The sequence below is a fragment of the Rattus rattus genome, chromosome 5 (genome assembly GCF_011064425.1).
Source record: "Rattus rattus isolate New Zealand chromosome 5, Rrattus_CSIRO_v1, whole genome shotgun sequence".
Classification (NCBI taxonomy): Eukaryota; Metazoa; Chordata; class Mammalia; order Rodentia; family Muridae; genus Rattus; species Rattus rattus.
This window is the reverse complement of record NC_046158.1, coordinates 140,232,477-140,376,655: the sequence shown is the minus strand read 5'-3', so window position 1 is coordinate 140,376,655 and position 144,179 is coordinate 140,232,477. Positions and strand designations below refer to the sequence as shown.

At 43.0% G+C, this 144,179-nt stretch overlaps 1 protein-coding gene and 1 non-coding gene across 4 annotated transcripts; one reads left to right on the top strand and one right to left on the bottom strand.

The window, feature by feature from the left end:
* The first annotated feature begins 28,062 nt into the window (after window positions 1-28,062).
* Window positions 28,063-141,722, top strand: Chd6 (chromodomain helicase DNA binding protein 6). 3 transcript variants are annotated; one of them, XM_032904672.1, is made up of 36 exons: window positions 28,063-28,562; window positions 37,953-38,452; window positions 47,462-47,609; window positions 49,861-50,010; window positions 60,225-60,287; window positions 61,018-61,076; window positions 61,671-61,788; window positions 64,847-64,933; window positions 65,073-65,204; window positions 68,808-68,929; window positions 70,584-70,827; window positions 72,102-72,278; window positions 72,924-73,067; window positions 75,857-76,112; window positions 77,253-77,463; window positions 82,436-82,631; window positions 95,773-95,937; window positions 97,614-97,793; window positions 100,003-100,113; window positions 103,736-103,938; window positions 104,508-104,707; window positions 105,171-105,330; window positions 105,662-105,751; window positions 106,737-106,840; window positions 108,693-108,822; window positions 110,619-110,679; window positions 118,627-118,687; window positions 119,275-119,491; window positions 120,997-121,205; window positions 122,258-123,829; window positions 126,779-126,930; window positions 127,307-127,513; window positions 128,558-129,010; window positions 131,255-131,446; window positions 132,268-132,387; window positions 138,574-141,722. In XM_032904672.1, the coding sequence occupies exons 1-36, from the start codon at window positions 28,458-28,460 to the stop codon at window positions 139,459-139,461; spliced, it is 8,187 nt and encodes a 2,728-aa protein (XP_032760563.1). In that variant the 5' UTR covers window positions 28,063-28,457; the 3' UTR covers window positions 139,462-141,722. The 3 variants fall into 3 exon arrangements, with proteins under 3 accessions (XP_032760563.1, XP_032760561.1, XP_032760564.1); XM_032904670.1 differs by having other exon boundaries at window positions 65,073-65,207; XM_032904673.1 differs by lacking the exon at window positions 28,063-28,562 and adding an exon at window positions 29,220-29,389 and having other exon boundaries at window positions 65,073-65,207.
* On the bottom strand, window positions 93,158-93,288 carry LOC116902599. Its single transcript, XR_004388188.1, has one exon. It is a non-coding gene; the product is annotated as a small nucleolar RNA SNORA17 (small nucleolar RNA).
* Window positions 141,723-144,179: the final 2,457 nt, after the last annotated feature.

Below are 144,179 nucleotides of genomic sequence, written 5' to 3'. Positions count from 1 at the left end.
CTTTCTGGTGGAAATTCTTGCTTGGTTTAGGCGCCCCCCCCCACCACCACCATTTTAATTAGAATTTTTTTGTGTTAGTTTTTATTTTGTTTGTTTTTTTTCCATTGATAATGTACAGCTCATATCCTGTATTTTCAGGGGAGAAAGATAGATGAGGGCCTTATACATTGTCATATCAGGAAGTAGGAGTTAGTTTAGGGAGTCTTAATCACTGCAGTGTAGTTTCAGTCTTTTGGTTGCAAGGAACAGGGATTAAACCTGGCTAGCTTTGAGGAGTGGTATGGGATGATACAGTCGATCAAATTCTATTCTTACACACTTTTGGAGTAGTTTCCTACATTATGCTCTGTCGCTTGATTTTAGGCTTGTACATTTGACTTACTGTGATCCAGTGCTGCTGTGTGGGATAGGCTAAGCAGAGGTCTGTGTGTACTTCTCCAGTAGGTTTGTTCTTGAGTCAGTGCTGTGGCAGCTAGCATGAAAGACAGCGGTTACCGTCCCATCAGCCTGGGCCTCGTGGTGAGACACAGAGCTCAGACTTTATGGCAGACAGCGTTCAGCAGCACCAACCTGACCTAGGTGAGTGAACCTAAGTGAATGTCAAGTTTTTATTTGTATGCGACTGAAATTTTGTGGTCTGATTTTTTTTTTTTTTTTTTTTTTAGTATTATTTTAGCAATAGATGATTAATACCATCATCCTGGGGTGGGAGCAACTCCACGGGAGTTAGTAAGCAGATATTTTTATGGTTTCTAGCATTTTGACATTTACAAGGATTCCTGTGATTTGGCTCTACTCTCCTTTTCTTACTCATTGACTACCTCATCCCATTGGTCTTCTCTGTATGTTCGTTCAACTTTTCTTGTCCATGCCATACTCAAGGCTTGCATAGCTTCTCCAGGCTTAAAGCAGCATTAAACTTCTCTCCTTCCCACTCACAGTACTTCAGCGTTTAGTTCCCTTGGTACATTCTGTTTCAAATGTAAGAGAACGTTTTGCCCAACAGGTACCTTTCTCTCTAGCAATGTCGTGTTCTTGTTGGTTAGTGTGCTTAGTCTTTGGCTGCTGTGATTGACCTATTTTGTTTAAGTAGATAGAGCAGGAGATGTATTGGAAGAAAAGAAATGTCTTTGATGTTTTGAGTGCCTCAAGTGGCTGCCTCAATAATACAAGGGTTCTTTTGCCAGCAGAATTGTAGCATGTGCCAAGAGAAAATGCAAAAGGCTTGTTATAGTCTTTTCTGTATTAAGTGCATAGTGTGCACTACATGCTCGGCATTAACCCTTGTCACAGTCCATGCTGGGCAGTCTCTTCCTTTCAGCATTGGGGGGGGGGCACAATCCATTGTTGTTTTCTACTTCCAAGAGTCCAGCCTTATGGTAAGAGGTCTCAGAATCAGCCCCTCCATAGGAAAGTCTGAGAAGAGACGTCTAGAAAAAAAGAAAACTTCACTCATCCTTAACATTCTGTATTTGTCCCCAAACGAAGAATTGGGGAGAAACAAGTCAGCGTATTGTGATGGTTTATAGAGGAACATGGGCAGCTTAACATTTATTTATAGCAATTTTAAGGCTATGATTGGAATTATTTAAGTATTTATTTAGTTATGTTTTGGGTATAGTAAAAAATGGTACTTTAAAAACATTTACTGAGTCTTTCTTGCTAATAGGTATATATAGTAAGTTGCTAATGGTTTCATTTTTTATTTTCTTCTTCTAACTTCTCGTGGTAATGATGGTAACATTGTTCTGTTATAGAAGGCACATGGTCATGTTATAATGTGGACTCTGCAGCCATACTGCCTATATTTACATCCTACTTTAGCTACTGAATTCGTCAGGATTCTCTAAAGGAACAGAAATAAATCAGTTTATTAGAATGGCTTGTAGGCTGTGGTCCTGACAGAAAGGCCAAGGAGCCTGCAGCTGTACTGACGGTGTGGCTCAGCAGTCCCAGTCTGACGGTGGAATCCTTGACGTAACGTCAGTGAAGGAGTGCCTCAGCATCGGGAGAATAAACTTGCCAGTGCACGTACGTGTGCGTGTGCGTGTGCATGTGCATGTGTGTGTTGCTTTTAACTCCTGAGTGCTAGGATCATTGGAATTACAGATATGCGTCACCTTTCAGCCTTGCTTTGGTTGGGGAGAGATGAGGTACTTGATCTTCCCTTCCAGTCCTTCTGTGGTCTGGCTCTCATTGAGCTCGCGATAGTTCCTACCTCTGTGAGATTATTATGTGCAGTAAAGTTTGCTGCCTTCTGGCATCTTAATTGTTAATAGTGAGTGTTAGGCAACTCTAACCTCAGATTCTTAGAAGCCAAGTTCTTTAAGTAGAAGGGCTTTTAATAAGTGAACACAATCAAAATCTTAGTGTGGATAAATATAGCTACTTCAGTAATAATTAAGGAAGTAACACCTTTGCCTGGAATATTAAAGGCAGAAAGGGAACTGAGCTAATTAATTCTACCTCGCTGGTGGTAATGTTCTTTTTTCTGTTTCCTGGGATAGAATAATCTGTCCTTTTTCCAAAAGATTAAGATCTCAAACAACAACAAACAACAAACAGGTCCCCAGGAGAAACTGATCCCCAGATGACTTTCTCTACAATCAAGTGTATTAGTGTATAGTTTCTTTCCTGTTATATGTTATGTAGTCATTCTTTAGGCATCGTGTGTTGGAGGTGGACTCTTCAGGTTACCTCTCCCCAGTGTTGGGCATTTTGGTTAAGGTCACCCCATTGAATTTTGAGAGTCTCTCATCTTCCAGGTGTCTGGTACTTTCTAGAGTCCCCCTCCCCCCATGTCTCACCCCCAGAGGCTGCATATTTCCATTCATTCTCCTGGTCCTCTGGGCTTCTCTCCTGCCCCCACCCCCATACCAGATCCTGTACCCTTTTCCCTCCCCCTCCCCTCTCCCACCCAGGTCCCTCTTTCTCTGTGCCTCCTGTGATTGTTTTCTTCCCCCTTCTAAGTGGGATTGAAGCATCCTCCCTTAGACCTTCTTGCTTGTTAAACTTCTTATAGTCTGTGGTATATGTGTATCCTAGGTATTCTGTACTTTTTGGCTAATACCACTTATCAGTGAGTACATACCATGCATGTCCTTTTGGGTCTGGGTTACCTCACTCAGGATGATATTTCCTGTTCCATCCATTTGCCTGCAAAACTCATGATATCCTTGTTTTTAATAGTGGAGTAGTATTCTATTGTATAAATAAACTATATTTTTTGTATCCATTCTTCAGTTGAAGGACATCTGGGTTGTTTCCAGCTTCTGGCTATTACAAATAAGGCTGCTATGAACCTAGTGGAGCACATGTCCTTGTTATATGTTGGAGCATCTTTTGGGTATATACCCAGGAGTGGTATAGCTCAGTCTTGATGTAGAACTATTTCCAATTTCCTTAGGAACCCCCAGACTGATTTCCCAGTAAGTTGTACCAACTTGCAATCCCACCAGCAATGGAGGAGTGTTCCTCTTTCTCCACATCCTTGCCAACATGTGCTGTCACCTAAGTTTTTGATCTTAGCCATTCTGACTGGTGTGAGGTAGAATCTCAGGGTCATTTTGATTGGCATTTCCCTGATAAAAATAAGGATGTTGAACATTTCTTTAAGTGCTTCTCAGCCATTCGAGATTCCTCTGTTGAGAATGCTGTTTAGCTCTGAACCCTGTTATTCAATTGGATGATTTGTTTTTTTGTTTTTTGCTTCTTTTTTTGAGATTTAACTTCTTGAGTTCTTTATATATTTTAGATATTAGTCCTCTATTGGATATAGGGTTAGTAAAGACTTTTTTTCCCCAATCTGTAGGTTGCCGATTTGTCCTATTGACTGTGTCTTTTGCCTTACAGAAGCTTCTCAGTTTCATGAGGTCCCATTTATCAGTTGTAGATCTTAGAGCCTGAGCCATTGATGTTCAGGAAATTCCCTCTGTGCCAATGAGTTCGAGGCTCTTTCCCACTTTCTCTTCTGTTTGATTCAGTGTATCTGGTTTTATGTTGAGGCCCTTGATCCACTTGGACTTGAGCTTTGTGCAAAGTGATAAATATAGATCTATTTTCATTCTTCTACATACAGACCACCAATTTAGACCAGCGCCATTTATTGAAGATGCTTTCTTTTTTCCATTGTATCATTTTGGCTTCTTTGTCAAAGATCAAGTGTCCATAGGTGTGTGAGTTTATTTCTGGGTCTTCAGTTTTATTACATTAATCGACCTTTCTGTCTCTGTACCAATACCATGTGGTCTTTATTACTCTTGCTTTGTAGTACAGCTTGATGTCAGGGATGGTGGTGATTCCCCCAGAAGATCTTTTATTGTTGAGCATTGTTTTGCCTATCCTGTTTTTGGTTTTCCATATGAAATTGAAAATTACTCTTTCTATATCTGTGAAAAATTGTATTGGAATTTTGGTGGGGATTGCATTGAATCTATAGATTGCTTTTGGTAAAATGGCCATTTCACTATGTCAGTCCTATCTAAATCCATGAGCATGGGAGATCTTTCCATCTTCTGAGATCTTCATATTCTTTCTTCAGGGATTTGAAGTTCTTGTCATACAGGTCTTTCATTTGCTTGATAAGAGTTACACCAAGATATTTTATACTATTTGTAGCTATTGTGAAGTGTATTGTTTCCCTAATTTCTTTCGCAGCCTGTTTATCATTTGTATAAAGGAAGGCTACTGATTTGTTTGAGTTAATTTTATGTCCCACCACTTTGCTTAAGTTGTTTGTCAGCTGAAGGAGTTCCCTAGTGGAATTTTGGGGGTCGCTTATGTATGCCATCATATCATCTGCAAATAGTGATACTTTGACTTCTTCCTTTCCAATTTGTACCCCCTTGATCTCCTTTTGTCTAATTGCTAGCTAGGACTTCAAGTACTATATTGAATAGATAGGGAAAGAGTGGGAAGCCTTGTCCCTGATTTTAGTGGGATTGTTTCTAGTTTCTCTCCATTAAATTCTCTCCATTTCATTGATTTTTTTTTTTAATTCTTCAGTTTCTGTTGCTGTGTCTCCCTTTTCATTTTTTATTTTGTTAATTAGGATACTGTCTCTGTGCCCTTTAGTTAATTTTTTGACACAGACTCTTTGTGTGTAGGTAGCTACAGCAGTCTGAAACTCAATTATGTAGCCAGTGTTGCCTCAGTTTCCTAAGTGCTGGGATTATACATATGTGCTATCATCTTGAACTGTCTGTAGCTAGTATGTTAATAGGTGTAGCTATAGCACATGCATATGTAGGCATATGTGTCATGATGTGTGCATGAGGTAAGGGCTCTGTGGGGGTCTGTTTCCATCTATCCTGTGGGTCCCAGGGATCTACCTTAAGTCAGTACACTTGGCAGAAATCTCCCTTACCCACTGTGATATCTTACTGGTCCTGACTTAGATGTTGTTTAACTGGTTTTATCTGTGTGTAGTGTTGCTGTTGAAGTAATGTTCCAATGACAGACTTAAATAATCCATTTCCTTTCTCTTGTTAGATGCGATTCTGTTTTTACTTTATTGCTATGAAATGTTAATTCAGGTATAAATAGTGAATAAATTGTGTAGGTGTATTTCATTATAGAAAAGTCACTGCCTTTTCAAGCTCTGTGAATTGTTTGAATTATGTTTGCTTTGTATTAATTTGACAAAAGGTTAAGCCGTATGGATAAGAAAATTATTAGATTGCCAAAAATTCTCAACTGTCATGTTAATCTGTTGATTTGAACAGATGGTAGTTATTGATAGGTATACTAACTATGGAAAAAGACAAGGAAGCCTCCTTGGATCTGATGGTGAAGGAGATTGCTTATGCAGTGTTCCTCACAGTGTGTGTGCATGTAAAATTTAACAAGAAAGGACTTGTGAGATTGATTTTTGTAGATATACTGGATGGGGATGGGCTTAAAATATATTTCTTAATTTTACTTAGACTGATTTTTGGTAATAATTGTTTTAATTAATTTTTTCTCAATAGGAAGAATGTCTTTTAAGTACTTGAATGTTTTTGCTAAAAATGTTTTTACTTCTGACAGAAGTGGATTTCCTGAGTCATCCTCCCACTTCTGTGCAGTCTTCCCTTCTTAGTAAATCTCAGTTGGGCAAAAACTGTCTATCTGACTACCTCTCTACCCATCAGTCAGTTAATTGATCAGTCAGTGAAAGATTTCTTACCCAAAGAGAACACTTAGTTACATAGGGAATGTGTCCTTGTCTCTGTGGAGGATTTATTTACAGATGTGTTTTTTTCTATATACATTTTAAGGACTGAGATCATAGAATTATAGGGCCTTAGAAGAGTGTGGAATCTTCAGGAAAAGAACCTGAGGAAAATTTAAACCTTCATCTCCCAAGTGAAGAAGCAGAGTTGTTTGGTGTTTTGCCATCTCCTTGTGTTGATTCAGTGTTGTTTCGGGCATTTTAGACAACATAAAGGAAGATATGAGACTGCAAATTGGAAAGCATTGGGAGGTCAGTAAAATCATGTAGTTAGCTTGCAACATAGTTTCACATCTGAAATTCTCACATTTGGGAGGCTGAGGCAGGAAGTCAGTCTGAGCTACATAATAAGAGCCACATCTTAAAAAGACAGAAAATGTTTATGTGTGTCTATGCAGAGTAAAAACTATGAAAAATGACTAGCTTTTCTTTATATACATCCATTTGTTCTCATCACACATATCCAATGAGACCAGTCCTCCACTGGCTATGCCTGCCTAAGAGACCATTTTCAAGGCACAGGCCTCACTTGAGAGTCAGCCTTACTATTGCAGGATGATTTGACATTTCAGTGGATCTGATCCCATTGTGCAAAAGGTGCACATGAGTATAGCTCGTGTGTAATCTTGTTTTGGGAAACACCTGGAAATGAGCTAATATATGCCCTACATGCTATCCACTTGAATTTCTGTTACATTGAATTTAACCTTTTCTCGAACTGCCTGCTCTCGTCTTAGGACTTCTATCTCTGAAGAGCTAGACAATGTCCAGTCTTTAGAGAACCTAAATGGTTGCTGAGAGATCTTTAGTTTCAGACTCACAATATTTAGGTTCAGGCCTAAATTCTGTCATTAATTGAAGTTGGGTTAGTTCAGAAAATTAATCTCTGAACAGAATAACTATGCAGTTCACATGGAAAAGATATAACCCATGGGGTAGCAGAGTTCTCTGGGTTTCCTGGGGTAGAGGTAGCCTACAATTACTGGGCAAGCAAGACACAGCTCCCTGGGATCAGGCAGACGGAGGCTAGAACACCATCATAAAGAGAGAGTACAAAGTGCGGTGCACACTGTACACACCAGTGAGACCTTGGAAACATCCTTCAGGGTCCAGCCGAACTGGTGGGTGGAAATGTTGTAGGAGTTGGTGCGCCACTGAAGCCACAGTGTCAGGAGAAAATAAATACGGGGATCCTGGTCGCAACAAAACAACTCTGGGATATAAGCACACAGAAAGAGTCAAGAGACTGCTGTATGATACCTGGGTGCCTGAAATCCTGTGTCTACAGGACTATAGAGAAATGGTTATAAGATCAGGGCTCCAGCAGCCCAGTCCTCCCCTCTTCCCCAATATATTAAGTTCAGAAGTGTTTGTAGTTTTCCTACCACAAGTGACTGTGGTTTCTGCATGCGGCTGGAACAGAACACACCACCACATGTCTCCATTATACTCTACCGGTGACTGGTGACTTTGAGCATAATGTGCAAAACTACAGCACCAGAACCAAAAGGAGAAGCTCCCTTCTTCCTGCAGTGCCCTTCAGCTCTCTTCAGTGACCAGTTAACATCAGAGTCTGCTTCATTGCTACAGAGCTATGCTCTGAAGGATGCTTGGGGCTGAAGGGCAGTAAGGTAATAACCAGTACTAATGCCAGCCACACGAATACCTACTATCCAATCTCCCATCCACTAGGCAGAACCAACCTACATGACAGCCAGGCTAGTGGTTACTTGTGGGGAAAGAATGACCAGGAGTGTGGGTGTTGTTTTCACAGTGATGTTTAGTTTCTGAAGAGCTGCATTCATGTATATTATACTTTAGTAAAAGTTCAAATATGGAACAATTGGATTTAAAAAGTAGAAATGTGGAAACAGTGGAATCCAGTGTAGTATAGATGAAATAAAAATCCAGGCTGTCTCAACCTCTAGGACTTGGGGGAGGTGGTGGAGGCAATGATGCACATATACATGTGTGATGTGGGGTGTGTGTGTGTGTGTGTGTGTGTGTGTGTATTGTATATGTTGGTAGTTGTTCATGCTCGTGGATGTGTATAGAGGCCACAGTGTCTTCCTTCATTACTCCATCTTACTTTTTGAGACAGGTCTCTCTCTGAGCTTGGAGCACACCAATTTGGCTACACTAGCCACCCAAGGAGCTCCAGGAATCCTCCTGTTCCATCCTGCCCTGTGCTAAGTTACAGGTATGCACGGGGCCTAGCTTTTTTGTAGGTCCTGGGATCCGAACTCAGATCCTCATGCTTTGCTGCAGACAGTTTACTGACAGATCCCTCTCCCAGGTTTGTCATTGTCTGCATTTTTGAAGGGCCATTTGAGAGTTTTCTCATTTATATTACCTTTCTGTTAGAATTAAAATTTTAAATTCTGACAACAGTTTATAATTTTTCTGCTATCATACTGTGTGTACGTATGTGAACAGCACATGTATATTTGTACCTGTGAGCTGAGGCATATAAATACTATGTGGTGCTAGCGGAGGTCAGAGGACAAGCTTCTACCTTGTTTGAGACAGTTTCTTAACGTTGGCTGCTTCATATGCTAGACAAGCAGACCTGTGAGCTCCGTGGGATTCTCAGATCTTCACCTCCCACCTTCTCATAGGAATGTGCTTCTGCACCTAGGTTACTTGGTTTCTGGGGATTTGAATTCAGAGCCTCACTCTTGAGCCTTTTTTTTTTTTTTTTTTTTTTTTTTTTTTTTTTGTAGCCACCCAATTATCATTGTTACATTTTGAATCTGATGTCCTAGACCCACTCATGTTTTCAATGTTTGGTTCTTAGTTCTTGGTGCTGTTTGGGGAGTCAGTGAAATCTAGCTAGCAAAAGTAAGTTACTAGGGACAAGCATTTGAATGTTTGCATGGCTTCACCCTCTCTCCACTTCCTGTTCTGTGAGGTGAAAGCTTGTCACACCATCCACCTCTCTGGACTGTTGCTCTACTGTGCCTTCCCTGGCATGCAGCCTTCAGGGAACTTTCAGAGATATACCAGGACCCAAGATAATTGTTCTTTAAGTTGTTTCTGTCAAGTGCTGTGATTACATGGATACAAAGTGACTGACTGGAAAGCTGGTATGGAAAAGTGGAATGGTCACTGACCAAACTGACATGAGCTTTAGCCTGCAGAACTGAGTTTTGAGAGGAATTTTTAAAAGTTTGGAAATGCAAACTAGAAAAGCTGTAGAATTTTATCAGAGCTTTATGGGGGAATTCCGGTGGGAGTTAAGAGAGTCTGAACAATGAAGGCCTAGCTTACAAGGATTCTGTTGGGAATTGGACTCAAGGATTCTGTTGGGAATTGGACTAGGGTTCATTCTTGCTAAATTTTATTATATATGGCTTTGCCGCTGCCCTGAAATTTCGAGTGAAGATGAGTTCAAGGATAATGGACTATAATAATTGGGAAGCAGAGATTTCAGAGTAGCATGGCACTATTGTGGTTGTTACTCGCTGCATTCAGCAACGTTTATAGTGAGAAGTGGGGGAAAACTGAAGCAGAAAGATGTAAAAATGCACAGTTGGCCAGAAAAGCAACACCTTTAAAGTAAACTGACAAAAAGTAGTTATTACAGAGATTAGTGGCTTTAAAGAGAAGCCCTGTGTACCACAGAAAGAGTGCTTTGAGGGACCTTCAAGAATAAGGTATGGCCTCTAACACACCCTAGGATGGAAACCTGCAATTTCATTTGAAAGACTTTGCTTTAAGAAGTGAGTGTTCCTGGGGTGCCCTACTCTTCCCAGATTCTGCTGTTTTAGGCAGTCAGGCTTTGCAGCCATGATCCAAAGGGGCTGAACTTTGCTCAAACAAATGTCAGGACTTGGGGTCATCTATGTGGTGGCCAGGTTGTAGGCATGTAGAATGAAGGAGTTGCTAAGAGGCTTGCACCAAGATTATTAAGGAAAGTCTAAGAGGCCAAGCAGTGTGTAGCAGGGTCAGATTCCCATGAGGAGCCGCAGACGAGACGTGAGGCTGTGAAAGTGAAACCTTAATTGCAGTGGGGTGTCACGGGATGTTGGAGCTGCCAGAAGTGTGGATAATAGAACTGTAGTTCTGTTTTTACTTTTAAATTCTCTTCTGATTTGAGAGTCTACCAGGAATGTAACTGGTGTTTTCTTTGTGACTCTCTTGGCATGAATTCTATTGTTCTCTAGACTAGTTGTCCTAAAAGATGGCACTTTTTATCAGTCTGAACCTTATCGATTGTTACATCTAAGTAAGTATTAGGTGTTGCAAGTCAGTAGTTTGAATAGAAGTTTGTTTATATGTATACTATGAATTTAAAATGAGTGACTAACCATACTAATATGTCTTGTTATGTATATGTATAGTATGCATATTAAGTGATTTACATATAATGGGGATGGAATTAGGAGATGTTAGTGGGTTGGCTTAGGTATACTTAAAGAGGCATTATCTTCTAAAGTTTTGTCAAATTGCCTATAGTTTCTGATTTCAGATGTGGAGAAGCAAATGTTTTGTCTTTAAACTTCCTACTAGGGAGGAGAGTCCTGTTTAGCTGCCCTCTCACCTTCCTCCCAAAGCTGTCTTATTCGCTCCTGGTGGAACTTCATTTTGGGTGAGGTGCAGGACTCACTGTATAGTCCAAACTGTCCTGGAGTCAGTCCATGGCACCCCCATCTGCTCTTTCTAGGGTCACAGGCGTGCACCACCCTGCTTGGCTCTGTAAGAGCCTCACATCATGGAGCTTATATTGTTTGCCTCTTGACCCAGAGCTTATTATAGGTTTCGGGAAAGGAGGAATTGGAAATGAGAGAGGATTGAGAACTGTTCTCGTCATCTGCAATGGCACTTCTGAGCCCCCAAGGCCCAAGGTTAAACAGCTTACAGGAGACTGAAATGTCTGGAATCCATCAGGTAAAAGATGTAAAAGTGTGCAGGTATCAGGATTTTACCTTTGAAGTTGAGGAAATTTGTGTCCGATTCAGAATCTATATTCTCTAAACAAAGACACATTGGGAAAACATTGAGTTTTTAGAAATTGTACTTTAATAGTTGTAGAAATAAGGGCAAAAACAGTCTCTGGCTGAAAAGTCCCCAGATTGGTGGTTATGATTACTGCAAACTCACTTGTGTGTTTCCCTGTTGTCTTGGATCACTTCCAGTTAGATTTTCTTACCAGAAATTGCTCAATAACAATGGTTGAAAAATTCAAAATTATAATGGAAGTCTTTATGAGTTTAAGTGAACAGAATTATAGTTGTATCCCTCAAGTCTTTATCCATGCCTAGCTATCATATGAATTTGTATAAATACTCTTTTGTGTAATGGTATTGGCCAGAGCCATCCAGATTGTCTGAGGTATGTGCTAATGTCTTCCAGTACCATAGTTATTTCAAGCCATCCTAATTGCTTTCTGTTTCCTCTGGGGTTTCCAGGGTGAAACATCCTCTGCCACAGTGCTTTTGGCCACACATCCTAATATTATTTTATTTTCTATTTCTCTCATATATTACATCCCAACCATTCCTCCCCCCAGTCTCCCCAGTTCACTTCCCCTCTCCCCTAAATTCCCCTCTACCTCTCCTCAGATAAGAATAGGCCTCCAACAGACATCAACCAAATACGGCATAGCAAGCAACACAAGGCCAGGCACACACCATCGCATCAGGACTGGACAAGGCAACCCAGTAGGAGGAGAAGGATCCCACAAGTAGGCAAAAAAGTCAGGGACAGCTCCAGATCCCACTCTTAGGATTCCCATATGACACCAAGCTACTCACTCATCCATAACATACACACAGAGGACCTAGGTCAGGCACCCTGATCTCTATGAATCCCAGTTAGTCCTGGTGTGTCCCTGACCCTCTGGCTTCTCTAATCATTCCCTGACGCCTCTGTAAGCCTCTGCGAGCTCTGCCTAGTGTTTGACTGTGGTACTCTACATCTGCTCCCTCAGTTGCTGGATTAAGTCTCTGGTCTCATTGATGACTATTTTGCTAGTCTTCAGTCTCAGGACCCTCTGCAGGCAAGACAAACTGTAGGTTCGAAGATTTTGTGGCTGCGTTAGTGTCCCAGTCCCTCCACTTAAGTAAGACCTTGGCTGGTCACAGAAGATAGCCAATTCAGACCTTATGTCCTCCAGTACTAGGAGTCTTTGCTAGTGTTGTTCCATGGCGTTTCCTAGTCCTCCCTTCCCAAGGAGATCCTTATATTTCCCCTTGTTATCTGGGTCTGTGGACTCTACAGGATTGTCTTGCTTTATAGCTAATATTCACTTATAAGTATGTATATGCCCTGTTTGTCTTTCTGGGTCTGGGTTATCTCACTCAGGACGATTTATGTTCTACTCCCATACATTTGCCTGCAAATTTCATGATGTCATTGTTTTTAACAGCTGAGAAATACTCCATTGTGTAAATGTACTACATTTTCTTTATCCATTCTTCGGTTGGGGACATCTAGGTAGTTTCTATTTTTTAGCTTTTATGAATAAAGCTGCTGTGAACATTGCTGAACAAGTGTCCTTGTGATAGGGTATGTCATCCTTTGGGTATATGTCCAGGAGTGGTATAGCTGGGTCTTGAGATAGATGGATTTCCAGTTTTCTGAAAAACCACCATATTGACTTCCAAAGTGTCTGTACAAGTTTGCACTCCCACCAACAATGGAGGAGTGTTCCCCCTTTCTCACAAACTTGCCTCACGAGCATGCACTGTCATTTGTGGTTTTGATCTTAGCCATTTTGATGGATGTAAAATGGAATCTTAGAGTCATTTCTATTTGTATTTCCCTAATGGCTAAAGATGTTGAATATTTCTTTAAGTGTTTCTCAGTCATTTGAGATTCCACTGTTGAGAATTCTGTTTGATTCTATACCCCATTTTTAAATTGTATTATTTAGTTTGTTGATGTCTAGTTTCTTGATATTAGTCCTCTGTCAGATGGGAAGTTGGTTGACGATCTTTTTGCATTCTGTGGCTGCCGTTTTACCATTGACAGTGTCCTTTGCTTTACAGAAGCTTTTCAGTTTATAAAGTCCCATTTATTATTTGTTGATCTTTAGTGACTGTGCTATTGGTGTTCTATTTAGGAAGTTGTCTCCTGTGACAATGTATTCAAGATTATTCCTCACTTTCTTTTTATCAGGTTTAGTGTTTCTGGTTTTATGCTGAGGTCTTTGACCCACTTGGACTTGAGTTTTGTGCAGGGTGATAGATACGCCATCTATTTGCATTCTTCTTCATGCAGACGATCCAGTTAGACCAGCACTGAAGATGCTTTCTTTTTTCTGTTGTATATTTCTGGCTTCTTTATTAAAAAGTAGGTTTCATAGGTATATGGATTTACGTTTGGGTCTTCAATTTGATTTCATTGGTCAACAGGTCTGTTTTTAATGCCAATACCGTGCACTTTTTTATTACGATAGCTCTGTGGCTGTCGCTTCTGAGATCAGTGATACCTCTGAAAGTTCTTTTATGGCACAGGGTTCTAGCTCTCCTGGGTTTTTTGGTTTTCCATATGAAGTTGAGTGTTGTTCTTTCAAGGTCTATAAGGAACTGTATTGGAATTTTGATGAGGATTGTGTTGAATCTGTAGATTGCTTTTGATAGGATGGCCATTTTTACTATGTTAATACTATTGATCTATCAGCACGGGAGATCTTATTATCTTCTAATACCTTCAATTTCCTTCAAAGAACTTGAACTTTTTATCATATAGGTCTTTATTTCATTTGCTTGATTAGAGTTACCCAAGATACTTTGTATTATTTGTGGCTACTGTAAATCTGGTGGTGTTTTCCTGATGAGTTTCCTCCTGCCTCTGCCTCCTTCAGCAAATCCTACCGGCGTGCGCCACCACAACTGGCTCCTGATGAGTTTCCTGTTTGAGTTTGTAAATAGGAGGTCTGTTGATTTCTTTTTTTTTTGTTGTTTTTTTTTTTTGGTTTTTTTTTTTTTTTTGTTTTTTTTTGATACTTTGACTTTTTCCATTCCTCTTTGCGTCCCCTTGATTTCTGTCAGTTGTCTTAATGCTCTAGCTAGAATTTGAAGGACTAGTTGAATAGGTATGGAGAGAATGGGCAGCCTTGTCTTGTCCCTGATTTTAGTGGAAGAAGCCTACTTGATCATGGAAAGTGATCTTTTTTATGTGTTCTCTGATTTTGTTTTTGAGTATTTTATTTAGTATTTTGCATCAATGTTTATATTTTTATGCAAGAAGAAATACCCTAAATCACTTTACGTTATTTTGTGTAGGTGTAATAGAATAATTTTAAAAATCTATATCGTCATCTGATACCATTTTTTATACAAATTCTATAATTGAAACAGAACCAGGAAGACTTGGTGAGTAGCCCAATTTATGTAGCATCCATATTCAGAACTTAGGTAACGTCACTCCCAAGTCTGTAGATGTTACTGTTCTGCTGATGGCATAAAGAGTTAGGAGACAGGATATAGCACTCTTACTGCTGGGTCCTTCTGAAGCTTGAAGCTGACTGTGTTTGTAAAACCCTTTGTCTTGCCATATGGGATTATCACCTGGATTTTCAGAACTGTGAATATTGAGTGGGCTTAACTATCAGTGGACTGTTTTCCTCAGCTCTGTGTACAAACATGTTCATTCCTGGTTGTTACTGGTTGACCTTATAGTATAGGGTATAAGAACGTGTTCATTCCTGGTTGTTACTGGTTGACCTTATAGTATAGGGAATAAGAACATGTTCATTCCTGGTTGTTACTGGTTGACCTTATAGTATAGGGTATGAGAACAGGAAGGAAGCAAAGGCCCCGAAGGGACCTGGGTAGCTCAGGAAAGGCCTAGTCATTTTTGCTGCTGCCTATAGAAGTGATGTCTGGGGTGTCTGTAACTCCAGCTCCAAGGGATCTGAACCGCTCCGCTGGCCTCTGGGCACTTGCATTCACACGCACTTATCCATACACATAATAAAAAAATAAAAATGAAAACATTTGACCACGTGCACACAGGTATGCTGCATTCAGTTCTGATTATATGAATGTGACATTACTGAAATGTTTCTATGTACTTGTGTTTGACATTTCTGAAAATTTTCTATATACTTGTGTCACATCAAGATTATAAAAAAGAATTCTAGCAACAGAAGACATTGGATAAAGTCAGTAGTGATTAAAAAGCCTGAGGACATTGATCTAATTAGAAAAACCTTGTAATCACAGTCGGTCTACAGCAAACCTCTTATCTGGTACATTAATCCAGTGACAAGCGTTTCCAGGTAACCTGGGTCAGTTCCTGCTTCTGTCTTTACTGCTGCTGATTTTTCCCCATGGACAAGGATTAAAGTCACGACTCTTTGTGCTTATATTACCTACCTGCAGGAGTTATTCTAAACACGGAATGCTTTGAACACTTTTCTTTTGAAGAGTAGTTTTTCAAGATTTATTTTAGTTATTTGTATGTATGCGTGTCTATGGGTGTGTGCACATGAGTGCAGGTACCTGCAGAGATTTCCCTGGAGTTGGAGTTGAAGGCCATTTCAGTCACCCAGGGAGGGTGCTTGGGAACTGAACTTGCATCCTCTCTAAGAGTAACGAGTACTTTTACCTGCTCAGCCTTCTCTCCGGCCCCTAAAGTGGACTTTTAAGTTAATGTCGGTGATAATCATACATTTGGGATGTCCCTCAGTGGTAGATTGTTTGCACAACATGTACAAGACGCTTAACCCTAGCATAGCACATTCACAGGTTGTGTCTAAGCCCTTCAATATATTTGGAATTGGGCTACCTTTAATACAAAATATGACTTCTCACCCATAGATCAAGTACAAGGAAACCTTCAAAGCAGAAAAGCCTTTCTTCACATCACTTTGGATATATTATAGTTGTACAAAAACATGTTCACTAGCTCGTGTGGTTATCTTTGAAGGAAAAGTGTGACCTCTCGTCATCTGAACACCTTTCCTTCCACTGTTGTTGAGCTAGCACAAGCTTAGACGATAATAAAAACAGAACACAAAATATATTATTGAATGTTTAAAAATTAGCTGTTTAAAACAAAGAATTGTAAAATTGAAGAAATTTCACAGAAATAAAGCAAGGGATAGAGCAGGATGAAGGCAGAGAACTATAAGAATGAACATAGTAATAGAATATAAATGAGAACAAATTAGAAGTGTGCCTTGGAATTGGAAGACCCACTATTCATATACAGAGCAGGCATTTATTAGAAAAGTAGGGAGGGAGTTAGGAAGAAATAATACAAGATCTTTCTGGTGGAAAGGACTTAGATTGTAAAAGAATGTGCCAACATTGTAGGAAAAATAGTTTCAAGGCCTATTATTGTGAAGAAAAAAGTGCTTGTGAAGGCTTTCAGAAGGGAAGAAATGCCACCTGCAAATGACCAGGACAGTGCCCTCCAGCTCATGGTTTCCTAGCCAATGAGACATGAAGAGAAGCACTTTTTGACATGAACATCTTAGATACATACCACTCATTCAGATGTTTCCCAGGGGTGAGGGGTTACTGAGCAAATGATGGGATTTGAGGCAGGCAGAGAACATTACCCAGAACCAAGTTCTGAAGGCTCAGATGCCATATACGGAAGGGCGTTGGAAGAATTTTCCAGGCAGAGAAAGCCTGAGCAGGAACCTGAGTGGCCAGGTCCTGTTTAGTATTATTGGATTTAGGATGGAAAATGATGCCAAACCAATAGATATGGACTAGGGTACATGTTGCTTATGCAGGACTCTGCTCTACATTTAAGGGTAAAGGCTATGTTTATGTCCATGGTCTGAAACTTGGAACTTTTTCAAACCTTATCTTTTTCCTGGTCCCTGGCAATCATCTTTATTATGTGGTTGATTGAGGTGATGTATTCTCTCTGGTCAGGGAACACACTCAAAAGCTTGGCAACTGCTATCATCTATGCAGATTTTATCAGGTATTAAGAAGTAATTTAGGACCATTATAAACCTGATTCTTTTTTTTTTTTTCTTTTTCTTTTTCTTTTTTTCGGAGCTGGGGACCGAACCCAGGGCCTTGCACTTGCTAGGCAAGCACTCTACCACTGAGCTAAATCCCCAACCCATAAACCTTATTCTTAATGATGGTCCTCAAATGCTTTAATCTTCCTTGTAGCCCACCATCTACCAGAGGTAGTGGAAAAGAAAGGATTCTGGGGAAGTGGACCTGCTTAGACAGTTTCTTTGATTCAGCTCCCATCTGTGCTGTCTGGTTAACAGGTTAGCAGTGACAGCTTGATCTACTTCCAAACACTTCATGGCTACACCATCAGTCTAGTCGGTAGAGTTGGGATAGCAAACATGAATCAGCAGTAGTGACACAACCTAGCAGAGACAGCTGGGCCTCACCCTCAGCTCGAGTCAGTCAGCATGAGGGATGCCAGACGTTCTCTGCTGTGCCTCTCTCAGGGAAGCAAAGATCCACGAAGACTCCAGATCCGCAAGCATTGCACAGCCAGCTCTACCTGCAAGCCAAGCTCAGCCTCCCTCACTGTCCGTCCAGTCCTATTTATAGCCTCCAAACACCACGTATGCCCCATGGGTCTTGCATTTGTCTCAGCTGTCATCACTCTGCCAATCAGCCCAAGTTCACAGAATTGGCAAGAAACTGAAGCATACCACCAGAAGTTCTCTCTCTCTCTCTCTTTCTCTCTCTCTCTCTCTCTCTCTCTCTCACTCACTCACTCTCGCTCTCGCTCTCGCTCTCTGTGTGTGTGTGTGTGTGTGTGTGTGTGTGTGTGTGTGTGTGTGTGTGTGTGTGTTTCTCTCTATGGAGTCCTGACAAATGCAACTAAACTAAACAATGTAGGGCGGACCAATATATGTATGTTTATAGCAAAGAATCCTTCATCACATGTGCTTTCACATGCTTGCTTTAGTAGAGCATCCTCTCTCCTGTGTCTGCTTCAGTGAAACATTCCTTCTTGAGTCTGCCTTAACCTTTCACTTGTGTCCACTTCAGCTAAACATTCCTTCATGTGTTTGCCCCAGAAAAGAACATCTAATCAACTTTCTAAAGAACCTTAAGTTTCCACTTCAATGGTCCATGTTACCACTAAGGGCCATCTTGGTGTCCTTGATCCTGCTTTGAGGCAGGGGGCCATGTGAATGTCTGTGTCCTGTGTTACCACCAAAGGCCATGTGGATGTTTGTAGTCTGTGTTGCCACCAGGGGCCATGTTGGTGTCCATGGCCCAGCACAGCCTGGGGTCAAGTTGATGTCTGTGGTCCATGCCATAGCCAGAAACTATGTGGAAGTCCACAGCTGCTGACTGTACAAGGCAAGCAAGCTTCTTCCTCGGTGATATCGATGGCTACAGACTCCCAGTTGAGAATGAGAGACATAGAAGACTTCTGTGACAACCTCACTCCCCTTACACCCCCACCCCCAAAGAAATGGCCTAGACAGGAAGCCACTGAATAGAACTTTAAAGACTGTGGCAGGGATGCTGAAGTGTAGCTCTTCACAGTTGGCAGCCTCTGACGGAGGTGTGAGTGGGGAGGACTCCGTCTTCTTTAAGGGCTGGCCACTGGGAATTTGCCTCATGTTGAGTAATGAGCAACATAAACTGGCCGTGGCATCTTTTTCTTCTTTCTCTTTTTCTACGGGATATCACAAGGGTGAGGTAGACCTGGGAGTACTGGGAAGAGAGTATGATAAGGGCACATTGTGTGAAGTTTCCAAATAACGAATAAAAATATTATGTTAAAACAAAACACAAAACCAACGGTACCTACTAAAGCCCTATCATCTGATTTTGTTAGCACAGTGGTACTCAACCTGTGGGTCAGGATCCCTTTGGGGGCTGTCAAACGACTCTTTTGCAAGGATCCCATGCCAGATATCCTGCATATTGGATATTTATATTACAATTCATAACAGTAGCAAAATTACAGTTATGAAGTAGCAATACAAATAATTTTATTGTTGGGGGTCATTACAACATGAGGAACTGTATTAAAGGGTATTAGGAAGATTGAGAACAACTGTGTTAGCATCTCAGGAAAAATATTCTTGGTAGCAGTAAAATGGTAGAGTGAGGGCAATAGACAGACAACACTGAGTGTAGGAGGCCCTTAGGAGGCTATTGCAGACAGGAAGTGATGCCCAAGGCCTTGAGAATAAACCAAAGTGTGTTGGGGAAGAACCACAGGTTCAGGAATTACAAAAAAGTTAGAAGAAAGAGAGACCAAAAAGAGTTTGGGGCTGGGAGGCAGGTTGCAGAACGCCACTCTACAACAGGAACATGGGCATGCAAATAGTGCTTTTGAGGTTAATTTTCAAGACTTGTAGAGGGGATGCCTGTGTGATCCCTAACTAGGACTGGCTGGGATTAGGTTGGGTACAAACAAGACTTGGATTTATAAGTTCACAGTAGTCATTATGTAGTAGAAAAGCTTGGGAGTTTTAATAGAATTTGCAAGAATCTTCGTGGTTTGAGTGGATTAAGTCCTGGAAGTAGTGACATTTGAGAGGAGGGGCCTATAAAGGGAAGCTGAGCTTAATCAGGAAAAAATTTTCAAGAAGCCAGTGGTTAGGAGCACCACTCCTAAGAAGCTGTTTGCAGCTGCCAGCTTCTAGGAGAGAGCTGGAGAGATGGCTCAGCGGTTAAGAGCACTGACTGCTCTTCCAGAGGTCCTGAGTTCAGTTCCCAGCAACCACATGGTGGCTCACAACCATCTGTCATGGGGATTCAGTGCCCTCTTCTGGTGTGTCTGAAGACAGCTACAGTGTACTCACATGAAGTAAAATAAATAAATCTTACAAAAAAAAAAAAACAACAAACCAAAACTCTACATATTATTTTAAAAAAAAAGTCCACTTTCTCCAGTGGAGTGACTGGTTACCTCAACCACACTCCAGACCTCATGTCCACAAGTAGTTGGCCAACACAAAACAGGGCTCGCTCGCTCTCCCTCTCTCTCCCTCTCTCTCCCTCTCTCTCCCCATCTCCTTCTCCCTCTCCCCCTCCTTCTCCCTCCCCCCCTCTTTCTTTTTGAGATAGAAAATATGAAGTTGGAGAGCAAAGAATATGATCAAAGTATACTGTGTGAAATTTTAAAAACATTTGTAATATTTTTAAAGTAGTTTTTTTATGTACAAACACCCCTTCTCTTATCCCACAGAGTTTCTCTGTTAGCACCTTGCATTAATTTGATTGTTTCAAATGATGAGTGAATGTTCCTATGTTAAGTCCAAAGTTTAGAGTATGCACTCTTTGTATCAGACAGTCTCTCCCACACACCGGGGCATAGAGGACAGCAGCGTTAGGGAAGCGCATGACAGAAGGAAGACTTGATGGTGTGTAGAGGGTTTGTTACAGTTGCTACTATTTTGAATTGAACATGTTTCTTTGTTGAAAGAAGAAAGTGGGAAATTAGTGATTTTCACTTAAACTAGGGGAAATGAACCTCTCATTCAACAAATGTTCTTTGAGCATCTCACTACAAGCCCATGAGACTCTAGATCCTAGAAATATAGCATGAGTAAAATGGCTAACTTTCCTGTGCTGTGTATAGAAGACACATGTAGTAACTCATAGCCCAAAAGCAAAATGCCAGAGAGAAACAAGCCTCAAGAAACAGGATTACAGTGAGATGAGAAGTTGAGGAGGGGAGGTACTGTTACTGTTAGACAAGAAAAGACACCTCTGAAGAAGCAGCGAGACTCTGGCATAAAAGGAAGTTAGCTGAGGGATAAGAATTGGACTCTGGCCTTTTGCAAAGTAATACATGTACTAAGCTTGAATTTAATATTCATCTAACAGAAATGCCCCCATCCAATAGGTCTCACCATTCATATTTATTACACACCTAAAGGGTGTAAATTTGTGCTAAAAAATTAGTTTCTTCATTTTAAAATCTTACAACTACCAAAGTTCACCCCCCACCATGGTCATTATACTTTGGTCCTACTTCAAACTGCCTTCCTCCTGGAGACTCTTTGTCAGGGCTGGACTTCCAGGGACTCCTCAGGAGTGCTGCCACCTTACCTGACTTAAGGCTCGTCAGCACTGTAGCTGCCATGTAGTTTGTGTCCACCGTGTAACGGATGCCATAGCTTGCTGTCCTCCTAATCCCTCTGGGTAGATGTCACCATCTGTCAGTCTGTGAAACCTCTGGAAGGGATCTTCATGCCTAATCACTCTCAGACATTGGATTTAAACTCTGATTTTTGACACTTCAAATTTTTGATATTTAATAACACCTGTAATTTGCTTCACACCCAGTGAGGCAGAAGTACCTTTGTCTAGTTTGTTTGTGTCATGAGGGTAAATATGTGATGTCTTCGTTCTTTTTTATTCTGACAGACAGTTCAGTGTACATCATGCCAAGGAGAGGAAAGCAGCAGGGGCACGAAGGCTAGTGATAACACAGCCTCGGCAAATCAGGAGACAGAAGGATGGACACAAGCTAGTGCTTACTTTCTCTATGTTCTGCAGTCAGGATCCCTGCCTAAGGAATGATGCCACCCACAGTTAAGATGGCTCTTCCCACATCAGTTAATGGAATAACAGGCAGGCCCAGAGGCCCATCTTCCAGGTGATCTGAATTCTGCCAACAGTTGACAGCACTAATGACCACAGGTGGAAGGGGAAGCTGAGGGGTCTTAACCACTGGGTCCTCGTTGTGACCAAAATCTAGGTTCTTAAACTGTGTGTGAAGCGGGGGAGGTGCTAAAATATTTGTAGCAGTAAAAACTTTCTGGTGGTTGGGAACCGTGGTTAAGAACACGAACTGTTCCTGCAGAAGATTTGAATTTAGTTCCAAGCACCCAGGTGAGGTAGCTCATAACTGCTTGGGACTCTAGCTCCAGGAAGTCCAACACCTCTGCCTTCTGCGGGAACTACATTCACATGCATCTCACGTACGACGAAGAAAAGTTAATTCAGAATCAAATATATAATGAACCCAGGGTGCTTCTGGCAGTACTCACCCATCTGCAGACCAGCCTCACTGCAGCCTTGGTTTCGAACACAACACACTCATTGTCCCTTGTGCACATCAGCACTTAACACAGTGCCCTTAAACACTACCCCAAACACCTTGGCTAAGACTGAAGACGTTGTAATGCTGTGCTTAAGTGAGGCTTCCTGTACCAGAAGTATAGTGCTTTAACTAAAGAAAACAAAGACTTAACATTTCCCTTTCATCCTTAGCATGTAGAAGAGCTTTGAAGAATTTGAAAAAAATTCACTACTGAAAAGAATTCTTGAGTTAGAGAGAATAATAAAAAAAAATTTTATTGGAACCTGGCACTCATTTTTTCTTAGTGGAAAGAAGGGAACTTTTATGTTGTTTGCTTTTTATGTTATTAGCGATATACCTTTTTGGAGAAGATATTACATGCAGCACTTACGAATTGGGATACAGTGAGGAGAGTCTGAGACTCCTACCAGTTTTCTTGTGATTCAGCAGTTAGTTTTTCCCCAAGACAGATTTCCTGGTTTACATACTGTGAGCTCTTTGAAATGTATAAATTATGTTGTTAATTAAGTGTTGAGATTCTAAAATTACTACTTGATTTGTTCTTTACTGAGTCACGATCTAATCACAACTTCTGAGTGATGGTGACACAGCAGCAGAGACCAAAAACCTTTTCTAATATGTGCAGAAGCACAAGCCATTCCTGGTTCAACTTCGCAGAAAGAGGAGTTCTAGGGTTTTTGTGTGTTTGTTTTGCGTTTTAATGTATGTTATCAGAAAGCCTTTAAAAAAGTAGAGGTAGCATCAAAGAGGATGTTTGTAGATTGTACGGTGCTTAGGAACCACACAGTGTTTTGAAGTGTCTATGATGTTACTAACTACTGTTACTTTATGGGGTGGTAGCATACAGGTTTGTGGCAACCTATAGGGCATCTAGAAATGAACTAACAGTAATGATTTTAAGGGTTCTTTTCAGTGAACTGGAACAGTTAATCCTTGTATTAGTCAGGGTTCTTTAACACAACCTATAGAATGAATCTCATTTATATTTGTATCTGGGATTTTTATATATTTGTGTACAGAAGGTCTGAGAATCCAGTAATTGTTCAGTTCATGAGGCTGGATGTCTCAACTTGTCTTCAGTATACACTGGAATACTGGAAGGGAGGCTCCAAGAGTGAGAGAGTGAGAGAATAAATGAGAGGGAGGGAGGGAGGGAGGGAGGGGGGGGGAGAGAGAGAGAGAGAGAGAGAGAGAGAGAGAGAGAGAGAGAGAGAGAGAGAGAGAGAGAGCAGCAGACAGAGTGAAAGCTTCCTTCTTCCATGTTCTTTATGTAGATTACCAGCAGGTGTGGCCCAGATTAAAGGTGGATCTTCCCACCTCAAAGATTCAGATTAGAAGTGAGTCTTCCTACTTAAAATTAGTTAATTAAGAAAAAAAATCGCCCCACAGGTGTGCCCGGCCATTTGGCTTTTAGTTAATTTTATTAGAGACAAGTTGACAACCAAGAATAATCATCGCACCTGTAGAGTCACATGACCTGCACTGCCTAGTTCAGAGTATAGGCGAGGGAAACACTCGTGCCTCTTCCCAGCCTTCTGACAGAAGCCCAAGACCCTCTGCAGCAGGAGGTGTCTTCCCGCACCCCACCCCTCATCCCTGAGTCATCCTTTACTGCTCAGGCACATCCTTCCCTGCTCCTTTCTTTGTGATTCATTCCTTAAAGTGGGACTGGTGAGTGAAAAGGGTTAGGAGAGTTTAGAGATTTAGGGGCACCTTGCCTGATAGAAAGCTTAAAAAGAAAGTACCATTTAGCCATTAGTGTGGTGAATAGGGCCCTGATAATGCTGGGAATTTGCTTATCTGACCTTGTTTGTGACACCAAATGAAAATTAAGGGATATTTTGTGATCGTATTTGGTTTGGTTTGGTCTCTCTCTTTTTTTTTTTTTTTTCCCTTGGATCAGTTTTTTATATGTTAAATGTAATTTATTGGTGCTGATAGAACTTCTGTATATTTTTAATGATTTCATTTTATTGGGCAGAAATTTTGGTATATATGTCTAGGTTGATAATACCTTTCTTATTAGGGGAAATTAAAAGTTAATTTTAGAATTTGTGGTAACAGATAGAGGCCTTATATCCAAAATATACAAAGAACTCAAAAAAGTTAGACCGAGGGAGACAAATAACCCTATTAAAAATGGGGTTCAGAGCTAAACAAAGAATTCACAGCTGAGGAATGCCGAATGGCTGAGAAACACCTAAAGAAATGTTCAACATCTTTAGTCATCAGGGAAATGCAAATCAAAACAACCCTGAGATTTCACCTCACACCAGTGAGAATGGCTAAGATCAAAAACTCAGGTGACAGCAAATGCTGGCGAGGATGTGGAGAAAGAGGAACACTCCTCCATTGTTGGTGGGATTGCAGACTGGTACAACCATTCTGGAAATCAGTCTGGAGGTTCCTCAGAAAATTGGACATTAAACTGCCTGAGGATCCAGCTATCCCTCTCTTGGGCATATACCCAAAAGATGCCCCAACATATAAAAAAGACACGTGCTCCACTATGTTCATCACAGCCTTATTTATAATAGCCAGAAGCTGGAAAGAACCCAGATGCCCTTCAACAGAGGAATGGATACAGAAAATGTGGTATATCTACACAATGGAATATTACTCAGCTATCAAAAACAACGAGTTTATGAAATTTGTAGGCAAATGGTTGGAACTGGAAAATATCATCCTGAGTGAGCTAACCCAATCACAGAAAGACATACATGGTATGCACTCATTGATAAGTGGCTATTAGCCCAAATGCCTGAATTACCCTAGATATCTAGAACAAATGAAACTCAAGACGGATGATCAAAATGTGAATGCTTCACTCCTTCTTTAAAAGGGGAACAAGAATACCCTTGGCAGGGAAGAGAGAGGCAAAGATTAAAACAGAGACTGAAGGAACATCCATTCAGAGCCTGCCCCACATGTGGCCCATATATATACAGCCACCCAATTAGACAAGATGGATGAAGCAAAGAAGTGCAGAAGTGTAGATCGCTCCTGAGAGACACAGCCAGAATACAGCAAATACAGAGGCGAATGTCAGCAGCAAACCTCTGAACTGAGAATAGGACCCCCGTTGAAGGAATCAGAGAAAGAACTGGAAGAGCTTGAAGGGGCTCGAGACCCTATATGTACAACAATGCCAAGCCACCAGAGCTTCCAGTGACTAAGCCACTACCTAAAGACTATACATGGACTGACCCTGGACTCTGACCTCATAGGTAGCAATGAATATCCTAGTAAGAGCACCAGTGGGGAAGCCCTGGGTCCTGCTAATACTGAACCCCAGTGAACTAGACTGTTATGGGAGGGCGGCAATGGGGAGGGTCGGGAGGGAACACCCATAAGGAAGGAGGGGGGGGGGATGTTTGCCCGGAAACCGGGAAAGGGAATAATACTCGAAATGTATATAAGAAATATTCAAGTTAAAAAAAAAAAAAAAAAAAAAAAGAATTTGTGGTAGTTTGTGAGATAAGTTGAGAATATAGTTTTCTGGAATGCTCAAGAAATACATGGTAGTTAGTGGCTGAGAATTATGATTTTTCTGAGTTTGATAATTTGAAGTTGTATTAAAAGGAAAAAGTGTTAGCATAACTTACCCAGAACTATAATGAAGCTTGCAGAAGAATATTCTTTTTAGGTTTTACCTGCTGTGATTGAGGGTGGTTTCTCTTTCTCTGGGACTGATGGTTGCTTTGGGATGAGTCACTGTGAACCGTCAGCACTGACTCTGACTGACTTGCAAAGCATCATCCGCTAGTGATGAGCCAGTGGTCTGCCTCCCTGCACTGCCTGGCACATAAGCCATTAGCAGATTTCTTTTTTTTTTTTTTGTTCTTTTTTTTCGGAGCTGGGGACCGAACCCAGGGCCTTGCGCTTCCTAGGTAAGCGCTCTACCGCTGAGCTAAATCCCCAGCCCCCATTAGCAGATTTCTTAAATTTTATCTACTCGTGACTCCAGAATACATGTATATAAAATAGGTACATAAGGCAAATTTTACTGATAGTAAATCATAAGGAATTCACTTTAAAGCAGCTTTTGTTATATATACTTTACCTTCTGTAAAGATAAAAAAGCAAATCTGTGTACCAATGAGAAGAATGTATTCATGTATTTTACATAAAGAATTAAATTCTGGCTCAGTATCTAAAAGACACAGAGCATCTTAGGTGTTTTACAAAGGTGGGGTTTTTTGTCTGTATATCTGTGTTTGTGTGTGTGTGTCTGTGTGTGTGTGTGTCTGTGTGTATGTCTATGTATGTCTGTGTGTGTGTGTCTATGTATGTCTGTGTGTGTGTCTGTGTGTGTGTCTATGTATGTCTGTGTGTGTGTGTCTATGTGTGTCTGTGTGTGTGTGTCTGTGTGTGTGTGTGTGTGCACGCGCGCGCACCTATGCAGTGTCTCTGGTTTTTGTTTGTTACTAAGCTTCAGTCTCCAGGCTAACTGCCCACAAGCTTCTGAGGATTCTCCTTTCTCTGCCTCTCATATGCCCAGCTTTCACAGGTCTGGGGATTCAGACTCAGATCATACTGTTTGCGCAGCAAGCGCTTCATCCATTAAGCCATCACCCTAGCCTTTGACCAGTGTTTTGATTTTATAACAGTCATTGCTGAGAATGCTGCTTCACATAAATGCATAGTACAACATGACAGAAACACCTGTGCCCTTATCCCAAGCCAAAATTTACCGAATCACTCTTTTATGAAACTCAAGTTAGCAACTCAAGCAGCAATTTTAAAAATCAAATTCTAAAGTAAAACAGTCCAAAGAGACACTAATGTGATATTTATATGCTGGGAAATAGTAATAGGAAAATACTAGAGTTTTAGTTTTCTATACTGAAGCCGTTGTGCTTCGATAGAAGAAGACGACAACTCTGCATGGCAGTGAGAGCCCCGCAGCATCATAGTTGTGCTGCCTGGGGCCAGAGGTCGTTAGTCGTGCGAGATGAGTGCAGTGCAGAGAACAAATGTGTGCTCCAAACCAAGGTGCGGGAAGTCGTGGGACACAAACAGGCAGACTCTGCCAGGAAACCTGGCTTCATCATACATTTGATTCTAATTTTTGGTAGTTGCCATTCAGAAACCTTTTAATGTTGCCACTTTTTTACCTCCTCATTCATTTACATAACCCTGTATGTCATCATGGTCCACAGCTTAAGAAAATGTACTTCAAAGAAAACTTTTAATTTTAAAAAATAATTGTTGTAGATTGACCAACTGTGGTTATATATATATTTATGAGCTATAAAGTTATGTTAGGATTTATGAATATAAATATAAGTAAATCGAGCCAAGGAACACATACCCAGCATCTCAGATACTTTTTTCTCTTTAAAGGTCTATTAATCCCCACACTTCACATTCATACAGATGTGATTAGTGCTGATGTGATATATGCCTCTGGTAATGTGTTAGGCAATCTCTAACTCTATCCTAGAGCCAGAAGCCAAGAGTCTGTGATCCTCCACTTCCTGTGTGTGCGGATATAGGATCTGCAGGTAGTACTTGTCCCTAGTGATGCACTCAGTCCCCGAGACAGGGCTCTCTGGGCCAGGTTCAGTTGCCAGACTCTTGAGGTTCTCATAAGCCATACTGAGGAAACCTGTATCAGAAAGGCCACTGTGCACCAGATGATGGCGTAAGACCTGAGGAGAATAAATCAGTCTTTACACAAATTCTGAACTATTGCACTATAACTTACCACGTAATGTATTTACATGGGTTTTTTTTTGTTTGTTTTTTTTTGGGGGGGGGTTCTTTTTTTTTGGAGCTGGGGACCAAACCCAGGGCCTTGCGCTTCCTAGGTAAGCGCTCTACCACTGAGCTAAATCCCCAGCCCCTATTTACATGGTTTTAACAACAGAAACAGAAGGAAATGGAAAAGTGTGCTTCCCTACCAGTGTCAACCCGAGACCCACTCTTAGGCAAGATTACTCTAAACCATTGAGCTATCTTTTTATTTCCTGTATTTCTATTATTTTAATTGATTTGTCTGTGGTAAACTTATCCCCCCCCCAAAAAAAAAGAATGAAGGTTAACTGTTTATACTTTCTCCTCATTTCCATCGATAAAGTTATACCGTTTATTTTTATTTCTGGTTTTAGTTACCTGGTAGCTTTGATATTCCAGCATCTTTTATAAATTACCTGATCTCTAAAGACTGTATGTCTTTTTTACTTCACCTCATTCTGAACAATACATTGGGTCTGGTGAGAGCTATGTGTGGACTTAGATGTCTGGGCATAGTTAAACAGTTAATCTGGAGAGAATGTAAATGTTTTATGTGGGATTTATCATAATCTTTGCCTTTTTATGTTTCATAGAAATAAATACTTTCCCTAAGTTGATGAAAATGAAAATACAGAAGAAAGAGAAGCAGGTGAGTGGTCCCATTTCTTTTACACGTTGTGTCTGTTGCTGAAGAGGATAGGCTGTGGCCGCATTTTGACCTCTGATGGTTGCCAGTTTCTTCTGTTCTTTATTCTCCACAGAATTACAGAGCTCTCAGTGACTAGTGCTTGGAAGTTTCCCTTTCGCTTCAGTGATGTCCGTATAGGAGCAGTGTAATTAGACTGAATCAGAACACTAAAAATTAGCCTGGTAGAAACGCTTTCAGAACAGCTCTTCATATTTTTCAGAGTGATGTCACCAATTCTCGATAGTTTACATTTAGTCATTCTTGGATATTTAGTTTGCTAAAAGCATTTTCCCTCTGTGTGTGTGTGTGTGTGTGTGTGTGTGTGTGTGTGTGTGTGTGTGTGTGTGTGTGTGTGTGTGTACATGTACACCTGATGTTTACATGTAGGCGAGTGTGGACTAGCTTATGTATAGTGGTCAGAGGACAAGTTTATGAAGTCACTTCTCTCCTTCCACCTTTCTGGGGAGCTCCTGGGTGTCAAACTTAGACTCAGGTTGTCAGGCAGATTCAACAATCACCTTTACTCGCTGGCCCTAGACGTATTCTTTTAACTATAAACTATTTGTAGCCCGCGTGACTCACTAGTAGTTTATAGAGTTGGTACTGCTGTCTCAGAATACCAGGCAGTACGGCTTTGAGATGGGAGATGTAGAAATGTGCCTCTGCCTCTCACACAGTCTGTCTCTAATACATGGCCTTTCTTTTTATAGAGTTGGATGATAATCTAGAAACTAGGATGGGGGGATTCGGGGGATATGAATTCGGTCTTGCGTTGGGACCCATGCAAGGTAAGCGTTGGGTGGGACTGGCCACTCTTCTCCAGTCTCCTCCTTTGGAATCCTACATAGGGAGAGGTGGGTATCAGAAGGGCTGCCCTCTAGGTGGCCCTTGTTGGGGAGCTTGAGCTGGAGAAATTATTCTCATCTGTGTCGGTTACTCATGGGAAAAGCAATACTTCTGCCTAAACGTTGGATTTCTCTCAGTTGATAGTAAACACCACAGAAAAGTTTTACCTGCCAGGAATTTATCCTAAGATAGACTCTGACAGATGGCCGAATCTGTGTACAAGATCTCCTATTACTCTGTTATGATCAGGAAGATGGGAAAGAACCACACATCTGTAGAGGGTGGTTCTAATGCATTGATTTTTTTTTTCCTTTTATTGGATTTTTACATTTCAAATCTTATCCCCTTTCCCAGTTTCCCCTCCAGAAACCTGCTACCCCCCCCCACCTGCTTCTGTGAGGGTGCTCCTTCACCTCCCCACCTACTCCCTCCAACCTCCCCACCCTGGCATTCCCCTTCACTGGGGCATCGAGCCTTCACAGGACCAAGGGCCTCTCCTCCCATTGATGCCTGACAAGGCTACCCTCTGGTACATATGTGGATGGAGCCGTCCTGTGTTCTCTCAGGGTGGGATTTAGTCTCCGAGGGTCGAGTTGGTTGGTATTGTGTTCTTTCTATGGGGTTGCAAACCCCTTCAGCTACTTCAGTCCTTTCTCTTAACTCCTCCATTGGGTACCCCATTCTCAGTTCAGTTGTTGGCTGCAAGCATCCACCTCTGTATTTTTCAGGCTCTGGCAGAGCCTCTCAGGAGACAGCTATATCAGGCTCCTGTCAGCATGCACTTCTTAGCATCAGCAATATTGTCTGGATTTGGTGTCTGTATATGGGATGGATCCCTAAGTGGGGCAGTCTCTGGATGGCCTTTCCTTCAGTCTCTGCTCACACTTGTCTCCATATTTCTTCCTGTGAGTATTTTTGTTCCCCCTTCTAAGGAGGTCTGAAACATCCACACTTTGGTCTTCCTACTTTTTGAGCTTCATTTGGTTTTGTGACTTGTATCTTGGGTATTCCGAGCTTTTGGGCTAATATCCACTTATTGGTGAGTGTTTACCATGTTACTTCACTCAGAATGATATTTTCTAGTTCATCCATTTGCCTAAGAGTTTCATGAGGTCATTGTTTTTGATAGCTGAGTAGTACTCCATTGTGTAGATGTACCACATTTTCTGTATCCATTCCTCTGTTAAAGGGCATCTGGGTTCTTTCCAGCTTCTGGCTACTATAAAGAAGGCTGCTATGAACATAGTAGAGCACGTGTCCTTGTTATATGTTGGATCTGATGCATTGATTTAATCAGGAATCTGTGTTTACTGACACTCAAGGTCCTTACCCTCAATTAGTTTTTGATCTATCAATAAAGTTGCCAGGAGCCAATGGCTGGGACACTGAGAGTCGCATGGGTAGGACACAGGGAGAATCAGGAGAACTGGAGAGGAAAGGGGGACCAGTCTTGGAGAAAATAAAGCCAACCTCCACTGGCCACTTTTCTGACTGGGCCTGGGGTAGCAGGGGAAGATTTAGGAGTGCCCAGTCACTGAGTTAGCCAAGGCACTTTAAGAATAACTCTGTGTGTGTGTGTGTGTGTGTGTGTGTGTGTGTTCTATTCGAGGATCTGAGTTAGCTCCTGGGCAGGTACTAGAGTTTAACTGGCCAGGAGCACAAAGCAGGCAGCCAAAGCTCTTGCAACGTATATCCATCAGAAAGGAACCATTAACTGCATCGTAGAATATACCCCAAACCCACAAAATTGTTATTTTTAATATGCAGGCAGTCTTAGAGTTCTTAAGGTAATTGTCATGTTTAATTTTTAAGTATTTTGTAAGGTAAGCTATTATGTAGCTTTAGTCAGTTATTTTAAGCTTCTGTGTAGTAACAATGAGCAGAGTGGGATTTTTGTTGTTGTTTGAGAGAGTTCTGTTTGGTGTCTGTCTGCATTCTAGTCTTGATAAATAAGTGCAGGTTTGCTTTGTAGTCTAGGCTGGTGTCGAACTTGAGATTAGAGACTGTCAGCCTCCTGAGTGCTGAGACTATAGAGTTACCCTGCTGTACTTTGCTGCAGATTGGGAATTTTATTTGAAAATTACTGTTAGCTGTATCCGGGTCAAGTTACATAAATAGGAGGAACTGATCCTGTTCCTTTTGTCAGTATTTGGCATTGGGTCACATGGACTATTGACCTACAAGAAATTGCAGGGCATGAAATGAAAAGTGAATGCTGGAGCCAAAACACTCTAATCATACAGTTTAGGGATGGCTAGAAAGGGTTTGGTCTTCATAGAATGAGATTGAAATTCCTACTGGACCACTTAGGATCTCAGAGCAAGTTCAGCCTCATTTTTCACAGTGTAGAAAAGGATTAAATGAGATAGTTAAATACTTAGTATTTGGTATATGAAAGCAAGAAAATCTTTACTTTTACCATGATTCTGAAATGTTAGAAGCAACACAAAATAGTAGGCTTGGGTTATAGCTCAGAGGTGGATGGAGATTTGCTTGGCTTGGATAATCTCCAGCATTGGAGAAAGAAGCAAGGGGAAGGTAAAACCTGTTTTAAAAATAACATCCATTCTTTAAAAAAAAAAAAAAAAACTTCATTCCATTGAAGAAAAATGCACATAAATGCATTCTGATCTTTAAATTTTCTCATTTCCTTGTTCAGAATTTTATCAAGGAAAATTAAAATGAGATGACAGATTTTTTTTACAATTTAATCAAAATTTAGCTATAAATAATCATGCTTCTTATTAACCAGAAGGGACTTAACAGGTGGCATGCCAATAATAAAGGCTTTAAAAATTGACTTTGTGTTGCCAAAGGAAATGTTGCAACAACAACAACAACAAAAAAGACTGTGAAAAAGGAATCCCTTACAATCTTTTTATCCGTGTTGATGAAAATGACCAGACTGCCTCTAAGAAGCGTGTGGAGTTTAATTACTAAGATTACCAAACAGTAGTAGGCAGACAAAAGTTAGCTAGCAAAATAAGGTGTGAATTGTAACTATTAGAGCCCAGCTTTTTAGAGTTGAATTAACTTCTTAAGGGGACACAGCCTCATCTCACTGAAAACAGACCTGTGCTGATACTTCTTTTAGTCTCCTTGTTTGATACTAGGAAGTATAAAGTATGACAAACATGAGACTTGGTATACAAATAGTAAGGGTTAAAAGCGTACTTTAGTAATCTTGATCAATAATCCAGTTTAAAAGCGTAATACTGAAACTTGGAGCTATAACCAGGAGATAATATAAACCTGGTAACTTCGGGAGGACCTTGCTTCTGTGAACAGATACTGAGCAGGCATAGCTGCCATTTTCCGTCCTTGAGAAAGCACGAGCTGACGGATTGGAAAGAGTGATTCAGAGAGTGGTGGGAAGTGCAGACCTTGAGACCATTAGACCAGGTTTCTCCCTTGGATGAATGTAGACATGACTTATTCAGTAAACAAATATTGCTGAATTTTCCACATTCCTGCAAGAAATATTTAAGTTCTACTTCAGGCCAGATGCAGCAGTGACTGAAATGTTCTTCTAAAGAAGTGTCTAGTCTGACTACAGAGAGGCAGTGGAGAATGGCACCTGAGTCAGGAGAACCAGGAGTTTACAATGTGGATGGCAGGGTAGTGGTCTAGTATTGAAATGTAGAAACATAGGTAATATCAGCCCCACCAAAGAACTTAAGAGTATTTTAGAAAGAACAGAGCCTCTGGGGTCAGCCAAGTTGCGTCCAAGAACTGGACAAGCAAAGGCAGGTTCAGGAAGTACCTAGGAGTGAGGGACAAAAGGAAGGCCTAGAGTGGAGTGCTCAGTTTCTGTGGTGGCACAAGGTGGACTAGAGGTGAATATAATGAATTTAGATGGCTGCTGTGTTGCTAGCCCAGCTTGTCTGTGTCCTCTTGGAGGGAAAAAGGTGAGCTCAGATCTCTAGGAAAGTGTTTACCACCAGAACTGAATGCTGAATCATAAACCTTGGTTGAAAATAGTGAGTAAGGAAGACTACAGCGTTGATAATGTGGGTTAGTAAACAGTTGATGGTGAGACTTTTCAGCATCATCTGGCAGAGAGCAGGGGTGACGCCAGGCAGAACTTCGTTGGTTTGCAGGAAGACCCTTTTTAGCATTTCAGTTTAGCAGTTTAAAACATTGTCTTCATGAGTCAAAAGGACTTAAAATGGACTTTCTCTAATTCCTTCCTCTAAGCACCAAATTCTGCCTTTGGGTCATAATACCCACCCCCACACCCCAACATACACACATGCACAACACAATCATTCTATTGGTTTTGTATTTGAAATATACACTTGAGGCCAGAGTAAAGGCCTGACTAATCAAAGAAGGCTGACTCATTGCCTCTCAGGTACATGAATGAGGCAGGACACTCTAGCACCAGAGTGAAGACTTCTGGGCCTCTTGAGAGGGAGGTAGAGTGTGTCTGTTGAGGGACTCACTGACAAGAGTGGACCAAGTTGGCCCTCTTCAGCTGCTTGGCTCTCCTGATCTCTTTGGCTTGGCTTCTCTGTCCTCACTACTCTTATTCCCTCTTGCTGCCTGGGCCAGTTTTCTGTAGATCTTCTTCACTCCAGTACCTCTACCTCCACTATCCTCCATCCCATATGGACACCAGTTTCCTAGGGAAAAGGTTATCTATCAGCTTCCTCTTTATTAGTATATACACATGTATACATACATACATCATGTGTAAATTTTTCTTTTAACCTAGGCTTTTTCCTGTGATAATGGGCTAAATGGACTTCTCTTAATTTGAGAACCATTGCCTTGGACCATAATCTTTTCATTTATATTTAAACCTTTTTAATTACAATAAATGCAGTTCTTGTAGATATAACTATTTTTCAAGGAGTGCTGTGGGTTAATGAGCTTAGATCAAAGGAACGCCACTTGTTCGTTTGTTTGTTTGATTGTTTGTTTGTTTTGGTTTTAACAGCCCCTTTCCTTTCTGTTTATACTCTGTTCCTAGACTCTTACCCCTATTTAAGTTGCTGGGATGAAGCAAATTATTGTTGGTCCCTTATGGTCTACGGTCTCTAGAGCTGTTCCTGTTAGAGCCGTGTCACAGTGGAGATACTGACATAGGATTCAAGTTCCCAACAAAAAAAATGCTTCCATGTATTACCAACCCCAAAATTTAAATTTAAATTTAATTTAATTTTAATAATACTTGCCTCTTCCCCTTTCAACATCAAATAATTGTGCTCTTTCCCTTTAGAAAGCACCAGCTCTGTCACTTAAGGTGTTTAGCCTTGGCAACTTGTTTTCTCTCTTACCTGTACATTGGTGTGTGTAGGGGTGGGTCGGGGGGTTGTTCCTGCATAACCATCTATGATTCCTGGTAGTGGGACTTTTTTTTTTTTTTTTTGGTTCTTTTTTTTGGAGCTGGGGACCGAACCCAGGGCCTTGTGCTTCCTAGGTAAGCGCTCTACCACTGAGCTAAATCCCCAGCCCCGGTAGTGGGACTTTGTAGATAGCAGGTAGGTGTATATTTAGTTTAGTAAAGACTACCTGACCTTTCCCAAAGTAGTGTATATACTCATATTTAACATGTTTAATCAAGTCTCATCTGGATGGCCTGGTGACCTAATAACCTGGTCTGGCTCCCTGGGAGGTCATGAAAATACATATTAGTGTTTGTCAGATTTCAAATCCACAGTCCTCCACTTACTAGCTGTATGGTCAGGGCACATTCCTTACAATCACCAATTCTCCACAGCGCCCTCTGCAGACTGGGCATCTTCATAGTGACCTTGTTAGATGGTTGTAGAGGTTAGAGGTCAGTCCCTGTGCCTTATGTCATCTTAGTATCTCTGTATGACCTTATGTGCTGAATGTCAGCAGCTGCTGTAGATATTTTCTATGGATTTAATTCTCTTTGCTACTGCCCGCTTCCGTCTTTGGAAAGCCTTCTGCATGAACACAGAGACCTAGTCATGACGGTCTCACTGACCTAGAACAAGCTATTTTGATGAAATTCGGTCTTTTAGGCTTTGAAAGTCTTTAATAAGCAAATTACTTTTCAATTTATGCCCCTTAAAATGTATTTTATTTTCATACATACATAATGGTTATTGATCAAAGTCTCCTCCATTATTCTCTCTTATCCCTTCCCCATCCCATCAAATCTAAAGTCCTCCTCCTATATCAAGTATGTCTTTTTTTTCCTCTTTTAAGTTAGGATTGCCTGAGTGAGTATGGATATGAGTTCATTTACTTGAGGCTCCCCATCCCTCCAGCAGCCATTAACTGTTTTGTCTACAGCTCCTGGGGAGAGAGTGGGACTTCTCCAGGCAGGGAGCTACCACTGCTGTGAATTCATGGGTACAGCCACTGTGTCATGTCCAGAAGATTGTTGTTTTGTGTTATTCTTCTCCATCCTCCAACTCTTAAATTGTTTCTACTCCCTTTTCTGAGCTCTTTCGCGAGCCTCACAGGAGGTGATATGTTCTGTTAGGACTGAATACTTAACAGTCCTAGTTTACCCATTGTTGCACACTAAGGAAACTTGATCTCTAAAGGCCAGGTGTCTATGGCATGGAATTCATTAATACTCCCAGGACGAGTACATAGCGTCTTCCATTCCTTTCTTAAAACTCTGAGTCTTGTAAGAACAGCTGTTGTCCCCCAGGAGTTAGGATAGTTTATTAGCAGGACTTCGCTTATTGTAAAGATCCAAAAGAAAAACCTTTCTTTGCTGTTTTTCTCCAGTGATCTCAATATAGGTAGGTGTCATGCTGTGAGCCTCAGACTGGGAGAGGGCACTAGAAAAAGCAGACAGGGTAACATGAGGCCAAGTTTACAATGTTTTTATTCCCAGTGTAGGCCAGGAAGTGTGGGTACAGCTTGGGGAAGCAACACACTAGAGGGAAACCACACAACCTGGGCAAGTGTTTGTGGTTTATAACTTGCCAGGCCTTTTAATAGGAGAGTAAGCATTCACAAATGGTCCTGTTTCTAAACTATTACCACAGTGCAATTTTACCATCTTCCTAGAAAGCTGACTCATCTGGGCTCCCCTAGGTCATTCTTTGTTCTAAATTAAGGAATGAGTGCTGCCCCTGGAGCTAGTACCCACATTATTATCAGACCATTGCCAACTTACTGGTTATAAAATGGCAAGTACTTTTTGAAATACCAGACTGAAAGTATGAGATGAAACTTCTACCTCCAAAGAATTATTTCCCTAAAATTGTTCTCTGAGAGACTGCATACATTTGATTGTACTCAGAAATGGTTACCTTAGCTCCTGTGACATATTTCTTCTGGTATTTGTCACAGCAAAGTTTCCTCCTATGTGGGTAGTTTGATTTTTTAAGTGGTCAAAGGTATTTGGGATTGCATCAAGAAGCATTCAATGACTTGTATAACAGGCCTAGTTTTACTTACTGTTAAAAGTAAAACTGTGGGCCAGCAAGATGGCTCAGCAGATAAAGGCACTTGACACCAATGCTGACAATCTGAGTTCAGTCCCCAGGACCTACATTCCCACAAGTTGCACTCTGACCTGTGTGCCTGTGTACAGGGATACACAAAAGAGTAAACGTTTTAAAAAGATAAAACTTGGAGTGATCATACTTGTTCAGTCAGACCTCCACAGTGCTGATGCTTCTGGGTGACTGATGAGAATGGGTTTTGAGAGGTGAAGTGGTGCAAGCATCTGTCTTCTCGCCCCAGGAACTTACCTTGGTTCACAGTCAGGAGGTCTCATCACACTTGCATCAGCAGCAGTGTGTGAGCATGGTAAATCCCAACGCAGAGCTCCGCAGTGTGTGAGCATGGTAAATCAGCAGAGCTGCAGTGTGAGCATGGTAAATCCCAACGCAGAGCTCCGCAGTGTGTGAGCATGGTAAATCCCAACGCAGAGCTCCGCAGTGTGTGAGCATGGTAAATCCCGACGCAGAGCTCCGCAGTATGCCTAGGATTTGATGGCATCTGGAGGGTTGTTTTTTCGTTTTGTTGTTGTTGTTGTTTGATTTGTTTTTGTAGAGAACTATCGTAGACATACCTGTTTTAGGTAGAATACTAAAAACAATCTCAGATTTCCTCAGAGAGAAAAAGCCTTCAGGTTTTATATACTAATTATGTACTAAAATAAGAATTTGTGTGTGCGATATGTTTGTGTAGGTGTGCATGCCATGGTGCTTGTATGAAAGTTGCAGGTCAGTTGGTTTTCACCTTTTACAGAGTCTTCTCAACTTTACAAGAGCTCTGGGGTTGAACATGGCTCCTAGGTTAAACACAGACATCTTTGCCTGTAAGCTGTCTCACCGGCTCACATGCTGACTTGTGACATGTTATCAGCACCATGCTACTGACGCATAGGTCACAGCTGGCTGTGTCCTGCTTGCTACTGTGTCCCAGGGCCTAGTATACTAGAACTAACACTTAGTAGTAACTCAAGTAATCACTTCTCACTGACTAAATCTGTCTTCACACCTAATAGTACACTTTGTGTGCAGCAGTGAGAGAGTAATGTGCTTGCTTTCTCTTTCACAGTTGTCCAAGTTAAGAGCTTTGAATCACTCCCCAATGTCGGATGCCTCCGTTAACTTTGACTACAAATCACCATCACCATTCGATTGCAGTCCTGATCAGGGAGAGAACATTGAAGAAGCTGCCAATCATTGTCTGCCCCAGAAGGACTTCTATACTACTGAAGAGGAAGCTGACACCCTTTTTTCTAGGAAGTTGATGTCCCATAATGGGATGGAGGATAATGGAGGCAGAGGTACTGGAGTAAAGAAGAAACGGAAGAAAAAGGAGCCAGGGGAGCAAGAGGGGACAAAGGGTAGCAAGGACAGGGAGCCTAAGCCAAAGAGGAAACGAGAACCTAAAGAGCCAAAAGAACCCAGAAGGGCCAAGGAGCCCAAGGAGGCCAAGCAGAAAGACGGCGTGAAGAAGCCCCGGAAGCCCCGGGAGGCCTCCGGTACCAAGGAGGGTAAAGAGAAGAGGAGCTGCACTGACTATGGATCCAGGACAAAGTCCAAGAAGGCCAGGTGTGTACTCTGCTCCTTGCCCTTTTCTTTCCTTCACGGCGCTGCTCTCCTCTCCTGTTAGCCCAACCCCTAGGCCTGACCTGACTGTGCTTCTGCTGGCCCAAGCTGTGTGCTGTATTTCCATAACCTCTGCCATTAATGGCAGGTGGTGTGCTCTAATTTCTAACTGTTTTCTAATTCTAATTTCCAAAGTCAAACTTCAAAAAACACTTTGCTTTTAGGGAATTCTAAGAATTGCTAACCTTCTTCAGATTCCAATAGTCCTTTTTAGTCTGTGTTCCTAATACTTAGCATTCTTCCTATGGTGACTGGTATCCTACCTCAGGTCTAGGTGTACTTTTTGCATGCCTTGTGCTTATGTTCTTTATGACCTGTTAGTGGTCAACCAGAAATGAAGCCTGTCTCACCTCCTGGTCATAAAATTTCTTCGTGTTCAGTTTGTTTCTAAAAGAATTTAAGCCAGGCAGTAGTGACACATGCCTTGAGTCCCAGCACTTAGTAAATGAATCTGTTGAGTCTGAGGCCAGCCTAGTTACAGAGTGAGTTCTAGGATAGCCAGGGCCACACAGAGAAACCCTGTCTCCAAAAAACAAATGAAATAAACTACAACAGCAACAAAGTTTAAATGTTAACTTGTCTACAATATACTACATAGGACATCCTAGATCTGATAGCAAGGATACTTAGACAGCAGTGGTATAGACATAGCTTCAGGAGTCAGTGGTATGGTAGTCTGGCAGGGCCATAGGCAGACAGAACTCTATGTACAAGAGAACTAACTTTCCTCCCAGACTCTACACTCTGTCGCAAGGCCATTTCTGATCTAATTTTCTAGTTCAGTGTCTGGCACAGTCCCTGACCCACCCTTCCGTAGCTGCTGGAGCAATGCTGAATAAATGAGGCCAGAGGAGAACATGATGACTTGTGTAGGTCAGAGGCCTAGGTGCAGACTCACCATATAGTGGGTGGGCAACAGGAGAGAACATGTAGCAGCTGCACTCCTCACACAGAGAAGTTAATATTTGCTCTATACAGCTGTGATATCTTTTTCAGGTTATTTCTGCATAGCATCACATTTAGACTTTCTGAACAAATATAAACAAAAGAATGCATATGCCTTAACTCAAAGAACTTAAGTTTCTGAAGTCTAATTCAGAGGCAAGCTGTCTGTCTCTCTTTGCTGTCAGACCATGAAGTCTTAGAGGTTGATGTGAGTGTTGAGAACATAGCATACTGTTGTTTGTATTATGCTCCTATGTGATAGGTTACCACATACCTCTCCGTCTTGGGTCAGAACACGGAGGTGTTTTATAAAGTATTTGAAGTGCAATTTCAAGTTTGCTTTGTGACTAGTTTCCTTTTCAGAAGGAGAGTTTATCAGGACCAGATGGATAATTCTTAATCCAAATGTAAATGTTCTTCATAATGTTCACTCCCACAGGGATTTCATTTTTATCTGTCCAGAAGACTTAAGTGTAGAATGGTCCCAGGGATGCAGCTGGCAGAGTAGTTATAAAATACTGTCCACCTTAGAAGACCAAGAAGGGCAGGCGAAGTCAGTGTTCAGACCAGTGAAAATCTTAGAGGCTTTATTTCTCATTTAGCGTTGGAAGGATACTCTGATCTCCAATATGTGGTTAGGGTGGCATAGTAATTTTTGCTTCTGCCAATCATTTCCCTTGTATATTGTTTTGGGGAACTTACTTTTTTTTTTTTTTAAAGGTAAAGGGGATATTTGAAAAAGGAAAATCAGATTAGTAGAGTTACTTATTTTAGTCTTATAGAGAACTGCAGTGAATCATGAGTTCTTGAGAATTGGGGTAACTAGAGAAGCTGTCCTCTGGCTTGGAGGACAGTACAGAACGTATCTGAACTCACCCACATTCTGGTGGTCTCTGATGTTCACATTTTATTGACTTCTCCTTAAAGTTCACACTGATACTATATATGATATAAAACAAGTTCTTGATATGTAAACATTGTAATAAATTCTACTTTAGGAAAATAGGTAGTTGTTTCATGAAACAAAATCGAATATCAACTGTAGAGGCAAAGTCAAGATTCTGACCAGTGAAGACCTTCCAGCATTAAGGAGTGTGGAGGAGTATGGTTTTGATGTAATTAAGTGAATAAGTGACTTTGTTAGAGATGTTCTTATCCTTTTGCAGGCTGTTAACATGGAGGACAGTGAACGCTTGAGCTTTAGAAATCCAAGAGATGTTCCTTGGGAGGAGAATGGCAGGTAGTAAGGGTGGCCATCTCTTTAGAAATATGGACCTAGGCTTGGTCTGTCTGTACTTCAGGACTGTATGCCACTAACTTGTAGTTATATTCTTCTGTGTAGCTCAGATAGGGCTTTCAACTATTGAACCTTTGATTTCTTTTGTATCTTTGTAAAATTATTTCAGTTCCCTTAATTAATGATTCCAGTCAACCAGTTTTTAGTTATGATGCCATATTGATGTGGGTGAATTTCTGTGAATTTGAGGCTAGCCTGGTCTACAGGGTGAGTTCCAGAGCAGCCAGAGCTACACAGAGAAACCCTGTCTCAAACAAACAAACAAACAAACAAACAAACAGAAGTTAGTAATTAAGGTGTATGTGTGGAGGGGTGGTGGTTAATTTTGGAAATTGGCTCAAGTACTTGTTTTTATTTAAGCAGTTATTGATTTTAACCCTGGGTAATAAAATGACTCACTGGTTACCTGGATTACTGCAGGAGTCTGGCCACTGATTTATAGACTTTTAGCCTCTTCTCCTTCAGTCCTTACTACTACAACCAGCCACTCTTTCTGAAGCATTGCTCTTGCCTCATCAACGTCAGTAATATTAGTGTTAAATCAAACCCCTTCTCCTCTGTCTGGATTCTAAGTCAGCTGAGGAATAGCCAACAAAGATGGAGATGCAGTGATTAGCTTTATTATTGATTAACTGGGTCAAAGAACTCACATTGCTTTGTGACTGGAATCAGGCAGGACCAAGGGCTCCCCCTTCCACTGGTGCCCTTACTAGGCTATTCATTGCTACCTATGAGGTTGGAGCCCAGGGTCAGTCCATGTATAGTCTTTGGGTAGTGGCTTAGTCCCTGGAAGCTCTGGTTGCTTGGCATTGTTGTTCATATGGGGTCTCAAGCCCCTTCAAGCTTTTCCAGTCCTTTCTCTGATTCCTTCAATGGGGGTCCCATTCTCAGTTCAGTGGTTTGCTGCTGGCATTCGCCTATGTATTTGCTGTACTCTGGCTGTGTCTCTCAGGAGAGATCTACATCCGGTTCCTGTCAGCCTGCACTTCTTTGCTTCATCCATCTTATCTAATTTGGTGGCTGTATATGTATGGGCTACATGTGGGGCAGGCTCTGAATGGGTGTTCCTTTTGCCTCTCTTCTAAACTTTGCCTCCCAATTCCCTCCCAAGTGGAGATATCTTAAATACCACTGTCATGTGACTTATGAATAAGAAACTTTCAGAAAACAATTTATGAAAATTTAAAGCATCATCACCTGAATCTAGGCATTATGGCTTATGCCTGTAACTCTAGGACTTGGGAAACCGAGGCAGGAAGCTTACCAGGCAAGCCTGCTTTACATAGTAAGACATGGCACTTTAAAAAAGTGCCCAAATTAAAAATTAAGCAATAGTCCCCAGCTCCGAAAAAAAGAAAAAAAAATTAAGCAATAACAACAAAATACATTGAGTGCAAAGAGGTATAAGAGAGTTATGTGAAGATCTGAATTTACTGATTTTGTGGCCAAGATTTTAGTAGCGTTGCTTAAACAGTCAAAAGTGACTGTGAGGGTCTGAGTTAGGTTGTTGTCAGGAGGAGGATGGGGCATAGAACTGCCTTCACTGAACGTTTGAAACCCTTCTATAAACTAAGTGTCTGTTTTCAGCTGCTTTTGGTTGGTAAGGACTGTGTCTTCATCTTAGAAGTTTGTGACTCCTTCCAGTTTTATTGTATTGTCGCCAGCTTATGCTGGTCTTTGTTTCCGTGGTGCAGATTTAACAGTTAGAGCCTCCAAGGCAGCACAGAGCTGGCTCCATTTTGTCTACAGCAGATTGCATCTGTACCAAAACAAGTGCCTTTTAACCAGTGTCCTTATTTTCTGTGCCAAATCCATTCTCTATTTATAGATGAATTAAATGTGGGTACTATGGAAGTTGAATGAAATGTGCAAACGAGCCTTTTCAGGGTAGTATCTGTATTTTGGCAACATACTTCTGGGAGTATCAAAGCCTGAGGGGATGCTGGGTTGAGCCTCTTCTCTTAGGAGCTGTTTCTCCAGTGGAATAATGGTCCTGTGCTGGAGTCCTCAGCTTCTGACGTCAGTGGATGCTGTGAGCAGAGGCTGGGGCTGTCCTTGGTGTCATGATTGTAACCCATTCTTGTCTGTTATGGCTGTAGTTGCCACTGCACCATCACTGCATGGTGGGTTTGAGTTCTTTTAAATGGGATGAACAACTTCTTTGAAATAATGTGCTTTGATTGGTAATCTCTTTCAGTACCTCAAATGGATGGACACAGTGTGATGTAAGACCTGAATCGTGTGGCCCTGACACATCATGTGTCCTCTCATCCACTAACCCTTAACACATGCTTCTCAAAACACCTAGGAGCCGAGGTTAGGGGAGCTATATAAGAAATCCTGTCTATCCAGTACTTATTTTGTGTCTGTTTGGAAAGCCATTTAATAAAAACTACAGAAACTAAAGATTCCCCAAAAATCTTAGTTCATGAAGCCATGTAGAACACAAGAGAGATAGGTTTAGAATTTGGTATAGTTTGTGTGTTGGTAGTTCCTTGTATATTATAAATGCCTAGTGGGTGTTTTCTTATAGTAGATAGATATTTTATTATGAAATCAAGTTTCCTTTTCTTGCCAAGATTGGTTATTCATATTCTCTCTCTCTCTCTCTCTCTCTCTCTCTCTCTCTCTCTCTCTCTCTTCTCCCCTCCCCCCCTCTCTCTAACACATGCACACATGCACGCACACACACACCTTGTCTTCCCTTTTCCTTCCTTGTCCTACAAGTTAATTTTTTCTAGGTAGAAGCTAAAAAGGGTAGGATTATAGAAGATTGCTTTGCTCAGTCTCCAGTGCTGTTAAACAGGGAATGGTAGGACCTTGTATTATTCAGAACTCTTGGTTGCAAGCCATGCAGATCCTATTTAAATTAGCTTAAATTAAAAACTGATAATTGGGGATATTCTGACTTTCAGAATCACAATTGAGAGTTCCAAGGCTTTTGTCTCCAGTTACTCTCTATACATCCCTGATTAGAATCATGACTGCCACAACTTCATGATGTAGATAAAGACATTAACATTGTTGCCCACACCTCTCCAAAATTATTTTATTGTGTATGTGGGGTTTGGGGAGTGTAGGTACAGGTGCCCACCATCCCAAATTATTTCTTTTTCAAGGAAGAACTCCCAAGCTATCCTGTCATCTCCAGACCAGTCAGTTATAAAAGGAATAGAGTATCATCACCCAGCCTTAGCTATAGCCTTTCTTCCTATCCAATATCCAATCCCCCAACCCCTACACACAAAAAAGAAGAAACATAGTATCAATTTTAGCAATGCAATAGGTATCTATTTTAAGTTATTTGGAGCCTGGGAAGATAGCTTAGCACTTAAAGGTATCTGCTGCCAAGCTTGATAACATGAGTTAGTTCCCTGGCCCACAGAGTAGAAGAAGAGACCCAACTCCCAGAAGTTGTTCTCTGAGTTCTATACTCAAACCTTGGCAGATGTACGCGCACACACACACACACACACACACACACACACACACACACACACACACACACACACTGCTAGATTTTTAAAAGTTACTTTGGGGTAGGGAAGCTGTCACAGTGGATAAGAATACTCACTGTGCAGGCATGAAGACCTGAGTTCAAATGCCAACTTACATGTGAAAACTGGGTAGCATGGGGCTCCGTGTGATTGCCATCTGCTGGGAGGGGGTGAAACTGATGAGGGTTAAAGTTGTACTCATGTGTGGATATAGGGATAGGTATTTAGAAGGCAGGGTCTCCCTTGAGGCCTATGAACTCAACAGCCTTGCTTCTTGGCCAGATTCACAGTAACAGGTATGAGTGTCCTCTTGGAAAGCAGGTCTTAACTCCAGTTAGAAAGCCATTGGCTATCTCCGTAACACCCATACCACTGTTGCACCACTGGGCATATCTTGGCAAGCCGGTCATTATTGTATATATCACAAAAACAGGGGTCTCTGAGCTCCCTCTTGATGAACTACAGGAAGGGGTGGGGCCTTTTCCATAGCTGGCACTGAACTTTTTGTTTAATAACTATTACTTATCTTATTAGGGTACCCTGTCAGTTAAACTCTTATTTTTAAAACACACACACACACATCCAGAGTAAGTTGTTATATGACATCTTTAATATTACTCATTCATCCCCCCTCCCCTCTGTCCTTGTCCCCAGCTTAGCCTACTCATCCTTTCCACGCACACACGTTGCGGTGTGTGTGTGATGTTTGTCTTTCTGGACCTAAATAACTTCAGTCTCCATTCCGGTTTCCATTCTTAGTGGAGGGACAGCTTTGCTGCTGCCACTTCTTAGTTATTGTGAATGCAGCAACAGTAAACATGGACGGATAAGTATCTCTGTAGTACAATAAAGAATTTACGGGACATGCCCGAAACGGTATAGCTGGATCTTTTTCTAGATTTTTAAAATATAGAATGCTATACTAATTTGTGCACCCTCCTTGCCTGGGGACTGTGCTAATTTCTGCTATTCCAATTTTATATACATCCTACAGAAGCAAACACTGTGTATAATTCTATGAGCTGTTACCAGTTACTGGCTTTGAGGATCCTTATAGTGAGTAAACAAGTATTCATGGCCCAAATCTATCTAGAAATAATAGAAACTCAGAAGTTATTAATAAAATGTTTTGATGATAAACCCCAAGCCTTGGGTTTTTAAAACTTATTACAAAGGAGAAAAATGCATTTTATCTAGAATCATCCTGGAAGATGAATTCAGGGAATATATTCTTGATGTCCTGTTTAAAAATCCCATTTTCGGGGTTACAAAAGACCTCTTCCTCATATTTGTCTATAGGAAGAGCTCCTGGAAGAATTTTTACAATTTAAAATTGATTCTCTTGCCAAGTTTTAATAAATTCTTTATTAAAGTCTATTATCCTCTAAAAGGATTGTGTTTCATTCACATCCTTGGTTTGGATTGGACTAGTTTTTGTTGTAAACTTTTCCAAGGGGTAAACAGAACAGTCTTCAGCATTGGGACTTCAAAAGTGGACTGACTTTGCGCTGACTTAGTTACAGAGTCTCCGAGTAGTAAAGGATATTCAAGACTGATGTACTGTCCAGCATTCTGAGTCTGCCCTCTGTAAACAGGCACCCAGTCCTACCCTGTACTCTCTCCAAACCCCTTGCCCTTACCTCTCCCAGCATCAGCTAATTCTCCTAACTAGAATGCCCACACTGTTAACTCCTTCCTTGACCTCCACATTCTGTCATTTGCACAGGCTTACTGTTGATTTCTTCTGGGTCTCTCAACTCAGTCTTAGCCTTGAGTCCTCATTGGCTGTATCTAGCATGAGCCTTCCAAAGCTAGCCTGTACTTTAGGAAGCTGTTCTTCCAGCTTTTTCATGCAGTGTTCCTGTGTATTACTAGCCACCCAGCTGTTGTTACCAAAGAATGCCACACTTGACTCTCCAAGAATAGACAAAATCTACCTGGCTTCAAACTGTCTTCACTGCCTTCTAGCCCTGAAATTCTGGACATTTCATTTAGTCTCTCTACTTCATATTCTTCACAATAAAATGAGAATAAACGGTTGCCTGCGGGTATAGAGCTCTGCTTTCAGTACTGTATGTATATACAGATGTATGTCTGCAGTCATTGCCAGTTTCTGTGTTTCTCTCTAATGTTTCTCAGAATTCTATGTATGCCTTTGTTCAAGTAAACATTCCAAGATTTCCCCAACTACAAAAAAAAAAAAAAAACTTTCAACATTTATTAATAAGAGCATTTGCCTGTACTTGTCTGTGCACCACATGCATATAGTTCCTTTAGAGGCCAGCATAGGGGGTCAGCTCCCCCGGAACTAGACTTACAAGTAGTTTTGAGTCTCCTTGTGGGTGCTGCGAACCAAGCCTGGCTCCTCTGTAAGAGCCCCTACTGCTCTTAACTGCTGAGCTGTCTCTCCAGCCTGTGCAAATAATGCATCCATTAATGTAGCTATCTTCTCCATTCCTTCACAATTTTTAAACTTGCTTAAATATTGAGTGCTTACCATGTGTATAAAGCATAAGATGAATCAGGAATACAAAAACTAATCACATTATCTGGGAAGGACAAGAGAGATACATGAGTTTGGTATCATAAACACTAACTTTGGTGAAATAGCAGAGTTCAGTACTTAAAGTATTTCCAAGGTGTTTGTCAAATGTAGAGAATTTATCATACAGGCAAGCCAGGGTCTTGATGGGTCCTTGTAGTATATACTGCCCACCTCCAAGGAATCCTCTATCTCCTTCCCTGGGCTGTGGTTATAGGGTAGCTTTACCATGCTCACAAAAGCAAGGGCAGTGCTTGTTTTGAGTCCCCTGTACTCACTCCAGGCCTTTTATATAAAACACGCTCAAAAGAAGAGGGTGACAGGTTAGAGAGCTTGCTCTTTCCATGTACCATAGAGGGAAGTTATAATTTAATGATTCTTAATGTCTGTGAAGCAATCAAACTTCCCAGTTATGACTGGCTTAAGTTCAAAGTGAGGTTTTAGAGAAATTCCTATTTTTTCTAGAACATTAATCATAGCCATGGCAGCCATTATGGGGAATGAATAAGGTGAATTCTGCCTGCCTCAACCCATGCAGGTGTTTCTTCTCGCATTTCTCTAAATTTCTGGCACAAGTCCACCTTAACCCTGGAATTTCAGGGTATGGTTTCATAGCCTTAACAGTGAGTTTTTAAAACTGCCCAACAGTTTTAATTCTGAATGTCTTGTAGCAAGGATCAAGGACCAACCCCAGTGGAGAGAAAGAAGAAAGGAAAAAGGAAAAATGAAACCACCGTGGAGAGTTTAGAGCTGGACCAGAGTCTTCCAAACCCATCTCTGCAGAGTCCTGAGGAGCCCAGTGAGTCTGCAGACAGCCAGGTACAGCTGTGGCTGGGGACCTGCTGGAGGTTACGGCCACTGGACATTCTCGACATTCATCGCCTGCTGCTCTGTCTGTCTGCGACTTGCTGACTGAGCGCGCAGACCACACCCAGGCTATTTCCAGGTCTGATAGATACATAGTAAGCTCCCAGAATTGAGTGTGTTTGCTGTCTCTTAAGGTGGTGTATTTCATTATAGTCTTCAGGGGCAGTCGGTGTGGAAAAATAAGTTGTTAGTCAGGCTATATAAGATTCAGAGGCCTGTTTACCATGTAGTGCTCTGAGTGCTAGGCCAGGATACACAGGACATGCTGATACAAAAATTACACACACGCACGCTCGCACTAGAATAATAAGGGAAGTTTCCAAACATACAGACAGTGCCAATCTAACTTAGTTTCTAACAGTATGCATGGAAGTGCTCTTGACATGCTGGGGATTTTCTTTTCTAAGGTTTGAGATACCTTCTCTAGGACTCGAATTATAACATTTGAAAGTGCCATTTTCTCCACTATCCACAGCAGTGGAACCATTCAGAATAAGACCATGTGGTCTCCTTGAGTTTTTCATTGATATGAGGCAGGCATTGGCTGTAACATCAGTCTTTATAAGGCAGCATACTGTCTACTGTCACAGCAAAATCACCGCGTAGTCTGTTGGCTAGAATGGTGGCTGTTAGGTGATCGCTGGCACAAGAGCAAGCACACTGAGTTGATGGCATTGGGCAGTTCATGGTTTGTAGGATGGTTATTTATACATGGAAATGAGGAAAAAGTTGTTTGTTTGTTTGTTAACAATCCCTCAAATGGGACTGGAGGGATGGCTCAATGTTCAGAGCACTGGCTGCTCTTCCAGAGGTCCTGAGTTCAATTCCCAGTAACCTCATGGTGGCTTTCAACCGTCTATGTGATCTGATGCCCTCTTCTGGCATGCAGGTGTACATGCAGACAGAGCGCTCATACATAAAATAAATCTTAAAAAAGGAGATGAAGCCGGCAGATGACATTAGACATTGGAGAGGCGAGATGGTAAAGAAGTGAGATCTACACAGAGATCTATAGACTGTCTTTCAGAAGAAAAGGCCACTGAGGGTAGCTTGCCTGTTGTATTTAGTTTGAGCGCCTGCTGCATGGACCCAGGCTCGGCAGAGATGGAGCCTTGCGAGTTTGCTGGAGGACCTCACTCACTGTATTGTTTGCCGTGTGTCCTGCCTGAGAGTTTTAAGCTGCCTACTTAGAAGCCTCTTCACACAGCGACATGATTTTGTCACAGTGAAGACCTCTGCTTTTTAGGTGTATGAGATTTTCAGTCTAAGTCCCAATAAAATTTGTGTTGATTAATTTTTCACACTACATTTTTAGGAGTTGATGGTTACGTGAGTTTGAAAAAAAGTAAAAACTAGCACCATATAAGAAAACCTGAGTGGACCTCCCTCAAAGACAGAATTGAGAGGCCACATTCCATCCTTGTTGCTTGGAACTAGAAGCCCCAGGAACGAGAATTAAAAACATCGCTATGGGGTTATAATGGCCCAGGGTTACTAAGGAAGGGTCAAGGAGCTTCAGCCCCAAATACCTCAAACAGTAGCACAGCAGGTGTTGGCTATCCCCCTTTTCCCAACCTGGCTCCATAAAGTTGGTTCCCTCACTATCAACCCTAGGAAGAATTTATTACCCTGATAAGTATCAGGCTTCTCCCCCACTTTCCCCTGGATTCTGCAGCCCCTGACTATATAGATGAAGCTCTCCCAGCACTCTTGCCCTGGCCAGTGACACCCAGCTTCAAAAACCTTGCCCCAGAGACCCTGGGTACCTTCCCTGGGACATAAATGCCCCCTTTCACACCCCAGTAATTGAGACAGTTCTCTAACGCTCTTCCCAGGTGTGTTCATTGCCCACACACGCATCACCGACTGAGACCCTGCACTGCAACACCTGTGCCGGATAAGCTTCCTTCCCTCCAGTCCAGCTCAGTGCACAGTGGACCTGGCTGCCTCAAAGAAGCAGACATGGGTGACACATCATTACTATGATGATTAAAACACATCTCCCTTGACTGCAGATAGTTCAGAGATTGATACCATTACTTTCTCCCATGCTATGTTAATTTAGTTTTTAAAAGAATAAAAGATTCCTTTGGGAAATTGCAAAAGGCCTGCTTGGCCTGTCACTAAGTGTAGATGATGGTGTTCGTATGAAAGTGTTTGCTTTTGATTTACAGCAGCTCTGATGAGTGAGTTTGTTCTGCAGAAACGGCGCTCGGGACGGCAAGTAAAGCGTAGAAAATATAATGAGGACCTGGACTTCAAGGTCGTGGACGATGATGGGGAAACAATCGCTGTTCTGGGAGCGGGCCGGACATCTGCACTCTCTGCTTCCACCCTGGCCTGGCAGGCTGAGGTATGGCCCCTGCATGACCTCACCCACTTGACAGTTGTTCTGTGGCATGAGCTAGATCACCTTAACTTCCTACTGCACTTGGAATAAAGTTCAGACTTTCAACAGCACCCTCATGACCACACTCCCTCTGCTGCACCAGATAGCAGTCCAGAGAAGGGATTTTTCCCTCTTGTTGCTCTCTAGCTGAAAAACTAGCCACACCATCTACCCATCTACAGCCTTGACCTTTGCCAGCTTGCCTTTATGCTCTCTACCAGCACTTTATATAAGTGGGCCACCCTCAGTTAAATTTCACATAAAATATAGTCTCTGTGGAAAGATCTTTCCTGCCTCTTTTCTAAAATAGAACCCTGTTACTCATCCCAGTGATTATTTCTTGCTTATTTCCTTCATAACATAACCCATTTATGATTTTATTGGAATGTGTCCCCTCTAAGGTTTTTTTTTTTATCATTAGAATATAAAATTCTTTCTGGGTGTATCAGATCACATCTCTGTCTGACATTCTGGAAGCTGCATAAATGAACCACCACAAGCACTTCCCACTGTGTCTGGCAGCCTAAGTTCAGTCTCCAGAACCCACGTCGTGGGAGAAGAGAGCAGCCCATAATTGGCACACACACACATACACACACACTTCATATTTTGATATGCCTAAAACAACTCAGTGACTGGGCTACTTCCTAAATCCCCCATGGCTAGTCCACCCTCCCTCCGATATTCCTGAATTATTATTTACTAAAATCTATATTCATATTCCATCCTTGCTGCCCCAGACCCAGACATGCGTCCGTCTTGGGTTGCCTTCCCCCAGTTCCTACATGGCAGCTATGCTCTCTGCCCTGCACCTCTCAGTCGAGGTGTCTTAATTGGTTATGGCTACGGGGACATGATGCAGACGTAGAAGTAAAAGGGGGGTTAATGGAGGAGGTCTATGCCAAGTATCTAGTTTAGTGAAGAAAAGAAAGGGCAATGAGAGTCAGGCTGTGGGTGCGGGAGGGGAGTTGTTACTCAGTAACACATTCTGGGATACAAGCTGTCTGCAGCTCTGAAGACCTGGTGCTGACTGGCAGAATCTACTACTCACACGGAGTAGCAGCAAGGCTCTCCAGAGGCAGTGGGAGTAGAGAGGGTGGCGATCCCTGGCCTTCAGCCACCTTTCTTCCAGCCTAAAGCATCCTCGTTTACCTCACTGTATTTTCCTGTCTCCATAAGGAAAGCAGCAAGGAGCAGGCACATAGTATCCTTTATGTTACATGCTAGTAAATGAGGCAGTGGAAGATCCCAGTCTGAGTTACATAGTGGCTGACACCTCGAGTTGATTTCGACATATCGAGTTGGATAGTACTCAGGGCTATCCAACTAACGAACATACTAATTAATAGGAATAATATTTTGATGTATTTGTTCTTGCAAACTGCTTGGAGTCTTAGGAATATGTTACTTCATTAGAACTTCCATGAGAATTTTATGGTTTAATTGGTAGCTAAAATACTACAAGGGATTTTTATTTCCCATTAGAAGTCATTTATCCTGAACCATTATCATATTTTAGGTATTTCTTGACTTCCTGAAGGTAGCCATTGCTAATCTGACATATGATCTCAGAAATAAGTCTTTTCTAAGTATATAGTAAAGAATTTTATACAGAGAAACAGAGGTAGAATTTGAGCTTGTATTAGTTATGTCCCAAAACGTCACCAAGTTTAAGTAAGAGTGAGCCTGATGTGTGCTCTCTTACCAGTTTTGGTGTTCAGAGTTGCAGTTGTGTGGATATCTAATCTGGAGTCTAATGCCTAGGCTAGGATACCCAGGTCTTGAGAGGGCAGCTTATTGAGGTTTTCAGAATTAGAGACCTAGCAGCTGCAGCATCAAAACGCCCCTTCCACATTTGTTTTCACATGCGTAGTTCTTGATGAGGTTTGAACCAATTTTCCCAACTCACACAAAGCATCAATGCATGTGTCCTTTCTAGGATGCAGGGCAATCCTCAAGGCACAGCAGATCATTAGGGAAGGTGAGCGCTTCCTCTGTCCTTCCCAGAAGACCCTTCACAGGCTACTGTGGCCGTGCACTTGAGAAGCCAACCGAATCCCCAGAACAGCTGGGGCAGCATTAAAAAAAAAGGCCTGCTCAGTGACAGTGACTTCTGTCTAGTTGCTCAAGACTGCTCAGGTTTGGCCTCCCAAGTATTTGTGTAGTTTATGTGATTTCATCTTTGGGAGCAAACGGGCTTTAATTTGAATGAAGCATCAGCTCATAGCATCGCCCGTGTCTCTCTCTGCACCCATCTTGTTTGCACTCTCAGAGCCCTCCATCTCTGGCCTTTCCCATGCATAGCAGGCTGGGTGCCTTTGCCCTTTGGAGGGTGTCCCTGCTCCTCTGAACTAGAGATGTGCCCCGTTCTGCTGCCAGAACTCTAGTATAGTTAGCCCTGTCACTGTCCTTTGAATACCTACCAACTCGGTTTTTCTTGTAAACCATGAACTACTTCAGAGACAGGTTTGTATCTTTAAGCCCTGGGAGCTTTCTTAGATGAAGCCTCTCTCAGCACCCCTGTCTTCTACTTTATAATGTTACAGTTGTGCTTACGGCGGTGTTGAGTCAGCTGGAACCCTGGAACCACTCCAGCTTCAGATGGGTTTTCATTGCCTTCACTATACTTTTTTAGTATCACTCTTGTTTGGCCCCTTAATCAGATTATAAACTTTTGCAAAACAGGCTCTGTTTTTAATTTTTCATAATTTTCACTTAGATACAACTTTGTTTTATTAGTTAATATATACATATACTTCATTTTATGTATGTATGTGTGTTTTAATGAGTGAAATTCTTCAACCTCATTATTTAAATAGCTTTGCTTTCTTTTTGTTTTTGTTGGACTCCTGGGTTAAAAGACAAAGACTTATTTCGCTTTGCCAGGTTCGTGTTTTCTCCATCTCCTCATCCTCATACTATCTTTCCCACACTTCGTACATGACAGTCATGTGGGCCTTCAGATCCCTTGCCACTGTTTGATGTTGATGTTCTTGTGTACCCTCTAGTGTGATTCCATTCCATGGCATGAGTTTGAGAGTGTACTGGTGTGTGTTCCTGTCTACTATTAGCCGAGTTTTTGGCTGGTTTTATGCCAACTTGACATAAGTTAGACTCATCAGAGAAGAGGGAACCTCAGTTGAGAAAATGCCTCAGTAAGATCTGACTGGAGGCAAACCAGTAGGGTATTCTCTTAACCTGTGACTGGTGGGAGCAGGCCCAGCCCATTGCGGGTGGGGCCTCCCTTGGTGACCAGTAAGCAGCACTCCTCCATGGCCTCTGTCCTGACTTACTTCAGTGAGAGCAGCAATATGGAAGTGTAAGCCGAATAAACCTTTTCCTCTCAATGGCTGTGGCCAGGGTGTTTCATTACAGCAATGGGTTCCCTGATTAAGAAAATCAGATTTGATGGGTTCCTGTCTCTTTATGTCTTCATGGAGTACAACTAGTCTCCATCATGCGCACTCACACTTGGTTTCTGCCCTTAGCCTGTGCTCTTAATGCTCTGCTGCAGCTCTCTGTCCTTACTAACCTAGTCCCAGGGGAGTTGCTGGCACTCTGTGTCTCTCCTACCTCCTGACTGCTAATAGCAGACAACTCAGTGTCCTCTTACACACTGTCCCATCTGCCATTGGGGCTTAATTAAACCCTTGCCTCGTCCAGAATCCAAACTGTTCTCGTTTTGTAAACTCAGACTGGACTTGTAGTCACCACCACACTAAGCATTTGCTCTGAGACATCCTAAAACATGTGTTCATCGTGTCTTCCTTTGGCGAGGTCGCTGGAGAGCCAGGACCAAGCTCAGGACCACTTCTGAGTGCTCGGCAGCCCTTGGTTCTCGAGAACCTGACTTCCATTTAGACGCACGCTTCTAGTTAACTAAAGAGAGTTACGTGGCATGGTTGGTTGTGAGAGTAATTGAGATTTTAAACTTGGGGGATTTTCTTTTTTGTGAATACAATTTCTAAATGTTAGGAGTCTCTAATACACAGTGTTTGAATTAAAATGGTCTTCTCTGAAAATGAAACATTTAAAAAGCATTTGGAAGAACGAAGCATTTGGGAACAGATGGATTTTTATGGAGTGTTTGGCAGGCAGATTTAGTTTATATCTGTGTATCTGTGTACACTGAATGTTTATACACACGTGATCCTGCTTATATACAAACTCAGTTGAGGGAGAAAAGATACTGATATTCCATTTCCGTCTTTCTTTAGTGAGTATTTTAGAAATGCACATTTATAAATTCCTTTTTATTAAAATGTGCAAGAAAGGAAAAAAAGAAAACCCTCTTTTATTATTTGAGAGTGTCTGGTTAACACAGGCCTAGAATGTATACCCCTGCCTCATCCTTCCCAGAAGGCTGGAGTTATAGGTGTTTGCCACCATATTTGGCTTGGTTCTTGGTGTTTTGCTTAAAGTTTGTCATTTGGAAATGCTTACATGGATAGCAAAACTGAAAAAATTCAGATAAATGAGAGGTTTATAACGATTTTATCCTGCTAGAACAGATACTTGAGAAAAGGCAGAGGCAGAATACTTTCTGTTTTCTTGCCTGAGTGTTGGTTATGCCTTAAATCTTGCTGTAACATCAACTCTTCTGTTGCTGATAACCTCAACTGGGTAAAATATGTATGAATAATATATTTATTGGAATTGAATTTCCAACTCCTTTTAACTTTAATTTTTTTATATTCAATGAATGTTTTGTGCCTTTTAAGAGTAGAGTCCTGTGCCTTCCTCATCCATGTATTAATATGTCTCTTAATTTTGATCTTACTAAAATATTCTAAGAATCTTGTCTTAGAAACCATATTACCTGTTCTTTTTTGTAGGTAAAAATTAAAGAATATTTGAAGCAGTTGATAGTTGAAAAAGAAAACTTTTTTTTTCAGTATGTATGTGTGTCAGGTCCTGCTAATCTGTACTAACCCGGACTTGAACATGTCGCTTCTGTCTCTGTCCTGCAGAAAGGAGCGACACCAAGACGTTCTTCTCAAAGCGGTTTATTCAGGAACCTTACAACATGCAAACAGGAATCTTTCTTTTCTTCTCTTCTCTCTTCTTCTCCCCCCAGCCCCCGAGCACACTCCCTTATATCCTCCCTCAACTCCGCCTCCTCGGTCCAGACTGCGTAATCTCAGTTCATAGGTCCACGTCACATGGCCTGATCTTGCGTCATGGTGTGTCTGCACAGCTCTCACAATGGCTAGTTTCAGGTGTGTGAGGAAGTCAGGTGCTCGTCATGTGACTTAGCTGCAGTCCCGGGCGCCATCTTGGGACTGGCGCCACACCCGCTCCCCACAGAGCAGATTATGATTTTAGAGGGTTAGTTCATTAATATCATGGCAGTAGGCATGGCGCTAGAGTAGTAGCTGAGAGCTGCATCTTAATCTTCAGGCAGGCAGAGAAAGACACTGGGCCTGCCATGGGCTTTGAACTCTCGAAGGCCATCCTCATCAACACTTTTCTAAAACCATGCCTCCTAACTTTCCAAGTAATGTAGTCCCAGGACTTAGCACACCTGTGTATGAGGCTGCGGAGGCCGTTCTCACTCAGACCACACTGTACATGGGTGTGTGGAGAGGAGACAGTCGGAGATTACATCAGGATTTTGGAGCTCAGCACGGGAGAAGGTAGAGTTTTCTTTAACTCAAATGAGAAAGCTGTGGACTGGGGATCTGGGCAGGACTTAGGGCTGTAGACTTGTTAATGTGTCAGACCAAGATCTAGTTTTCAGAAATTTATACTTGAATACCTTCAGACAGCTTAGTAAAGATGGCAGGAATAATTGGAATATGGATCTGCAGTCTGGAAGGAAGTTCTGATCTAGATGTGTGAACTTGGCAAGCATCACAATGAAACTTAAAATCATGATACTAAGAGAGATCATTTGGAAATAAGTGTAGGCAAAAAGAAAGAGAAACAGAGGAAAGAAATCTTAAACTGAAACCTCCTGCACCTAATTAATTAATGTGAGTGAGTATCAGAGGATTTCCCATTTGAATATGCTTGGCCCAGGGGTGGTACTGTTAGGAGGTGTGGCCTTGTTGGAGGAGGTGTGTCACTGTGGGCGTGGGCTTTAGACCTTTCTCCTGGCTGCCTGGAAGCCAGTTTCCTCCTGTTTTCCTCTGAAACAGGATGTGTAGCTTTCAGCTGCTCCAGCACCAGGCCTGCCCAGATGCTGACATACTCGGTGACACTGGGCTAGACCTCTGAACCTGTACGCCAGCCCCAGTTAAATATCGTCCTTTATAAGAGTTGCCTTTGCCTTGATGTCTCTTCACAGCAATGGAATCCTAACTGAGATACTGGATAAGGGGCAATAGGTAGTAGTAAGCCGGTGTTTAGTTAGAAAAGGATAGGTTGCAACAGCATATTGTTTAAAGCATCTGATAGCTGTGGACATAGAAATCAGATGGATTAAAAGTCATGGGCAATGAAGAAGTGAGCTCACAGTCACTGTTTATCTTCTCTGAAGCCCTTACTTAACAGAACTGGAAGCTAAGGATTAGGGTTGGCCAGAAAGACTGGGACGTTCAGGAATAGTAAACCTGCTTGAATGGTTTAGGAATCTTGAGATTTTTTTTTCCTTCCCTTTCTCCTTTGGAGAATTAAATGTTAACAGTTTCCCAGTCCTGATCCAGCTCAGCTGACTAGATAGGATCCTCAGTTCCAACATGCACTAAAGATAAGTAGATGTTCCTGGAAAACAGAACATGGCACAAGTAGTGAGGTAGCCAGAGAAGAACTTGGGAATAACTGTGCCAATATGTTATGGGAAAGATGGGCAACATACATCTCCAGTCCAGCCTTTAGAATTATGAAATCACTTTATATGATCCAGGATACATGGACAGATTTAAAAGCAGGTTAGATACAACTGAAGAAAAGATTAGTGAATATGAAGACATCAGTGAAATTTTTCTAAATGTAGCACAGCTTGACAAGAGGAAAGCATGAAGAGAAGCAGGATGCAGTGTAAAGGCATTTCTCACTGTACTCCTAGCAGAGAAGAAACGTGAGCAAAGCAACATCAGAAGATAGAATTAAAGTGACTAGCCTGATTAAAGTGTGTTTTAAAAACACGAGGAAGAGAATATAAAAGCATTTTCATTTTTCTTTTTATTCCATCAGTATGTTTAAATTGTAATCAAGTATTTGGGAGGGTTAATAACTTACACTACTAGGAGGTAGAGACAGGGCTCTGTGGTTAAGAAACACCTGCTCTGCAATCATGAGGACCCAGGTTCAGGTTCCAGTGCTCACATAATAAGCCAGGAACCCCACACAGACACATAACCTCCTCTTTAAGGGGGGCAGACAGGCAGAGAACTGGGACATGCTGGTTTCTAGCATAGCCGAGGCTCCAGGCTGAGGTTTGAGAGTATCTGCAGATACTTGCTTCGCAAGCTTCATAATTTCACTGCCATTTGCCTTCCTTGTCTTTTCCTATTTTGTTTTTAGCTATCATCATTTTTCTTTTTCTGAAAAAAGCTTGATTTAAGGTCGTTTTAAAAATACGTTTTCTCTAGTGGTATGGCCTTAGAATAAGTAGCTAGAAATTTACGTGTACCACAAGTCATCCTTCCAGAGTGTTCCAGCTAGTCAGGTTGTCATAGTGAGCATTTTCTCTATACTTCTTCAAGTTTTAGATTGATGTGAGTCTGGGAAGATCATAGGCACATGAAAACACCATAAGGAGACTGCAGGAAGTTCAGAAAGAAGGCTGAACATGAGGGAACTCTTAACACCTCTTTTCTTTTCTTTTCTTTTCTTTTTTTTTTTTTTTCATCTTTATTAAATTGGGTATTTCTTATTTACATTTCAAATGTTACTCCCTTTCCCAGTTTCCAGGCCAACATCCCCCTCTCCCTCCCTTTCTATATGGGTGCTTCCCTCCCCATCCTACCCCCATTACCACCCTCCCCCCAACAATCACATTCACTGGGGGTTCAGTCTTAGCATGACCAAGGGCTTCCCCTTCCACTGGTGCTCTTACTAGGCTATTCATTGCTACCTATGAGGTTGGAGCCCAGGGTCAGTCCATGTATAGTCTTTGGGTAGTGACTTAGTCCCTGGAAGCTCTGGTTGCTTGGCATTGTTGTTCATATGGGGTCTCGAGCCCTTCAAGCTCTTCAGTCCTTTCTCTGATTCCTTCAATGGGGGTCCCATTCTCAGTTCAGTGGTTTGCTGCTGGCATTCGCCTATGTATTTGCTGTATTCTGGCTGTGTCTCTCAGGAGAGATCTACATCTGGTTCCTGTCGGCCTGCACTTCTTTGCTTCATCCATCTTATCTAGTTGGGTGGTTGTATATGTATGGGCCACATGTGGGGCAGGCTCTGAATGGGTGTTCCTTCTGCCTCTCTTCTAAACTTTGCCTCCCTATTCCCTCCCAAGGGTATTCTTGTTCCCCATTTAAAGAAGGAGTGAAGCATTTGCATTTTGGTATTCCTTCTTGGGTTTCATGTGCTCTGTGCATCTAGGGTAATTCGAGCATTTGGGCTAATAGCCACTTAATCAATGAGTACATACCATGTGTGTTTTTCTGTGATTGGGTTAACTCACTCAGGATGATATTTTTTAGTTCCATCCATTTGCCTGTGAATTTCATGAAGTCATTATTTTTGATAGCTGAGTAGTACTCCATTGTGTAGATGTACCACATTTTATGTATCCATTCCTCTGTTGAAGAGTATCTGGGTTCTTTCCAGCTTCTGGCTATTATAAATAAGGCTGCCACGAACATAGTGGAGCATGTGTCTTTTTTATATGTTGGGGCATCTTTTGGGTATATGCCCAAGAGAGGTATAGCTGGGTCCTCAGGTAGTTCAATGTCCAATTTTCTGAGGAACCTCCAGACTGATTTCCAGAATGGTTGTACCAGTCTGCAATCCCACCAACAATGGAGGAGTGACAGAACACCTTCTAAGACTGACAGTTTCCACTCGGATGTTTCTATATCATGAATGCTCCTACGATTTAGTGGAGATCAGAGGCCAAGAAGTTTTAGTGTATGACTAGGATAGGAAGGAAGGAATTGGTTTTCAATTGGAATTATCAATGAAACAGCAGTTTATTGTAAATTAATTATACCTTGGTTCTTTAGTTCAAAAAGATGTTTTCATGTGCTGCTTTATCCTAGTAAATTTGTTATATATATCTTTTCTACAACCATTATTCAGAAACCAAGGAATAGTAATTAACTTTGCTGAGGTCAGTAGATGATAGTATTAGAATTAACATCTTTTGAATTGATTCTAGAATCCCAAGGTACTTTTTAATTTTATTTCATTCCACTTATTTACTTATTTATATGTATTATGTGTACACACATGGATGGAGATCAGAGAAGAGTTTGTGAAAGTCATTGTTCTCTGACATGGGGTCTTAGGATCGAACTCTGGTTAAGTTTTGTAGCAAGTGGCTTTAGCCACTGTGCTCACCCCTATCCTGAGATTCTTTCCTGTTTTACATAATTTTACACATCAGAATGTGTAAGTTTTACAAAGAAACAAAAGTCGCAGGAGCAATTTTATTGGTTCTTTAGCTTTATAGCCTAGAGTCTCTTCTTGTATAATAAGGGTGTGGCTGAGAACTTAGGACCCTACTGTTTCGATTCCAGCTTTGCAGAATACTGGCTTCAGTACTCAAAGTCTGTGGATTTTTTTTTTTTTTCATTTTAAAATTTATTTTTGGTCTCTTTGTCTCTCTGTCTCTGTCTCTCTGTTTGTGTGTGTGTGTGTGTGTGTGTGTGTGTGGGTGTGTGTGTGTGTGTGTGTGTGTGTGTCAGAGCACACTTTCATGCATCTGTCTTCCACTGTGGTACCCTGGATCCAAGTCAGGTGCTTAGACCTGTGTCCCAAGAGGTCTTGCCCTCTGAGCCCTCTTGCCAACCCTATGCTGTGGCTTTGAGTAAAGTAGTAGCAACAATGTCACAAGCTAAACATCCCTGAGCCAAGGTTTTTTAAAATCTGAAATCTGTGAGTGGCCACATAACCTAGATGAGTTGTAGATTTCAGGATTTTGAATCACAGCTATTCTGGTGACGGTCTATACAGGTACTCCAAAACCCTGAAATCAGAAACTCCTCTGAACTTACCCCCATTTAGACTTATTCTCTGAGACATTAATTCCGATACTGTTCTTTTTTTTTTTTTTTTATGTCTGTCTTCAGGAGCCTCCAGAAGATGATGCAAACATCATTGAGAAAATCCTGGCATCCAAGACTGTCCAGGAGGTGGGTAGCTCCTATTTAATGTTTCTCTGTCACTAATAGACACCAGCCACCTCCTAGTAGAGAAGAGTTTGCCTGAAGAACTAACTGTTCATCCTTAGCTACAATGAGAGCTTGTCAAGAACATTGTCCTTGCGAAGGTTTTTAGGACACTAAGTTCCTAAATGGCTTAAGTAGCCAGTTGACAATTTTTATCTCTTCGTTGTAGCCCAAAAGAAGTCATCAGGGGCCAAGAAGAAGCAGATGAGGAATCCTAACAGCAAACACTGGGGGCTTTTCTTTACATGTCTTGGGCTGTCCTCGGACCTCCCAAGGGAAAGTTCCACACGTGAGGCAGTGTGTGGGTGCCAAATCAGATACAGGTTATCTTTCCTTCAGGGGAGTCTTCCTTACTATTGCCATGTGGAGGGAGAGTAGCAGGGGAAGCTGGCAAAAGATGAACTCAAGTTCCTTCTGCACCCGGCTACGGTGCATACATTACTGGGTCTTAGGCCAGCCTGGGCTGAAATCTTTTTCTACGTGAGCATTGAAAAGATGCCAGGAACGGGCCCCTTTTTGTACCCTTTACTCTATTGGGTTTCTGGAAAATTAAGTTAGCATTAAGGTTAGCTGTTAGCTTATAAATCCCTCCTAAAATGAGGCATAGGTATTGGTTGGTTTACCTGTTTTGTTTTGGCCTGTGTAAGAGACCTTCCTGAGGTATGGGCTGATAACTGCTTACTGTTGGTTACAGGTTCACCCAGGAGAACCTCCATTCGACCTAGAGCTTTTCTACGTTAAGTATAGAAATTTGTACGTCTGTTTGATATTCTGCATATACTCCCTTTCCACGATACTTCATTATCCTCTATATTTTCAGAAACTGGTCCCTAAGGTGTGATCTTGACTGAGTCAAATTCACCTTAGGCAGTGTTATTCACTTTGGGTTTATATAGAATCACCTGGGAGGCTTTAATAACCACCAAAACCATTGTTCCAGCCTAGAGTAGTTAATAATAGTCAGAGTGCGCCCTGAGGACAGATGCATTTTAAAACGTCTCTGGGCATTTCTCCTGTGCACCCAAGGTGAAGAGGCTGTCCCGTGGTGTATACTCGCCCTCTTGCATTTCTCTCCTTTCTGCTGCTTTCCACCTACTTTCACTGAGAGTTTGCTTCATAAATCTGCCCCTTTGTTCTTGAGTCAGTTTGGGTGGAATTGTAGGGAAATTACTGACTAGAAGTTTATCCTCTATTAATTGCTCTAAAAGCAAGGCCTTTCTAAGCAGCGTCCGTAGTGTCACATCAGTAGCACAGCTGCTACTTCTGTGTTAAAGGATGGCCATCTTTTTATTGACACCTTAATGATACCTTGCTGTGTTTGTCTCACAATCGTGTGTCTTTGGATAGCTCCTATTTACATTGTAAGTGGGCCACAATGGAAGAGCTGGAAAAGGATCCCCGCATCGCACAGAAGATCAAGCGCTTTAGGAACAAACAGGCCCAGATGAAGCATATTTTTACTGAGGTGAAACAATGTGTATTAACTCATTTCACTGCTGCTTTTCTTTCTGCATTAATATCTAGGTTGGTGTTTCTAAGTTCAAACTGAAGTTCTGTGTAACTCTGTTGGTCAAGTGTGATATGGGTGCCGATAAATTGAACATACCCACTTAGTCACTAAACTTTGTAAGCCGACAGCTCTTAACCGTGGACAGTAAATAGCATAAGAACAGTATACATCCAGTTGTAGGCCCTTCTCCAACAACAGACATTCAAAAACAAAGAGCTATAAATATTAGAAAAAATAATTAAGCTTGAGAATTTCAAAGCATAAGACAAGACTAGTGAGTTTCAGTGTTGAATCTATAGTGGCTTTGGCTCAGTAAACACAACAAGCATCCGAAGTAAATAAAAAGAGCAGGTATACCTTATGTATGCATTTTCTCTAAGTACACGCATGTGCATATATTCTTGTTCAACACAAGAGTCTTCCTATTTACACATGCGTGTAAGTTAAGGCGTACAGAGGCATATGCCAAACAGCTCTAATGAGAAAAGCACCAGGCCTGACAGGGAAGTAGACAACTATGCAGGGAAGTCAGAGAGAAGGAAATGTCGGTCGTTAAGCATACCAAAAGGTAAGGCTTCCGTAGAAACCAGAAGTGCAAATAAAATTGACATCTTTCAGTTTTTATTTATCAGATGTGTGATGGTTTTCAAGGCCTTAAGGCTGTGCAGGTGATTAGCCTTCATTGGTAAGAGCAGAGGGAGGGGACAGTGGCTTGTCCTGGCTGTGAGCATGAGTAGATCTGACCCATCAGGTGTCCCATCTGCGTGTCCTTTTTCCCAGAAAGTCTCGTTCTGTCATGTGTCTTAAAGAAAACATCGAGTCTTTGTACAGAGAATTGGCTATTTTAAAAGTTGCTTATACTGATGAGAAATTAAAAGCAAATACAATGTTGAATAACTGGCATTTGCTAAGTTATATATCCTATAGTGTGCCATACTATACTTTTAATAATAATACTAAAGAAAGTTACTGGCGATTTGGAAATACACTTAGTGTTATGAAATGATGTTAGTCAAAAATAAGAAAACAAAAGCAAACGCAGGCTCCAAACAGTACATGGGACAGCTCCATACTGGAGTGCAAGAGAAAGAAGCATCAGGATATAACGCATAGAGAATGTCTCGAGTAAATGCATGACCATCCTATCGTTTTTCTCTGGTCAATGGGATTCTAACACTTTTATTTTTTATGTGTAATGTATGGTTTTATACAAATAACTTTTGAAAGAAAGAGACAATAAAACTTATTTTTAAAACATAGTCTTACTAGAGTCTGAGAGGACACTCGGGCCATCAGTCATGGTAAATTGCTCATCCATTTACCCAGCTGTGATTCACACCGTGGTCCTACCCTGCTACTGATAAGTTGCTTCCGAATGACATCAGCTTTTGCTCCTTCTGATGTAACCTCACGGTTAGTGCTAGAGATGTAGCTCACCACTATGGCTCTTGTGTGAGGTGTCTAAGGCCCTGGGTTCAGAGTCTCTCTCTCTCTCTCTCTCTCTCTCTCTCTCTCTCTCTCTCTCTAAGGCCCTGGGTTCAGAGTCTCTCTCTCTCTCTCTCTCTCTCTCTCTCTCTCTCTCTCTCTCTCTCTCACACACACACACACACACACACACACACACACACACACACACACACACACCTTCCAATAAAATTACAGTTTGGCCCAGACTCTGGTAGTTCTAAGCTTATGAGAATTTCTTTTAATAACATGTTCCTCTGGAATACAGTCAGGGGAACGAAGGTGGTGACTAAATAAAGACTGTTGTGAACCATCGGGTATTAGGTTCTCTGTGTTTCTTGGAACATTTATTTCACACCTCTATTTTAGCAAATATTTGCAATATAGTAACTTGTTTACATGTCTGGTTCTTCGATTTTAAGCACTTTAAGGCAGGCAGAGCCTGTATCTGTCTTATTTATCACTGGAGCTAGGCATAGGTCAGTGCTTATTATACAAGTTCCTTGTTTTAGACTCTTCAGTAGATAGATAGGTACATACATACATACATACATACATACATACATACATACATACATACATACATACATAGAATGAATCTAAACATAGTGAAACAGTCCTCTGTCTTCCTGATGCAGTCCCATGGGATTGACTTTTCCTTGGTGTCAGACAAAGGAAAGTTTGTTGAATGTGTCTTAGAATAATAGAACAGGAGTTGATACTGGTAGGAAAGAATGCTAGGAATTGAACCTGGGTCAGTCTTCCAGAGGGAAGATCAGCCAGCACTCTTAGCCATGGAGCCATGTCTAGTTCCAGGAATAGACTTTTGAAAGATTGGAGAGCTTCGTAGAAGTAAGGAGGAGCAATAGTAGAAAGGATCTTTTAACTACTGGCCATTCGTATTAGCAACTTGGATAAAGGATAGATAATATTCTTATAAGATGAATAGTATTTGAATTTTGGGTTGATCATCTTCATCTCATTATTTCAAACCATGATACATACATACATAGCCTTTGCCCAGATTTCTCCCCTTGCGCAGACATAGAGTAGAACGTTTTCTTCTATAAGGATTAAATGAATGCACTTTGCAGAACTTGGGGTACACATCCATTACTTTTAAATGTATAAATATGTGAATAAATTCAAAGTATACATTACAGTTGACTTTTACAAAATAAAACGTGTAATTACCACATAAATGAGGAAATAGAACTTTATCAGTGTTACGAAAAGGAACTTGTCATTCCAATTCACCAAGGGAATAAAACAGGGAGCCCTCAGCCTGGCTTTTCCCTGTTGTTACAGGTCTGACTTGGCCATGGTTCAGACTGTATAATGGTTTGGGTCCTTTAATTTTAGTCACGAATAGCAGAATTTGAGGACAGTCTTTGAGAAATGTCTGTGAGATGACTTATTCTCAAGTACACCTCTTCAGTCTGTTTTCTGAGAAGAATCCAGAGTAGGGGCCACTTAAAAGAGAAAAACATTGGTTATTAGAGTTGAGGGAAGAAAACTACACCTCTTAACTCTACTCTGTTTACTGCAGCCTGATGAAGACTTGTTCAATCCAGATTATATAGAAATTGATCGTATCTTGGAGGTGGCCCACACCAAGGATGCAGAAACAGGGGAGGTAGGCGTGTTGCCCTTCGCCTTTTATAAAGCATGCACTTCTTTCCACACATGGCATCCTGTGTTCTTATGCAGGATGGGTTTTCAGGGGCTGACAGAATGGTTGACTACTTACCAAGTTTCTATTATTTTCCCACCAGGAAGTGACCCATTACCTGGTAAAATGGTGCTCTCTGCCGTATGAAGAAAGCACATGGGAGCTAGAGGAAGATGTGGATCCTGCAAAAGTGAAAGAATTTGAATCTCTACAAATTCTCCCTGAAGTTAAGCATGTGGTAATATATCAGCATGTCTGTCTGACACCTCTTACAACATATAAAACTTTGAAATTAGTGATAATGATGTATATTTGACTGGGTTCCTGCGCTCCCTCCCCTTGACAAACTTCTTCTACATCCTGCACAGTACTTGCTCTCATCTGTGTTAACATGTGGAGCATGTAAGACGCTTGGGCGTGGGCTCAGAATTCTTGGTGTGCGCCTGTCCCTGGTCCCAGTCATCTGGAGTGCAGGGGAGGTATGGGTGTCACTCCCTACTTTGAATCTCCTGCTCCTTCAGTGGTGTGTTTTTAACACCCACTCCCACTCCCCCCTCAGCTAGAATTTAGGGTGAGTGGCCCTTAATGGTCCTTCAAGGGTACCTGGAACCTCAAAGAGAAGGCATAGCATTTTGAGATAGGTTTATTGTTGGCCCTTCTGATTCCGGGTCATTTGTACATGAAGTGTCAACAATGAAAAAGAGGCAGAGTTGGAATCAGAGCCTTGTTAGATAGCACTATCCTGAAAAGATCCACTGTTAAAAGGAAAGTGAGTGCAAGCTTTGGTGATCTGTTTTTGGTATTTTGTTGTGTTTTGTCACCATTTTTATATAAAAATAGCCAGTTATTTAATTTTGCATCATGGGTAGGACTAGGAAGACTGGACTGAGCATAGCTCCCTGTCAGTGTTTGATTTTGGTGTTACGGCAAATAAACATGTACAGAAACAGCTGAAGACACAGACATGATTAGAGACTCACACGGCTCACAAAGGGTTACAACATGGCTGGTTAACTCCCTTCCAGCCCTCTCCTATATGTATTATTGTCTGCTTTTAACTTGCCAGTCATTTGTTAAGCATCTGTTAAAGGTTTATTATGTATGATACCTTTAAAAAAAGCACACTTTAAAAATGTAGTGGTTGACCCAAGAACCCAGACCTCTAAGAAACAGCAGATGCATATGGAGAAAAACAGCACCAGCCAATTGTGATGAGATGCACGATAGAAAAACAAACCACTGTGGGAGCAGAGAGGTCCATTCTGAGGCCCATTTACCGTCTGCACATCAGCCTGGCTGTGTCTTTGGCAGGAAAAGGGTTCTCAAGTGTCACGTGACTTGCTCACCTTCACTGCTTTCCAGCTGTGAGGCTGCCACCGACCTTCTCTCAGTGAGAAGCAATGGCCTTTTACACTTCTCCTTTTTTCCTATCTTTCCTGTTCTCACTGAAATGTACATCTTGAAATTTTATCCCAAAAATTCTAAACTGAAATGGTAGCTATAATTAATGGTATATATATGGTATATATATAAATGGTAGATATAATTAAATCTATCTTTTTGTACATAAATGAGGAGTAAATTACCTTAAGGAAAATAGGACTTTTTGCTAAAGTACTCTTGCTCTGAGTTTTGAAGTTTAGACCTTACCTGTCTTGATGACTAGGACATTCAGTCTGGACAGTCCAGTCCATACTGATGTCTGGACAGGTCAATATGGAGTGGGACAATGATGCTGGAACACTCGAGTGCCTCTCAAATGGCATCCGTAGTGCTGATATCCAGGTGATGAAGTCACTAGAGGAGAGGAAACATTCAGAAAGTCTTTCTACCTTACCTTGTAGAGGGTACCAAGTAGCTTGAGTAGTTTCAGGGATCCAGGCTTGGAGACTTTTCTCTAAGAAGAAAACTGCATTCGCATAATAGGTTTCCTCCTCCTAAAATCTCCTTAACTTTCTCTTAATGAGCTACAGCGACCTTTTATATCTCTCCCTGCTTCCTGGCTTGTTCCCTCTGAAGTGTACGTCTACAATTCTAAACTGAAATGGTGGCTGAAAGTGTGCTGTTGATAACATCCACCTCTCCCATTTGAAAGTGTCTCACACAGCAGAAGTAATCTGTGGGTGAATCGTCAGGTCTCTTTTTCTAGAAGGCCATGGGTAGCTTGTATTAAACTGCAGGTATACACAGTAGGATGGAGTTATTTCAGATATTACGTACAAATGGCTTAGCTTTAGTCAACAGCACGTTAGGTGTAGTAATTCAAAGTAAATGATGAAGACCGAAATTGCTACATAGAAAATGAAAATCTAGTGTCCTCTTTTCTGATAGCTAAGGATTTAAGATAGTAAGATGTCACTTCAGACATTCAATTTGTCTATAAGCTAAAAAGTTGTGCCTGTGTATAAATAAGAAATATGAAACCTAAATAAAAGTTTGTGAATAGGAAAGCTCAGTATGTAAAGATCTAAATAGTCTTCCAAGTAGGTAAGCACTGTCACCTTAACTGAAAAATCCCAGTAGTGATTTAGAACACTGGGATCCAAACTTACACAGAAAGTAAGACATAATCTTATGCACAGCCACGCCTTGTGTATATGTTCACAGGTGACGTCTCCTCTGTTGGTGTTCACACTGTTCTTTATTTACACATTTAGTTGTTGCAGGGGCAGTGGAGGGTTGTAACTTGAGAGAGGGAGCTGAACACTGGGCTAAACTGGCTGACTAATCTCCACAGATCCACCCCTCTCTGCCCTACCTCTCCTTACTCAGCTTACACTGCATTAGAGATACACGTGGACATGCCTAGCTTTTTGTGGATGCTAAAGGTCCAGATTCAGGCATTCATGTTTACTTCACTCATTAAGCCATCTCTACTACCTCAGCAAAGGCAACTTTGAGAACTATTCCCGGGGGTTGGGGATTTAGCTCAGTGGTAGAGCGCTTGCTAGGCCCTGGGTTCGGTCCCCAGCTCCGGAAAAAAAAAAAGAGAGAGAGAACTACTTCCCCATCAGATACATAGCTCCAGTGATTAAAGAATGGTGTCATTGCAGTAGTAGACAAACAGCCTATGGAAAAATAACTGACAATATATATACAGTTCCAAGGTGTCCTGAGACGGAATGTGTAAGGAGCTAGAGAGAGGGATACAAGCATGTATTGCTCTTGTAGAGAACCCAGGTTTGTTTGTCAGGTAGTTCACAATTACCTGACACCTACTTCTGGGCGCCCAGGCACTGCACTCTCCTGTGTGCACATACCCATACAGAAATAGATACACAAACATACTTTTTATCATAATAAATCTTCTTTTTAAACTTTATATATAATATGGCCTCATTAGTATTCACAAAGTGACTTTTATAAACTGGTATTTCATATGTCAAAATAAAAGTGTAACAGTATCTGTATTTTGTTTAAGGGGAATTTGTAATTTGAATATAAAGGGGTTTTTTTCCTTAATCAATGGGGCATTTTACACAATGTCCTTTACTAAGCTGATACAGTAAACACAAAAAGCAAAAATCAAATTCTGTTAGAGAAACCATGAAACTCAACTAATCTTAGCTTGTTGGGAAATTGAGGTGTAGATGAGAACACTATCCAAGAGTCTAGCAATACTGTCTGACACTGGATATAACTTAGTCTGTTACCTGTAAATGTACAGAAGCATTCATAATCTGGTAAAATTTAGAGAATGTAGCACCATTGAGAAAAGTAACAGCAATTTGAATCTGTCCTTAGAACAAACAGCATTTGGGATTTGCTGTCTTGCCCATGGTTTTCTGTGTTTTGTTTAACACCTTTTTGTGCATTGTGCTCTCTGTTCCCTCCCTAGGAACGACCTGCCTCTGACGCATGGCAGAAACTGGAGACCTCTCGTGAGTATAAGAACAGTAACCGGCTGCGGGAGTACCAGCTCGAGGGCATGAACTGGCTGCTTTTCAACTGGTACAACAGGTGAGGTTCCTGAGCCAGCCGGTGCTCTCACACTGCAGCTGTCTTTTTGCCTTGACCTGAGATACGCTGAAGCTTAGAAGAGTAGTGGAGCCCAGTATCACTGCCCAGTTTGGAATCGTTCCCAAACAACAAAAAGAGGAATGAGTACATATCTTTGGGTGTTCCTTGGTAGATGGCATGGTCTTACCCGAAGGATAGCAGTGAAGCTATGAGGTTGGGCACTGCCTGGTTGGGTTTCAGTGTTTTGATACAGGGTCAGATGTGGTCAGGGAGCCTCAAATTCACTATATATACTACAAAAGCCTTCAACTCCTGACCCCTTCCTCCTCCTCCTCCCAAGAGCTAGAATTAGAGCTTTGTGTCACCACATTCTTTTTTTTTTTTTTTTTTTTTTTGGTTCTTTTTTTTTTTTTTTGGTTCTTTTTTTCCGGAGCTGGGGACTGAACCCAGGGCCTTGCGCTTCCTAGGCAAGCGCTCTACCACTGAGCTAAATCATTCTTAAGTCGTTACACCCACCAGTCCTCAATTTAAAGTCTGTGAAAGAGAACAGATCTGGAGTCTAGACTCACTCCACTGTTTGTTTTGGATTAACAGGTGTACTGGATCTTCCCAATGACACTCAGTTGTGACTTATTTCTATTCTGGTTCTTAGTAGAATCTAAAGGAACCAGACAAAATCTAGAAAACAAGTTGATATTTTCTTATGATTGGCTATTGTATACCATTCAGTTATTTTTAAATTAATGCATTATAATGCAAAACACACTTAGCAGGGTTCAAGTGACCTAATGTTCTGCTGTAGCCTCTGCTACTTACAATGTGACCCAGAGCATAACTTACCAGCTGAACCAGGTCTTGGGTCTGAACTGCGAGGGAGTGAGACCAGATGTGATGACTCGTCCTCCAGGACCACCACTCTTGCTTCTCATCACCAGAAGATAGCAGTGTTTTTAGGCTTTCATGAGAAGGAATTTATTATGTATGTTAAACTGTCCTTTGATACCACAGAGACTGTACAGTGGGACTGTTCCCTCATGAGTACAGTGGTGGTCCCTGAGCTGTCTCTGCACGGCCTCGCTGCTTTGCTTCCACTCACGGGTCCTTGGCAGGTGTGGCCATGCCAGGCATACACATCCCAATTCCATGGCGCCTGCCACTGCACCTTCTCTTGAACTCAATTAAGTTGTCTCATGAAAGAACACACCACACAATAACCTCTGATCCAATTGATAAGATATAATTTGCCCATCTAGACAACACAAAATCCTGTATACACCATCCCTTAAAATATCCATAGCAACCTATATCTATGCGCAGAAAAGAATCCATGTTCTTCCAGCTCCTCCTCCTTGCTCTGGCTTCTTCTCCTCCTTCTAAAACTTTTCTCCCACCCACCCTTCCTTCTCATCCAGCGACAGGCCTCGTTCTGTCCTGTACCTGCCTTCCTGCGTAAAGACATCAACCTACAGCTTTCTTTTATAAATATTCTCAAAAGTTGGCATAGGCAGTGTATAAATAATTATAAAACTAGCCTTAGATTGCTATGAAATTATAAAGCCTTCACTAACCTCACAGGTCAGAGCTTTAGTTATAACTAGCTTCTATAATTTCCCTCTATTGGTAATGAATTACACATACTTCTTACCCTCTGCAGAAAAAACTGTATTTTGGCTGATGAAATGGGCCTAGGGAAAACCATCCAGTCCATCGCATTCCTTTCAGAAATCTTTGTCAGGGGAATCCATGGCCCCTTTCTCATCATTGCCCCTCTTTCCACCATCACTAACTGGGAGCGAGAATTCCGGACATGGACAGAGATGAACGCTATTGTGTACCACGGCAGCCAGATCAGCAGGCAGATGATCCAGCAGTACGAAATGGTGTACAGAGATGCACAGGTGAGCCCCCTGACCAAAGACTCAGACACCCACCTCAGAACTGCCTTTCTGCCACTCGCCTTCAGGAGCTCCAGAGCTGTATCTCGAGCTGCTGTTGGCTTGTTTGTTGAGTTCCACCTGCTACGGCTGACTTCTTGCTTACTCACTAAAGTCTGTATAGTCTTGCTTTCTTATCCCCGTGAGGTATATCTGAGGTCTTTTTTTCAACACTGAAAACTTGGCTTATTGGCTAGTCTGTGAAGTTGCTTTTGTGTGCAGAAGATTTTGTCTGGACTGTTACCTAGTTAGTAAAGAAAATAAGAATAAGTGTGTGGGCAGACTTGATAATACACTCCTTTAATCCCTGGGAGGCAGAAGTAGCAGATCACTTGAATTTGCAGTCAGCCTGGTCTAAATAGCAAGTTCTAGGCTAGCCTACATGGTGAGACCCTATCTCAAAAACAACAAAAACAAAATAAGCAAAAAAAAAAAAAACACCTTTTTTAAAAAATGCATGATGTTTAGAATTTGAACCCAGGGAATTTGTAGAGAAAATGAAGAAATTGGGTAGGGAAAGGTAAAAAATGGGTTTTGTGTTCTTGAAAACACAACTTTGTTTTCTACATTTTTGTTATATATAATCGGTGTACTAAGTATGAGTCTATACTTTCACTGGGCACTGATTGTCATAATTAAAGTAAAAATTAAGTAATCAGGCAGAGAAAAACCAAGGTTTCCAGACAATGTTGTATTTCTTGGCAGACATTTTATATTGCTTTAATATTGGGCATTCAATATTAATGCTGTGCTGGCAGCATTCAGACAGACAGCAAGATAGGGGTGTAGCCTGTCCAGTAGCACTTGTACCAGGTACATGCACCCCACTACTGGAGTCTGTGCTAGGACCTGAGTTATAGGTAAAATCATGTAGCAGAGGATTTTCTTGAGAGTTGAAATGATTAGGCTTGGTAGACTCCCAGCTGGAGATAATATGTGAACTGTCCTGGCTGCTTTCCTTAGCATCACAATGAAGAAGTGAAAAGCTCCCTGTTGCCCTCTTTTTGTCTTAACTTCATGAGGCTGGTGACTTGTGTAAATTCTCTTCCTTGATATTCTGAGTTTCCTCTTGTCTAAGCAGCTGGTTCATTGTTACGGGTTTTCTTCATTTCTTATATGAGAGAAAACAGGGCCTCTTGGCTTCTCATCTGTCATTGCTTGTGCCATTCTCTCAAGTCGACCACTAGCAGAATTCAGTAGCTATGGTGTAAAGCTCTGTTCTGACCTGTCGTCCTCAGGGGAACCCCCTTTCAGGAGTTTTCAAGTTCCATGTCGTCATCACAACATTCGAGATGATCCTGGCAGATTGCCCAGAGCTGAAGAAGATTCACTGGAGCTGTGTGGTAATTGATGAGGCCCACAGACTGAAGAATAGGAACTGTAAACTTCTGGAAGGGTTAAAGCTCATGGCCCTGGTGAGAACTAGCCAGCTTTTTACATAAATAAACATAAATTCCTTCTACTCAAAATGGAGGGAGCATTCCATGGCCTTCTGCACATCCTTTTGCCACAGCTTGAATCCCAGAGGGACCTAAAAACACTAAAATAACATAGAATCTGTAACCTGGAACTGTAAGGTGTGCATAGTTTGTTTCTTGGTCTTGAATGCACTGGTACCAGAAAGAATAGTCTTTTTTTTTTTTCTCTTTTTTTAGATTTATTTACTTTATGTATATGAGTACACTGTAGCTGTCTTCAGACACTCCAGAAGAGGGCCTTGATCTCATTACAGATGGTCGTGAGCCACCATGTGATTGCTGGGAATTGAACTCAGGACCTCAGGAAGGATACATTACTGCCCTGTAACAGTGGATAGGACTTAGTGATTTTGAGTAAACATATGGCTGTTGTAGATTTCATGAAGTTGCCGCTGGAATCATGATGTGAAGGGAAGTTGGCCGTTCATGACTCCACACCTGTGCAGTGTTGGTCTCTGACGTTTCATTCAAGATACGGCCGAAGCTCAACACAGATTGCCCTGGCTCATTTTTTTTTTTGCCACTAACATGTACTCTTTTGTGGCTCCAACATGATTCACAAAGTGTTTCTGATTTTTATAGGAACACAAGGTGCTGCTCACAGGAACGCCCTTGCAGAACTCAGTGGAAGAGCTCTTCAGTTTGCTTAACTTTCTGGAGCCCTCACAGTTTCCTTCAGAGACTGCTTTCTTAGAGGAGTTTGGTGATCTCAAAACAGAAGAACAGGTAATTGGGGGTCTAAAGGATTGAGACAATATGGTTAAGGAAAATGCAAGTCTTTATGAGGACAGGATTTTTTTTTAAGGTTCCTACTCTTATAAAATGAGCACTGCCTCCTTTGTTTTGTATATTTGTTTGTTTATGTTGACAGATGTACTTAATTATTCCAGTTCTCATTGCTAATAAGGATTATTAGGCCTCCTGCTTCACTGAAGGCCCTTGTGCTTTCGTCGATGTGATTTGTAGATCTAGCCTCAGGAGCAAGCTTTTGTCTTTCGCTTCCCTCGCTCCTTTGTCTTTTCTGCTCCATAATCTACAACATGTTCCAGGGCCTCTCTTCTTGCTTATACATTACACAAATGTGAGTAAAAGAAGCCCGTCATATATGTGGAGTAACTGAGTCTGATTTTGTCCTGATTACCTGGACTTTTCCCAGCTTTTAAAGATCTCTTACAGTCTAGTTTATATGTCAGACAAGTTAAATGCTATATGACAAAAATAGCAGAGTTGGGAAATTAAAAGGAAAGTTCAGACCTGTTTAAGAATCAGGAACAACAACAACAACAAAAAAAAAAAAAATCAGGAACAAGGGAGAGGGTACAATTTAAGAATCTTCTGCAATAGGTAAGTTTCTAATGCTGAAAAAAGAAGAATGACTACTTTATATGGGAGGGGAGCTCAGAATGACCAGGAGCCATGAGACTCACTAAGTAGTGGCAGATCATCTGGCGGCTGAAACCGGATGACTGGAGTACAAGTAAGGCCAGAGTTACAGCTGTGCTGTGTTGGAAGATCTGGAAATGGGGCTGGAAAGCAGAAAGGTAAAGAAGTCTTACTCGTTTCTATTTGAGAAAGACAGTTCTGCTAAACTGATTAAGCACAGTGCACAAGTGTGAAGGTGTGAACAATTGGGAGACCACAGCCAACTGACGTCAGGAGTGTGCTCTGGTTCCAGTCTGACGCTTTTACCTGTCATGCAAGTCAGACTTTGAAAGCAGTAAAAATAAAATAAATAAAAGGTGAAAAAGCACTTGTTATTCTCCCCCTCCGCATTTCAATATCTGTTGATTCTTCAAAAGCCAGCTCCAACCCACTCTCCATTTTTGGACCACTGGGAATGCATCCTCTTCTCCCATTGCACTTAATTTGTGGTATGCATTTTTTCTTCTTCCTAGACAATGATCTCCTTGAGGACAAGGCCCACATCTTCTCCAAAGTTGTGTTTGTTGTATTGCCCAGCACAGTGTCTGGCTTGTAGTATACTCTAAGTGACTCAGGTATGAACCAAGTGAAGGGCAAAAGCTGAACCCGGCATGTGGCAGACTGACATTTGTCCGTACCTTTAACAATTAGCTAGCTCTGTTTTCCTCTTTAGGCTCTTACATAGTAATTCTTCACCCATTGGGGGAACTACATTCCTAAATGCCTTTGGATAATCAAGGTCTGAAGAAGGCTAGGTTTAAAATTGGGATTAGTTATAGGAAAAAAATACATTAGTTATCTGGTTTATTTTAATTGACACAAAAATGCAATTTTTGTGTGTGTACAATATGCCTTGAAAAAATATATATATATAGTAGAATAGCTGAATTAGGCTACTTAATCTGTGCAGTACATTACCGTCTTACTTTTTGTGGTGAGAATACTCAAAATCCACTGTCACTGCAGTCCTCAAGAATACATTGTAATTATAGTCTCCATGTTGTACAATAGCTCTCTTGACTTTGTTCTATCTAATTAAAATGGTATGACCTTCAACCAGCATCTCCCCAGACCCTTCTCTAATAGTCATCATTCTACTTACTGTTTGAAGAAGAAATGTTTCTATTTTAAAACACAATACATATAAGCTCTCAGTAGTGTCTGTTTACAATATAAACGCATATTCATTGTTTAAAACCTGCATCTCTCAAAACTTCCCGCAAGTGGGCTGTGTTTCTTCAAGAAGCAGTGCTACAGCAGGTTTTGTGCCTTTTAGAAACGTTGAACAGCCAGCCCTTTCTGACTTTAGAACTTAATTTCTTTTGTATCTCTTGTCTATTTTCTCATCAGGGTTGATCTTACTGGTACCACACTTGAGCCGTATGTAGATTAACTCAGGTGCTTTGACTTTGAATTACCTATCTTGTCATTGTCTTCTGGAAGAGGGAGAGAGGAGAGTTCTTTTGGTGCGGTCTAGTGAATGGAGATCTTTGTGCAGATGTGGACTCTCAGACACAAAGCCAGATTATAGCAGAGAACACTGCAGTAGCCCGCAAACGACAGCTCCCATGACATTGCTATGCGACCTTCTTCATGCACTTCTACTTCTAAACACAAATACTGCTGCTGTTACTTAAAAGGCTTAGGCTAGCTCCATTCAAGCTGCCTCTAAGTCCTTCACTCTGTCCTTTCAGCGTGCTGGTCTTCCTTCTTAATGTATCATTTGTACCTCCTAACAAGATGGGACATTCACCATATAACTTCTGTGCATGTGTGTGTGTGTGTGACAAAAAGAAAGAAAGGTTTGTTTTCTGCATCCTAGAGCATAGGCACTGACTTCCTTCTCCCTTCTTACCTCGCTGAAGAGGTTGCCACACAGGTTCTTGATAATTTGTGGATTGAAACCATATCCCTTTTTCCTCCAGATATTATTGTAAGGTCCCCATTTTCAGGGATCAATCTGTGAAATTTTATATCGTTTTTATGATCTCAATACTATGATGATATTGAAGAGATTATACTGAATGTTGACATGCCATATTGATAATTTAGTCCAGACCGGGACAAATAAACGGCTTTCCTTTCCTGAACAGGTAAAGAAATTGCAGTCTATCCTAAAACCAATGATGCTTCGGCGCCTGAAAGATGATGTGGAGAAGAACCTTGCTCCTAAGCAGGAGACCATCATTGAAGTAGAACTGACCAATATCCAGAAAAAGTACTATCGTGCTATCCTAGAGAAAAACTTCTCCTTCCTGACCAAAGGTGCAAATCAGCACAACATGCCCAACCTTATCAATACTATGATGGAGCTGAGAAAATGCTGCAACCACCCCTACCTGATCAACGGTGAGTCCAGGAATTAGGAGCAGTACATACTAGACTAGAATGTTTTTTGTCTTTTTGCACAGTATAGAACAGAGCTTCAGAAAGACCGATGGGTCTGCCTGAACGATATAATGGTTTCTACCTATTCACTGTTTCTGCAGGGCTTCTGTAGACCTGCCTAGGAGAGTGGGGGTTACCCATCAGTTTCCTGCCCTTATGACTCATATTCTAACCCAAACTTTCCTTTTGAAAATAGAGAAATGTGTTGCTTACTTGAATGAATGATGATGTGGCAGTGAGATTAAAAGTCTGCGTATGCGTTCAGTCATACTAGTCACTGTGACTAATTGGAAAAGGGTTGGTGGTGGTAATGATGATAATGATGGTAGTGGGGTGTGTGTGTGTGTGTGTGTGTGTGTGTGTGTGTGTGTGTGTGTGTGTACACCAGAGATCCACGTCTAGTATCTTGTTTTTAAGACGGTCTTTTTTTGAATCAAGAGTTTGCCAATTTTGCTAGACTGGCTGGCTAGGAAGCCCAAGTACATAACCTCCTTCCCCTCCTCCTCCCCTATGCTGGGATCACAGGCATGTGCTATCATACCCACCTTTTTATGTGGTGCTGAGGATCAAACTCAGGTCTTGCCAACTAAGCCATCTCCATAGATCTGGGTTTGGGTATTTTGCTTTGACTTTGGTGTTTATTTTGGTTTTTTGTTTTGTTTTTTTGTTTTTTTTGTTTGTTTGTTTTGGTTTGGGTTTTTTTTTTTTTTTTTTGGTGTTTTTTGGGGGGGGGGGGAATTTTAAAGCTTTCGAGGAATTCTGATTGTAGTGTGGCTTGTATTCTTTTATAGCTAATTATGCAGTAATAAGAAGTATGAAAGTCTTTTTGTGAACTCTCTGGATAATTTTTTTACCTAAGTAAGTTGGGTTAGAACTTGACATCTCTGACTTTGAGTTTCCAAGAGGGAATTCTAGGAAAGCATGGTGGCTCTCCTGCTACAGCAGACTGACTCCTAGGGGAATAGAGCAGACCACACCCGAGTCTGACTGTTGGCCCAGTAAATGAATTAAGTCAGGATTCACTGTTTCCAAGAATCTATAAAACAAAAACAGCTTTTAATTACATCTTACTCAAGAATGCTTTTGTCCATTCTCTTTCAGGGGCAGAGGAAAAGATTCTTGAAGATTTCAGGAAAGCCCATAGCTCTGAAGCCTCTGACTTCCAGCTACAGGCCATGATCCAGGCGGCGGGGAAGCTGGTGCTCATTGACAAGCTTCTCCCCAAGCTCATTGCTGGCGGCCACAAAGTGCTCATCTTCTCTCAGATGGTGCGCTGTCTCGACATCCTGGAGGACTATCTCATCCAGAGACGGTGAGGCTCACCCACTGCCACAGGCAGCGTAGCCCCCTAATCCACTCGCATAGGTCTTAGCAACAGAGTGTTCACCCTTAGAGAAGAGGAATTGTCTTTTTAAAGACTGACTAAAGTCCATTGTTAATCTTAGGACCAAGTAGTCTCAAGTTTAACTATCGAATAAATTCGTAGCTCTCACAATGTGGAGTTACTGTTTTGCTTAAGAAAAATCTCACGCTTGTTTAAGTTTAGTTGGAAGACATAGAATTGCAGTAGCATTAGGAAAGGGTAAAGAAATGACATAGTTACGTTCTTGTTGTGTGGTGTGATAGAAATGCATCCTGGAAAATGCCACCTCCCTAAGTTTCTGTCGTGACACTCATGGTAGCACTCAACCCTGTACTTCTAGCTCTGTAACTCCTTGGACCTGACTTTAATGACTGTATACGTGAGAAGGCTGCTATCATGCAGATTATTGAGATTCATGGAGGAACTGCCTGGTCTCCTCAGACTATTTTAGATTCTCTGTCATTGTAAGACACCAGTGAGCTGAAGATGATTGATTTTTTAAGAATGCGCTTGCAAGAATTAAAGTTCACAAGATATAAATAAGAGTTAGTAGTGTTAACACTACACATCTTTCTTCTCAAGTAGGAAAACTGGAGTAGGTCTCAGATGTCTTAGCAATGCTCTTATCCTTGAAAATTATGTTTGTCCTTATAAATTAAATCCCTTCCTACAAAGAATACTGAAAGAAATGACAGGCTTAACTGAGGAAGTTCTGGCTTTAATATGCATAGGTAATTCTCCAGAGTCAGATTAGGTAGTAAAAGTCCTCTGAGCACCATAGTAGAGGGAAGAACTGTTGAGACCACTGTCTCTTCTTGGAATAAGCTGATGGTCTAAACCAGAACCAACAAAACAGTTGGGTAGCTTGTCAGTTCACTATAGATTACAAACTTAGTACTGTGTGTAATAAATACCTTACTCTTCAGGAGATACATGACTGTTGAGGATGGTGTTTTGTTTTGATAGTGAGTTACAGTGTAGTGGAACAGACTTGGGAAGTATAAGTCTTTACTAAGCCCCCATTTAGGTTGTTTTTCCTTTATTGTTTATTTGAATTTGTGTTCCAGTTAAGAATTACGATTCTCTTTGAAAGTATGAAATATGTAGCATGACCCCTGGGCGAGTCCTTGTTCGAGCCTAAAGGCTGATTCTTTTTATTCTTTCACTTTGAGCAGTATATCCATAGAACTTTACTTTCTTTTCAAATAGATCTAACTGTCTAGTTTTCTATTTAATAAAATAGGACATCTTTCCCCCAACATTTATTATCAAATACTACATATAACATTTACTGAAGTGTTATAAATGCTAGGTGTATGTCCATTCTTTTCATTCTTCCTTTAAATGTGTTTATTCTTGGAGCAGGAGAGATGGTTCAGTGGTTAAGAGCACTTGCAGCTCTTACAGAGGACCCAAATTTAGTTTCCAGCACTCTCACTGAGCAACTCATGGCTGCCTCTAATTTCAGTTCTAGGGGACTCAACACCCTCTCTGGCCTTCACAGCCACCTGTATACATGTGGCATACACATAGACATACATATACGTAAATAAAAATATTTTTAAAAAAATCTTCTATTATGTTGCTCACATTATTCTAGATGAACTTCAAAATTATTCTTTAAACTGACTTGTGACCATTGCAGACCTTTATGTATATTTGTAAAGAGGGAAGAGAGATATATTCACAACAGGGATTTTTTTGACTTTTATATAGTAAGTAGACAAGAATTTATGTCTTTGAAAAATTGAGAAACATGCTGCTCTCTGCATCGTTCTAGGCCATTTATGTACACTATTGAGTTAATAAATATGGAGGACCACCTGTCTACCTGTTGTTAAGACCTCTGTTATAGATACACAGTGAACTGCTTATCGCTGGCAGACAAGAATATTGTTCATTTCCTTTCAGGCCTTCTGAGGTCAACAATTCTTATGCCAAAACCATGTCATCCCCACCCCTAGCCTGTCTCTCAAAGGTTTCTCCAGAGTGCCCCCTGCTTCTTGTTGGCATATGACAGTTTCTCAGGATTACAGCTTGATGAGCCACGTTAGTTCCTAGGGATCTTATTCATAATACAGTTCTGACAGGGGGTTAATTGCTGAAGTTTGGTGTTGAGGAGTTTATGGCATCTGATTTCTTCGTTCAAACTTCCAAGCCCTCAAGGCTTTCTTTGTTCTTGAGCATCTTTGCTGTACCAGCTGTCAGGTTCTGTCCTCATTTAATTTTATGCCAGACTCTCATACAGAAATGGGAGCACCGCCAGAAGATCTGGCTTAGAAGTAGGGAGAGTGGGGAGTGATTTCACAGTTTAAATAATCCATTTTTAGTTTTTTCTTTAAGAGCACTCCCTCAAAACTAAACATGTGACAGTGAGAATCCTTGTCTCAGCCATTCTGCACACATACCGTCTGAAAACTGTTGTTATGTTACAGCTGCTGGGGTGCTTTCTACTTTATGGAGAAAGCCGTGTGTGTGTGTGTGTGTGTGTGTGTGTGTGTGTGTGTGTGTGTGTGTGTGTGTGTGTGTGTGTGTGTGTGTGTGTTGCACGCACGCACACACACCACACCACCCCCTCTCCTCGTGTTGATTTCTTCCTTCCCAAAAGCTCTGCCAGTCCCACCTGAGGATGCACACACAGGCTTGTCCTTTGTCCTCTGTTCCTGTAGCCTTGCTTGTTGACCTAGAAGGGAAGGAGGCTGCTGTCTACAAGAAACCTAGCCCTGTCTTCTCACTGAGTTGCAGGCTGCTTCTGCCCATCTCACACAGCGCAGTACAGAGTACAGCATTGCTTTGTCAGTGTCATTTTGATATTAGGTATACTGAGTCTGCCTTCTGTCAGAGTTTCAAGTGCCCAAACTGTATTAGTGTCCATAACTTACCTCTAATTGCTCTTTTTAGTTCTTAAGCAAGTTCTTCTGTTCAGCATTGAAATGTGGTTACTGTGAAAACCATCGTCAGGTGAATCTGGTCACTGTGAGAACCATTGTCGGGTGAATCTGGCTTCAAATTGGCTACCAACGTGTGGCTAAGCATGCCGATGTGTTTGTATGATTGTCTTGCTGTGAAGTTTCCATAGGTGGGGAATGAGGGTGATGATAGAAATACCTCGTAGGATTGCTGTGAGAATTAAATGCAGTAATGCATAACCAAGCGTGGACTGCGTACATAGTGTTGGTACAGAGCAGACTCTAAGGACTCGCTTCTGTCAGTATTATGGTGGTTACAAATGTTAGATTAAAATACATCTAATCCTTTGTCTTTTTCATCTTATGACATAAAATCTCTTTGGTCAGCCTTTTTAACAGCCTGTTTCTAGCCTCTCCTGGCATCTATTACTGTGGCTCCATAAAGTGTTATTCTTTGACATATTCTGATTTTAAAGCAGTACCAAGGACCATGTCCACACTTGTATGTGTGGTTACCTTGTGAGTGTATGAGTGGAAAGCAGTGTCTCGGTGTTGCTGTTAGCTTTGGTGCAGTGTAAGTCTTCATCAGTTAGGTTTCTCTCCACTCATTTCCTTGGCTTTTTTCTTCACATGTATCTTTTCTTTTCTCAGCCAAATTAGGGCTGTCTTGATGAATTCTGCTTTCAAAGCCATCCCCACACCAAGTCATCTACATTGCCATCTCTGTCATCTTGCCAGTCATCTCACTGGATTAGAGACATTTGTTCCCTGAATTGATCCAAGGTCTTGGCATTGATAGGCTTCAGGTTACTTGGTCTTTTTCTTTAAAACAGTCTTTCAGGCTCACTTATCTTATGTGTACGGATGTTTTACCTACAAGCATGTCATTACTATGTACCTGGTGCCCAAGGAGATCAGAAGACTATGTCAGATGCCCTGGAACTGAAGTTGCATATGATTGTGAACCACCACATAGTTACTGGGAATCAAGCTGGGTCCTCCACACAAGCAGCCAGTGCTCAAACCATTGAGCTCCCAAGCACAGTCTTTTTCTCAGAATGTTCCTAGTGCTTCTACTTCACCTTTCAGTTTTTGTCAGTTTTGGTGCTCAGAGTAACTTATCCTATAAATTCACTTGTCAGTAGGGTAAACAGAAAGGATATAAAAAGACACAGGAAAATTAAGATCGTTGCTATGTATTACTGCTCTGTTAATTTAATAGTATCCACATAAATGTTCTTCTGTGTTTTGTTTTCTGAATGGGCAATAGCAGTATGTCTGGGAACATCTTCATTTCCTGTTCTTTATACTCTTTTCTTTACCCCACCATGCTATCCAAATCTTTCTGATCTCTTGAAGCACAGATGCTCTCCGCCTCACTCCATTGTCCTCGTCATAGTCTTTAGTGTTCTTGTTCCCAGCACATCTTAGAAACCCTTTCTGTGATCTAACTGTGCACATGGAGGTTTTGCTCTGCACCTTTAATGTTTCTGAGAAACCAACAGGGTAGAAGTTACCAGTTCACAGCCCAGACCTGGCAATGTAGTGCCACAGGCTCCTGACCACTTCCAAGTGCCCTGAGCAACTGAAAACAGAAATGAACTCTGAGCCCAGTTATGAGCACTGCTGAAATCAGTGCTTAAGGCTTATATTTGTCTCTGTGTCAGGAAACAGCGTTCTTTGCAAGTATAAACTGGGAAATTCGTGAGAATAAGTTGTTTGGACAATGTACTGGGGATCAGTACTTTGTGATTTTTAAATCTTATAGGCATCTTTGATTTATAACTGGCCTTTTTGTTTTCTTTTGCTTTAAACAAGGAAGACTTTTTTTTTTTTTTCAGTTCAATTTTAATCTGCACTGCTTCTTCTGCAGAGGGTGGGATTCCTTAGACTGGTGTCATCTGGTCCAGATTTGAAGTGGTGTGTTCCAGGCCATTGGACAGCCACTTGCTATTGTTTGTGCTTTGAACCATGATTAACACCTGGGCTTTCATTCATTTGGGTCCCCTCAGATACACCTATGAGCGAATTGATGGGCGAGTACGGGGAAACCTGCGCCAGGCAGCCATCGACCGGTTCTGTAAGCCAGACTCAGACCGCTTTGTCTTTCTTCTGTGCACCAGAGCGGGAGGCCTGGGAATCAATCTCACAGCTGCTGACACCTGCATCATATTTGATTCTGACTGGAACCCACAAAATGACTTGCAGGTAACCATTAGGATGATAACTCTTTATCTAGCTGTCCTGACTCCCAGAATTTCATAACAAAGCCTGGCTTAGTTATAGATTGTCTGCAGTGCTGCATGCTGTGGTGTCAGCTCTTAGGGATTTGACCAGGAGAAGAAATTAAGTGAAAAGTAGGTGTTAACCTTCCCACTAATTAGAGAGTACTTCTCTCCCTTTAGTTGAAATGAAGTAATGTTCTCGGTACCAGCCTCCAAATACAGACTAGAACTGCTGTTATCAAACTAAATATCTGGCCTTTTCCCTTCAGTTTGTTTGACGTCGTATGTCCGTTATGTGAATGAATTTTTTAAAAAGTGTGAAAGCTCTGTAGTGTGGCAGGGGGACAGGCTCTCTCACTAGGCTGTCTGCTCTCTCTTTAATGTATATGTCAGAAGTTACATGTGTCCACTTTAGTGGATTCGTAGATTCTGTTTTCCAATTGCAGTCACACTAAAAATAACATGTGACTTTACACAGATTATTGCAAAAAACATGTTCAGCATAAAAAACGGACAACAGGTCAACAAGTAAAAGTGCTTGCCACCAGGCCTGACAAGTCTGATACCCAGGACCCACATGGTTTGAAGAGGAGAACCAACTCCTGAGATTTGTCCTTAGACCTCCACATGCACACACTCTGCATGTGGGGACACACACACACACACACACACACACACACACACACACACTAAATTTAAGTGTAATAAAAGCAAATATAATGAACAATAAGAAAAGAGTAGTGCCCCTATTTGGAATTCATCAGCACTGTTCAAAAATAAATTAAGTGCAGCTACCAGATTGTCCAGTGGTTCAGCCTTATAATTTTCCAACTTCTCACAAAAACTATTAGAAAATAGACTCGTATCCATTATTATTCACAGTTAACTTCATCATCATATACACTGAATCTTGAATTATTTGCTGATGCTAACTAAGATCATTAGTGTGCAGGGTGGGACATATGTATAAATGGCTCATAATCTAATAAATCATTGATCTAAAATATTAGGAGGCTACAGCTTCATTTAACTCAAGAAGAATTTCAGGGGCTGCTGCAAGAGAAGGGATGCCAGGAAGAGGGTACCAAACTGAAGGACAGGCCCTCTTTCCTACCTGCTCTCTTCCACAAAGTTATTCTTCCTGTTCTTTTCTTTTAATGAGTCTCTAAGTAATCTTTTGTGTGATGAAAACAGTGTAGTAGTTGAAAGCCAGTGTATTACATACTGAGTTAGCTAAAACTTAGGAGAAATACCATGGTAAATTACCACAAAGTAAATTGTGTGGCACTCTGTTCAATATCTGGCTTCAAATTAAACTGGTTGTAAATAATTTACTGTCAGTTCTTTGTCCTGGCAAAGAGATATTAGAATCAAAGATGGGTTGCTAAATTTCATAAGTACAGTTTTTGAATAAGTAACATATGGTCATCGTTAAAGTTGAAAGGCAAAAGCTAGTACTTGATCTCTCTGTGAACGAGCCTAATTTGGAGTTAGAGATGTGGGTCAGTGAGAGAGCGCTTGCCTAGCTTATGCAAAGCTCTAGGTTCAATTCCCAGCAGCTAAAAGTATCCAAGATTTAAAACAAAACAATAAAACTAGGAAAGTATTACCTTTGGTGCTGCCACCTATTTATTTAATTGTTCTATTTGAATGTAGCTCATGCCCATGTATATTATCTTTGCTCTACAAAGTCACAGTGGTGGCTATAGATAGGTTGGCAACAGAAACCTCAAAAGTCACACAGTGGTTAGCATTAGGCTCTTTGCCAGTGGTTGACCCACCCTAGCAGATCGCTTCTTGAGCCCTTGACAGCTGTGAAGCTCCATGTTCCTTTGTGATGCATATTCAACGTTAGATGTAAGACAAAATGTCACGGAGAAGAGGAGTATAAGAAACCAAAACTGAGTGGCCAATGTGGACATGTCTGCAGGAATTTCCAGAAGGGAAATTGGAAGCATAAGGCCAGAGGCAGACATTTTGGAATCATAATGCCTCACATAATGGATTGTAAACATTGACATTGAATAGGTAAAATACTGAGAAAAGCAAAAGGTGAGAGTGCCTTACCTAATGGAGAGATGAAGTCATCTAAGAGGACTGATTTCATGTACAGCAACCAAAGGAAGTGAGTTGAACTGCCCAGAGTTAGATCTGTGAAGAGAGGAGACACTCTGGAATGGCTACTGTTAATATGTACTGCCAGGGACGTGCAAAAGATAAGAATATTAGTGGTCATGCAGAAATTGTGAAGTAGTGTGAACTTACTCAGGGTGCTATCAGTTTGTGAGCTTCCTCTGGCTATCAGCCTGGATGAAGAGACCCAGAAGACCAATACTGCAGATGGTTCTAGGTGGCAGCTTGCATGCAAGAACATCACAAAGTGTAATGAGTGAGGAGTCAGTAAGACTGCCCAAGTCAGGGTCAGAATTCTAAGGTTTTTGGCTCTTGGTCTTCAGACTAGCTTCTCTGTTTCTGATCCACTTTTATTGGTTATTATTCAAGTTTCATTAAAGTATAGGGTAGTTTAAAGACAAGGAATTGTATTGATAATTATTGGGAAGTAATTGGTGTATTAAAAAGACAATATGAATCTTAAAGGTACAATTCAAGTTGTAATCTTCAGAAATGAACACATACACGAACACACTTCCTTCCTTGTAACATTTTCCCTGCACACAGGCACTTATATACAAAGGAGGGGGAAGCTGAGACTCGGACACTCAGACCACCCTGTGATTGCCAAGACTTTAGCTAAATCATCTGGGAAGATGGCTAAACTGAAATGCTAACACTAATGAAAAAGGAAGATCTACTAGATCTTTCCCAAGAACTATTCTTGTTCAGGACATTTTCTTTACATGTATTTATTTGCACATGCCAATATTTTTAATAAATGAATCATCTATTGTCTTTGGAAAATAGATTTAGTCATAAGCATTTATCTAGGAATGGGTTAAGGCACATACAACTTATACTGCCTGATACGAACATCAAACCATGGAAAAGAGAGTCCATTTTGAACTAGATTTTAAATTCTGTTGTGAAATTTTAGCAGACAACTCATTTCATTTGAAAGAAAATGGGATTTCACTGAGGTCTCAAATGATATGGCATTATTTTGACCAATCCAAAGTTGTTTTTGCAAGGATAAACTATATTTTTTTAACTAATTTCTGGTGGATCCCTGTAGGACCTTAAAGGTAAAGCAAGCATGATTGTAGAAAGAGTGGGCTCTACCAAAGTACACCTGAGACTGAGCCAGGGAGTTTTGGTGCTGAGCAAATACAAGGTGGTTATCTCAAAGAATTTATTGTGACTTTGCCATTTCAGAGGTTGCACTCCTCTTACCTTCAGACCTGCAGCAGGGCAACACATCATGGTGTCAGACTCGTGGCAGAGTAGCCTGTTCAATTCATAGAACAAGCTAGGAAGCAGAGAATCAGTAGCTGGTTCCAGTATCCTCTTGAAAGACATCTCTACGTCAACCTAATCCTCTTCGGTTAGGACCCACTTCTCATAATTTTCTGTAGTGCCAAGCACACCTTCAAGGCCTGGGGAACACTGGAAAACCAGTCAAGCATCACAAAATAATCCTGTTTCCTTTTAGAGTTTTTCACTGTTACTGTGCATCCATTCAACCATCTGATTCTTTTCTGGAGAGGGAGAGGTGTTTAAGGTGGTTTGTATCTTGGTTTTGGTTTTGGTTTTGGGAGTCAAAACTCATACTACATAGCTTAGGCTTGAGTGGGACTCAGATCTTCTGCTCCACCTTTCAATCTCTGTGCCACCATGCCTGGCTAGAGATATTTTTAAATTTAGATCTTCATAAGACATCATTATTGAATATCATCTGTTACTTACTTTATCTCGTTTGCCCAGTAAATCATATCCTGCCCCCATGCCTAGATGGAATCAGTTCAAAAATAGACGCAAGTAAACGATAGAGCATCAAAACATTTGCCTTAAAGTCTAAAGGCACTTAAACACTAGAGCTAGACTTACAGCCAGAATTTGGCTCACTGACTCGTACACGTGCACATTCTCCTGTCTTGGCTCAGCATGCCACGTGCCCCTCTGTAGAGTGGAAGGCCCCTGACGAGCCTGCTGGTCACAGAGAACTGTTTAGAGTCAAGGAGGAGGACTCTGTGGGGCAGGGTTCCAGGCCTTCAGCAGCAACAGCAGCAGTGCCAAGGTCCCCTTTAACACCAGAGCCTAAGACACGGCAGTGCTGGAAACAGTCGCGTAAGAAAGAAGTGCAGTAATGAAAACTTTGGTTTCTTCTTAGAAAGCAGGTCTTGCTGAAGGTAGAGAAGAGCCTCATAGGACGACAGGGTGTCGAGCTCTCTCTCCCTCTCAAAGCACCCTCCTTGTTGCTGCTCCATAACAGCCTGTTGAGTTCCCCAGACTTGAAGAGAGCTCAGCTTAACAGTTGTGGACAGCACAGTTCAAGGGCCATCCTGTGTCTTAATGCTCCCTGACGGTAGAATTGGGAAACCATAGGAGCAGATGTCCTGGCTGGAGGAGTTTGAAAGCAAGAAAAGGAATCCACACTGAGGAGACAACCCCTTCTGTGGCCATAGAAGAACTCTAGGAACTTTCCACAGTGCTCCAGAGACGGTGGGGGGCTGGTTCCTCCTCCTACTTATGAGAAAATGACAGTGCCTTGACTCATATTCAGAGTTGGAAAACTGGTCAGGAAATTCAACAGCAAAATAAAAGTGGTTGAATTATGGAAAGACTGGGAGTTTTTCTTTTTTTAACTTGTAATTGTGCAGGTTTTAATTAAGGAATAAGTATAGTTTAAAGTGTTAAGGAAAACATGCTTTTAAGATGTTATAAAGCTGCTAACTTGGAGGCGAATGAGGGCAAGAAGAAACAGCTTTGTGTTTGGGTTTTTGTCGTGGATTTTTAAGTCTATTTTAGACAGGGTCTCACTCTGTAGCCCTGGTTAGCCTCAAACTCAGTCCTCCTGCCTCTGCCACCTGAGGCATGAGCTGTACCTTACCTGACTGGTTTAGGTTTTGTTTGTTTTGTTGTTGTTGTTGTTTTGTTTCGGTTGGTTGTACTTTTCGCTTGTTTTTGGTACCATCCCTTTCATTTGTACATGGTTGTCAAAGGTGTAGTATGATCTTTCTGACTTGGACTTGAGATTGGCAGTAGTAAACTGAGGGCAGAATAAGTAAACTACGGGGTCTATAGCTGTTCTGTTTTCTTAAAGCATTGTATCAGGCTTTTGTTAATCTCAGATGTATCAAAAAGTAAAGAACAAAGTGTGAGTCTACAGATCAGAAAGTCGAAGCTCTGATTTTTTCCCCTGGGGTGAAAGATTGTAGCATCCCTGCCCAGCTGTGTGCTGTCCCACTCTGCACCCTTGCGATGCATCTCATTTGGATTGCTGTCCGTTCCTAGTGTTTCTCTCTGCCTTACTTTTATGTATGTGAGTTCTGATTAGGAAAATAAATACTTTGAGATTTGACTGTATAATGACAAGTCTCTTATCCTGTTGTCACTTCAGGTAAATTGTCTTGGGAGAAAGAGCATATGTTTGTCTGCTGATGTCATTTAGCTGCTTGTTTTTCTTGGTTAACAAGAAACCCAGAGGCGAGGATTCTGGGACAAATGTGGTATCTTCATTGTGGTCAGAGACCCATATTCCTTCTTTCTTTTTGTTCTACAAACTTCCATGTGTGTGATTAATGTCATCTTGGCCTCAACCTGAGGCAGACAAAAGAAGGCAGTCAAGTGTGATACCTTTGTGTGGATTCGCAGAACCCCTTCCTAGGGATGACTCTGTAGACTGTTCCATCTCCTGGGTGGGGTGGAATAACCCCTCCATTGCTGGGTATGTAAGTGCCTTCATTTGAGCACATTTCTGCCCTATATAAAAGTTGGGCTTTAGGCATGAATAAGAAAGGAAATGTGTAGACTGTGTCATGTAGTGTGTACGTGTCATCCCTCTGCGAGACCTTTGCCTTGAATACTTACTCAACTTTTTCTTGAAGTTACCTTCAAACCCATAGAACCCAGGGGAAAAGTGTTTTTCTAGATCAGCGATTCTCAGCCTGTGTGTCACAGGTCACTTAAGGCCATCCGAAAGAAAGCACAGATATTTACATTATAATTCATAACAGCAAAGTTGCAGTTATGAAGTAGCAACAAAACTAATGTTATGGTTGGGGGTCACTCCAACATGAACTACATTAAAGAGTTGCAGCGCTAGGAAGGTTGAGAATCACTGTAGACTGTCAGCCATACTGTCTACCATAATCACGTTATTCTTTAATTATATTTTTATATTTATTTTTATTATAGTTATTTATTTATTATGAGGGTGTGCACCACAGCAGAAATGTGGAGGTCAGAAGACACCTGTGGGAGTTGGTTCTTTCCTGTGGGACCCACTGAGCCATCTTGTTAGCCCAGTGGTCACTGCCTTACTTACCAGAATTATCCAACAGAACTCCCACAAACAGAGTTGCTATCACATAATATACTGAAGGAACAAAATGTTTTAAATTCAATTAACTGTCGGTAAAAAAATTGAATAAACTCTAATATATACTTTTGAAAAAAGAATGAGATAGCTCTGTGAACTGCTGTGGAATCTATATTGGTAAATGAAAAGAAAGAAAGAAAATACGTGTGTGTGTATGGTATATAAAAGCATTCATTCATCTGGGGAGTAAGATAGTTTCACCGTGTTAACTCTGGCTAGCCTGGAGTCAGGCTGGTCTTACATACTAGCGTTTATTTTAATGGGCTATTACATTTATGCCTGTCTCTCCCTGCTCTGACCACCGTATGGTCAAAACAAAACAAAGCAAAACAGTGTGTGCATTTTTAATGCTTTCCTGTAGAGGGCGCTAGGAAGCAGTGTACATGACAGAAGTAAGCTCAGAGCAGCTGTGAAGACTTTATATTATTATACAGTTAACTTCTTAGATTTTTAAAAAGTAAAAATGTTTAGTTTCAATTTACCTTCCACATCACTTCCTATGGCATTTACATCTTACGTAATCGTAATATAATGAATTACTTGAACCAGGAGATTGACGCAGATAGAGTATTACTGATAGATTCACATGAGTCCCGTGTATGGGAAACTTGTGGTTCAGAATCCCCATCCACCAGCAGTCATGCCCCCTCAGGACCCTTCAGGCTGTGGCAGTGCCCTTGTCCTTCCTTCAGTTACCAGTACACTTTAAAAGGTACTGACAAGCTCTTTAGACCGCCCTTGATGTGTTGGTTTGTATTTGCCCGATTTTTTTTTTTCGTAGATGTAAAATTAGGCATTTCAGGCAACGCTATCATAGAAATAATCATATTATCACATTCAGGACTTCCTGTTGGAGCACATGATGTCCCTGTCCAGTCACTTGTAATGAGATTTTGACTTACGTTGCTGTCTCCTAAGCCTCTCAATTTTAAATAGCTCTTACTTTATGAAATTAGTTAGGTATCTTATGAGTAGATACTTTGGGATCGTACAAATTCACTGTTTCTCACTCCTCCATTGCTGTAAACATCCAGCAACAGACTTGCCCTCCGTCAGTATTACCAAATTGTTTGGCTGGTGCTAATTTTTGTTTCCATCATTTCTTCTATATTTTTAAATGAGAATAATAATTATTTTTGTCCCATTTATTTAGTTGGGGTTCATGGATATTTATGTTTTGTATATTGTTAGTGATTGTTTTGTTTTATGTTGGGCTCTTACTGCATTAGCCAGGCTGACCTATAGCTACTAGGGTCACAGAGTCCTCCTGCTTCAGCCTCCTGAGTACCTAGGACCAAAGACATGTATGGGTACAGCTGTCTATTTTATGTTATAATCCACAACCCTCAGTTTGTCTAATGCTCTTCATAGCCCACTCACATCATCTAAGCAATTCTTCACTTTTTTAGGTAAAATATTCAGATTCATGTTAATATTTTTTCTGACAAGGTCTTGGAATTGGCTATTTCTCTACAGGTTCCTATTCTTTTTATTTGAGAAAAGTGTTTAGTGGTCAAGATCTGAAGCCAAAATAATGCCATCACCTCTAATCTTGGCACTTGGGAGGTGGGAATAGAAAATCAGGAGATCAAGGACAGCCTTGACCCACATATCAGGTTTGCCACCAGCCTAGGTTACATGAGACCTGTCTCAAATAAACAAGTAAACAAGTAAACACAGAAAGCTAGGTCTGGCCGCTAGGTGTGCCCATGGCTAGGCCCTCTGGGCACATGGACCAGGGATAGATGTACACGTCTGCCAGCAGGAGCACTGCTGTGCTGCAGAGACCACACGGAGTGGGCTCCAATGCCAGCCGGTTGCGGGGCAGTGGATTTATTCAGTCACATCTAGCATAAAAATCAAGTGGAGTCAAGAATACTGACCAACATTTTGTAAAAATAAATTTACCAAAACAGATCTCTAATCTATACTAGATTATTTCATCTAGGATATTACAGTATATAAACAAAAACATTCTTTTCCAAAGAGTCTTAGTTTAGTTCTATTCCTCCATGCCTGATTGTTTGGTTGGTTTTTTGCTATAAAATCTCGTACCCCAGAGTGTCTTCAACTTCCCTGTGGAACCAAGATTGGCTTTGAACTTATAATGCCCGTTTCTGCATCCCAAGAGCTGGGCTTATAGGTCTATGGTGCCAACACTCAGCTGGAAAGTCAGTTCTTAAAATTCAAAAACAAAATGAGCAATTGGATCTCTTTGTGTATTAGGGAGGCAGCATAGGCCCCAGCAAGCAAATTATAAATATAAATCATTTATGCATTTTTTGTTTGATATACTTATATTTTTCAATTTGGATAGACTTTTATCTAGATTTCAACAAGTAGGTTTGTATTTTTTCTATTTACTTTATCATATTTGTCCATTTTTTTCAGTCTTTTTCTCTGAGTATGTATATAGACATTTAAATTGAGAATTAATTTGGGGCCCTTTTTTAACATTTTATTGGTTCTTTGTGAATTACACATCATGCACCCCAATCCCACTCATCTCTCCAGCTCCTCATCCCCGCCCTCCACCCTTATATCCTCACCCCCAACAGAGAAAAAGAAGATCACTGTGGAAGCTATAGAGTGTCACAGTGTGTCCCAGAGTGTGCCCTTTTGTCCATACTTCTTTGCTTGCACATGTCCATTACAATAACTTGTTGGTCAGGTACAAGGCCTCTGCCTATCAATACGGGAACCCCACTGGGATTCTCTCAAATATTCTGTTGTTGCCCTGTGTCGTGGAGACTCCATAGTTCTGGATCTGTAGCACCAGCCTTCATGCACTCCAGCAGTTCATAGATGGGGGAGATGTTGTGGTAGGCCATCTCAAAGCCCTGGATCTGGGCCCCAAAGGAGTCTGAGCTCATAATCCTGCCGGCTCTCCTGCCCTCAGGGCTGGCTCACCAGCAGCCCGGCCTCCAGCAGGCCAGCTCTTCCCTGCTGCCCAGGTGAGGTGCGGGGCCTGCTTTCCCAAGAGTGAGACTCCCACTCTGATGACCTCACAGCCAGCCTGCCTGCCTGCCTGCCATAGGTGGCACAGCCCTTGTGAGAAGGGGTGGGATGCTGCTCGTGTCGTCTTACATAGACAAGTGGCAGGGCTAGCTCTCCCACACTCACACCCTCAGGCCGGCTCACCTGTGCCCCCACCACCAGAGTCAGCTCTACTGTGGTGCCCAGGTGAGGTGCAGGGCCTGCTCCAGAGTGCTGCAGCTGGAGAGAGGCAGGGTCGGGTCTCCTGCCTGTCACAGGAGGGGAGAAGGAGGGAGATTGTCTCTCCCTCACGTAGGCCAGCCACCATGTTCTGTGTCCTCTGGGCTGTTTAACTACAACTCCCAAAATGTGCAGGACCTGCTCTCCTGTATTCCTGCCCCCAGGGCCAGCTTTCCCATGGTGCCCAGGTTAGGGATGGGCCAATTCTGCATAGCCTACTGACATCCACTTTGATCTCTGGTGGCAGCCCAGACCAGGGACATACGCCTGGCCTTTGGTGGTAACAGACCCTGCTGCTACAGAGCCACCAACCCAGTTACGCTCCTCCATCCCTGTGGCAGCATAGGCCTGGACCCCACCATGGTCCTACATGACGTCACCAACTACTCAAATCTGGCTGTCCTCACTCCCCTCCAGTCTCCAGCCTCCTTCATTGTGCCTGCATCCTCCTGTTTCTCTGTCTCTCCCATTTTCCACCACTTCCTTCTCTTAGTGGTACCCAGAATCTCTGAGTGTCTGGGGTTGTCTCTGGAGTGGTCTCAGGAGTGCTATGCCCCAACCGTGAATTATGGTACTGGGGAGGGGTCATCTTGGGGATGGTCTGACCCTTAGAGCTTACACAGTCCTGGGCTGGTGGTCATCTCAGGCTAGCTCCTTGTCTGGGCCTCTGTCTGCTGGTCTTCTCAGGATCATTCCTCACCTGGCCCACCTGAGTGGCCCCTTGGAAGAGTCCCGTGTCCTGGGAGCTGGTCCAGGCCTGCCTAGTGCCAGACTTCCCAGGCTCACTTTTTTCAGGGAATGTTAGGCTACTAATTATTCAGATGTTCATAAGTCAGAACATGAGAGTGTAGACATGACCTCTCTCATCTCTGGCACCCCCTGATGCACATGTGACAGCAGCCACACCTGCAGCATGTGTCAGGACGGGAAACCCTTCACCTTCTACACACTCGGGTCTCGATTCCATGTGCACAGAGGCCTACTCTTGTGTAACCATGGTGTAGTTCTTAGAATCAGGAAGTAAGAGCACAGTTCTTTAGTCCTCTAGTCCATACTGAAATGGCGCCATTCCATTTCTTTCTTGTTCCTTTGTAGTTCTCAAGATCAAATCCAGGATCCACATCACATTTGCTCTTTAGCCTCCTTTAATCTGGGTCATCTCCGTAGCTTTTCTTTTTCTTTGAAGTTTTTGTTGAGTGGTCGCTGGCTGGCCGGTAGGCTGCTTCTAATGCAGACTGCTTGCTCAGCAGTGAATTCAGATCTGGTCCCTACTGAATTGATACATCCTTCTGGGATATCAGAATCACAGAAACATGTCTTCATTGTCTGATCAGGTGCACTATGATCACATTGTTTCCCTTCTCCTTTGAAATTGTAAGTAGTCTTAGAGAAATACACTGGAACTGGGCTTGTTTGTTGCCGAAGTTTCACTTGTGGTTTTAGTTTCCGTTAAACTAAACTACACCCGAAGGTGTAGCCCAGGGTGAGTCTTCTACCTCAGATGATCCCATTAAGAAAATGTCTTGCAAGCATGCCTAGTATTATTTAGGTAGTTCTCATGTAATCAGGTTAACAACCAAGATAAGCTATTACAACGTGAAATTGGCCTCTGCTTGGCAGGCTTCGGTTTTCATGCTGTTTGAGCACTGAGAAAAAGGATTCTGGTGTCATTTTTAACCAGAGAGATAGGGGAAGGATCTGATTCTAACTAGGGTGATTACCTGATAGGCAGACTTAAGACTCTCCACTTAGACTCACCTCCCCAACCCCAGTCATTCAGACTCATGTTCACTGGAACGGTAGCTTCCTTTAAACAGCCTGGCAATTGATCCATGGTTTTACTGCTTGCCATTCTATTCTGGATGCTGGGATTGCAGTAAGACCATGAGACAGAAGCAGGGATTTGAGGCTGTCAGTTTTCTTCGGCCACTGTCCTCACTCATCTGAGAGGGCACATTCTCACTGCTCATGTTCACTTCAGTCAGAACAAGAAAGCGCTCAAGTCTGCAAGGAGACCTGCAAGCTTCACATAGATGGCATGGCCGTTCCTCATGGTCAATGTCAGGGACACCCTTCTGTGCTTGCTTCTGGGGTTGGGGGTAGGGGGACATTTCTTGTTGAAGAAAAAAACAAAAACAGTAAGAATCCTTTTTAAATAAGTGAATCTAGCTTTATGTAGGACATACAAAAAGAACCATTGAATATGTTATAAGCAAGGTAACCATCGAAGACTATTGGTCTTCAGTACAATATACAGGTACAAACACACAGCTACACCTAATCATTGAATCATACTGATAACCTCTATTCTAACATCAGAGTCATTCTGTAGTCTCTCTCTCCATCGTCTTCTGGACCATGTCAAAAGAGCTCAGAGATCGATCTGAGGAGTCTCCCATAGGTTATATTTGAACAGCTTTGACAACTAAGTTCAATAGAACATACCACTGTACTATGTGACCTCACTGTGTTCCTTAAAGAACTAATAATGAAAACCTAGTAAGGTTTTTATTAGGAATCAAATGTTTAACTTTTCTTTAATAATGGTGTATTAGGGCAACCAAACTGTTAATGAAGACAGTTGTAACTAATAATAAAGAAACGCATGTATACAGTGGCCTTCTGTCTCATAACAGACACAGATAAATGTGCTTGTTGATGGAATTTGAAAGCCCATCTGTGATATGCCCGTCCAAAAATCAGATCTTGATCTAATCAAGTTGTAAGCTCTAATTCCAGTTTAGAGGAAATAAAAGGGGCAAAAGTACCCACTCCCTCGGGGACATAGCCCAGATACAGTAAGCATGGTGGGAGGACAGAGCCAGCACACTGCAGTAAACTGAGTACAAAGGCTAGAAGGCTGGTTGAGGTTGACAGTTATTTCGTTTGTGGGGGTACTTAGTTTAGAGGTAGAACTCTTGCTTCGAATGTGTCAGAACTTTCCATTTCTAGTGCTGCAGGTGGAAAAGAACAGACTAGATTTTAAGTATAGCAGTGGTGGTGTGCTATGTTTTACCTTTAGACGTCCATATTAAAAGACATAAGGACTAGAAGCATTCTGCTTAGGATTTTCTGCGTCACCATTAGTGGGAAGTGGTAGAAAGGAAGCAAGATTGTCCACAAGAGTCACTATGCTTTCCTGTTTTTGTCAATGTTTGAAATTTAAAAATAGAAGAGAAGCAGTGCGCCTGCCTCTGAGGCATTATTCACAGACGTAGAGCAGCATCCTGAGGTGAGCCTCTCCACCCAGTAGTCTGGGAACCCATTGGTAAAGAAAGGAGTAACTCCCAACATGACAAGACACCAGCTGTAAAAGTTGACCACTCACCCCACAGGAGCTTCTGTCATTGTATCTGTGTGAAATGTGAGTGTATATATATGGTGACAAAATGTGTGTGACCCTTCTTCCCAGGCTCAGGCCCGGTGTCATCGTATAGGCCAGAGCAAAGCCGTAAAGGTATATCGCCTAATCACTCGAAACTCCTATGAGCGGGAAATGTTTGACAAGGCCAGCCTGAAGCTGGGCCTGGACAAGGCTATTCTTCAGGACATCAACAGAAAGGGCAGCACCAATGGAGTGAGTACATTACACCAGCCCCGGACCACTGCAGAGCGTGTGCCTTTGATCCCACACCAGGCAGATGGTTCTTGGAGTCAGACCAGTTTGGGATAGATAGTGAGACTGTCTCAAAAGTAAACCAAAAAGGAGCACTTGTCAAGGTTTTTCCTTCTTAAAGCTGTTTCTGGGTTCCCTTTCACCATTTTGACTCTGTCCGCCATAGCATAGTTAAGTAATCCACCATAACAGAATATTTTGGAGGCAGTCTCTGCATTTTCTAAATGAATAAAGGCAGTCTGGGAACCAGGGTGTGCTAGGGCTCCTCTGTATGCAATAACATTTAAATAAAGTTTAACCACACCCATCAGAGCTGTTATGCCAAAGGCCTAACATTTTATAGTGGATTTGTTACCTTACCTCATCTCACACACCAGACTTCAGGCTGCTTTTTTCTTACTAAGATTTACTTGGTTTATTTCATGTGTATGAGTGCTTGTCTGCATCTGTGCATGTGTACCATATGTGTGCCTTGGTGGCTGCAGATTCCAGGAAAGGGTGTCCCATCCCCTGGAACTGGAGTGACAGATAGTTGTTAGTTGTTGTGTAGGTGCTGGGAGCCATATCTCTGTAAGAGCAGTCAGTGCTCTTAACTACCGAGCCATCTCTCCAGTTTGACTTTGACCTTAAAGGAGTCCATGTTGTCTGTGTTCCTATGACGATAACAATGTGCAGTATTTCAAAGGTGTTCATTGTGTGATGATCAGTGAATAATAAATGAACAAAATTAGCTTAAAGTATGACAATTAACCTCTCTGTCTAACTGGGCATAGTAACACATGCCTATAATCCCAGCACATGGGAAGTGGAGGCGGTCAGGACGGTCAGGACGTCAAGGCGGGCCTCTGCTACACGTGAATTTTCAAGGCCCACCTGGTACATTAAGACCCAGTCTTAAAACAATGACAACTGTTAAAATTACTGCTAAAATTCTTAACTCATTGTCAAGTACAGAACAGCATGCCAAAGCCCTCCATCTTTAGGCTTAGAGCATCAGTAATGGAGCTAAGACCTTAGTGCAGATGTTCTATATCCTTAGCTATGCATGTGTTGCTAACCATCGTACTCCAAATTGCCCATCCTGGGAGCCATGGAATTCCCTGTTGTGATTGCAATAAAGAGAACCAGATTGTTAATTAGAAACAGGAAGGGATGTTTTGAACTCCATTTCCTGTTATCAACAAGTGGTTGAAAGATCACACTTGGCACAGGCTCCTTTTTTTAGTTAAGGAGTGACATCATTTCCAATATAAATGTACTTATTTAATAATGAATAAATCATTTTTTCAGCTCGTGTGGTACATCTGGAAGCTTTAAAGACATAAACTCAAACTAAAATATTAAAATAAGATGTCACGTATATCCTCTCCAATGGTGCATAGTTTTAATTGCTTATGACATTTGATGATAACCAGTGTCCTGAAGAATGTTAGGCATTTGGCTCATGTGGTAGGCTTTGTTCCAGGGCTCCCTATAGAAAATTGCCTGCCTGGCTGCCCTGCATAGTAGCCAGGGCACCGTCCTCTGTCTTGTCTTCCTATCATGTGCAGTTAGTAGAGCAGCTATATCCTGAGTCACGAGGGCCACATTTGAAGCTGTTCTTTCCTGTGCATTTTCCACTTTGGTGACCTGCTCAGGTGCAGCAGCTCTCAAAAATGGAAGTAGAAGATTTGCTCCGGAAAGGTGCTTATGGAGCTTTAATGGACGAGGAGGATGAAGGCTCCAAGTTCTGTGAAGAGGACATAGACCAGATTCTGCAGAGACGGACCCACACCATCACCATCCAGTCAGAAGGGAAGGGCTCCACTTTTGCCAAGGTAGGTGATCCTCCCCCCACCCCAGTGATCATTTGGGAAGGGAAGGGAGCACTGTTTCTTCTTTTAGCTCATTAATGCAGCTTCTGTTCCTCCAAATACAGTCTCTTGATGATGTAGACACTTAGAGATACCGACTGTAGTGAAGAGAAGCTAGTGGCCCCATGCAGGTAGACACTAGTCTGTACTTTTTCTGTCTGCTCTTTGCAAGAACTATTCCAGAACCGTCGAGTGGACATCTTCATGCTTTTGTAAAGTTTTCTTTTAACGCTATCAGAGCAGCTCTCCACTGCACATTCCACTCCTCAACTCAAGCAGGCCTTCTTACGTCACAGGGATGGGTTTTCAAAACATCCCAGCCACTTGGCTGAGGATCTCCTTCCTCTGTTGTTCAGGTCACTGCGTTTAGACCTCTGCAGATTGGCTAATTCCCATGAGAGCTTTTGTGACCTGTTGTGATCAGTCTCTTATCTCATGTCAAGATTTGTTCAGAAGGGCATTTTGTGCCTGGTAGAGGAAATATAGATAAACTGCATCTCATTCAACTCATACCAATCCAGTACCATTCTTTTTTTTTTCTTCTTCTTCTTCTTCTTCTTCTTCTTCTTCTTCTTCTTCTTCTTCTTCTTCTTCTTCTTCTTCTTCTTCTTCTTCTTCTTCTTCTTCTTCTTCTTTTTTTTTTTTTTTTTTTTTTTTGGAGCTGGGGACCCAACCCAGGGAGCTCTACCACTGAGCTAAATCCCAGCCCCTCCAGTACCATTCTTTTTTAATGTGTGTGGCATGTTCAAAATACGCATGTGCATACGCATGACATTAGATGTCTACTTTAATTATTCTCTATTTTATTTATACTGAGGTAGGATCTCTCCCTAAACTTGGAACTGAATGACTCAAGATAATTAATCCTGCCATCTTGCCTTGTGTCTGCCTCCTCAGTGGTGGGGTAAGGTGGCTGCCACTCCTGCCAGAATTGGTCATGCAGGTGCAGACTCCACTCCTCACCCTTGCAAAGCACCCTCTTTACCCACTGGGCCTCTTCCCAGCCCAGTGCCTCCAGTGCTGTTTTTGTTGGTTGTTTTGGGTTGGGATTTCTTTTTCAGACATAGTCTTTGTTTAGCCCTCAATGGTTTCAACCTCACAGAGTTTACCTGTCTCTCTGCCTCCCAGGTACTGGGATTAAAATTGTACACTACAAGGCCTTGTCCCACCACCCCAATGCCATGTTTAAAGCAGATACATACATACATACATACATACATACATACATACATACATACATACTTATTCACTATAAAACTGAAAGTTAAAAAAAAAATCTCCAAAAATTGAACCCTTTAGGACCTGGTAGCTGGAAATCTAATTCAGTTGGTAGTGTACCTACCTGGCTTGCACTAAGCCCTGCATTCAGTTTCTGCACCATACAACACTGAGCTTAGTATATCTGTAATCCAGCACCAGAGTGGAGAATATGGAAGCAGGAGCATAAGACGTTCATCCTTAGCTATACAGTGAGTCCAAAGCCAGCCTGAGGTCCTTGGGACCCTATCTTTAATGGGAGAGGAGGGGAGGGGAGAGGAGATAACCTTTTATATACCTATTTAGTGGAGCATCACAGTGCATGGCTCTCGTCCCAGTGCTTAAGAGGCTAAGGAGCACAGACTCTAGGCCAGCCTAGACTACATAGTGAGTTTAAGTCCAGCTCCCAGTATGCTAATAAAGCAGGAGGATTGCACATTTAAGGCCAGCCTAGATGTACTTGGTTATACTTTGTATCAAAAACCAAGCCAATAAATATTATTTTATACCATACTAGACACTATGTAATACATTGCTATTATCTAAAGAGGTTGTCTTTTTACTTTGAAGTTTTTATATTTCAAGAAAACAAGCCTGTAAATTGTGATTTTGGTTTCCTTAGGAAGGAAAAGGAGGAAAATGAATTGTTTTAAGATTTAAGATTTTGGGGTTGGGGATTTGGCTCAGTGGTTCAGCGCTTGCCTAGGAAGCGAAAGGCCCTGGGTTCGGTCCCCAGCTCCAAAAAAAAAAAAAAAAAAAAAAAAAAAAAAAAAAAAGATTTAAGATTTTCAAAGTGCTGTTAGTTTTTAGTTTTGATATGGATGGCTTTTGTGTTTCTGGTGCATTTGAAATTAGGTTTGGTATTTGTTTTGTATTCTGTTCAAACCAAACTTGTTAACTTTTGTCTCTTTCACAGGCTAGTTTTGTGGCTTCAGGAAACAGAACAGATATTTCCTTGGATGATCCCAATTTTTGGCAGAAATGGGCTAAAATAGCTGAGTTAGACACTGAAGCAAATAATGAAAAGGTACAGCATATTCTTTTCCTGGACACTTCATTGGGATTGCATGGGACCGTGCTTCAGTGGCTCAGCCCAGTATTGACTCATGAGTCCTGATTCTTAAACAGAATCCTGTGGTAGCACACTTAGACATGGCTGGCACAGACAGCCCTTGGTGGATGTCAACTGTTAGACTGTTACAGTGGCTGATGGGATATGTAGTCTGCTGGACACCCAAGAAGTTAGGTAAATGCAGGTAGAGATGGGACTTATAATTGGTTTATTTCAGGTTCGATGCTTTTCTAAAAGGACCCTCACCTCTTAGCAGTCAAAAGGAAGGAAAAAGGAAACACTTGCTGACTACAAAGGTAGTTTTTGGTAGTGTCTCAGGTTTTTCCCATTTCTCTACATGGGAGAGACCATGGATACCAGAATAAAACTAGACGGTGCTTTATGCTCACTCTTGAGCTTACCCAGACGAGTGGGAAGGAGATAGTGATGCCCCAGTGTCAGAGGCATGGTCACATTCTCAACATGATTGGCACCGCTGGCTGGCTAGCTGTGAGATACCTAGAAAATGTTAGTTCTCCTTCCTCTCTCCCTGACCCCATCACCTCACTTCAGGATGAATGCAGTCCTCCTTTCTGTTTTCTCAAGTGTAGGTTAAGTTCTGTGGTCCACAGACCTAGAAGACAGTTTCTTCTTAAAATCTAGCTGTCAGTGAGCAAAACCCACATAACTATTCTGTTGTAGTTAGCATAACTATTGATGGTTACTTAACCCAGCTTCTTTTCTCCGAATAAAAATGTTATTTCTCCTGCTTAAAGAAGATTCTGGGCTCCTATAATTGCCTGCTTGAAGTGCCATCAAAGATCCACTCTGTGGCCAGGCAGTTGGGTAGGTGGGTGGAGATCTCACCCTATAGGCAGCAAAGGGCAACTGGCACCTCCACAGTAAGTAGGTGACTGAGGCATAGTGACACTAGAATTGACTGCCTGGACTGCGTTGACCAGTGTTGGAGTTTCATCTGGCCTTGGGAAGAAGTGTACAAAAAAGGAGTAAGGAGAAGAATATACGGGGACTAGAGAAGAAGCAATTGGTATGTCCAGTGAAGCCACTGAAATAAGATTCCTGAGCTAGGAATTTTGCCTTTTAGCAAAACATTAGTAGATATATCTAAAGGAGGCAGATAATGGATGTGGCAGGGTGCGTTTGCTTCAGAAAGCTGCTGAGCAAATGGAGTCCTTTCACCTGTCCTGTCTCCAGAGCTCAGACTGCTCTCTGCATGCTGGGCAGAACAGCTAGGCCACCCACTCCAGGCTTTCCTGACAACAGAAGGCTGCCACTTTGGGGTCTTTGCTTGCTAGAACGATGGCAGAAACAACCAACGATGGTGACAGCACTGGGGACTAAGAAACAACAGTTGGAGCAGGTCCCTGAGAGTTCCCTCTGCTTGTCCTGTCTGTCGTACATGCAGCAGGTATACTGTTGCCACCCTGCTGTGCTCCGGGAATAGACTGTGCTGCCAGCCCCCACACAGATTCCCTTGAATCCATGGATACAAAACACAGACACACAGTTGTTCAATTTCATCTTGTCTTAATGGCTCAATTGCTGGGCAATATTAAACGCCTGCAGCTGGTGTGCCCACCCCAATAGGGTGCTCAGCGCCCTAAATCTGTCCTCAACTTAAGTTGCTCAGTTACCTTTAATCCCAGCTCAACACCCCCCACCACCTACCTGTAGGAGCAGCCTTTGGCCAGTCCATCTGAGATCTCACGTAGCTGGTCACCTTTCTCCCTCAGAAACATGGCGAACTCTCTCCTCTACTTGCTTCTGTGTACTTGCCTGCAGGGACCTAGAAGTTCCACCTATTCCTTCTTCCTAGAAATTGGCCCATGCCTGATAGATCAAGAATCAATTGGGAAACAGGACCATATCTTCAAAACCATCCCTACACCTCACCTTTTTTGTCCAATTTAAAAAAAAAAAAACTCTTCTCCCAGACATAAATTGAACAGTCATGTAAATTAAAAGTATGGTATGCAAATGACATGCAGTTCATCATAGTTGTCGATTAGATGCTCTACCATCATTCTTAAAGAATTATGATTCCATGCCTGGATTGTTTAGATTTTTAGACTGTAACGCCATCTGAAAACCATGTCTTCTACTCTATAACCTCTCTCTCAATGTTGAACAACTTGAGTTTGATTATGAGACTATAACTAGCCTTTAACCCTGTCAGAAATTAAGAACGAGGGGCTGGGGATTTAGCTCAGTGGTAGAGCGCTTGCCTAGGAAGCGCAAGGCCCTGGGTTCGGTCCCCAACTCCGAAAAAAAGAACCAAAAAAAAAAAGAAAGAAAGAAAGAAATCAAGAACGACTTAAACATTACCGGGGTACGGAGGGAGCCCCAACACAGCCTCTCAGACTTGAACAGTTGTCGACAGCTAACTCTCTGGACAGCCCCCTAATTTCTTACAGTGTTGGAGCATCAGTCTTCAGCCTTCTGGCCCATGATCATCTGACAGACCTTTGCAAAGCAGGATTAGGAAGGACTGCTCACCCGGCCTTGGCAGAGCTCTCAGTCAACTCTTCCCTGTAGTGTGTCTTTTCCCAGACAGTATTTTGTCTGCAGATGAAGTAGGCAGTTTCTGCCTAGTGGCTGTCTCGCCACAACTGGTGCTCAGTTTCCTCCTTGAACCAAGAAGGAGGTGCTGTCAGTAGCATACATGTCTCCTTGTCAGATGACTAAATAACATTAAATGCCATATTCTGTGGATTTCTGATGTTTCTGAAGAGAGAGAGGGAGAGAGGGAGTTAATCTTAAATTTTGAATACTCTTAGCTGAAATACTCTAACTGAAATATATCAAAAATACCTTATAATTAAATCAGAATCTAGCATAACCATGAGTTTGCTATCTGGTCCTTAACTGTGTTACTTAATCATCTGAAAACAGTTTGTAATGGCAGTTATAGAAGGCCTGGTCTATGCCTTGTTTTCTTAAATGAGTTGCATAGGCACAGTGCCTATCTAAGAGTAACAAGATTAATCTCAAATTTTGTATCAATATAAGAAAACTTTAAATCTATATCAAAATAAATTCCATACCAATATAAGAAATTATAACTTCAACTTTACATCAATTATAAAGGTTTAAGATTTTAGCTACACAACCCATTCCACTTACTTCCTCCCTGTTCAGAATTATGACCATTCCCACATTTCCCCTACAGTGACAACTTATCTACCCCATCACCAAACACTCCACCCCGGGAACTGGGCTGAGGCCTCTCCACAGCTTCTTCCTGCTCAATAGGGAGGCAGAAGATTCCTTAAAGGGGCGAGGAGAGGTAGGAAAATTAGAAAATTTGGTTAGACTTAAGAAAGCTAGTTTTAGCATCTGTTATCCCATCTCTGCGTATTCGGAAGGTTCAGAGCTTGACTGAAGTTCTGACTGAATCCATCTGAAAGGTTGGGTGAGGCAAAGTGACCTGGAATCCATGGCTTCCTCTGCCAGAGGCTGACACCGGCTGGTTCTTCCTCAGATGTCCCTAAGGAATGGATGACAGTGGGGTGCTTGTGCGCTGTGGTAAGGAATAAAGACAAGAGGGCCTCCTCCCCACAGTCTTCTCCGTTTCCAGGAAAGCTTAGTGATTGACCGGCCACGGGTGAGGAAACAGACCAAACACTACAACTCATTTGAGGAGGATGAGCTTATGGAGTTCTCAGAGTTAGACAGTGACTCGGATGAAAGGCCCACACGGTCCAGGCGCCTCAGTGACAAAGCCAGGCGCTACCTCCGCGCTGAGTGCTTCCGAGTAGAGAAGAACCTGCTCACCTTTGGGTAGGTACTGGCTCTGCTTAGGGGGAAGTGGGTGCTGTCATCCCCCACGGTCTGGTTAAGTCTTTAGGATTTGTGCTGTGAGCGTCTAGCTCCTCTGGACACCAGCTAATGGCATCTGCTGGAGCAAAAGAAAGCTGTGCTTTGTATCCAAAATTCCTCTCACACTTGATGCTGTAGTATGGCCATACTAGGATCTGCTTAAACACATGTCACAGCCCATCTCTGTTACCAGTTTGCTGCCTCCCACCCAGGAATGCCTTGTAAGGAGTCAGAGCAGTGAATACTGCAGTTACACAGTGGTCACTCCAACTGCACTTTCTCAGTTCCAGACTTACTCTCTGCCACCAGTATTACTTAACAGTCTAGACGCCATGTGAACCAGTGTCTGTGACCTTAGTGACAAGTGGGGCACTGTAGTCATAAAGTCCTCTTAGGCCTTTCAAGACAAAGCTTTGGGGGTAACTGATAGACACCTGTAAGAGGATGAGGAATATCTTGTCACTTTGATTTCTGCTGTATGAAGGATGTGTCAGTGACTTCCTCCAACACTTGTGTATTCTCACCATCAGCTGGGGCCGCTGGAAGGACATCCTGACTCACGGACGATTCAAGTGGCCCCTGAATGAGAAGGATATGGAGGTGATTTGCCGGGCTCTGCTAGTATACTGCGTGAAGCATTACAAAGGGGATGAGAAAATCAAGAGTTTTATTTGGGAACTAATCACACCTTCCAAAGACGGACAAGTTCAGACCCTCCAGAACCACTCAGGTAAGAGGAGAAGTAGCTCTGCTGAGGTCTTCTGTTGCTCCTGGGTGCCTGTGTTGTCTCACCATTTCTCACATGTGCTCTTGCTCTGTTTCCTGAGTCCATCAGGAATCCCCTGACTGGGGACTCACTCCTCGAGCTCTGTGGCTGCCTTTTATGTTTCACCATTCTGTTCTTGTCACTTCTGGCATGCCTATTCTTCTGTTATACTTCTCAGTACTTAGTCAAAGCTTCTTCAGGCCTTCTTCCTACTAGACCATAAGACCCAAAAACGACTGGCTGGGTTATTCCTCTCTTGGGTATCCCAGGGCATTCATTAAGTCTTCCTGACCACCTTGGATTTTGTGGACTTGAGGCAGAGTGTCCACCAGAGCCCACCATGCCATTCCTGCACCCAGCCCAGACTTAATGCCCATGTTGAAGCCCTTTTGGCTCATCCAGATGCCTCACTATCTCTCCATTTCAGGCTTGTCTGCCCCAGTCCCCAGAGGGAGGAAAGGAAAAAAGACGAAAAACCAGCTGTTGCTCCCAGAACTGAAGACTGCAGACTGGTTGGCCACTTGCAATCCCGAGGTGGTCTTACATGATGATGGGTACAAAAAACACCTCAAGCAGCACTGTAACAAGTGAGTCCGTCTCCTGTTTCCCAGAGTTACCCTGACTCAAACAGTCTAGGTTTCTGGGATACCCACAGAGAGCTCCTTCAACACCATCATACAAGGTCTGGGAAAAAGAGGATTTGGGTGTGAGCTGTGTTTGCGTTCTCTTCACGACTCCCAGCCTCCTGTAGCAGGCTCCACCTCACAACACATTCTGTACCCATAGGTTTATACCTGACTTCCAAGGACCAGTCAGGACATCACCCTCTGCTTCTGCTTGTTAATTTTCCTGTCTTAATTTGGTAATGTGTTCTGAGTCTTAGGTTCCAGAGTATCGTATTAATGTGTTCTTTCATAGGGTGCTTTTGAGAGTCCGGATGCTGTACTACCTAAAAGCTGAAATATTGGGAGAAGCAGCTGATAAAGCCTTTGAGGGAACTCCTGCCAGGTAAAACATTAACCATATAGTTATCAGAGTTTAATAATTTATGTAAATTGCCTGCTGATAGATTGGCCAGATCCAGCCTCTTGTGTCAGGAGACCCACATTTCTGCCCTGCCCAAGGCAGCTACCCAGATAGCAAGCAGGTAAATAGAGAAGAAAGACCTCTACTCTCTTCTCGGTCAGTTACGGGTCCTGCTTAGGTAATGTATAAATGACACTCATCCCAAAAAGGTCATTTCTCCAGTGGCACTGTGCAGTAAAGCAGTTTCTGAAAAGCTGGGGCCACAGAACACTAACTTCATACACATCAGTCACAGAAATCCTGGCGGGCAGTTGTCAAATGCTACAGATGTAGGTGGTCTTCCATCCAAACCCCAAAACCTTTAGAAAAACTCAAGTGAAGAAAGGCAGCGAACTGAAAATCCTGTGCTCCTCATGACACAGACAGAGACCCAGTGGGGCTGGTGGTAACAGGCTTGCAAGCCTTGGTATATGCCCCTGAGCATTGTGCTCCTACTTTTGACCAGGAACAATGCTATGCATGATTAGTTTTGACCTAACGAACCGCTTAGTTTCTGAAAGGCCCTCTTTATACCTGAGATTTCACCAATGTAAGCCCTGGGGCAAGATAATTTAAGGATTCAGTCATGTCATGTAGTTCTGTCATTTGGGGGAAATGTTGCCTTTCCATGACCAGTATATCGAAGACTTTTGTTCTGGTTCTTAACTAAAGATACATATCAAAACCACTTTAATACACAAAACTACTTTACACAGAGTCACCTGAGGGTAGATTTTCCTGGGTCTCAAGAGGAGTCCTGCAATCAAACCGCTTCGTGAGCAGTGAGAGACACTAGCTGCAGCCTTCTGGATTGTCTTCACTGTTACTTAAGCATTTGGCCAGGGATGTGGTTCCATACAAGGCTCAGTAGCTTCTGTGTTGCATCTGGATGGAAAGGGTACTGGAGACCACACTCTTCTCTCCACAGAGAGCTGGATGTCCTTCTGCCCGACATTGACTATGTGGAGATCCCAGTAGATTGGTGGGATGCTGAAGCTGATAAGTCCCTTCTCATTGGTGTGTTCAAGCACGGTATGTCTTTAAGAAACTGATCTTCCAGACCAGTTACCCAGAAAGCTTATTCTTTTGTTTTAATATGTATAGGAAATAATTGTTTAAGTGTGCATCTTGTAAGAAATATAGAGTTTAGCATAATATTTGATATAAGAGGTAGTCATTTACATTTCAAATGATATATCCCTTCCCGGTTACCCCTCCACAAACTCCCCCATCCCATCCCCCTCAAGCAATGTAGACTAGGCTATACATACATACTCCTGCAAATGCCCACTGTTCCATTGTCTGATTGTGACAGCTCTGACCAGATGAGTGTGTGACTCACAAGAATTCCGTAATATATTACTAACAGACTTCAAAAGGGCAGCTGTGGTCACAAAGAATGAGCTCGATATTTTATCCTCCTCTCTTGCCTGTTTGTACTTAGTATGGGGCTGTGTCCATCTTGTTCACTGGGAATAAGGTTGTCAGATATGCACACTTGTGTGCTTGTGACAGCCAGAGACAGATGTTGGGTACCTTCTCTGTCACTCTGCTCCTAGTCACTTGAGACAGATTCTGTCACTAGACCAGGAACTCATCATTTTACATGTAGGCTAAATGACCAGAAGCCCCAAGGAGCTTCCTATCTCCCCTTACCCAGCGCTGAGGTTATAGGCAGCACACACAGCCATCCTTTGTTACGTGGATGTCAAAGACCTGAATTCGTATCTTCATGCTCTCACACACAGCAAGCACTCTTTCCAACTGTATTAGTGACTCTTCTCTTGTTCCAGTAGAATACCCTGACAGAAAGCATCTTGGGAAAAAGGATTACAGTTTCTAGGGAGTACAGTCCATTGTGGTTTGTTGGTCATGACAATAGGAGTGTAAGTTAGGTCTAGAAGTTTGGTATGACCATAGATTTGGTCCTTAACTTGGACAAGCCTTGTCTTATAAGATTACATTATATTCTATACTACCTTCAGGAGACCCTACATCTTCTCACCCCCAACTCTACCCCACCAAAAAAAAAAAAAAAAGATTCTGTTAGATACAGCAAAACACCAGACATCCTCCTGCTTTAAAGTACAATTTTGGGGAACTATGGAGGTGGCTGATCTGGAAAGCGCCTGACATGTAAGCACAAGAACCTAAATTTGTAGCCCCAGCACCCACATAAAAGTGGGGCATGGTGGCACCTGAAGCTTTGACACTGGGAACTGCGGAGAGCACAGAGACAGATGACCTGAGCTCGCTGGTGAGCCACCCTAAGCAGTCATTCAGTTCAGCACGACCTGGTCTGAAAAATTAAGGAGAGCGATAGAGGAAGATTAACACCAGCTTCTGGCTTTCACATGCAAACACATGAAGCATTTCTTCATCGTTTCGTTGTCTTTAAAATTCTTCTTCAGGGTCAGAATATTCCTTTTGTTTACCTTATACGTGATGAGGAACCAATCCAAAGCCCTGGCAAGTATGTGTTAGGATTTTGTGGTACTGGGTTTATAACACCAGGCGAAGTCTAGTAGTCCAGCAAACCGTCACCATGGTCCAGTTCACAGTTCAGCATTTCCATCCATCGTATTCATCTCCCTTCTCTGACTCACGAGGTAGAGTGGGCCGGTCTGGAAACAAGCCCATTTGGGACTAACGGTATCCGAGTGGTGGACTAGGAGGAAGAGGTGGTAAAAGTAACCCCTGTGCTTCCCAGTGCTGTACAGAGCAGCAAACCAGTAAGAACCGTGTGGCTTCTGCCTGTCACAAACACGATGTTTACCTGAATTTAAGTTTGTTTTTTCTTGGTTTTTACTAAGTAAGGGAAACAGTGAATGTCTGTCAGACCAGGGACAGACCTGACTTCTGACAGTTGTCATTGCCTGCTCAGGTTATGAGAGGTACAATGCCATGCGGGCTGACCCAGCACTCTGTTTCCTGGAGAAAGTCGGCATGCCTGATGAGAAGTCCCTTTCTGCAGAGCAGGGTGTTACAGATGGAACCTCAGACATTCCTGAAAGGTGAGAAGCCACATAGGCCCACTCTGATGTCACTTGCCTTGCCACCAACTCGTGTCCTAGTCCACGTGCATCCAGGGCTCTGTACCATTACGTATTCATGCTTCTCTGTTGCTATGACGAAGTACTCTGACCAAGAGCATTACAGTTTATTCTGTCTTAATATTGCAAAGGGGGATCTGCAGTCAAGGGAAAAGGATTAGCAGCAGGAGCAGGAAGCTGTTTGATCACATTTCATGGCTACAGGAAGTAGAACCCTGCTGTGAATCCTCAAAGCTTATCCTTAGTGATGTACTTCTTCTACAGCAAGGCTTTACCTCTTAAAGGTCTCAGAAGCTCTCAAACTGGTGACCAGGGATCCAGAGATGCGAGTCTGTGGGGACGTTTCTCACTCAAACCACCAGTTTACCTCAGTGTCCAACATCTCCTAAGCCTCATGTGACCATGTCCTTCAAACAGCTGCGGCTCCATCCTACTGTGCCTCAGACGTGTTCTTTGGACCAAATCTCAATTCCTGTCCTTCATGGATTGCCCAGGCTGATTATCCTGCCAAGCTTGTTAACCATAGTCATCTTATTCTGGTCAGAGGGCTTTCAGGGGAATTTAAATCTCTTCCCCCTAGCAAAAAGTCCCACAGGCACGGCAAGCCTTCCTGATCATAGAGTTCCTCCGCTGATTGCTGTTTTTATTTCAGGATCATACAACCCCCGAGCAAGGCAGAGTCACGAGTCGCTGCCTCAGGTTGTCATAGTTCAGCATAGTGGAGGGTAGTACACAAAACACATGACTCATTCTCTTTGCCTGACTTTGATTTATTGTTGGCATAATCTCCAAATGCGTGAGTTATCAGGAAAACAAAAGTTAACAGCTAAAACCTATAGAGCTACAAGATATAAAGATGTTTAGAAAGTAGAATTTGTCTCTTAGATGTGTACTGTCAGCTTTGACCAGAGACCTATCCATGAGAGTATGGCATTGCCAATAACCCCTGGTGAACCGTTTAGTTGTCATGATGCTCTCTGCCCCAAAGGCATTTTCTGTGGTCAGGATAAAAGTATATTTGGAGATGTTGACAAAGGCCTGGTGTGGTTAGTCATCCTGGTGTTAGTTAAATTAACTGATTCAGGAAAAACACTTTCTGGTTCAGGTGCCTGCGTGTAGCTCAAAACTTTTATATTTGTGGTGACTCCCATGAAGCACCTAAGGTAGGTAGGAGCAAAGGAGCTGACGCTTCACGAATCGTGAAGGACAGGCATCAGCAGTAATTAAGCTCCCAGGAGACAGGAAACAGTGAACCAAGTCACAGTGTGGAATCCGAGGGGACAATTTACCCTCCTTCTCAGCACTAGAGTTGTCTTCCTAGAAAGGACCTTGTGGGAGGAGTCTCTGTGCTGTGGGGTGGACACTCGATTAGCACAAGGTCAGGCTGTACTAGAGTTGTTCTCTTTCGGGTGTATGTGCTGACAGCTCTTGATGGGCTGTACTTACCTTTTCAGTGATAGTGTTGTTGAATGGTCAACCTCAGAGTGTGCCTGAGTAGATCACGGGGTTTCAGCCTCATACATGTGAGGTGTCAGTTGAATGGAAGTCCTTACCCACCTACATGATAACAGTCTTGGGTGGTAGTTTCTCTTGTTCTTAGTATCTCTAACGTTGTCTGAAAAGAAAAGGAAAAATCTTTTGAGTTTGAGTGCCTGTGAGAAACACCTCCTAGCCTTCCCTTTAGATCTGGAGGGCCTCTTTACAAGCACCCTGGTAGTAACAAAACTCCTAAGTGGTGTATAATTACTTTTATTTAGAGGCAACATAGATAAAGAAGACAGTGCTGAGGACAAGGTAGATGGTCTCCAGAAGCAAACGGTGAGTCAGATGTGCTGCACCGGCACTGCATGCTCTTCATGCCGACAGAGAGACGCCATCATGTGGGGAGTGGGTGGCACTGCTGCTCTTACTTTGTACCACCCTTTATTACAGAAATTCAAAGCATATAAACTTGACTGCGTTTGTATTCTAAAACATTTTTTCAGATAGCTGCAGCTTAAGATATAGTTGTAAAACACAGTACAGAGAAACCCTGTGTACCCTGTACCAAGGAGTAAGATCAGGTTAAGTCATTTGATATTCAGGATGGGGACACTGACGGAGTCAAGGTCAGAACATTTCAGTGATTACACAAGTCTTGTATCTACCTCATAAGCGTTTGTTTGCCCCTTCCACCGCATGATTGATCTTTTCTCCATTTTTGTAACTTTGTCATTTTAAGAATGGAATCATGTGGTATGAACCTTTGACAGATTTTTTTTTCATTTATCATAATCTTAAAATCTATGCAGGTGACTGTTCCAACTGTAGTTGGTTCCTTTTTGGCTTTTGTTTTAAGTTGGGGGCAGGGATGGTTGCTGAATGTTACTCCATAGCAGGGATATGGCATTGTTCATATAATGTACCTTTGTTTTTTGTTTTGGGGTAGCTGTGCCTCCTTTTTTTTTTTTTTTTTTTTGCTACCCATTGGCAGTAATTAAGTGATCTGCTCTCTATGCTTCCTGCATCTATGTTGTCACTGTTTTCTGTGGATCCACCTGCTGTGTGCAGCAGTGCCTCCCTGTGGTGACCTGCAGTGCCTCCCTGTGGTGACCTGCAGTGCCTCCCTGTGGTGACCTGCAGTGCCTCCCTGTGGTGACCTGCAGTGCCTGCCTGTGGTGACCTGCAGTGCCTGCCTGTGGTGACCTGCAGTGCCTCCCTGTGGTGACCTGCAGTGCCTCCCTGTGGTGACCTGCAGTGCCTGCCTGTGGTGACCTGCAGTGCCTGCCTGTGGTGACCTGCAGTGCCTGCCTGTGGTGACCTGTAGTGCCTCCCTGTGGTGACCTGCAGTGCTGCTCTGGGCCACTTCTCTGAGCTCCACGCAGTACAAGTTCTCGGATGTCCTTTACTTTCATTGTGCTGTCCTAGAGGTTGTGAAAGATTCCAGATGCGAGTCCTGGAGTCCTGGGTTTTTGTTGTTGGTTTTTTTTTTTTTTTTTTTTTTTTTTTTTTTTTTTTTTTTGAGACAGGGTTTCTCTGTGCAACCCTGGCTGTCCTGGAACTCACTGTGTAGAGCAGACTGATGTTGAAGTTAGAGATCCTCTGCCTCTGTCTCCTGAGTGCTGGGATTAAAGGTGTGCACAACCATTGCTGGCCAGATCCTCCTCCTTTTCTCAGATAGGTGGTTTGTAGATATTTAAATAACGAAAATTAGATCAAGGTTCTTTAACCTGTTCACATCATGTTGATCCATAAATACCTTATCAAATTACTTTTGCACCTTTGAAAAAAATCTACTTGTCCTGTTTGTGAGGCTCCATTGCTGGGAGTAGAACTTAGTCTAAATTGTCGCCATGTCTTAAGTCTTAAAGTTGAACCAGCTGATCCCTTCCCATGCTATTCTTTTTCAAACTTATTTGACCTTTACTTATTCTGTGCCTTTCTGTGTAACTGTAAAGTGTTCATGTAAATTATGTAGACAGGTGACAGGCTCAGCAGGTGAGGGCAGCACTACTGCTCATAAGCTCATCTCCTGGGACCACATAACAGAGAGAGCTGACTCCTGCAAGGTGTCCCCTGACTTCCACATGGACACACTCACTAAATAAGTATTTAGTTAATATAAAATTTCTGTATTTTCAGGGACTTGCTCAATTTTAGTAAGATTTACATTAAACCTTTTTTATCAGTAAGAGTTAAAATTGTAAGATGCTGCTGACTGTCCCCATTTCTTTATTTCACCCTCTGTCTCTTTCATCAGCATGAAAGCTCTGTGCATCTGTTAATTCATCTCATTGTTTCTTCTTGGGAGCGATTGTAAGTGCTGCTGTGATCTCACTTCCTTTCCCTTGTTCCTTACTGTGTGCAGAAACCCAGTCTGTATTTTACACATGCCCCGCACCCTTCACTTGTTTCGGACTTGTTTAACCATTCTAGGCCATTTTTCATGGATTTCTTTGGATGATGATGTTGTTGTTGTTGTTGTTATTGTTGTCATTGTCATCATAGTCGTCATTGTCATCTGCAAATACAAAGTTAAAATTCTTCCTCTGGTCTAAATTTAAAACTTGTTTCCTTTTTTTGGATTATGGTACCGGCTGAAACTTTTAGCACTTTATTGAGTGATATTGGTGGAATAAATATCCTTGTTGTAGCCACTAGGAGTTAGACACTTATCATTAGAATAATATTAATTAGGGGTTGAAGAGGCAGCTCCTGGTTTCCGAGTACCTGATCTCAGAAGATGTGGGTTCCAGTCCCAGCATCCACACGGTGGCTCATAACGATGCATAGCTCCAGTTCTAGGGACCAGGCACTCATACTGTCCACATGCATACATGTAGGCAAAACATACATGAACATACAGAAAGTACATAGTTTTAATTCTTATAAAAATAATACTAATTATAGATCATTTTTATAGACCTTTATCAAAAACAAAAGGCATTTTCATAATTCTAGTTCCTGAGTTTTTATCATAAATAGATGTTGAATTTTGTCATATGCTATTTTCCCGCTAGATAAAAGTGGTCTTTTGGTTTTTGTTTATTTGTTTGTTTGTTTTTTCTTATTTGGCCTGTCAATAACATGAGCTACCATGATTAGTTGACACATATTGAACCGAACATATAGCACTACTATAAGCTCTGATAGTCATGATACTGAGATACAGATATAGATAATAACTGTACTGAAGTACAGATTACTTATGTATTACCGAATCTATTTGACAATACTTTTCTTTTTGTTTCCCTTTTATTTGTGAGGGTATGTTACGTATATGCAGCACACACACATGCAGTGCATCACACATACATTTTTTTCCGGAGTGAAGGAGCATCTATGGATGTAGAACACAGGGTTAGTGTCCAGAATCATTCTTAATTGTTCTTTTTTTCATATTCGGTGAGACAGGGTCTCCTCACTCAATGGCTAGTGTGGTATGACCTCACTGGTATGGCTAGTCTCTCTAACCAGTTTGTTCTAGGGCATCCCCTCTCCTGAGACTGGGATGATAGACAGAGCCACATACAAACTGGAGTCTTCACACTTGTGCACACTGACCCATCTCCCCAGGCTCTTAATGATGCTTTATGTAAGACTTTTTACATATGCACCAGTGAAACATGGTCTGTGTACACACTGTGGAAGATCTTTTTCTAGTTTTCCAGTCAGGTCATACAAGCTTGTAAAATGGGTTCCTGTTTTCTGATAGAGATTGTCTTGAATGTTTACCAGGTATGTGTGCATACCCCAGGAGCTGAAGGCCTTGCCTGAGGCCCGGTGCCATTTGAGCAGCCTCTGTCTTTGAGCAGTAGAGCACATGAGTCTGGCAAGTGCCATGGATCCTGATATCAGAAGTTTGCACAGCACTATCCTTTGGTGATTCTACTTAGCCAGAGTCTCCGCTCTCCTGATCACACAGTGATAGTCTGTTCTGTTCTTTACTATTTGCATACATTCTCTCTCAGCTTTTTGTTTTCTGATTCGCTTCAATTCACTGTGTCTCAAGCCTTTACAGGACAGGAAAATAAGTCCTTGAAAAGTTGATGTCCCATGTGGGAGAGTGGTGTTATTACTACTGCTCAAAGTGCTGAGCATGTACTCCCGGACACACTCAAGCACACACACTCACCCTCTCTCTCTCTTTCTCTCTCTCTCTCTCTCCCTCCCTCCCTCCCTCCCTCCTACTCTCCACCCCCAGCCCCGTTCTGTTAGAATGTTGACTGGCTTGATTGTGTTCAGGCAACCACAGCAGCTTTGACTTCATGGGACCAGCAGACCTATTATGTCTAGACCCGAATTTGTTTTTGTTTCTTATCATAAATCATCTCCAGCTCCTTGCTACTCTGACCTTCAAGAGTGCACATTAGTCATTCTCTTTAACATGACATTCAGAGTTTCAAGGTTGGGAGGGGCTATGGAGTGACAATGTCTGCTCCTCATGCCCCTCTCTCTGTCCTAACGTCTGTGATGCTTTTAATCAGTAAAGTTACCAGCTACAAGGTTCAAGGTTCAAGGTTCAGAAGTTGGGTTTTATGAAGCACACACAGTTTTAAGAGTGTTTGTGGGGTTGGGGATTTAGCTCAGTGGTAGAGCGCTTGCCTAGGAAGCGCAAGGCCCTGGGTTCGGTCCCCAGCCCGGAAAAAAAAAAAAAAAAAAAAAAAAAAAAAAAAGAGTGTTTGTGTTTCGAATGGTCGCAAACCCAGAATTGTCAGCCGTGTTTATCATACCTGTATGCATATTGGGAAGGTTAGCATCTCTGTCAACAAAGATAACAACAAGTAATGAAACAGCTTTTGTTACCACAGTACCTTGTGGCAGGTACTGTCTGTGCTGTGCTGCAGTTCCGACGGCCCATATCTAGGCTGCGTCTTGGGTACTTTCTAAAATAGTAAAGCCATAATAGGATGGAATTGTGGCCAATAGGAGATGAGGGATTAGGAGGGGAAAAACTTATAAGGAAATTTTATGACTTAACTGGTCAAATCCTACTGTAAGGAACCTTTAGTCAGGAACCAAACAAGAACCCATTTCTTGTGGGTTAAAGGGTTGAAGATATTCTAAACTCAGTATTATTTGTATGTAAATTTTGTTCATACTTACAAACAGGCATCATTCTTTCCTCTTTGTACGGAATTAGAGCACATAGTCTCAGTCAGCTGCCTAAGTCCTAACCAAACCGAAGGACACAGGAGAATCTCTTGTCTGCTCACATTCTTCCAGATCCTGCAGGTCTGTGATAGACACCCTTGCTTGATGCCAACTGTTTTTATATCTACTTTGTACACAAAGCTTATACAAAGGTCAGATGCTTGACCCTTCCTTTCTTGCAAAATGAAAACACCAGCAGGGTCTTTTTGACTCTATTTCAGACCTCTTGCGTTCTGCAGACTCCTTTCTTCCTCTTAAGCTCAAGAGTCACCTCTTAGACCTGTCCCAGCAGCCCCTAGTTGATGTTCTATGTTGCTTATGGGACTGTGCGCACAGCCACTGCTTGTCTTTCCCTCTTACCCACCAGACAGAGTCCCCGGGGCTAACGCTTCTGATTCTTCCACTTGTATAGTCCTGAAGCCTAGCATTTACCGGGTACTTGTTATTTGGCCAACAGCTGTGTTGACACTTGGATTTGGTAAAAGCATAGGAGAAATCCTGAGTCTGCAGATCCAAGTCTGCACTGCTGCTGCCACCTCAACCAAGACAAAATCCTGGAGGAGCAGCCCTGAGCAGAAGGGACTGGGCCTTCTAGTTTTGAGTAAGGATATGTACTCAGTCCTCAGGAGGGAAGAGTCATGCACACAGCCGTGCCACTCTCAGATGCTGGCAGTGCTTTGGAGGGCGGGCACACGGTGTGTGCGTTCACCTGCTGCATAGGGGGTACCAGCGCCTCAGCAGCCACCTCTGAGTCTGAGTCTCCTCTTCACCACTGGCGACTACCATAACAGCTTCCCCACTCCACACATTCTCCAACTTCAAACATTGTTAACAGTAAATCTTTAAAAATTCTTAGGCAGTACTGACTACAGCCTGTGCAGCCTTTTCCCGAGACTCCATAGCCTCAGTGGTGCTGTTGCTGCTGCTGGTTCTCGGGAGTCCGCATAAGAGCATGTGCTCCAGGGAAAGGAGCAATGCTAAGTCCTGCTCGTTACATCCCCTCTCCCAGCCACTGGCTGTCAGTGCTTTGTGCCTGCATGTAGATTAATCATGCTCCACAACCACCCTGTAATAAGCTGGATAGTACTTTCTCCATCTGCAAAAAGAACAAGCACACCTTAGAGAGAAGGAAGCGTCTTGCCCAAAGCCAAAGAACAGAGGCTTTTGATCTCAGGATGGAGAAATTGTGTTCTGTCTGTCCCCTGTCGTCAGCACTCTGGGTCCCTTACCTGAAGTCAGCTCATATTTCTAAGATGAAGATGTCTTCCCTATGTAAGCAGAAACTGGTGTTCCGTGTTAGACTGTGAGCTCAGCTGTGAGTCCTTCTCTGTACCAACAACTGTCGCTTCCTGTGCATCAAACTCACATTCATTGGGTTACTTGGCCATGTTCTGTCATTCTGTTGAGGAGAAATGCTTTACAAAAGATGGGATACAGAAAAAGCACTTATTAGTACCAAGAATTTTCCTCCGTGAGTGTTTACTCAAGGATGACTCACATTTACTAAATGTCCCAGCAGAAACTGCCAGATAGATAGACTGGAGAAGAAGACTGTGCTAGCTTCACACCACAGTGGGAGCTGTAGCTGTAGGCGAGCCCTTGTCAGCTGCCATTATGGCTTGAGAGGGAACGTGTCGCTCTGCTTCATAGGCTGGTGCACTCTACCACCCATGCTTTCTTTATCTGCTGAAGAGTATTTTCCCCTGCCAGTATCTGTACTTAAAATGTCAGCGTTCAAAGTACCTCACAGATGGTCTAGCCACATCTAAAACGGATCTTTTTGGCTGGAAGACATAAGATGTAGTAGGGTTTTTTGTTTTACTGAGGAGTAGGATGAGGTGGCACTTTCTGATGTCCTTTCAAAATGGCAACATAGATTATCCTCAGGTTTCTGCTCTGTTAAATAGCAGGAGATAGTTCTGGACAGTAGAAGGCAGCTTAGCTAGGGCTCCCCAGTTCTGAGTGTCTTTTCACTCTCCAAAGCCAAGCTTATCTGGAACTCTCTTGGTACCTTTCAGCTTGGTCCTTAAGTCAGATTACTTGTGTTTGAAGCCCATGTTTTAGCCTGAGATGCTGAGCGGCTCACCAAGCCTCCTGGGCAGTTTTCTGGATCTGCGAGACACAAATAGTGATAGTTCTGTCCCCAGAGACAGTTGTGATAACCAGAGGAGCCATGTGAAGGGTCCTGCGCCGCCACCCCCATTATTCTACACAGGAGAAATAATGTATTCAGAAAATAGACTTCTTTCTCCGCATTCTCTCTACTCTCTCTCTAGGGTTTTTCGCTCCTGGATCCAAGCATGGCTTCAGGGCCTTAATGTTTCGAGTTTTGATTCTTGGAGGCTGTATGTTTCTAACCACCTTCACTGGGTCAGAGCACCTGTCTCCTGCCCAGGAGCGAGCAAGAGCTGTCAATAAAGCCCACTAGTGAACAGCCTAGACAGGGGCCACGCCACCCACCGCCACAGTCTTCCTGTTTCCCATCCTCTTCCAAGTAGAACAGTCTTAACTTGGGCATCTCCTTTTCCAGTCCCAAATCATCATCTGAAAAGAACGTTTGTCAAGTTTTGCTTTGAGACAGGATAGAGCTAATGAAGCAGTCTGCTCGGCCAGTTTTGTTAATGCACTGACATAACGAATTTTGTGCTTCTGCTCTTCCTCCAGGTTTGTTTGGAGCTTCAGATCTTAATTTTAAGTTCCTGGGGTTTTACACCACTGGGGCCCATGTCTGGAGCAGTCAAGTTTTGTTTAAAAAAAAAAAAAAGTGTCCATGTCCGTAATGAACAGTAACTGACCCCTTTTCACAGTGAAAAACCAAAATTTTCTTTGTGAGATGACAGTATTAAATTGCCAGTGGTGGTGGCAAAACATTTAAATTCACAACTAAAAACAGAAATGGTGCCTATAAAATGAAATTGAGTTCCCATCCCTTAACCTGATTCTCTGTGGGAAGACGCTCTGGGGGAGGGCATGTGAGAGGAATTGCATAAGTGAGCCATGTTCTGAGGCCTGTCTGGGTCTTATGATGTCCACAGGCCTCTCTGTGCATGCATTGTCCTTGCAGCAGGGCCTTTCTCAGTGGTTTCTTCTGGGCTGCAGTTTCGCTGATGCAATGGCTTCATTTATCCCTAGGCGAGTCCCAGTGATGGAAGTGATGGCATTTTTGGTGAAAAGAAGGATGACAGCCAGGCAGGTGAGACTGTGTCCTGCAGGCAAAGAAAAGTAAGGTCCCAGTTTGTAGTTACTGTGGAGTTTATATAAATCAATGCTATCTTTAAGGAGACTTAAAAGTAAGTTGACCTGTATCAAGCTTCCCTAGAGTGACACATGTCTCTGAGTTCCTCCACTTAATATCAGATGCGAAAGTAAACAAGTGCTGTCTTCAGGACAGCAGCTGACCAGTAAAGAAGGCACTGTGGTCTCACTGATGTGCAGTGATTGTACCTCAGCTCAAACTGGACTGGAGCTTTGGTAGTTGGAAAGGTCAGCTGCATAGAAACCATGACTGTGAAGAAGGCGACAGAATTTTGCTCTTTCCTTTCTATAGAGTGATTCTGCCCTCCAGAAAGAGGTGTATTTAAGCAAGAAGGGCACTGACCACAATGTAAAGCTGTTTTTAAAGCAAAAGGGTTGCCTTTCCCACTAGCCTCACTCCTGACTGACATTAAAGCAGCTGTTTTAAGTTACTACGCCTGTTTTCTTTGTATTTAAACAAACAAGGAAAGACCCTCTTGTTGCATTTGCATGTGTAAATACTAATGTCCTCACTGATGTTTGAAGCCCAGGATGGCTCCGACCCAGACAAATCACCCTGGCCAGTTTCCTCTGCCCTCACTGCTCGACTAAGGCGTCTGGTCACTATTTACCAGCGCTGCAACCGCAAGGAGCTGTGCAGACCTGAAATCCTAGGCCCAGGTAACCAAGGATACTGGGTTCAGGAGGAGGTGTTCAGGAGAACTTCAGACATGGACCTCATCAACAAGGAAGCCCAAAAAAGGTAACATAATAGCCAGTGCAAGAAAGCATGTTAAACTAACTGGTCACTGGGTAAAGGGGACAAGGAAGGCTAATAGCTAGAGGTACATGGGTTAGTCCCAGGTGATAGATTGTCTTCAGAGTTTCTTAACCACAACCTCCAATAGTGTGTGGGGAGGCAGATAGATCTAGGACCCTCTGTGCATAATGCCTGGGTGTAAGCCTGTCTAACGTGTTATTCCAGAAGTCAGACCCCAGTTTCAGGAATGTAGCTTTAAAACACCACACTGATATATGTCATACCGTTTTAAATCCCCTGATTCTTGTAACAACAAAAGGAATAATGTGTGTTGAAGCTGTCCTACTATAATCTCATGTTTATCAAGACTTTGAGATCAGTGAGTACATACAAAACCCAAACCCAGAAAGAAAGTGTATATGCGCATAGCTACTTGATCATATTGGCCATAGGCCAGTAAGGCTGGGAATGAACACAGCAGAGCTGCCGTTCTCAGTCTTTAGACTATTTTTCTTCAGAGGCAAAGTCCAGCAAATTAAAAGATAGAAAATTCCATTTTTTTTCTCTGTGCTCCCTCTGACAATACAAAATTTGGAAGGGTATCTCACACAGCTACAGATCCCCTTCCTTTTTTTTCCTTTTTTTCGGAGCTGAGGACCAAACCCAAGGCCTTATGCTTGCTAGGCAAGCGCTCTACCACTGAGCTAAATCCCCAACCCCACAGATCCCCTTCCTTTTTCTCATTCTTCCACTGATTCCTCATCCCAACCTCTGTTCCCAGCTGGGATGGAGCACCATACCCAAGAAGCTGTCATAAAGATTGTGGTGACAGGTGACAGGAGCTTACCTCTAAGTACTGTCTCAACGCTGTTGAGGACTTTTGTGTCCAAGCGAAGCTGACTGACATCGGCCACCACCCACTTAGTAGGAGAGAGAAACTCAGGGAAGATGGGAGTCAGAGCCCTTGCCTTCTCAGTAGGAGAGGGTGAATGAGATGGAACAGAAAGACCCCAGAGCCTGCATTCAGTGTCATGAGGGAGAGACAAAATACAGTAGGTGGTGTTTTTAATATTTTAGCCTTTATCTCTTATAAGTGAAAGTTTAACTAGATAAAAATCAATGACCAAGAAATAGCACGGTCTACATACCTGACTTTGAAAAACAGAGATGAATACCAGAAGGGGAGCTGAGGATTTGAAAGTAGCTCTGTCTTTGGGAGTAGGTGTGAGCCTCTCTACCCTGCTTGACTTAAAGATAGACAATAAAATATACACGCCAGCTCACCTGCTCTCTGGATTTACAGGCTCCTACAGTGTGTGCTTTAGTAAGTAGTTGGCTCTCTTAATAAAGGATAAGCCAAGCTTAGCAATACAGATGTGTAATCCCAGAACTCAGGAAGAGGGTGCAGGCAGATCTCGAACTCAAGACTAGCTTGGGTCCCAGGGTCACAGCAAGATCCTGCTTCTAAAGGGACAAAACAGCTCACCTTTCCTCTCCTTAACTCTCAGGTGGACTAGAAGAGAACAAGCCGACTTCTATAGAACCGTGTCTTCCTTCGGTGTTGTGTATGACCAAGAAAAGAAAGCCTTTGACTGGACACAGTTCCGCGTCATTTCTCGTTTGGACAAGAAGTCAGATGAGAGCCTGGAGCACTATTTTTATAGTTTTGTAGCCATGTGTCGGAATGTGTGTCGTCTTCCCACGTGGAAAGATGATGGTGAGGAAACTTGTCACCGTGTCAGCAGGGAGGTGGGAAGAGAGCATGTTAAGTTGACATTGCAGAAGCACCATAGCTGAGCTATAAAAGCGAAGTCTTTCTGAAGAATTCTGATAAAGATGGGCAGGTGTTGGAGGTCTGTGAACTCGTAATTCAGATCTTCAAGTTCCCCAAAGGCATAATTTGTGTGAAAGCTGAAATTTAGTTAACGCCTCACGGCAGTGTTCATAGGTCAACATTAACTATGCTTTCCAAATATAGGGTGGTTTGTTTTGTTTTGCTTTTTATGATCAAGATCTAGGAGCTGGAGAAATGGTTTAACAATTAAGGGCACATGTTGCTCTTGGAGAGGACCTGAGTTCAGTTCTCAGCACCTGTATGACGGCACCAGGCATGCACCAAGGTGCACAGAGGAAGAACTAAGTGTTTTCTATGTTATTAGCTTAGGTAAAATAAGTGCTGTCGTTGAGATACCTTCTGGCCCAGTAGGCAACCCTTCTGAGGCAACCTTTCCGCCTGGTTGGAATTCAACCCAGCTTCCTTCCCCCTGTTCCCCCTCCAGCCTCTATGTTTGGTTAAATTGTTCTGGGCCAAGTTGCCGCATTGTAGGAAACCAGAAACAAGCATTGAGCCTCTTGCCCCAAACGTGGCTTGGTTTTAAAGTGTGTTCATTGGAGTCGGGGAGCTAATGTGGACCCTTCAGTCATACTGCTGAGACTTCATTCGACTCCTGCTCTGCCACCTTAAACGGAATGGCTTTTCAGTGCCTCTCCTTACGGCCCTTGAGACAGGAATGATTGTATCAGGATTTTTTGGAAGTTGGAGAACAGATACCATTGTTTTTTTTTGTTGTTTTTTTTTTTTGTTGTTGTTTTTTTTTTTTTTTTTTTTTTTAGGGCTGGGGACCGAACCCAGGACCTTGTGCTTCCTAGGTAAGTGCTCTACTACTGAGCCAAATCCCCAACCCCAGATACCATTGTTTTAAGTGGGAACCATTGCTGGTTTCTGTTTTACAGCAGCCTTGTGTGTAAAGCTCTGTGTGTTCTCTCCAGGTCCCCCTGATGCCAGCATCTATGTTGAGCCCATCACCGAGGAACGGGCAGCAAAGACTCTGTACCGCATTGAACTACTGAGGAAAGTCCGTGAGCAGGTGCTCACGTGTCCTCAACTGCATGAGCGCCTCCAGCTTTGCAGGCCCAGCCTCTACCTCCCAGTCTGGTGGGAATGTGGGAAACATGATCGAGACCTACTTATTGGCACCGCCAAACATGGGCTCAACCGCACTGACTATTACATCATGAATGACCCCCAGCTGTCCTTCCTAGATGCCTATAGAAACTATGCCCAACACAAAAGAACCGACACCCAGGCTCCTGGAAGTCTCTGTTGCCTTTACCAGGGCAATTCTAAACTATACGAGTCTCTTACGTATACGCCAATGAGTAGGACTTCAGAGTCTCTTGAAAGTGAACCAGAGAATCTGGTGAAGATGGACAGCAGGGATGACCATCTCTGCCTGCCTGAGGCTGCCCTGCCTGACATAACCTGTGAAAACTTTGTTTCCAAAGTTCAGGAAGTCATCTCTCTGGACCATGATGAAAGCTTGCTGCCGGAGTCTTTGGAGAACATGATGTATGGCAAGACAGGACTCAGCCAGGAGCCACGATCTTTTCAGGAGGCCCCAAGTACCAACATGCAGTCCAGAAAAAAGACTGTCACCGTCTCAGCCAGCAGAGACGAGAGCTGCCAGCTTCCTGGTATTGAGGCAGAAATTACTTCAGCTTCCTCTCTCATGAGCAGCTTAGAAGCAGGAGTGGCTAAGATGAATATTAAAAATGGAAAGCATTTGTTGGTATCGATCTCAGAAGAAGGGGAGCCCTGCTGCAGCGAGACAGGACGGAGCCCTGAAAGCAGAGGCCGCCTGGAGGCCAGATGCTTAGCTTCCCCTACCTTAGATACAGGGCACGAAAGTGGGTTTGTAGATCTGTGCAGCCTTAGTGTCTATGACTCCAAAAGAAACTTCTCATCAGATCAGCAATTAATTGATTTATTAGAAAACAAGAGTTTAGAAAACAAGTTGATTTTGAATCAGAGTGATGAGGAAGAGGAAGAAAATGAGAACGAAACCTTAGCCATAGTAGCAAGCACCACAGAAAAGCCAGAGGTCTTAGATTTCACCAAGCCCACTGCAAGCATCCCAAGGGGAAAGAACCTCAGCTTCCACCAAGATGAAGCCAAGAAAGGAAGGCTGGAGGTGGGAAGCAAGACTCCTGGGCCACAGAGGGTCTTTCCTCCCTCAGCCAGTCAGTGCCACTGCAAACACATTGAAAGGTGGGCACATAGCCTGGGGAGCGAGGAACCTGAAGGAGAGAAACCCAAGGCTTACGAGCCAGACCCGTACAGAAGCCAAGCCAATCATACCACAGTAGAAGGTGAGCCTGCTATTATTCCAACAGAGCCATTTAAACTGAAGCATGAGCTTTTAAAAGAACCGTGGAAAGAAAGTTCAGAGGGGGGGAAGAGTTTCTCCATGTATGTTCCCGAGGGAAGTGAACCCAAATCAGAAGAAATGGATTTTGAGAATAAAGATGATTATGAGAAGGATGGAGCCTGCCACAGTCAAGGTACAGTATGCATAGCTGTGTACGTGTGATGGGAAGAGGGATGCTGGCAGAGCCACAGTCGCTAGTTCTAACTCCTAAAGTGGGCCTACCCACCCCCACCATGTGGGTAAACCCAAGAGGTACAGACAAGGTCTTGATCTGTAAATTCAGCAGAGTAGTTCAGCTGAGTCACCCAGAGAACTGGGGTGACTGTGGACAGTCAGTGCCTGCACTGCCTCAGCCATATTACCTAGAGGGACTGTGCTTACGTGCAGAGGATGCAAACGGGCACAGGGAAACGCTTTGTACCTACACTCCTGCACTGAGCTAGCTGAAGTAGAGCAGCTTTGGTAAGAGACCTGCAACTAATACAGGTGCATTAATTTGCAGGAACTCCAAAAATACAAGTCAAGTTGGCCTTGTTGAGGTGAGCATAGAAAGCAGTTGTTGGTGTTATCGTCAAAACCCTGTGCTTTATGTCAGGGCGTTTGTGTTAGGTTTTTTTTAGAACTGAACACGAATAAAAATAACAGTTGCAAACAACTGAAAACGTAGATTTGGTCTTTTTAAATAGGGAAGCCTTAAATGGGAAATCAGGAGGAGTTTCAAGCCTGGTGTGGTGACATAAACCTTTAATCTCAGCATTCAGGAGACAGTGGTAGGTGGATCCCTTGAGTTTAAAACCAGCCAGTACAGTGAGACCCTCCCTCAAGAAAAGAAAAAAATCTGGGTGACCTGAAATTCTTCATACTTTGTAGGAACATACATACATACCGTGAGGTGGGAGGTCCAGGAGGATGTGTGAGGATGAGCAAAGTAGATGGTTTCTTCTTGCCATTATCTGGCCCTGAGCCTGGTACACCAGGAGTGAGACAGGAATGGCCTTTATTAAGTGGGAGAGAGAAAAGCCTGACCATCTTGGGTCATATAGATTCTTTTTGTTTTTTTAATTTTTATTTGTGTTTTGTATATGTGTTCTTGCACTGAACCTAGTTCAGTTAGACCGGCTAGCCAGTGAGCCCCTGGGATTAGCCTGTCTCTACAGATTTCCCAGCACTGGTGTTAGGCCAGCATGCCCAGCTTTTGTGGTTTCTGGGGATCCAAGTACAGGCCCTCCTGCTTGCATAGTTAACCCCACAGTTGTCTATCCCCTGACCTATCTCCCCAACCCGTATTGCCATTTTTTACAAATTTCTACCTTTAGTTTTTAATCACTAATTAATAACTAATGGTACTGAACCCAAGTTAAAATGTACATAGTAGCTACAGTAAGAACTTGGAAACTGAACTGAAAATAACTTGATGGACTTGGGACCAAGCCAGGCTAGGAGGACCTGTCTGTAAGTAACCATGCTCCTGGATTCCTTTTAACCTGAGACAACACAGATCATGCCGTGTATCAAATTATAAGACTCACATCACTTTTTGGCCCCTGTTGTGGTAAATAAATAAATCACCAAAAAGATGGGTACTAGAAATGCAGACAAATGAGCCCGAGGTAAATGTGAGTTAGAGGAAAACGATCCTCCTTTCTGTGGTGGGGGCGGTGAGGCTGCCAACTCTGTGATTAGGAGAAGTGCTGGCACCGATGCACACCACAGAGCAGCACCCACAGAGATGTGGGAGAAGTAGTGCAGGTAGGTTAGCCCACCCTGGAAATGAGAAAACCTGAAGTCCTGAGAGAACAGTAGCTTACTAATGCTCTTTAAGGGTTGTCCCCCTGCTTCAGACCTCTCACTGCTGCTTCCATTAACTCCAGAGCAGAAGCCAGTTCTAGGTCATGATTTACAGGCCTCAGGATAACCAGGTGATCCCTGCTCCTGGCTGTCTTGGTTCCTTATCGTGCCCTGCCCTTCCACAGCCATCCCCGTTAATTAACCTACTTTGAACAAGCCTTCCCTTCATTCCCTGTCAGCACATCATGTTTTCCTCTCTTTGGATGTTTTTAGCCTGGGTATGGGGGCCGACACAGGCTCTTACTCTGTAGATGTGTCTAGCCTCAGAGTCCCAGCCTTTCTTCCTCTGCTTCTGGCATAGTGGGATTATTTGTGAGAGCCACCTTGCTGTGGGTGTTTGCTCCCTGTACAGCACTGCAACAGTCTAGCTGTTCCTTTATGTGGTTTCCTCTCTCCCCTGTGAAGCAGGGAGAACATTACAAGCTCAGACTCCAGCTAGCTGTCTTGTTTATTCCTAAATCCACCAGCCCTAGCAAGACTGCTCATAGGAAAGAGCTTCTGTTGGCTCCCTGGGAGACTCATTTCACAGTGGGAAGTAACACACATCCCTTGTCTGAGAAAAGGGATAGAGAAAAGTCTGAGTTTCCACCTGGAACATTTTACTACCCTCTACTTATTCTCTGTCATTACTTATTAGGTCTTTGAGATTCCAGACCACAAAAAAATTAACTTTCACCTTGCCTAGCATGATGGCACACTCTTTTAATCCCACCACCGAGGAGACAGAGACAGGTAGAGCCTTAATTTTAAAACCAACCTGGTCTACACAGTGAGTTCCAGGCCAGCCAGGGCTGCATAATGAGACCTTGCTCTAAAAAATGTGCGTAAATGCGTGCGTGCGTGCGTGCGTGCGTGCGTGCGTGCGTGCGTGCGTGATGCGTGTGTGTGTGTGTGTGTGTGTGTCTTTGACCTTAAGGTAAAGCTCAGGCTCATTTGCTTCACTTTTTACATGAATCCTGACTCCTTAATATCATCCTATTGGTTTACCACACTTCATTCCTCTTTTTAACTGTCAAAATAGTGTTTAGTGTCTTGTTTTCTAAGCTAGCAAGGAATGTTTAGGTAATCTTAGATATCTCAGTGACCCTAGCAGGATCTGCCTCTGGTTTAACTAATTTAAAATAAATCAGAACTGAGTAGACTAAGTAAAGACAGTTTTACATGTCAGGACCCTCAGGTCACTAGCCTTTCCCAACCATCTAGTTGTTTGTTTGTTTTTAACCTGTCTTTGCAGACTACCCAGGCAAATACTCTGAGGAGGAGAGTAAGAGTTCGGCATCAGGCATTGCAGGAGACCTTGGGGAAGAGGCACAGGAAGTGCGGGCTCCCACCATTGCTCAGCTCCTGCAGGAAAAAACCCTCTATTCCTTCTCAGAATGGCCAAAGGTATCTCCCAGAGCTTGCATCCTCCACTCGCGCCATTCCCAGCTTTGATTCCTTTGCATTAAACCTTACAAAATGCTTCTGCTGGACAAGCTTAGCTGTATACACGTGGACATTAAGGTGATACACTAAGGGGAAAAGGCATACTATTCACCAGATTACTTAGACAATAAGAGGAAAATGGCAAGTTGCCCCTGGTCGTAGCACTGAAGATTTATTCTTTATTGCCCAGATTATGACATTTATAGATTGTGTAGCGAGTGTCTGAACACTCCTTTCTATTCAGCAAATTGTGAAAAATTTAGCCCCTGCTCTCAGGGACTTTGCAGACTTGGGTAACTTGAAACTGATTTCTAAGTCCTGCTATTCTTTTCCCCAGGACCGTGTGATAATTAACCGCCTAGATAATATTTGCCATGTGGTGTTAAAGGGGAAGTGGCCCTGCAGCCACCAGTACGAGCCCTCAGGTACACTGCCCACGCCAGTGTTATCCAGCAGTGCAGGTTCTCGAAGCAGCCTCTCAGAGCCAGAAGCAACCGAACACAGCTTCAGCAATGGTGCAGCATTGGCAGCCCAGATCCAAAAGGTGAGGTTATGGCTGGTATGGGCTACCTATGAGAACAGCAGCAACATCCCATGTTTCCGTTGAGTCATTTATTCAACAAGTGTTTGGGGGTTTTGGTTTAGTTTTTCAGTCAGGTAGTTAGTATTAATTATGACTCTGGACCTTATTCTGTAGACTGTGGAAAACTATTAAAAGTTTTGATATAAACCAGTGGGGTTGGGTAGTTTGATGGTGCACACTTTTAATCCCAGCGCTCAGAGGGCAGAGGCAGGCAGATCTCTATGAGTTGGAAGCCAGCCTAGTCTAAGGAGTTGAGTTCCAGGACAGCCAGGGCTACACAAAAAGAAACCCTGTCTCATGGAGGAAAAGTGTTTTTAAAAAGAGTTTTGGTACAAAGAAGTAAAAGCAGGGTTTTATTCCTAAACTAGAGCCTGCAGGTTGTCAGGGGAAGCAAAGAAAGAAAGAAAGAAAAAAAAAAAAAAGACATGCCAGATAAGAATGCTGCAGAGAAAACATTGTAGGCTACAGAATAGAAGAAGAAAAAGCAATAAACTGTGACTTGGGGAGAGAATGGGGTCTTTAAGTCCTTAGAAGACAGATACCAATTATGAAATCAGAGCAGAAAGGGGTGTTTATATGGAAGGAAGGTGAGCGATTAGAAGTTATTCGCACACTGAATCTGACTTGACTGCACTTTAGACGCAGCCAGAAACCTTGAAAAACTGCTGGCTCTGATTCTCTTGGTCTGGTGTAGCTCAGAGACTGAGTTGTTTCGTTTTGTTTGAACTTCCCAAATGATTCTGATGTGTAGCTGAGGCTAAGAATCCCTGGGCTTATGCTTGCAACTACAGGTAAAGTCTGGAAGCCTGTAAAAAATGTAGACTCACCAGAGTAGAGTCTAGGTCTAATAAGCCATCTGGTGCTTTAGCACTAGCATTTGAGGACCCTTGTGGTCACAGAGAAGAGCAGGGAATAACGTAAGGCCTGGAGAAATGAGACCTGGAGAAGGAGCTGGTGTTTGGCCACAGAAGTTATATTCAAATTTCTTGCCATGTGTGTTCACAGGAGAGCTTCTTAGCCCCAGTATTCACAAAAGATGAACAAAAGCACAGACGTCCCTATGAGTTTGAGGTGGAAAGGGATGCCAAAGCTCGGAGCCTAGAAGAATACTCTGCCAGCCATGGGCGTCCCCCCATTGTCCTCAATGGCTGGCATGGGGAGTCAGCTATAGACCTCTCCTGCTCATCAGAGGGGTCTCCAGGAGCCACATCTCCTTTCCCAGTAAGTGCCAGCACCCCTAAGATTGGTGCTATCAGCTCACTTCAAGGAGCCCTCGGTATGGACTTGTCTGGAATTCTGCAAGCTGGCCTAATCCACCCAGTAACTGGACAGATCGTCAATGGAAGCCTCAGGAGGGATGATGCTGCCATGAGAAGGCGAAGAGGGAGACGAAAACATATTGAAGGAGGGATGGACCTCATCTTTCTGAAGGAGCAAACACTTCAGGCTGGAATCTTGGTGAGTATATGAGGCCACAAGTTAAAACCATTCTACGTTGAGAAATTTATTTCTCAGACATCAAGTATTTCATTTTTAAGTTTTGTTCTTGTTTTCTGTCATTATGAAATGTCCTCCATCTTTTCTAGAATAGATGATAGTAACGCATTGGTGACCCTTAATGCATACAGCCTGGAAAAGTGAACCAAAGGGTCTTATTTCAAATAAAAGCAACCCAAATCCTACAGTGAGTGCTTCAAAAGAGAGCCACCGGCATGAGAATAAGCAAGGCCAGGTGACAGGCAGCATTCCTCGGTCACAGCAAGGCTCTCCAGGAGCTGAGGTGTGGGAGATGGAAGGCTGATCTTGGCTTTGATCTGACACTGATAAGGGGCACACCGACAAGCCGACAAGCTGTATTCTGGTCCTACAGCATCTAAGGCAACTGCTGTGAGGACTCACAGAAGCAGTGCATTCTTAACTAATGAAGGTCATTATGAGCCATAGAGGAGGTTGGGGAAAATCTTCTTTAGACTTTGTTTAGTGCCTGATGTTGTGTTTTGAGTTTGGGTATTTTTTAAAACCTTGAAAAATAAAAATATAAAAATATTTCATAGGGTATTTTTTAAATGCATAATAACAGTTTTTCCTGAGTACCTGCTGTGTACCAAGTACTGTGTTCAGAGATTTTCATAATTAGAGCCTCACAACTCTATAAAAAAAAATGACGACTTGAAGTTTAAAAGCTTTTAAAAATGACCCTCAGTTGATCAGCTGCCACGGTACAGCAGGAAGCCAGACCGAGAGCTTCGTTCTCTAGCACTAAGGACATGAGTGCAGACCTGTGCTATTTGGCTGTGTCTTCCTCTCAGGTTTTACATATAATGTGAGAGGTGGAAGAGGCATATCTTCTTCTCTGTCTAGTTCTGTAGACTAATTTTACTGTTTGTTTAGTCTTGTGTTTTCATCTTAACAGTGTGGCATTTACATTCTAACCTTTTTTTAGGTGGGCAGGGGTGGTGGAATCTCAGTATTGCTCAGGCTTGTCTCAAGTTTGTGGACTCAAACTTCCGACCTTAGTCACTTAGTCAGTGGGACCCCACATTTGCCAGTTCTGATTTCACTGGTCTGGGGTAGAAGTGTGTGTGCGTGTGTGATTCTTCAGGTAGCATCCACTGTTTGGTTTTTTGAGATGGATCTCTCACTGGCCTGGAAGCTTACCAGTTAGGCCAAGCTGGCTGAGCCCTGAGCTCAGGGATCCACCAGTTTCCACCTTCCCAGCTTTGGCCTTACAAGCACGTGCTGCCACCTAGGGTTTGGTTTTGTTTTTAAGTCTTGGGTTTTGGTGAAGTTTAGATTTACTTATTCTTGTTTTATCTATATGAGTTTTAGCTAAATGTGTATATATGTACCACATGTATGCCTGGCCCACAGAGTCCAGAAGAAGGCATCAGATCCCCTGGAACTGAAGTTACAGATAGTTCCACACCAGCATGTAGGTTTGAGAAAAATACCCAGTGCTCTTAACCACTGAGCCATCTTTCCTGTTCCATCTGGCTTGTTCCCCACTTTTTCAAAAAAAAAAAGGGACATGATTTCCTGGGACTGTACTTGGTCTTCGTGTGCACAAGTTGAGCTCTGTACTTACTGAACCACCTCCCCAGCTGCCTTCATGCTGAGAGCAAGCTCCCTCCCCACTGTTAAAGGCTCATGGAAAGACCCAAGCAGTGATTTCCCTCTAGTGCTCATTGTACTCCAAAGGAGTGACCAGTAGGAAAAAAATATCTTTCTTTTTCTCCTGGATAATTTTTTAATTTGTGGAGGCAAGCACTGTTAGCACCGTTGTTTGTTTTGGTGATGCTGAGCTGAGGGAGACGCAGTCAAGCCACAGGGGAGGAACAGGTGAGTAAACCCCAGCATGACATTTTCTGGGATGTGAGGAATCTGAACAGAATGCTAGACCAAGGAGGCAGTGCCGGGACAGTGAGAGGCGATGACAAAGGGATGGAAATTAGGACGGTGGTCAGGCCTGCCGAGTAGACAGGGTAGTGGGCAGTCAGGGTGAGTACCTAGCATGTGTAAAAGTAGTTGGTGGTACGGTGGGTTGAAATCCAAACGCCCAGTGGTGAGGATCAAGTGGGAACAGCTGGAAAAGTCCAGTACCCCATGCTCTACCGTAGCCCTGTGACTGGTGTGAGCAAGGCGTGTGTTTCAGGAACTCACTTGATCTTGCCATCACGATTTCTCATTTTTGTCTTAATCCAGGAAGTCCATGAAGACGCAGGACAGACTACCCTGAACACCACACACCCTGAAGGGCCAGGAGCTGCTTCCTCAGCTTCTGAGCCAGCAGCAGCAGCCAGCAGCCAGGCTGAGAAGGCTGTTCCCAGCAAGAGCCTACTGGACTGGCTGCGGCAGCAGGCTGACTACTCCTTGGATGTTCCTGGCTTTGGGGCAGTAAGTGTTGGGGTTGCTATCCCGACCACTGTTAGCTCACTGCTCACTTGGGACAGTTGACACAAACTAGAAGGTGGAAGCTATTTGGAAGAAATCTGTTGACTGACAGCTTCATATTAAGGATTTTTTTTTTGGTTTTGGTTTTTAACGTTTAAATCCTAGCTAAATTTTCCAATAATAGAAATCGCAAAAGTTACAAGAACAGACTCAAGTTTACCCCCTTCCTCAGTATCTCCCCAGAAATGACACACAGCACAGAATCTTAAGTTCACAAAGAAGTCCTTAGGTTGTGTAAGCTCTGCCACTTGATGAAAGTTTCTCCTAGCTACTTTATTGGTACTTCTGAGGGGCTCTGTGCTTCTAACTGCTCTGCTGAGATTCTCATTCAAGTCACCTGATGCCTTTGCTCTGCGTTCTCCCAGTTAGGAGCCCATAAGACAGCTCCTGAGCACTGGTGTTCAGTCTCGGTTCTTCTTTTCTTACTTGCTCATGTGCTCATTCCCACCCCGTCTGACTCATAAGATACACAGATAGAGCGTGTACAGGACGGAGACACTCACACAAGACCCGCAGAACCAGCTAGTCAGGTGCCCGGGAGCTGGGAAGTCAGCTCCAGGGCCAGCCAGGGCACGGGGCCTGCACAGCTTGTTTCCCAGCCTGCGTAAGAGTCCTGACACCTCAAGGAGAGACTAAGTGAAGGCTGGTGTTACATATCTGTGTAAAGTGCCATTATTGAGAAAAGAACAAGACCAACTGAAAAGCTCCACCATACCAGACTGTGGCAGGATGCTCTGTAACATTCTTCTCCATTAACCTCCTAGAGTTTTTCAGACAAACCCAAGCAGAGGAGACCACGCTGCAAAGAACCTGGAAAATTAGACATCGGCTCTCTAGGTGGAGAGGAGAGGGTTCCTGCTGTCCCCAAGGAGCCAGGACTGAGGGTAGGAAGAGGGTCGTGGGTGTGGGAACAAGGGGATCATCTTGATGGTGCCATGCCTTGCACACTTGGGAGAAAGCCCCGCTGAGCAGTGGGGGCTGGATGACATTTTCCCACAGGACAAGAGGCCAGCACAGAAAGCTTAAACCACAGTAAGTGCCACAGGCCTGTGCAACAGCTACGTGTCCTCTGAGGTCATGTTTTCCATCCTCACCCCCTAAACAGTGGGTTAAACCTGTTCATACGGTCACACAGGATCAGTCCTTAGCTCTACACAGCAGTCTCTGTTTCCAGGCTAATAGATGCCATGGAGGAACCCTCCATGTCTGACCTACGTTGTTAGTGACCATTTAAATACGATGTTCTTCCTAGTGCTGCTGCACTGGCAGTGGAGAAGAGCTGACTCTAAGCGTTGCTCTTTTCCTATTATAGAAGCTAAGACTGGAGCCAGCTTCAAAGACATCCACAGAATACTCGGAGTCTAACGAAGCTGAGTTAATTATAGTTTACAGATGGATACAAACTTGGAATAGAAAAGTCCTAACCTCTAGGGGGCAGCAGTGACATTTCCCATTTGCCAGTGGGCCCACTGCATATCATGAACATTTTATCTCTTAGTGCATCCCAGAGAGGAGCTTCTAGAAATTTCCTGTAGAGGCATTTGCTCTTCCCCAGCTTTTCCATAAATGCAAGCTCTCCTGGACACTCCTCAGCTCTCCAGTCAGCTACAGCATTACAGCATCACAGCATCAGCTTCCTAGGTGGGATCACCGCTGGGCTTTCTTATCTCAGCTGCAAACACTACCCACTCTAGTCACTCTTCTTGGCAGAAAGGAGTTGTCGCTGACTTTTGTCACTCACCAAGCATCTCCATGAACAACTGCCTTCATTTGTATGTGCTGCCACCACTACCTCAAGGCTGGCCTGGTCAGTCCCTCAAATCTGTCACATTGAAAGGTCATCCTTCCTACCTTACATCTTCCTTTCCTTGCTCTGGGGAAGACTGTTCTTACCATGTGTTACAGCTGCTTCTGTTTCTATCCCACCTACACTTGCCCAGTCTTCCCCTGGGCCTCAGCATGCAGTCAGTGTCTTGAGAAAGGTCAGGGAAGTTCCTGTCCTGTTGCAATCCCTGAGTTGTTGGTTTGCAGACATGCCATTGGCCTTCTTGTTTCTTTCTACATTCCCAGCGATTTCCTTCATATTCCCTGAAAATTAATGCTCATTACTCCTTTACAAGCACTGACACTTTGCCAGCAAACCCATCAGCCAACCTCATCTCTGTGTCGCATCTCCTTCCTTTATGAAATCTCATTCCCTGCCTGAGGTTCCTGTTCTACACTGAGGCGAGAATAGGAAGCTTTTGTCTGCCCAGCCCCAGGGCTGCTCAGTCTTCCCAGCACGTAGGTGGGCAGTGGTCCTCCATAGCTCTGCCAGGGCTCTGCCTCTTCTCTCCCAAAGGGACTCTTAAACTATTCAAGTGGGTGTGCCAAAAGCTTAGAGACAACACAAACTGATTTCCCATAGTTCTCAAGGCTCAGAAACTGAAGGTTGAATATCTAGTGAAGGTCCAGTATTCATAACCATCTTGCTGCATTCTCACATGGGGACTGACAAATACGCTCTCTGGGATATCTTAGGGGGCTCTAACCCGTTCATAAGGAGTTGCTCCCCATGAGCTCATTACCATGAAGCCCTCACTATCCCTACCTTTGGGAGTGGGATTTCAATACATTTTATATATTTATTTATATATAACAACATTTTAAGTCCAAGTCAGAAACCCTGCCCCTTGTAAAAATAGATTAAAACCCACAAGGAGCTTGGTTTGAGCTCAGAGTCCAGCTATATATGCTGAGATTTATCTGCCTAAGGTCCATATAACTAATACCAAGGGCCTTGAGACCTAGCTTTGCTTATAAGTCGTATCTGTATACATGCATCTAGTGTAGAGAGATCTTCATTTTATTGCTGCAGATATGCTGTAACTATCTAGATACCACCACTGTCACACATGGGACACTCAGATTTACCAGTGATTCCAAATATGCCTGCAGACCTGGTATTGTCTGGCTTTGTGTTGTTTTGCTTTGGGGATTTCTAAACATTTTAGTTCCCAGGTCTCTTTTCACCCAGTTCTTGTTGGATAAGCCTTTGTAACAGTAGCAAAAATGACTTAGTCACTGTCCTGTTGCTCCTATCCAAGAAGGCGAGGGTTGGAATAATTGCCATCCTCTGTCGATGAGGCTGTTAGTGGGTTAAAATGCCACGCAGTCATCTGACGTGACACAGACAGAGCTCTTCTTGCTCCCCAAGTGCTCTCTCTAGGCCTCCTCTGGAAGAGGAAGCAGGTTTGCTCTCCAGGGTATAATTACCAGGATGGAGAGCTGCCAAAGCCTGATTTGGCTGCTGTGTGTGGTCGCAGTGCTGCTGGGAGGGGCACCTGTCTGTGGTGGGCAGCATCTGGGTGGCTGAAGCAGCCAGCCCTTCTCCACAGGAAGTGTTGAGGGCTGACTTCCTCTAACAGTGCTTTCTACACTGTACACAAATGGTTCTCTTCACCTGGGCTTTTCTGCTCTCTGCACCTGAGGAGAAAAGAGCTGTCCAACTCCCCATCGAGTTTTCGTTTCTCAGAGGACCCTGTGTGTATGCTTGCTCTATCTGCAACTCTTGGCCAGGGCTGGGAGAGGACGCTCTTAAATGGCCTGGAGCCTGAGGGGATATCACGTGCCAGGCCTTTTTCACCCTAGCAGAAAGACTTTGGAGTGGACTGTGCCTCACAGTGGACAGTCATGGAGGAGCTAGAGCGTGTGGAGCAAGGGAAGAAAACTCCCCAGCTCCTTGCCTGGCTCTCTGCCGTAGGCAGGCAGCAGAGAAGAGCCTCAGAGAAGCCATGGGATGCAGGCCTCAGAGAGAGAAGCCATGGGATGCAGGCCTCAGAGAGAGAAGCCATGGGATACAGGCCTCAGAGAAGCCATGGGATGCAGCTGTACTCAGCAAGTGAGGTGATTGACAAGCAAGGGACCAAGATGGCATGGTGTGCAGAGGCCCAGAGCAAGACGGTTGTGTCAGTGAGCTTAAGATCTAGCGGTAGACATCATTTTTTAGCTGGATCTCGTCCTTCAGTCCTTATTCTCTCTCTAGAAATAAGTAGCCAGGAGTTTATTTCTAGTGAATACCTCAAAACCAGAGTGAGCCCCTTGCCCTGTACACTGCAGAGAACCCATCCTGGCATACTGCCGGCGTGTGGCTCTGTCAGGAGGAGAGACGCGGCATGATGTAATGGGAAAGAGCCTGGTGCTCAGGGTTACCCGCCCAGCCCATGGTGCTCCTTGCCCCTCGGTTTTGGAAGGGAAGAACCCCTGCTGTAACTGTTGAAGAGGTTCCTTCTAGATCAGTGAGACTAAAGTAAGGCTTTTGAAAAGTTCTCTCAGCATTGGCATAATAAAGCTTTTTGTCTGTGATAACTCTGGGGTTTTTTGTTTGTTTTTTTTTCTCTTGAATAGTCTTTGGGAAAGTGAAGGACAAGTATAGCACTTCAAAAATAGCTTTCTGGGGACTCAAACACTTGAGTCATGTGTCCATGAGTTGTTGGTTTCTGTGACGTGACACTCACACCAACTGACAGTGAGCTGAGAGGAGGTGACACTCACACCGACTGACAGTGAGCTGAGAGGAGTTGAGAGACGGTGATGGGGCCCTCGGGTTGGCTACTGCGGTGGCGTTTCCATTGCTGCTCTTCCTGTCACCACTCATTCCCGAACAGCTTTTTCAGGGCTGACTACTCCCTGCGGGGAAATGTGCCTCCTGTGTGCTTCTCCTGGAGCCTGCCATGCCTGTTCTTACACCTCACTGAAAGCCTGAAACTAGTGTGACCAAAACCCATGGCTACCCTGCAAGAAGGGCTCTGTTGAGTGTTCTGTTTTTTAATAGTTCTGGGAGAGCAGAGTTAGGGAAAGCAGTGGGAAACACGAGCTATGAGTAGATTTCTGTAGCAGTCTCAGGAGCTAGATTCCTTACCTGCTCGAAACCCAGTCTCCAAGCCCAGATACACTTCATTTCTGAGGCTTCCCCTCCATGTTCTAAGGCCCAATACCCTAACAGTAGAGTTCCTCTGGCTCTGTGGTGTCTGTTAGTAAGACTTGCACCTCCCCTGTCTGCTCTGTTGAGGAGTGCAGTCAGAACACCGCCTCTGAGTCTCAGACAGGCAGCTGTAGTCCTGCTTCCCTGCAGATCCTTGCTGTGCACTCACTCTGCACTCTGAGGAGGAACCAGATCAGCTGGAGGAGATGCTGAACTCATCCACACAGGGGCAATGGCTGCAGCACACTGCCTTGGTGCTGTGTGCAATGGCACAAGACCTAGCACTGGCCCGCTGAGTACCCTGGTTCCGTGCTTGCTAGAACTGAAGGGACACTGTGAAAAGAACTACGGGGAGGAGATAAGGGCAGCGGGCCTCCCCTTTGTGTGCATGGGAAAGAACAGCCATCAACATGAGGTGCTTTCTCGTATCTCACCTGTGTGAGAAAGGGTGGAGGCTGCCCAACAACACAAGGTTGTAATCCTGGAGATCTGCAAACCTGATAAACCACACAGCAGGGATAGGAAGGACAGCAGAGAGATGTGCAGTAACCTATGTCCAGGGCTTGCAGGCAGCACAGAAAGAGATAGACAGGCAGAGACAGACAGACAGACAGACAGAGAAAGAGAGGAGACAGAGAGAATATCACCTTCTTGTGGAAGAAATGGGTTTCTCCTTTTACAGGAGGTAAAGCTATTAAAACTTCAGTAGCTTCTGTGACCTCTGCACAAGCAGACCCTGGTCTCTGCTGCAGCCTCCACCACCCTTCCCACTTGTCTTCCCTGCCTGTCACCCCATCAAGGCCATGTGCACAGCGTGCTCTGTGCTGTGATCCTGATAAAGCATGGTGGGGACAGGTCCATAGGTTTAGTGCTAGGTGACATTATGAGTCTTAGGAGCAGAAGTGCTAACTGTGGAGGTTTTTGCTAATTAAAAAAATTAGAGTGCCTTTAATCCCAACTCTCACAAGGCAGAGGCAGGCAGATCTCTGTGAGTTTAAGGCCAGAGTGAGTTCTAGTTATATAGAGAGACTATCTTTAAAACACACACACACACACACACACACACACACACACACACACACACACACACACTCTCACTTTTTTAAAAATCTAATAAAAGATTGGGGGTGGGGAAAACTCCAAAAAGAAGAAAGATATGGGACCTTTCTTAAGGGAAACTAGAGGGGTTGGGGATTTAGCTCAGTGGTAGAGTGCTTGCCTAGGAAGCGCAAGGCCCTGGGTTCGGTCCCCAGCTCCGAAAAAAAGAACCAAAAAAAAAAAAAAAAAAAAAAAGGGAAACTAGAGCCTTATTTACTCGAGTGGCATTGTTCAGCAGTGCTCAGGGTCCTTCATTTCTACAGGCTGTGTGCACACATCCTTTTCCATTTCAACTCAGAACTTCTAGGAATTCAGAGCACACTGGGCTGTGCCCTCATTAGCATCCCAAGTCCCAGTAAGTGCTCTGGGCAGAATGTTAAACGTGTCACTCTGGGGTGTAAGGCTCACAAATGGCTTCAGCTTGTGCCTTGTCTCTCTCTCTCTCTCTCTCTCTCTCTCTCCTCTCTCCCCCCCTCCCTCCCCTCCCTCCCCTCCCTCCCCCCTCTTCCCTCCCCCCCAACCAAAGCTGACCTATTCTAAGCTCACCGTCAGCTCTACTGTTCCCCAGTCTGCCTTTAAACTTGAGTGCATCTGACTCCAAAGCCCCACCTAGCACACTCTAGGTGCTCTGCTGTGTCAGTATAATTTTGTTGTGAGAAAGATAGCTGGAATGTTCAGTAAAGGGATTGTGGCCTTAAGAATCAAGACCCCAGGCACTGTCAGTGCTGGTCTCCCCTTCCCACCTCTTCCAGTTTCTCATACAGTGGCAAACGGCTCTTGCCAGTCAGTATTGGAAGCACTGTTTGATGAGAACAGGCATCTGGTTGCTCCCTTGCCACTAAGTGCTTTTAGCCTCTGAGAGGCAAAGCCCCTGGGCCTTTGGACAGGAGATACTGTCTTATACTAGAGCCCTGTGTGGGACTGGGGATAAGCTATACCAGGACACAGTTGCAGCCACCACTTGCCATCTGGTAATTTCAATATCCATTGTTTCTTTGTCCTTTTTCAGGGGTTTCTCCCAGAAAGCAAATTCAATCACACCCTAGCCGAACCTGTGCTTCGAGATGCAGGCCCCCGCAGGAGGGGGAGGCGGCCTCGGAATGAGCTCCTCAAAGCTCCAGCCATTGTAGCAGACTCTCCTTCTGGAATGGGACCACTGTTCATGAATGGGCTGATTGCAGGGATGGACCTGGTAGGATTGCAGAATGTGAGAAATATTCCAGGCATTCCTCTCACTGGGCTGGTGGGCTTCCCAGCTGGTTTTGCCACCATGCCTACTGGTGAAGACGTCAAAAACACCCTGAGCATGCTGCCTATGATGCTGCCAGGCATGGCCGCAGTGCCCCAGATGTTTGGTGTTGGCGGACTCCTCAACACACCCATGGCAACCACCTGCACGACCACTGCATCAGCGTCTCTCGCAAGCACAAAAAGTGGTGCCTCAGCCACTGAAAAAACTACAGAGGACGAGCTGAGTGGCCGTGATGTGAAAGCAGACACTCTGGTCGAAGATAAGCCTGGCCCTAGTCCATTTTCTGATCAGTCCGAACCCACAATAACTACAAGTAGTCCTGTGGCTTTCAACCCATTTCTCATCCCAGGAGTGTCTCCTGGACTCATCTACCCTTCCATGTTTCTCTCCCCTGGCATGGGCATGGCTCTGCCAGCCATGCAGCAGGGTAGACACTCAGAGATGGCCGGTCTAGAGACCCAGAAGAGGAAAAAGAAGAAAACAAAGGGGGACAACCCCATCCCAGAGCCTGCTTCTGCGTGTGAGAGGGAGCCAGGCAGTGATCAGAACTGCACCGAGTCCAGTGTCACTGTGTCCCCAGAGAGAGAACACGTGGCACAGGCCAGGGAAGAGGGGCTCAAAGACTCCAACGATGATACCAATTAGAACTTTTTCATTTAAGAAATTATTGTGACTTGTAAGTTTCTTATCCCATAAAGGTTTGTTACTTCCCTCACTTCCCCTTCATAAGAACCTGTGTTTTCATCAGTAATATTACCTACCTAATTTCCTGTCTGAGAACTATGGTAACATGTTAATAGTTGCAGGGTCTTGCCACTTCGTTAGATAAGTGTCACCTGCCTAGTCTAGGAGGCACAGAATTCTTTCTTTTATCCGGTTCATTCCAGCAATCACAGTTGATACAGTGCTTGGTGACATAACCCCTTCCCCTTCTCTTTCAAGTCCCACTCTCCTGAGGAAGAAATGGCAGAAGAAAACTGGCTAGGGATTCACTGTGGGGCCAAAGAGCAAAGACGAAAGTGAGCAACAGAATAAGAAGGACAGGTCAAGGAAACCAAAAGGCACACGATGGGAAGTGTCCGTGTGTACTTTCGTAGTTCAGGTGTCCCTATTTTATCATGGTCACTGAGTAGTTTAGTCTACAGCATGTAAACCAATGGCTCAAGTGCACAGACTGATGGCTTCTTTCAAAGAGGGACCTTCCAGGTAGTAATAGAGTTCCCCCTCTTAAGCAAGAAGAAATACTGGCCAGCTAGGCAGTATACCTGTCGTCTCTGCCGAATCTGAGACCCTTCAGCACCTCGAGTTACTGCAGCAGCTGGGAGGGCGCTGCTCAGGGCCCATGGGTGCTGCTGGCACTCACGTCCCCTCTTAAGAAACCTGCTGGACTTCATTTTGTGCTTTTTTCACCCAGAGCCAGGCCTTTTGGAGCCTAGGAAGGTAATCACTCAGCACTTGCTAGATTCTGCCGTCAGCCTAGCGTGTCAAAACACCATCTTTTACATTGCAACTGTGAAGTTTTGTCCCTCTCCATTTTCTCTCTACTCGGACTGTATCTTAGAGTTGGGCCCAAATTCCAAATTGTCAGTCAGGCAAGGTTCTGTTAGTCAGCAGCGTGCTCTCTCCAGCTCTGTGTTGAAAAACTGAGCAGAGAGAGCCCACTTGGCTGCGCTTCTGCTTCCAGGTTTCTTTCCCCTCACCCTCACATCATGTCCCTCCTGATGGTCTCCTCCGTGGACAGCTCCTGCTGAGACTTGAACCAGCCAAGCCCAGTTCTCTAGGGCACAGGCTCAGGGGCTGGACAGGTGGTGGGTGTCCCGAGTACCAGGTTCACTTCGGTGTCACAGTTGACTGTGTTTATTTTTACTGTTTCTGTTACAGTTTTGCTAATTTATCAGAAGGTCCGAAAGTTTGGCATGCTATTTCAGTTTGCATTATTTATTTATGATGATTTTTGTCATTGTCTTTTATACATTTGGGGTTATAAATTATGTAAATGTTAAAATGAGCATCTCAAAGAAGTCTGTTAAATTGTGACCGAAAAAAAAGCCAATCAGGTGTATTTTCAAAACAGAGAGTCCCAGTTTTATGAATCATAGATATAAACTAGAAATTCTATTACTGATCTATAAGAAAGAATCCAAGAACTGAATAAATGATATTTAATGGCGTCTTTGTAGTGTAGAAGGTCTGTGATGCTGATAACAGATTTCTTAGAAATGCTGTTCACTGTTGAACTAACATTCTGCTCAGTTCTGCCTCCAGTGGAAGCAGACAGGGCTTTTCAGCTGTTAAATCCTAAAAATCAATATAATTTATTTATGTAAAAGAAACACGCAATCAATATATTTTTGAACCTTTTAAGTACTAATTTTCTTTTTATCAAGTAGAAAAAAATGTATTTGCCCTAAATCCTTAAAATACAAATGCTATAAAAACTCCTGTATCTTGAAAGCCTTACTGCAAATGAGCATTATAGACACCCAGCAGAGTCTGCTCTTCTGTTGTCTCCTGTGTTGTTTCATGTGGAGAGCTCCTCTCCCAGCTCCCACTTAGACCTCCAAGTAGGTCACGGGGTTCAGTGTGGACCTGGCTTAACCACCAGCATGCGCACCCCTTGCTATATCTTACCAAACCTGTATGTTAGCTCTCGGGTGTTTAGGCTTCTGTTGACTGCTGTTGTGATACTGTTTGCAAAATGAACTTGACACTGTGGATTATTTGCTCTGTAAGGCATACGTGCTTCTTATGATTATTTTAACGTTCCGAGAGCAAAAGCCAAATTTAAACTCTCTTCAGCAAACTTGAGCCTCTTCATCTAATTCCATGTCACTCACAGCCATAACTTCCCTTGGTCATTCTTCACCCATGTCTCACGTAATAAATTGTCTGTGGTCTTGATCCTGGACTTAAAAAGGAGTTCAAAATTCAGATTTATATTAAGGATTTCACTAGCACTTGGATGTCTGGCTACCTGGGCATTTTATGAATGTATCCTGTATACCAGGAATCTACAGTCCTTCTAGGTGCCTGATTTCTGCTGGACAACATTCTTGGGAGCTGACCTGACCCACCTCTACTATCAGAACACAGATCAAATTGTGCCATGGAAAGGAGTTAGCAGTGTAGCCTCCCTCCAGGACCAGCCCAAAGGTTCTCCCTATAGATACTTCTTTAAACCCAACCCATACAGCACGTCTCACCAGAACCTGGAAACTCTAAAGGAGGTAGGCTGGTGTGGGTGGTGTGGCCCGTAAGGCACAAGAATACCTGGTCTCTTCTTAAGAACTTTGTTTCCCTGAGTATGGGAAGCAAGCACAGCTTCTTGGCTCCAGAAGGACTCCATGAGATGATCAGTGAGGCTGGAGGGAAAGGAATGGGCTTCAGTTAAGATGAAGCAGGACTCTAGCCCAGCCTCCCCTGTGGGTGGAGTTGCAATCTAGGAGCCCTCATGTAGACATGTAAGAGAATGAGGTATTGAGCGTCCAGCACAGCCCTTAGCCGTTATTTCTCACGGGAAGAAGTGCAGTCACCAGCGTAAGACCTCTAATGGGGGAACAGTGAATGGTTGCTGAGCATGATAATGTGAGTTTGATCTTCAGAAGCTGCCTTGTGGAAGGAGAGCCTCCTAAAAGTTGTCCTCTCACACGTGCACACATGCGTGTTTATACACACACACACACACACACACACACACACACACACAATGGCCTTTTAAATCTCTGATGGAGACTTCGGGAGCCCTGCTGGATAGAGAAGAGCTAACTCACTGGTAGAACCTTGGTTTTGTTCCATGACTTAGCCCCTGGCCCCAGACATCCTTCCCCCACCAAAGCAAGGGTTAGAAAGAACATTTTGCACCCCCATACAAGGGTTAGCCAAGTACATCCACTCCACCACGTACAGGAGTTAGTCTGTACACGTTGCTAGTATGTATATTTGCCGTAAGCTGCCAGGGCTATGCTAGTCTTAGAGCATAGCTGAAGCCAGAGCTCATGGTCACACCGACAGAAGACAGCATCCACCAACCTAGTCCTGGCTTCTGTAATGCCAGTCTGGGACCTCGTAACTCTGAAGGACTTAAAACTTGGCACTAGGAAAGAGGGCAGACACAAAGCCACCCCCGTTGAAGACCTTTACCATGATTGTCAGCACCTACTCTCGTTAAGTGGCCTCACTCATGTGCTTGATCTGGAAACCTCAGAAGAATTTAAGTCAGAATTGGCCAAACCCAAGGATTCAGTTTCAGTTCGGTTTTGTTTGCAGCTTCTTGAGACCCGAGGTTCTAAGAACGGGAGTTGAACAGCAGGGACTCGGGACCTGCTACTCACAGCCGCTTCTGTGGTCCCCGTACACAGTATCTGTGGGATAAGGTGAGAAGCAAGTAAATTACGTACCGTCTCCCACTAAGACAGATTCTCATGAGCTTAGTGTGGGACTGGAAACTGCCAGTGACAGCGCACTGTTACCAGAACAACCCTGATGCCTGGGCCCTGGAGAAGAAGAGCCAGAGTGAGGAGGGAAGGATAGGGTCCCTGGCAGAGCTCGCCTGAGGGGGATCCTCATCTGTGATCGTTTATATCCTGAAGGATCAGTAGTGGGATTGACGGAAATGGACAGTCAAGTCCTGGGTCATTTACTCCTTCCAGTAGCCAGTGAGGGTCTCCAGCTCACTAGGAAGAGAACCAAAATCAAAGCAGCACTTGCTGCAGGTCCCAAGGCGTGTACACAGGGGTAAACACTGAGGGAAACCAGCTTTCTGGCCCAACTCCAGGGCCCACACACAAGAAAGGTTTCTTTCCCCATGACCTGTGTTCTGGGCGGATGAAGAGACCATTGTAGTGCCAGGCACAGGGAGATGGTTCAGTATACATTACCAGGACTTACTCAGCGTGCTTAATGGCCTTGTCCTCCATCCCCACAATAACTTGTCCTATTTCTATATCCCTCCATGAGAGGCCTGAGGTCCAGAGTGGGTAAATAGCTTAACTAGTCAGTGTCAGAGCTGGGCTCTCATAATCCAGATTGGTTCCAGAGTCCTAAGTTGACTGAAGAGTTGCGGGGAGCAGGCAGCTATTCTGCCTGTGAGCTTCATAAACAGGAATTGAATGCAGATGGCTGAGGGGAGGGGCAATGCTAGCTCATGCTGCCCTTTGCCACCAATATCTGCCTGGAGGCCAGTTGGGAGGCAATTAATTTGGGCAAGTATTTCTGCAGGCATCTTGGTATCTCATTGCTCAGCCCCACCAGCCTAGGGCCAAGGAGCCATGTGGGAAGTGGCTCCCATCTCAAAGGTGGAAAGGAGAAAGGCAGGCCCTGAGTACCAGCTCAGGTATAAGAGTCTGGGGGAGAGGGAACTACAA

Coding starts and splice junctions, on each gene's coding strand:
- Chd6 (XM_032904670.1), top strand. CDS start 28,458: ATGTTTTATGTGGGATTTATCATAATCTTTGCCTTTTTATGTTTCATA. Junction 61,789..64,846: donor TGAAGCATATTTTTACTGAG/GTGAAACAATGT, acceptor TGTTTACTGCAG/CCTGATGAAGACTTGTTCAA. Junction 106,841..108,692: donor CATTGGTGTGTTCAAGCACG/GTATGTCTTTAA, acceptor TTGCCTGCTCAG/GTTATGAGAGGTACAATGCC.